The 140,598-nt window shown below is 44.2% G+C and overlaps 7 protein-coding genes and 4 long non-coding RNA genes across 17 annotated transcripts; 5 read left to right on the top strand and 6 right to left on the bottom strand.

Annotated features, from left to right (window-relative positions):
* Nucleotides 1-1,161: 1,161 nt before the first annotated feature.
* On the top strand, nucleotides 1,162-3,327 carry c1ql3b (complement component 1, q subcomponent-like 3b). The gene is made up of 2 exons (XM_029831354.1): nucleotides 1,162-2,158; nucleotides 2,410-3,327. Exons 1-2 carry the CDS (start codon nucleotides 1,544-1,546, stop codon nucleotides 2,587-2,589), a joined length of 795 nt encoding a protein of 264 aa, XP_029687214.1. The 5' UTR covers nucleotides 1,162-1,543; the 3' UTR covers nucleotides 2,590-3,327.
* Nucleotides 3,328-3,529: 202 nt separating this feature from the next.
* Nucleotides 3,530-6,509, bottom strand: pter (phosphotriesterase related). 3 transcript variants are annotated; one of them, XM_003975319.3, is made up of 5 exons: nucleotides 6,359-6,509; nucleotides 5,213-5,663; nucleotides 4,832-5,097; nucleotides 4,475-4,615; nucleotides 3,530-4,079 (listed from the first exon to the last, which is right to left on the bottom strand). In XM_003975319.3, the coding sequence occupies exons 2-5, from the start codon at nucleotides 5,642-5,644 to the stop codon at nucleotides 3,869-3,871; spliced, it is 1,050 nt and encodes a 349-aa protein (XP_003975368.2). In that variant the 5' UTR covers nucleotides 5,645-5,663; nucleotides 6,359-6,509; the 3' UTR covers nucleotides 3,530-3,868. The 3 variants fall into 3 exon arrangements, with proteins under 3 accessions (XP_003975368.2, XP_011614476.2, XP_029687213.1); XM_011616174.2 differs by having other exon boundaries at nucleotides 6,347-6,478; XM_029831353.1 differs by lacking the exon at nucleotides 6,359-6,509 and adding an exon at nucleotides 6,177-6,334.
* An 18,160-nt stretch (nucleotides 6,510-24,669) lies between these two features.
* LOC115248007 (uncharacterized) lies at nucleotides 24,670-25,332 on the top strand. Its single transcript, XR_003887040.1, has 2 exons — nucleotides 24,670-24,771; nucleotides 24,974-25,332. It is a non-coding gene; the product is annotated as an uncharacterized lncRNA (long non-coding RNA).
* A 3,113-nt stretch (nucleotides 25,333-28,445) lies between these two features.
* Nucleotides 28,446-37,996, bottom strand: mmp16b (matrix metallopeptidase 16b (membrane-inserted)). Its single transcript, XM_011616175.2, has 10 exons — nucleotides 37,795-37,996; nucleotides 36,231-36,379; nucleotides 35,766-35,876; nucleotides 34,604-34,908; nucleotides 32,452-32,613; nucleotides 31,900-32,117; nucleotides 31,681-31,819; nucleotides 30,898-31,048; nucleotides 29,791-29,906; nucleotides 28,446-29,682 (listed from the first exon to the last, which is right to left on the bottom strand). Exons 1-10 carry the CDS (start codon nucleotides 37,918-37,920, stop codon nucleotides 29,321-29,323), a joined length of 1,839 nt encoding a protein of 612 aa, XP_011614477.2. The 5' UTR covers nucleotides 37,921-37,996; the 3' UTR covers nucleotides 28,446-29,320.
* Nucleotides 37,997-45,884: 7,888 nt separating this feature from the next.
* Nucleotides 45,885-75,849, top strand: egfra (epidermal growth factor receptor a (erythroblastic leukemia viral (v-erb-b) oncogene homolog, avian)). The gene is made up of 27 exons (XM_003975364.3): nucleotides 45,885-46,110; nucleotides 61,188-61,339; nucleotides 61,822-62,008; nucleotides 62,121-62,252; nucleotides 62,327-62,395; nucleotides 62,549-62,667; nucleotides 63,001-63,142; nucleotides 63,908-64,024; nucleotides 64,773-64,899; nucleotides 65,029-65,102; nucleotides 65,179-65,266; nucleotides 65,341-65,540; nucleotides 65,675-65,807; nucleotides 66,142-66,232; nucleotides 66,677-66,834; nucleotides 67,119-67,157; nucleotides 67,278-67,422; nucleotides 67,568-67,690; nucleotides 68,149-68,247; nucleotides 69,188-69,373; nucleotides 69,692-69,847; nucleotides 70,643-70,718; nucleotides 71,361-71,507; nucleotides 71,607-71,704; nucleotides 71,792-71,959; nucleotides 73,040-73,133; nucleotides 73,761-75,849. The coding sequence occupies exons 1-27, from the start codon at nucleotides 46,032-46,034 to the stop codon at nucleotides 74,102-74,104; spliced, it is 3,543 nt and encodes a 1,180-aa protein (XP_003975413.2). The 5' UTR covers nucleotides 45,885-46,031; the 3' UTR covers nucleotides 74,105-75,849.
* A 582-nt stretch (nucleotides 75,850-76,431) lies between these two features.
* On the top strand, nucleotides 76,432-88,930 carry npc1 (Niemann-Pick disease, type C1). The gene is made up of 25 exons (XM_003975365.3): nucleotides 76,432-76,604; nucleotides 77,847-77,975; nucleotides 78,074-78,180; nucleotides 78,466-78,611; nucleotides 78,745-78,912; nucleotides 79,033-79,282; nucleotides 79,391-79,473; nucleotides 79,597-79,967; nucleotides 80,094-80,320; nucleotides 80,581-80,681; nucleotides 80,793-80,892; nucleotides 80,987-81,176; nucleotides 81,283-81,465; nucleotides 81,561-81,675; nucleotides 81,840-81,967; nucleotides 83,291-83,422; nucleotides 83,526-83,615; nucleotides 83,935-84,125; nucleotides 84,222-84,337; nucleotides 85,035-85,164; nucleotides 85,264-85,449; nucleotides 85,711-85,942; nucleotides 86,011-86,124; nucleotides 87,249-87,411; nucleotides 87,481-88,930. The coding sequence occupies exons 1-25, from the start codon at nucleotides 76,518-76,520 to the stop codon at nucleotides 87,561-87,563; spliced, it is 3,822 nt and encodes a 1,273-aa protein (XP_003975414.2). The 5' UTR covers nucleotides 76,432-76,517; the 3' UTR covers nucleotides 87,564-88,930.
* On the bottom strand, nucleotides 80,367-81,622 carry LOC115247976 (uncharacterized). Its single transcript, XR_003887017.1, has 3 exons — nucleotides 81,476-81,622; nucleotides 80,504-80,698; nucleotides 80,367-80,422 (listed from the first exon to the last, which is right to left on the bottom strand). It is a non-coding gene; the product is annotated as an uncharacterized lncRNA (long non-coding RNA).
* A 2,672-nt stretch (nucleotides 88,931-91,602) lies between the features above and the next one.
* cables1 (Cdk5 and Abl enzyme substrate 1) lies at nucleotides 91,603-105,509 on the bottom strand. 2 transcript variants are annotated; one of them, XM_003975366.3, is made up of 10 exons: nucleotides 104,806-105,509; nucleotides 99,442-99,513; nucleotides 99,250-99,342; nucleotides 98,572-98,649; nucleotides 96,282-96,387; nucleotides 95,624-95,780; nucleotides 95,435-95,538; nucleotides 94,032-94,138; nucleotides 93,750-93,957; nucleotides 91,603-93,000 (listed from the first exon to the last, which is right to left on the bottom strand). In XM_003975366.3, exons 1-10 carry the CDS (start codon nucleotides 105,369-105,371, stop codon nucleotides 92,860-92,862), a joined length of 1,632 nt encoding a protein of 543 aa, XP_003975415.2. In that variant the 5' UTR covers nucleotides 105,372-105,509; the 3' UTR covers nucleotides 91,603-92,859. The 2 variants fall into 2 exon arrangements, with proteins under 2 accessions (XP_003975415.2, XP_029687041.1); XM_029831181.1 differs by lacking the exon at nucleotides 98,572-98,649.
* Nucleotides 105,510-116,676: 11,167 nt separating this feature from the next.
* Nucleotides 116,677-125,744, bottom strand: LOC115247950 (uncharacterized). 2 transcript variants are annotated; one of them, XR_003887004.1, is made up of 4 exons: nucleotides 125,406-125,744; nucleotides 121,418-121,787; nucleotides 120,841-121,025; nucleotides 116,677-119,131 (listed from the first exon to the last, which is right to left on the bottom strand). It is a non-coding gene; the product is annotated as an uncharacterized lncRNA (long non-coding RNA). The 2 variants fall into 2 exon arrangements; XR_003887003.1 differs by lacking the exon at nucleotides 116,677-119,131 and having other exon boundaries at nucleotides 120,101-121,025.
* A 25-nt stretch (nucleotides 125,745-125,769) lies between these two features.
* On the top strand, nucleotides 125,770-127,465 carry LOC115247949 (uncharacterized). The gene is made up of 2 exons (XR_003887002.1): nucleotides 125,770-125,970; nucleotides 126,059-127,465. It is a non-coding gene; the product is annotated as an uncharacterized lncRNA (long non-coding RNA).
* Nucleotides 127,466-127,666: 201 nt separating this feature from the next.
* Nucleotides 127,667-132,338, bottom strand: gata6 (GATA binding protein 6). Of its 3 annotated transcripts, none has more exons than XM_011616176.2 (7): nucleotides 132,203-132,338; nucleotides 130,706-131,614; nucleotides 130,243-130,415; nucleotides 129,384-129,509; nucleotides 129,202-129,286; nucleotides 129,004-129,098; nucleotides 127,667-128,562 (listed from the first exon to the last, which is right to left on the bottom strand). In XM_011616176.2, the coding sequence occupies exons 2-7, from the start codon at nucleotides 131,553-131,555 to the stop codon at nucleotides 128,401-128,403; spliced, it is 1,491 nt and encodes a 496-aa protein (XP_011614478.1). In that variant the 5' UTR covers nucleotides 131,556-131,614; nucleotides 132,203-132,338; the 3' UTR covers nucleotides 127,667-128,400. The 3 variants fall into 3 exon arrangements, with proteins under 3 accessions (XP_011614478.1, XP_029686914.1, XP_029686912.1); XM_029831054.1 differs by lacking the exon at nucleotides 132,203-132,338 and adding an exon at nucleotides 132,084-132,099; XM_029831052.1 differs by lacking the exon at nucleotides 132,203-132,338 and having other exon boundaries at nucleotides 130,706-131,973.
* Between the last annotated feature and the right edge of the window lie 8,260 nt (nucleotides 132,339-140,598).

Below are 140,598 nucleotides of genomic sequence, written 5' to 3'. Positions count from 1 at the left end.
CTATCCCACATCACAGAACATAACCTTTTATTTAGATTCATAAAACCCTGTTCTGGCTGAAAAATAGTTGTGAGAACAATTTCACATGGCCCATCTTCCATTTTCTATCATATTCAGTACCAGGGTCAATGGCAGTTTTTGAGAAACAATAATATAAAGAGATCCAATGTTTCTATATTTTCTTAAAATGTGTGCTGGGTGCTTTTATTGAGAAGCAAAAATACCTGACATGAACTTTGCCCTGATCTGAGGCGCATTAATGGAATATAGCTCTATTCTAGGACAACATATCAATCTGTATTCTCATAAATGAAAGCTCAACCGGATGGAATATCTAATAAAAATGCAATGTTTGGCGATAAAAACACTTATCACATTTTATGGCTGTGTCATTTCCAAAAAATACTTTGTTTTTTAAATTCCCTGGTTCCTCTAAGGAGTGATTGTACCTTCCTTCCTCTCGCTGAGGCGCGTTGAGCCTCCCACCTGACCAAAATGAGGCCCATTGCTCGTGTTCCTGGCTGTTCATCCATCTCTCCTCCTGGGAGACACTGACACGGTGACTGTCTCTGCATTCATGAGCGCATCATCATCGGCCTTCCTCACCCACAATTAGCCCTTCATCACTCAAAGCTTGCAAAAGTTTCGTCTAAATTTTGTTGCAAAGCCAAGAAATCGATCCCAACTTTTCCTCATCTTTTGGTGCGTTATTTAAATCCGACACCGACCTACTGATGGTGACGTTTCATTACTCATTAATTAAGTGATCGCACCTGATCTCTCTTCTAAACTCTTCAGCGGTCATCTCGTCAACAAATGTGCGTTTGCTCGTTGTTCAGTGCCAGCTTCCTCTCACTGGCTCTATAGATTATTTTTCCAAATGATAAATTGGACACGGGGAGCCTCTGAGGTGTGACCAGATGCCAAATAAGTATTGCTTTTTCGTCTTTAAGGGGTCTATTTATGCTTGAGATCTTTAGAGCTGTTGGAAGTTCTGCTATTGGGCGGAACTTTGACCGTCAATGCAGAAAGTAATCCAGCCTGGGTTGGATGTGATTCGATGATATGCACAGTCACGTTTCCGAGCCTCAAAGTTGCATCACTGTTGTATGTTCTTTCATTTTCTCTCGCATGCATTTAGTCCCATCCATCACATCCACCCCTCCCCTCACTCTGCGAGCACAGAAGCGGATAACGGCTGGTTTCTGCCCCATATTCTCCTGTGTCATCGCGGTGGGCAGAAACTTTGCGCTGCGCAATAAAGAAGATTGTTTCCTCTCAGTCTTCAGGTGTTGTTTTCTTTTATATATTTTTTCCCGCCTTCTTCGCGGGGCGCAAAAGTGGAAATAAATCAGCTGAACCGCGGTGCGTAAAAGTTGTGGATGTTTACTTTGGCGCAACAGCATTTAAAGGGCTATTTCGTCTCCCGCCCCTGCAGTTTAAGCCAGGAACTGGTAAAATTCTTCCCTCGGCAAAACTGTCGCCCACAAGCAGGCTGGAAGACCACACACTCCAGAGAACACGGCGAGCCCGTAGAGTGCAGATGATTGCAACTGGTGTTTGTGGCGTCGCGCTGGTGCTGGTGCTGGTGGTTCTGATCCCGGTCATGGTGAACACCGCCGGGACCTCCGCCCGCTATGAGATGCTCGGATCATGTCAAATGGTTTGCGATTCTCACGGGACCGCAGCCACGGCCACGGCAAGCAACCCGGTCAAAGACAACCGCCTCGTCCAGTCTCTTCCGACGTTTATTCAAGGTCCGCAAGGGGAGCCGGGGCGCGTCGGCAGGATGGGTCCGAGGGGTCCGAGCGGCGAGCCTGGTCCACCTGGACCTGTTGGTCCGCCCGGAGACAGGGGAGCGCCTGGACCGCCGGGCCCCCCGGGAGTACCCGGAGCAAACGGCCCCAACGGTGCAATTAGTGCTGCCACTTACAGCACAGTGCCAAAGATCGCGTTTTACGCAGGACTGAAGAAGCAGCACGAAGGGTATGAAGTCTTGAAATTCGACGACGTTGTCACAAATCTTGGCAACCATTACGACCCCTCCACGGGGAAATTCACCTGCTCAATACCGGGGATTTACTTTTTTGTGTACCATGTACTGATGCGAGGCGGGGATGGAACCAGCATGTGGGCTGATCTCTGTAAAAACAACCAGGTAAGCTTCTGTGGTGTCAACACGCGCCTTGATATATTTTGCGATTGTTATTTAGAATTAATCATTTAGAAAATACATGTTTATTTATTCATGTTAAATTTGCTTTTACGCGCGACTTTGGACCCCAGTACAAATGCTCATACTGAAGTTCTCTGGGGACCGCGTCGTCACTGGAGCTGACCGTGGTTCTGATTTTTAAATATATTTTTTTAAATCAACTTTGCATCAGCTGAAATGTATTTCCCTTTGAGGTGAGAGCCAGTGCCATCGCCCAAGACGCCGACCAGAACTACGACTACGCCAGCAACAGCGTCGTTCTTCATCTCGAACCCGGGGACGAGATCTACATCAAATTGGACGGTGGGAAGGCGCACGGGGGCAACAACAACAAGTACAGCACCTTCTCCGGCTTCATGTTGTACGCTGACTGAAGTCAGAAGACCTCTGGGCGGGCAGCCCGCCTCACCGGCCGCGCTCGGTTCGGTGTCAGTTGGATTATTAGAGACAGAACCCAACACTTATCAAACAGGAGGACGAGATGGGAGATAACTGCACTTTCAGAGTGAAGAGCTTATATTGATAATAGAAAAATTGTAAAACACTGAATTGTCCTGATTATTGTGGCTGTGACACCAAGTGAGCTGTTGAGCTTTATTGAATAGTTTGCTGATATAGTAAACATACTGTTTAGCTGCCGTTACCAATGGTCCACCATACTAACCTTTAGAACTCGGGCATAGATTACTAGGTTCTGATCACCGCTCTGTCCAGTGTTGTTAATCCATGCGTGTGCTTCATTTCACAGTAAACTGTAGCTGCATGATTATAAAAATGACACTTTAAAAGAGGAGATAAACATGTGAGAGCACCATTCTGATGTCTACATTGGAGCAGTTTGACTCTTTTTTTGTCATCTCGGTGTGCCAGCTGGTTGAGGCCAGCAGGCACATCAGCAGCCCGAGCAGCCACGGCGAAACAAATGTTTCTTTGAGCTTGAAGGCTATGTACATCGATCTGCCCGCTGACTGCCGGGCCCCTGGAGGCGAGACTGTCATCTATTCTGTAAATATACTGTACAATTACACCCTTTGGTTCTCGGTGTAATCCTCTCGGCAGATAAATCAAAGTTATATACAGTAGCTGTTTGCCGCGCACAGTCCACTGCGGCGATGGCGCCATTGATCATGCCGTGAAGTCACCCTGTGAGGCCACCTGTTCCCAGATGTGAGAAGAGACGACGTCCTTCATTGTCAGGCTCCCATTGACACCCAGACACCCTCTGAGGGGCAACAGGACAACCCATCTGACACAGCCGCAATGTGTTAGGAGCTGAGCTGCATACTGATTATCAAAAAGACAACCTACCCAAAAAAAAATCCCCATGTGCTTTTTATTCCATAAAGTTCATTTGGACAGTTTACATTTGTCATCAAGCCTAAATTACAAAAATAATGATCCCTGACAGGACAATTGGCACCATTTTTACTGAGATTTTTTGTCTAAAAACATGACTAAAACATGGCTGATGAGGTACTATAACCCTTTAGCCAAAGAGAATTAAGAAAAATCGTTACAATTGAATTTTAGTGAAAGTGATTCCATAGAAAATCATGACTACAACGATTTTGAAAATTAAATAACTGTGGGCTGTTTTGGTTATGTCTTAATAAGCCATTTAAAAAGCCTCGCAGGGATCCCGTTTTCCCCGCTTCATTTGAAGGCGAGCCACTGTTTCGGGTTGTCGATGAGGATCTTGTCCACCTGCCGCTGCGAGATGCCCCTCCTTAGCATCTTTGGCACTATATTCTTCAGGATGTGCGAATAGCCGTGGCCGCCAAACTTGGTGAGGCGGTTCTTGGTGTGGATGTCGTGCGCGACCACTATCATGTCCTCGTAGCCCTCCTTCACGAGAAACGCCAAGCTGGTAAATAAAGAACATAGAAAAAGCTCAACTCAAATGGCGCTTTCAGACAAAGAAAGTTTCCTCTGTTTGTTGGAAAAATTGGCCTTTTGTGTGCGGGAAGAATGCGAGAGTTTTGTGTGGCTTCGTTCGCTTCACTTCTCCTGTTGACACGCGCCGCTCCCTCCATCACAGGCAAAGCTTAGTGTCTCACAGATTCCTTAGAAAGAGCTGGAGATCACGCTCCCTTCTTCACACCACAACACAAAATCAACACCGTGCTCTAAATGAAACACTCCTGACACCCGCGCAAGAACGTACAGGAAAAGCAGGATCTAATATTGTATCACCTTTTTTGTCAACTTTAACATTGTATGGTATGTTGTTTCATAAAGACTACGGGACTAATGACTCACGTCTTCACCCTCTGGCTGTCACTGGGCATGTCCACCTCCGTGCTGTAGGGGTAGTTCAGCATCTCCATTCCAAACAGATCGTACTCCAGGTAGCTACCCAGCTTTGCAAACTCAAGCAGTTCACCCTCATCAAATATGGTCCTGCAAGTACACGCACACACACAGGGCAGATGGAACTTTACTTATTTTCCAAATCCTGACAGCATATTGTTGTAATGCCGCCGGATTTCCTACAGGGGGAGACAAACTGCGGATTAATATGGTTATATGGTTAATAATAATTTGGTTAAATTAGATATAGAAAAACAAAACTCATGCATATAATGAAATCAAATAAACAGTCAGCCGATGTCTCACCTATCCAAGTGTGACATGACAGTTTTGCTGATGTCACCACCCGCCTCCTGCAGAATCCTCACGACTTCTGCTGGGGCAGCGGGGTTCCTTCCAGGGTGGATGATGACGGGGCAGCCGAGCTGGGACTGAGCGTTAGCTGTGGCTTTCAGCACCTTCTTCTCGCTGTCCGTGATGGGCCAGCAGGTGCCGATCTCTCCTATCACTCCACAGCGGATGTCTGTCCCATCGGCGCCGTGGAGCACTTCGCTGACGATAATGTCCGAGAGCTGAAAAGGCGGATGTGGGGAGATAGTTAATGACAGCAATTAACAACATGGCTCGTTTTATGTTTGTTCAAAGTACAGTTGAGTGGTGCAAGCACTCGAAATCTATTTGTGTCACCTTCTCCACACTCATCCTCTTGGTGTCCTCCGTGTGGGTGCAGTCCACATAGTACCCAGCTCCTGCAATGATGTGGACCCCAGTGTCCTTGGAGAGCTGTTTAAGAGTGGGAAGGTCCCGCTGGATGCCCGTGGTGGTGTTCTCCACAATGGCGCCCCCACCGGCTTTCCTGTAGGCCAGAAGTTCCTCTCGTACGGCGGCGTTCTCCTGCAGCAGCAGCAGGTTCTCGTGGCAGCTGTAAGGGTTCTGCCTCAACCAGTGCATGTGCTGCATCTGGAACGGGTTCTCCGCCACCACTTTGTCGCCCGAAGAAGGCGGGTGGTAGCAGCACTCGAAGCTCATGGTCAGGTGCTCGTGGGTCAAGGTTTTGCCCAGCTGCTCCGGATCCACCAGACCCAGCACCGTCTGGACTTTGCCGCTTAAGTTTGACATGATTGGTGTTCACAGATCCCTGAAAGAAGACTTTATAGATTTAGCCATTAACAAAAAAAGATGTTCTGTGCCAAGGAGCAGGTGTGGTTACAGGTAAGGGGTTTTCTTTAGGTAATCATTTCCTCCCACAGACTCGAATTGCATTAGATCGACTGTGGCTAGCAGGTTTAGCAGAAATAAAAAACTCTACATTTGCAAGTGACGTTGAGGCCGCCCTCTGTAGGTTGCTTCTATGGAAAGTGAAAACATTCTTTATAGCCCTTCATCTGCACTGCAAAATATCAGCAGATAAAACAAAATCAGGTGATTGCAATGGCTGACAACAGTGTCTAAGACGTGTGGCTGCAGGTAATTAACACAACGTATATAAAAAATTGATTTGGATCGTTTAGTTTCTATTACAGGACTGGCAACCACTCGGAGTTCCAGGAGTTCCTGCTCGACCAGGCCTGCAAAACCCGACACCCCATGAAAACTTGTGCGGTCTGCAGTTGCTGCGTTATTTATCCGTTTTTAATTTTTCAGCAATTACCTTGTTGTTAGAAAACAAATAAACCAAAAAAAAGAAAACTACCGTGAAAATTGCAACGATGCGTCGAGTTTGCCAGATGTTTACTGAATAGCACCAAACAGAAACCAACGTGTCGTAAACTCAGTTCTGCAGACACGCTGTTCGCTCTTCTTGTTGGGCCAGTAACTGACCTAGTAACTGACCTAGTTCCTGGGTTCGGGTTCACCACAGAACGTCACCTCGTGTGCGCTGAGCTGTCCTGTAAAAGGCAAACTCGGTGAGAATTAGTCGGGTTACTTATCCCGACCAATGGTGACGTCCGAGCAGAACACGCCCAATCAAAGGGCGACTTCTCGCGATGTTTCCGGGAGGTTTGCCTGCGTATGAGACAGTCACGTGATCGTCCGGAGGGCAAGAGTCCTTTTTTTTTTTTTTAAATTGCCATTTACAATAATAACAATTACTGGCAATCCAATCCTTAGGTCTCAAGCCCCATCTTAAATATATCAAGAGCAATAAGTTAAAATGTAAAAAGCATGAAATTAAAAAAACAATATGCAAAGCAGAGTTTATATAATGCACCATGGTCGGAGAAATGTACAGGTTTTGATGGGCAAATGTAACTGTTCATACCCAAGTTTTTAGCAGTCTTCTGTGCATTGAAGCTGTCCTCAGTCTGACTCTCTGCCTTGTTTTTTGGGCTAACGTTGGTGCAATGAGACCAGGTCAGGATGTGAGCGATTTCAACCCCCAGGATCTGGAAACCGCTGTCATCCTGTTAACGGTGGAGGCCGTTCTGGCCCCAGGATGTCTTCATAATGAACCTTAAAGGCCACAATGGTGCCGAATGCTGCACTGTCGTCGGTAAAAAGCGTTTGCACACACCAGCATGTCTTCTTCTACTCCTGGTAGGAAAGAGCATGTGGAGGATGACGGTGATGGAGCCGTCTGTGCACCTGTTTGCTCGATATGTAAACTGCAGGGGGTCTAGGGTGTCTGGGAGCGCGGTGATGAGTGTTTTGGTTAACTGCTCAACACTTCAACACAGTATTCATTCAGGCAGCGGGCTTGCTGACTTCACGGGACAGGGACAAAGCAGGATTTTGTCAGACATGGTAGGATGGAGGGATAAGCCCTTCCGCACACATGGGTACGCCACCACAGATGCCCTCAGGTTTGCAAGCCCTGTGTGGGTTAATAGTTTAGAAAACTCTTCACAAATCTGCCCTGTTATAATCAGTGGTCAGGGAACAGGGCTCTCCCATCCAGACGTCACTCTCTCCCTTGTGACACTGTTTATTGCTCCCAGGAGAGCATACCTGGTCTTACCTGTTCTCCTCCAAATACCCCAAGCTGAAGGTGGCAGCTGAGGCTTTAAGTATAAATCTGACTTCACCATGAACCAGATTTATGTCACCAATGCATTTGCTGATGCAGGAAATCCGCCATCTCAGTAAGGAAAATAACAAAAACACATTAAGCTTGAGACACGGCAGTCAGAGATAGATGTCAGGAAAATGCACATGCACCGATAATGTAACTGTAATTCCTCATGGTGACAACAAGTAATTTCAGAAATGACCATGTGCTGAGTAATGATGATTTCACTTATCCTCATAATCTTCCACTTTGCAATTTAGTTGAGTATAACCTAATCTAAAGCTGTTAAAACTTCCATCAATATAAAATGGGAAAACGAGATGAGGAGAAGAGTTCTGAGGGACAGACTGTGACTCCTCTATATTTCTGTGGCTCAGCAGATGGTCTCCACAGCAGCATTTGTCACCCTCACCGTCACATGGACCATTCCTGCAAATGGTGGAGAGGGTGACCGAGCATTTGTCCACCAGATGACCACTTATTCAGACTCGAGGTGATGCGCTGAAGCTCACTTCAAGTTTCAAGCTTATCATTTATGCACAATATGCAAAGCTAGAATTGGGGAATTGTGTCAAAATGTGTCAAAAGGGTGTTAAATTTTTTTTTAGATTCATAGATTCAAAACATGCCATGAACCCAACTGGGAAAATATATATACACATTATATAATATGTTATAACAATTACAACATTTTACATTTATTAAACAATTATATTATATTATTGTTGTTGTCATATCACCACATTTTCTTTGTAAAGCTCTCAAAGTATTTATTTGACATTTTCATTCGAGGCTGATTCTTTTCGTAAGGATTTTTTAAAACCTGGACTTCAGTGGATTGTTGTGATATAGCGCCCTCTGTAGACCAAACGGAATAATAATTAATCATATATCAAGATATATATATGAGATATACACATATACATATGATGTGCAGTATGGATGTCATATATGTATATACTGTATCTGTGTATAAAGGGTCTGCAGCAGAGGCAGGAAGAAGTCAAGCTAAACAAAGGCATTGAGATAAAGCTGTTTAATCAAATGATGCTTTAGAGTTGGTCAGCTGAGTTTTACTTCTTGACCTGTCACACTTGTGTTCACGCTGTGTGAAACATTCACAAAGGCGATGGGAATGTTAATTCAACACACAAGTCAAAGCAAATTAGCTGGAAAAAGGTTATTTTCACTTAGAATCGAACAATTATATTATCAAATTTCCCTTATTTTCCTTTGTTTACATTAAAAATGAAAATGAAAATGCGAAATGATTCATAATTTTCTCTCTTTTTTTTTCATTTAATCTGATTTGATTTAAATCACAGCCGATGTTAGGGGCAGTATTGGGAGGTACCTTATCTTTGAAGGAAGAAAAACCTGTTCCTGATCCTGGTGGTACTGGTCCAGAGATCCCTGCAGAGGACAGGAGGGGCAACAGACTGTTTGAGGGGTGATAAGAGTCAATAATGGACATTGCTCTTCGGAGACAGCACTTCCTGTAAATGTGTCTAACGGCAGGAAGTGATGCATCGGCATTGAGTTGGGAAGTTTTCACCACCTTCTGCAATGGGTTCTGGTCTGCACTTCCTGTACTGGTGCAGTGAGGTGGCCCTTTCTCCGTAACCTCAGGAAAAACAGGAGCTGGTGGGCTTTCTTGAGCAGGCTGGGGCAGTTTATGATCCAGGTGAGGTCCTGTGAGATGTGGAGCCCGAGGAATTTGAAGCTAAACGTCTGTGCCATTGATGTCGATGAGTTGCTAAGGTTATGGCCTTCCCTCTGAGGTCAGTGATGAGCTCTTTGGACTTCTTGGCATTTGAGAACGAGATTTCTGTCTTGTCCTGTGATGGACCAGTGACCTGTTCTGGGCATCTAACTAAGTGGCTGCTGGACTCCAGCACCCCGTGACCTTGATTAGGAATACACCACGATAACCAGAAAAGGAATGGAGATCTAAAAGATGTGGGAATGAAGTCAGAAATTTCCCGTTCTGGATAAAACCCACGCCAAATTGATTCTGGCGAACCCTTCTGTGGTCGATTTGAATGCTAAGCATCATGCTAATCAGTTTTTCACGGGTCCACATGACAAACCAGTGGTCATAAAATTGCTTGTTATTTCCACTGTGTGTGCTATATAAACCCAGAAGTGAGAGTGAGAACACTGGAACAAGAAACATGACGACTTTGAGGACTATGGCAGCGGTCGGCGCTCTGTTTTTGGGACTGTGCATCATTACCAGCGGCAAACCAGCCGACACAACACGGGCCTACTGCAAGATTGTCTGGTAAGACTTCATCCGCGTCTCGATGAAATGTTGTGGTCAGAGAGATGCCCCAACGTCCCGTCATTTTCTACACCTGTGTGCAGGTTGGTTGGAGTTCCTTGTCCTCAGGTTCAAACAGCCATTGTGTCACAGATGAAAGTCATGGGATCATACAAGGTGAGTAGTTTACTGAGAGGTGATTGGATGCCCTTTGGAGGGCGTGGTGAACCTCACGTCTTTGTTTTTTCACCCAGCTCGGCCCAGTCACTCCAACCTGTATTCAGGCCAATCACACTTCAGCAGTTGGCCAGATGGAGGCAGTTAACTTCACCATAATCCCCACGACCATGGCTACCGGCTGCCACGTACAGGTGAGACAGACGCATGCGCGACAGGTTTGGTGCTCACAGTAGGAGGTCTGAGCGGACTGCTTCTTTAATTTGTCATACAAAATGTCTCAGGGTTCCTCTGTATCTGCGTCCTGGTTCAGCCTGTTCGATAACGGCACAAACTACTGCAACCTTCGCAACATCATGAAAGGTAGATGGAGTTCACACACGCAGACACGCGTCCACGCTGACCTTCAATCACCGTGTTGCCATTTCTCTTCCAAACAGGAAGTGGACTCACCAAGGCTCCCGGTTTTGTTGAATTCACTAACGAGTGGCTGTGTCTGGGTTGCGTCATCACTGCCTGCAAGTAGTCAGCTTGGTGGAAAGATCTGGGTTTCTTTTGCCCACACCCCCCCAAAGAATTCCAAAATGTCTGTAAAATGCTCTTAAAGTGCTTTAAAATGTCTACAGGTCTACAAGCTTTAGAGGATTCATTGAAATATGTAGTATAATATTTCCCAAACCATTAAATGCCATATAATTTTGTAATCGCAGTGATGATATAGACGTGTATCATTGGATCTCCAGTAAGTGCAGCCGCAACCGCCCGTGAAAAAAACCCTCACCGCAAGCCTGTAACTGACTACAATGTCATGATCTTTTTCATTTCCATGGTGATTGTTTAACATTGGTGACAACTACTCCCATGATCGCACTGTTGCGAATGAGAGGCTTATGTACTGCCCTGCCCCCTGAACTTTAAATGAACCAGGCACGAGTGCTCACTGAGTTGTTTGGGTTTTTTTTTTTAATGTTTTGACCAGTTTTGGTTCAGTTTTGCCACTGGATAAGAGTCGCTTGAAAGTTACAGGCTTAAAATCATCTCTCTGTCTGCTGGAACGCACAAAAACGTGTTATTAAAATAGATAGATTTAAAGAATTTGCACTAAAGGAGCAAACACAGTGACCTTAACATGGTAAGTAACCAATCAGGAATTTAAGTCTTGTGATGACACCAGATGCCTTCCTTTCCTTTATATTTTTAAAACATCACATTTTTCTTCTTCAAAGCGAACAAATTAAATCCCATGCACATTTTGCAACACGCAGCATTCTCAAAAGCACTTCTGGAGTTTCTATAGGTTATTTATGGATTTGTAACTCTGAGCAGCAGCTTGACACGTTGAACCGTGAAAATTTGACTTGTCTGTTCATGGCTCATCGAGCCTTCATGGATGAGGCTACTTTGAAGGAGGCCCAGTCTAAAAATAATGGGGGCGGAGCCCAAATCCGTGTCAAAAATGTCAATTTCAGAGGGGCCATCTGCAAACATCTGAATGTAGATCCCCCCCCCCCCCCCCCCCCCCCCGGGTCATTAGGAATATACAGAAATATAAATACCTATATTAGTTATAGATAGATAGATAGATAGATAGATAGATAGATAGATAGATAGATAGATAGATAGATAGATAGATAGATAGATGGATGGATGGATGGATGGATGGATGGATAGATCACTCTCCTGCTGGAAACATGATAGCGAACTGGTAAAATGCCCAGCACCATTACCAGTGTGCTACTATGAAAGCTGAGCATGTGGTAACTTCCCACAGACAACTTGAAAGCAGCCTGTCACCAGGGTGAAAATTGAGGAGGAAAATGGAGGCTCCCTTCACAAGGGTTGCATTAAACAATGCTGAAACAATGATGAAAAGCGAGTGAGTTAATTAGACACAGCAGTTTGCCCAACAATGTTTACCATGTCCTGACCTCAGGTTCAAATAAGAGTGACTAAAAAGGTCTCTCCCTTAAACAACTCCATTGAAATCCAGACAGAAAATGGTTAAATTTGCAAACTAATTAACAACCATGCCTGTATCCCAGTATAACCAGTCCATTTAGCCTATCTGCCTCTCTGAGTCTGTCGAGCTGTCACAGCTTTGGCACCAACGAAGAGGAATGTCGTCACTCAAGTGACCTGTGGCCAATTCACTGTGATCCTCTCACATGGCACGATGGCGCTACATGTGGCTGCTCTCACCCTGGACACCATCTGTTTGATATTGTGCCCTCTAGAAGGCGCTACAGGTCACTGAGAAGAATTCCAAAGACCTTTCAAACTGGACCTGATGTCTGATACTTTTATTTCTTTTTTATTTTATGATCATTTCCGCCCAACTGTAACGGGCTATTGCTCGCATGGAGGGGTGGACATGGTCTGCAGCAGTGCTTGCTGGGTAGTCAAAATGTTCCTTAATTGCCAAATACAATACTATGACATATGCAATGGTACAGAGTACAGTGAATCCACTGTCATGTTCCAGAAACCAGTTTTAGATGATCTGAGCTCTGTGAGATGGTGCATCATCCTGGAGGCAGTAGCCATCAGAAGATGGTCCCCTGTGGTCATAAAGGGATGGAGATGGTCAGCAGCAACACTCAGGTAGGCTGCAGCCTTGAAATGTGCTTAGTTGATATGAAGAGGCAAAGAACCGCCCTCCCCCATCCCACCAGCACCACCAGTCTGAACCACTGATACAGGGCTGGATGGATCCACACTTTTATGGTGTTTACACCAAATTCCATCTGATGGTGGAGCTGAAATCAAGACTCTTCAGACCAGCAAGGTTTATTTTGGTCAGTCTGTGAATTGTAGCCTCACTTTCCTGTTCTTAGCGGACAGGAGGGGCCCCTGGTCTGGTCCCCTGCTGCTGGAGCCCATCTTCTTCAAGGTTCCACGTGTTCTTCAGAGATGGTGTTCTACATCCCTTGGTCAGAACCAGTGGTTATTTGAGTTACTGTTGCCTTCCTATCAGCTGGAACCAGTCTGCCCATTCTCCTCTACCTTCTCTTATTGGGACCATCTCTGTGGTGGACAGGTGGGCCTAACCAGGTGAGCGTATTTCGGGGAACATGATGAAGAGATAAAATTTGTGTCATTCACCTCACAAGTCAGTGGTCACACTGTTGACCCTAATTAGTGTGGTGTAAAGCTGCCAGCATCGACAATTAATAAAACACAGAAAACATCAAATGATTTCTATCGTTTATTGGCATTTTTCCTCCGTGCATTAATACACCATCTTGAAATCAGTATTCAAAGTTGCTGCTGCAGGTTGAGAGTCCGACTCCCAGGCAAGCCCATTCATTGGTCAACTCCATGAAGCCTGGTGACAAGTTGAGTCCACTCGCTAGAACACAAACATTCATTTAATGCTCAGTATTCGAGATAAAGAAAATCAATTTGTTCGATTTGAGAGAAACATAAATTATGCTGCTGAATGATTCTGGTCTCTGCACCCACCTGTCAGCAGGTTGTGGAGGTTGCAGTAATTTAGTCCATCATCAAGAAGGCTCGTGAACCCAACAGAAATGGACTGGGCCTAAAAACCACAAAAAAAAGTGAATAATTTCACGCGTTGTTATCATGTAGATTGTGTTCTGACAGTCTAGGGCAATGAGACACTGAAGTTGAAGTAAAAATGTATTTTAAGAAAATGTTTTAAGAGACAAAAAATGAACTCTCACTGTAATTTGACTTCTGCTTATCAGAGAACAATCCCAGATACTCACAGCAACGCGACATCCTCCAGTCAGTTTTGTGGGGCTCAGTGAGAAGAAGATGGTTTCACCCTGAGGGGCTGCAGCAGACATGTGGTTGGCTTTGATGAACTGAGGAGACGCTGACACCAGCTGGAAAAGAGGAACATTTCTTTTGCTGACATTGAATAGTTTTTCCTCACGTTTTGGGAAAAAAGTCATGAACACAAACAAAAGCAGATCTTACCGTGTAGCCACACTCTGCACAGCCAGACATGGGGCTGAAAACCTGGATCTGCTCAACTAATTTAACAGCAACTACAGGGCAAGATGTTCCAAAGAGCCTGGGAAGATTAAAGGAGATCATTTGGATCAGAGTTTAATAAAGAACACAGCTCTTCAGATCAGAATCAGGTCTTCAGACTCACCACAGGGTTTTGCAGAAGGCATGGTAAGCTGGAGCTGCAGGAGCTGGAGGAGTAGGAAGAGCAGCCAGGCTGGCTAACAGCCCAGAGGTGGCAGCGAGCAGCAGCAGAGTCCTCATGGTTGGAGAGAAGCTGTTGGTTCCTTCTTGAGGCTGAAGATCTGGGGTGAATGATGAGGGGGACGTTTCAGGAGAATTTATACTCACTCTCAGTCTGGTCATGAGGAAAAAAGTAAAGAGCCGTGAAACCATTCGTGTCTTGTGAGCATCGGAACAATGAAGGAGAATAAGATTGATTTGATTTCTAAAGATTTTTGCGTTCCTCAAGTAGATGTAAACCACTGGTTCCCTTTGTTAGCCAGGACTGTGAGACCTCTGTCATTGTGGCTGATCCAGAACATGTTATAAATGTTCCATCTTTGGTGGACATTTCTGTAACATCATGGAGGATAAAAAACTGCCACAACAAAGTGACTCTAGACTTTATTTGCCCTTCAGGGAAATTCCTTTTCTGCAGCACCGTCTCCATTTCCCAGATAATATCACCACAGGACAGAACTCAGTTCCTCTGAAGACAGATTTATACAGAAAAAACTGAATTAGAGACGAAGAAGAAATTACCAGTAAACTGTCACACAATAGGTACAGTTTGGAGTGTGACCCCCGCTCCCCCATCACAGCTCAACTTCCGGACACAGCAGGACCACTTGTGCTGAGTCTTCTTGGTTTGGATCTGGAATTCCAAGGAAGCTTTTCCCTCTGACTCTGTTCCCAATTGGTCCCATAATGTCCTGAACAACCACTACTATTGACTGTCTGGTTTTCACTAAACAATCAATAGATCTGGTAAAATAGATGTCTTTATTTTCCCCTTCAATTTTCCCCTAGTTGAAACTGAGGTCGGGCCTTAAATAACATTATCCACATTTGCAGTTTAATCATGTGTTTTTTAGTTCGTCAAGCAACAACAAGCTTTGGATCTCAACATAATTGGAAATAAGCACAGAGACACTAAATCATTTCAATCTTTTATTGGCATTTTGCCCGTCTGTAAACTAATACACCAAACAAAATGCAACAAAATAAAGATGTCACGTTCTAAAATCGGAATTTTTGTTCAGCGCTGCAGGTTGAGAGTCCGACTCCCAGGCAAGCCCATTCATTGGTCAACTCCATGAAGCCTGGTGACAAGTTGAGTCCACTTGCTAGAACACAAACATTCATTTAGGATCATAAAGCCATGCCACTGCTCAATATTGGAGATAGAGAAAATCAATTTGTTCGATTTGAGAGAAACACAATTTGTGCCGCTGAATGATTCTGGTCTCTGCACCCACCTGTCAGCAGGTTGTGGAGGTTGCAGTAATTTAGTCCATCATCCAGACGACTTGTGAACCCCTGAGACATGGAATTGGCCTAAAAAGCACCAGATAGATCAATACTCAAATGGATTTTTGTTGTGTTTCAGCTTGAGTTGAGAGAACAACTATAAGTGCTGTATGTGTGTCCAGAGGCAACCAGGTTGCTGTTAAAATCTATAAACTCTCTGAGTTTTGGTTTGATACAAACCAGCATCATCAAATGCAATATAAAAACTGTGCAACAGACAATATATAAAAGAATATCTTTACATGTTATTTGACATCAAACAAGCTATCACTGTAGACTGAATACTCCACAGAACCTAAAGATCCCAGCTACTCACACCAACACGACATCCTCCGGTCAGGATTGTGGGGCTGAGTGTGAAGGTGATGTTTTCACCCTGAGGGGCTGCAGCAGACGTGTGGTTGGCTTTGATGGAAAGAGGAGTGGCCGACACCAGCTGGAAAGGAGAAAACACTATTGATCCTCATACCTACAGATGAGACTTATTTCCGGTTCAGGGCAAAGGTCATTTACACAAACACGAGTAGATCTTACCGTGTAGCCACACTGTGCACATCCAGACATGGGGCTGAAAGCTTTGATCTGCTGAACTAACTTAGCGGCGACTTCGGCACAAGGTGTTCCAAAGAGCCTGGGAAGATTGATGGCGTTCAGCCAGGCTGGTGTCAAATAAAGGTTTTGATGATCTCAGACTCAGAATCAGGTCTTCAGACTCACCACAGGGCTTTGCAGAAGGCATGGTAAGCAGGAGCTGGAGGAGTAGGAAGAGCAGCCAGGCTGGCTAACAGCCCAGAGGTGGCAGCGAGCAGCAGCAGAGTCCTCATGGCTGGAGAGAAGCTGATGGTTCCTTCTTGAGGCTGAAGATCTGGGGTGAATGATGAGGGGGACGTTTCAGGAGAATTTATACTCACTCTCAGTCTGGTCATGAGGAAAAAAGTAAAGAGCCGTGAAACCATTCGTGTCTTGTGAGCATCGGAACAATGAAGGAGAATAAGATTGATTTGAGTTCTAAAGATTTCTGCGTTCCTCAAGTAGATGTAAACCACTGGTTCCCTTTGTTAGCCAGGACTGTGAGACCTCTGTCATTGTGGATGATCCAGAACATGTTATAAATGTTCCATCTTTGGTGGACATTTCTGTGACATCATGGAGGATAAAAAACTGCCATAACAAAGTGACTCTAGACTTTATTTGCCCTTCAGGGAAATTCCTTTTCTGCAGCACCGTCTCCATTTCCCAGATAATATCACCACAGGACAGAACTCAGTTCCTCTGAAGACAGATTTGTACAGAAAAACTGAATTAGAGACGAAGAAGAAATTAAACTGTCACACAACAGGTACAGTTTGAGGGGTCATTGGCATTTCCAGTGACCTGTAGCGCCTCCCAGAGGACAGAACACCACAGCGTTGGTGTCCAGAGTGACGACAGCCACCTGCAGCACCGTCCTGCCAGCTGAGAGGATTCATCAGGAAGTTCTATTGGTTATTTAAGCTGCATTCTTCTTCATTGGTGCCAAAGCTTTGGTGCTGATGTGGGGATAGTGGGACAGAGGCTAAAGGGAGTTGTTCCAGTGGGATATGGGGGTAGTTGTCACATTGCGTTGTTGTATAGAACAAGCAGGAATCACATGAGCTCTATTGTCATCACACATGACGTCATCTGTGTCATTCCTGCTTGTGGCGCTATGTGACATACACAAGAGTCCCAATTCAGCCAAATGTGCCATGTAACTGCCACGACTGATCAGTGTGAGGTTAATGAGCCAGTAGGTTTAGGAATTGTAATAAAACCTGGAGCAAACTGGATGAGAAGCTAATTATTTTATTCAATGGTAAAGCCTCTACATGTTTTTTCCTTTCCTTTCTTTTTTTAACCCTTGTGTGGTGTTCGGGTCTGTGGGACCCGTTTCAACTTTTTATTAAAAGAAATAAAAATAAGTAATAAAAATATGTTCAAAGAAATAAAAGTCACTAGTTTTAAAAAACCTTGCTTCACTTGTAAATTTGTTTGCACTCATATCTTGATTTTAATTGATTTTCTTTATTATGTTTTAAATAATAAGTTATAAATGTGACCTAACAAAGGTAAAGGGCAAATAATAAGCATATATATTGTTTATACTGCTTTTAATTGAGATAAGGTAAACATCTGTTCAGTATTTTAACATAAAAGTGTTTGATTGTGAGGCATTAGGCATCAGACCCACAAACGCTGGCTGAGTAACAACAATCTGAACATTACATAAGGGATAAAAAGCTGAACAGACAGTTAATATTTGGATTAAAAAACACTAATTCCCTCATTCAGATTTAAAATCCACAAATCTGGAACCGTAGAGAACTCACCTGAATTCTCATCTGTATGCGTAAAATCAAAGCCTTTTGGAATCTGGAACCAATCGGAGGAGACTCAGAGAACATGTGATGTTTCCAAATCTCAACTAATGGTAGTAGGAGAATAGGTACCACACACACACACACACATACACACACACACACACACACACACACACACACACACACACACACACACACACACACACACACACACAGATAGTGATCTGTCCTCTGTTTTGACATCCATTTTTATGCCTTTAATGTATCTTGGTTTTTGTGTATTTGGTCAGACCACACAAAAAAAAATTCTATCTGAATTAAAAACATATATTACAAAAGTCTTATTAAAGTTGTCATTTACAAAAGTGGAATTGTGTTAGTCGTGTTTCTCCCCACCCCCCAATTATTGTCAGTAACAGGTTTAGTTTAGATTAATGATTATTTACTGTCCCTGTTTGCTCTTTATAAATGAAAAGAAACAAACACTGAGCACTGATCAAAGACTTTCACCAGAATTATGGGACTTTGATGTCACAGTTTGGGCACAAATGAAGAAGAAAAGAGTCATCACTCAAATGAGCCTTCAGCCTGCAGGACGGTGCTGCAGCGGTCAGTTCTCACCCTGGACACCATCAGTTTGATGGTCTGTCCTCTGGGGGCGCTGCAGGACTCTGGAACTAATTTCAAACTGGACTTGATGCTCGACGTTTTTATTTATTTTTCATCAATTGAGACTTTTCCGTTCAACACATTAATGCTTGAGTCACTGCACCATTTAAATCATTGTACCTGCCTGTTTTTATAATGGAAGACGCGTCTCATCGTGCTGTTTTAAATGTGTCAAATACCAGTAAGCTGTGGACATCAGTATTATCTGAATAAAACAAACACAGGGAAAAATCAAATGATTTCAATCCTTTATTGGCATTTTCCCACTGTGCGCTATTTCACCAAATCAGAAAATGCATGAAAACCCTGAAGTCACATCCTGAAATCAGTAATCGAATTCGCTGCTGCAGGTTGAGAGTCCGACTCCCGGGCAAGCCCATTCATTGGTCAACTCCATGAAGCCTGGTGACAAGTTGAGTCCACTCGCTAGAACACAAACATTCATTTATGTTCATAAAGCCATGCCACTGCTCAATATTGGAGCTAAAGAAAATCAATTTCTTTGTTTTGAGAGAAACATAATTTGTGCTGCTGAATGATTCTGGTCTCTGCACCCACCTGTCAGCAGGTTGTGGAGGTTGCAGTAATTCAGTCCATCATCAAGACGACTCTTGATCCTGACAGAAATGGACTGGGCCTAAAATGCACAGCAAAAAAAGTTATTGCCTGTGTTGCTATCCCGTGGATTCTGTTCTGACAGTAATTGTGTATTTGCTGACACTCACAGCTACGCGACATCCTCCAGGGAGTTTTTCGGGGCTCAGTGAGAAGAGGATGGTTTCACCCTGAGGGGCTGCAGCAGACGTGTGGTTGGCTTTGATGAACCGAGAGGTGGCTACCACCAGCTGGAAAAATAGGAACATTTCTGTCTCATGCTGCCGTTGCACAATTGGTTTTTTCCTTTCACTTCTTGGGAAAAAGGTCATTTACACAAACAAAAGCAGATCTTACCGTGTAGCCACACTCTGCACAGCCAGACATGGGGCTGAAAACCTGGATCTGCTCAACTAATTTGTTGGAGACAACAGCACAAGATGTTCCAAAGAGCCTGAGAAGATTAAAGGAGATCATTTGGATCAGAGTCTAATAAAGAACACAGCTCTTCAGATCAGAATCAGGTCTTCAGACTCACCACAGGGTTTTGCAGAAGGCATGGTAAGCTGGAGCTGCAGGAGCTGGAGGAGTAGGAAGAGCAGCCAGGCTGGCTAACAGCCCAGAGGTGGCAGCGAGCAGCAGCAGCAGAGTCCTCATGGTTGGAGAGAAGCTGTTGGTTCCTTCTTGAGGCTGAAGATCTGGGGTGAATGATGAGGGGGACGTTTCAGGAGAATTTATACTCACTCTCAGTCTGGTCATGAGGAAAAAAGTAAAGAGCCGTGAAACCATTCGTGTCTTGTGAGCATCGGAACAATGAAGGAGAATAAGATTGATTTGATTTCTAAAGATTTTTGCGTTCCTCAAGTAGATGTAAACCACTGGTTCCCTTTGTTAGCCAGTACTGTGAGACCTCTGTCATTGTGGATGATCCAGAACATGTTATAAATGTTCCATCTTTGGTGGACATTTCTGTAACATCATGGAGGATAAAAAACTGCCACAACAAAGTGACTCTAGACTTTATTTGCCCTTCAGGGAAATTCCTTTTCTGCAGCACCGTCTCCATTTCCCAGATAATATCACCACAGGACAGAACTCAGTTCCTCTGAAGACAGATTTGTACAGAAAAACTGAATTAGAGACGAAGAAGAAATAAAACTGTCACACAACAGGTACAGTTTGAGGGGTCTTTGGCATTTCCAGTGACCTGTAGCGCCTCCCAGAGGACAGAACACCACAGCGTTGGTGTCCAGAGTGACGACAGCCACCTGCAGCACCGTCCTGCCAGCTGAGAGGATTCACCAGGAAGTTCTCAGGATCTTTGGAGTGACAGTCTTCTTTATTCAGCTGTGGACCAATAGTGTTTTCTCCTTTTCAAGCTGTGTTTTCAAATTTAAACACCATTAATATTTAGTATGTATTTGTTTAATATTTATTGATATTTTATAGTCACACACCTGGAACAGTCAAGAACTCACCTGTCTGATCATTGAGGAAATGTTCTCTGAGCTTTGGACAAACATTTATACGTTTCAATTCCACCTTTCTGCCTCTCACAGTTGTGTCGTCGACCCTGTTTGATGTCTGAGGCTTTATCCAGACCAGACACACACACACACACACACACACACACACACACACACACACACACACACACACACACACACACAGATAGTGATCTGTCCTCTGTTTTGACATCCATTTTATGCTTTCAATGTGTGTTGGTTTTTCTGTGTTTGGTCAGACCACACAAACATAATTCTATATGGAATAAAAACATATATTACAAAAGTCTTATTAAAATTTTCATTTATAAAAGTGGCATTGTGTTAGTCGTGTTTCTTTCTTTCCCTCAGTTATTGTCAGTAACAGGTTTTAGATTAATGATTATTTACTGTCCCTGTTTGTTCTTTATAAATGAAAAGAAACAAACACTGAGCACTGATCAAAGACTTTCACCAGAATTATGGGACTTTGATGTCACAGTTTAGGCACAAATGAAGAAGAAGAGTGTCATCACTCAAATGAGCCTTTAGCCTGCAGGACGGTGCTGCAGCGGTCAGTTCTCACCCTGGACACCATCAGTTTGATGGTCTGTCCTCTGGGGGGCGCTGCAGGACTCTGGAACTAATTTCAAACTGGACTTGATGCTTGACGTTTTTATTTCTTCCTTTATTGGCTGAACTGATTAATGTCTGAGTCACTGCACCTTTTAAACCAGGCCTGTGCTTTATAAAATGGCACATGAATATTTTTTTAAGTCTTTTAAGCACCAGGAAGCTGTGGACTTCATTATTATCGGAATTTATGAAAACACAGAGAACATCAAATGATTTCAGTCATTTATTGCCATTTTTCCTAATTCACCAATTCAAGTGCAAAAAAATCCTGAAGTCAAATCCTGAAATCAGTAATTGAAGTCGCTGCTGCAGGTTGAGAGTCCGACTCCCAGGCAAGCCCATTCATTGGTCAACTCCATGAAGCCTGGTGACAAGTTGAGTCCACTCGCTAGAACACAAACATTCATTTAGGATCATAAAGCCATGCCACTGCTCAATATTTGAGCTAAAGAAAATCAATTTGTTCGATTTGAGAGAAACACAATTTGTGCTGCTGAATGATTCTGGTCTCTGCACCCACCTGTCAGCAGGTTGTGGAGGTTGCAGTAATTTAGTCCATCATCAAGAAGGCTCGTGAACCCCTGAGACATGGAATGGGCCTAAAAAGCACCAGACAGATCAATAAACTCATGTATCATTCAAGAATGTACATAGATTTTTTAACAGGGATCAAACGAATGAACATTGTAGTTTGAATGACAGCTACTCACACCAACACGACATCCTCCGGTCAGGATTGTGGGGCTGAGTGTGAAGGTGATGTTTTCACCCTGAGGGGCTGCAGCAGACGTGTGGTTGGCTTTGATGGAAAGAGGAGTGGCCGACACCAGCTGGAAAGGAGAAAACACTATTGATCCTCATACCTACAGATGAGACTTATTTCCGGTTCAGGGCAAAGGTCATTTACACAAACACGAGTAGATCTTACCGTGTAGCCACACTGTGCACATCCAGACATGGGGCTGAAAGCTTTGATCTGCTGAACTAACTTAGCGGCGACTTCGGCACAAGGTGTTCCAAAGAGCCTGGGAAGATTGATGGCGTTCAGCCAGGCTGGTGTCAAATAAAGGTTTTGATGATCTCAGACTCAGAATCAGGTCTTCAGACTCACCACAGGGCTTTGCAGAAGGCATGGTAAGCAGGAGCTGGAGGAGTAGGAAGAGCAGCCAGGCTGGCTAACAGCCCAGAGGTGGCAGCGAGCAGCAGCAGAGTCCTCATGGCTGGAGAGAAGCTGTTGGTTCCTTCTTGAGGCTGAAGATCTGGGGTGAATGATGAGGGGGACGTTTCAGGAGAATTTATACTCACTCTCAGTCTGGTCATGAGGAATAAAGTAAAGAGCCGTGAAACCATTCGTGTCTTGTGAGCATCGGAACAATGAAGGAGGATGTGGTCATCGTGGTCATCACGAGTAGCGTCGTTAAAGTCAATTTTGCACGTTCTTTCCTTTTTTGCGTGTTTTGGGCTGATTTAAACCTTCTTTCTTCGGTGACACCCCTGATACCAGTGGTCAGAACATTTTTTCAACATTACGGAGGACAACAACAGAGACATTGATAACGAATGTAGACAATCAAGATTTGTAGACTGCAAACGTTAACAAATGCTAATAAATAGTAGCTAATTTAACTTAATTGAACCAGTTAATTAAACTGCATTTTTGATTAAAAGCTTCTAAAGACAGTTTGTGCCGAGCGGCCACTTTCTGACTTCCACCCACTGAAGGTTCAAAGAAAGAGTCACAAGTTTTGTGAGCCACATTGTTTCTGAGGTTTTGTTGATTTTACGCCTGTCAGTTCGGATTCAAGGGGAATGTTTGCGTCGAGCGTCAAAGACCACGAAAACAGCTGCGGAAGAGGAGGCAACGGCGTGATTAAATGCTCGATCAGGACCGTCAGCCACAGTGTGATCTGCACCCACGTGTGAGGACGATCACATTGTTAACACCATCACGTCTCAGCTGTGAATTTTTTCCGGACAATCCGCAATGTTTTGTTTTTGATGGTCAGTTTTAACAGGAAGAAACCTTGAGCAGGACCAGGCTCGTACTGGGGTTCCTCCTGATGGCTGACCATGTAAAGGAGAAGAAGTTGGGTAGAAAGAAGAGAGGAACAGACCAATATATTAGCCCCAGTGTGTTATCTGTCTGTGCAGGTCAGGTGGTGCGCTGCACATATGCGGACGGACATTTATTCCATGAAACTGGAGTTAAAGGTATCCAAATGATAATTAAAGCAAATTTTGACAATTGTATAAGTCAAATCATTAGCATCACTAATGAACTGCTTTTGATAGAGATTTTTTTTATTATATATTATCCTCTAGTTAAGGGTGAGGCTAGGACTGGGTTTAGGTTAGGGTCAAGGTGAGGTCAGGCATTTAGCTGTGTGTTACTGAGGACCTGGCCTTGGGTTTCACACTTAAATTCATCCACGTTGATCTGTTAACAAGGCAATGCCGTAAGTTTATGTTATATACTTGCCTGTATGATTTATGCAATATTTTCTGATTATTTGCAAAAATGTTTATAGATGAGTGCAATGTACTGTACAAACATCTGACTTGTACTGACAGCACACTACACTCCCCATTTTCTAAAATGAAGCCTTCAACAACAATACTTCCTCATTTCTAAAATGAGCACATAGATTTGTATCATCCAAATTTGCTGCCTTTAATGTAAATTTCCCATGAAAATGTACATATATATAAAGAAACAAACCCTACATGTATGCATTTATGCGCGTAGGAGCTCATCCCAGTCATCATCTTATGATCTTTAGGTTGTGTTCCTGTGGTCTGCCACATTTGTTTTGGTTAGTTCTGAAACATTCCATTTTACAATCCTGCCATTTAAACTAAATAAGAGCTTGACCTTCACAGCTAATGTCACGATACAATGGCTGTGTGTGTTTGTGACGATCCTTTAAGTGGATCTGCAGGCACATTGTCACCGCTTTATTGTCATGGGATGTATAAAAGCATTCAAAGCGAGGAACTCTCCAGGAGAAACCACCTACCGAACGGGCAGGATGACAGTCAGAGCTCTGCTGGTCGCGTCAACCTTCCTGCAAACATCCACCTCAGAAGAAGATAAAATCAGCTGCAAGGCAATATGGTAATAACGGTGCATGTATCCCTATTATTCCTGTTCATTGTTTCATCAGTAACCTTTTTTTTTTTTTTAAATACAAAATAAAAACAAGTTTTCCAAGGTACCCTGCTCAGAACCGTCCCAAGCTCTGGCGAACCAGGTGAACACTTGGAATTCCTCTCAAAAGTGGGACGATGACCAAGAGAGATGCATGTATGAGGTACTGTTGCTATCGTTGTTGCTGTTAGCTGGTGAAACACAAAGTGACGACGCATCAAGTGTCATTTTGGTCATTTTGTGGGATACCTTTAAAGTGTGTGTGTGTGTGTGTGTGTGTGCGTGGTGGGCATTAACCTTTGAATCTTTGTAATCTGTGTAAAAGTGTCACCAGCTCACCTTGAAATCAAGCACACCTCCCGTCGTACTGGAGTTTGGGTTCATCAAATCGACCACACCTTTCTGCTCAATCAGGGTAGGTTGGAGCGGTTCGTCTGCATTTTGTTTCCATTTGAGGCTTTCTATTCTTTAAGAAAGGGCTCAGTTTATCTTTTTTATTACTGCGAAGGGCATTTCCACCTCCTCCCAGAAAGCCTCCCCTCTGAACACATACTGTCAGAATTTGGGTTCCGATGGAACGGCTGGTTTGTGCTTCACACATTTCTGTTTTCAAACAGGAAGCGAGCCGACCAACCTGCCAGGCTACAAAGAGATCTGCCACCGCTCAATGTGTCCTCCAAAAGAGTCAGTGTCCTGTGGAAGGTTCTGACCCAGTTTCTGCCCAGAAGTAGTCGGTTGCAGTTCCCTGATCTGAGAACATCCAGAAAAGCCGAGTTGAGCTCCTCTTTATGTCGATCTTTAACATCTTTAACATGCAAACCTGTTGTTTTTCCTAAATTTCAGGTTCTGACCTTCCTAATACAGCAGCATCTGAAAGGTATCAATATGATCAACTCTCTTTTTTGTTTTACTATGTTCATGTTGTACTATTGTTAATAATAATAAACACAATTTATATCTCTTAAATATCCTGAAACACAAAAAATAACATCAATATTTGTTCAAAATATGAAACAGCTAAGATAGATTTTTATATTTTTCCAATTAAAAACACATTTTCACGCTGCAACGATCACTGCTCATCATCCAAAAAATGCCATTCATTCAAGTTTCTCTCTATTAAAGTTTCAAATGTATAAAGGATTTACAAAAAAACACGTATATTTATCAAAGACCTTTATGAAAGAGAAGGAATTCCTCATCAACCCTGTTGATTAAAGCATAGAAAAAAGACTTTGTAAAATATAGAAACAGTGGACGGATTTTTTTTTTTTAATTTACAGAATAAGATGTTACATCTGTTAACCATGTGCAGCCATTAGCTGACGTATCGAGGACAGTGGACATTTATTTGGCACTGAAATGACAGAAAAATGTCTCACTTTTGCTGCAGGTAGACAGAGATAATTCTGCTGGTATGAAGAAAAGTGACAGAATGCGCGACAAACCTATTTTTAATGGTCTTTGTTGTTTAAATTTCATAATTTGTGTCTCTCCACGGTGTTCTGCGTGACAGCCATCAGAGCTGAGCAGCACACCACCATCCAGGCTCGGCAGCTGCTGTCAGGGAAACCTATCTTTTCGGAAGCAAGCTCAAATTAATTTCCACATCACTAATTAAATGCTCACAGCTTTCATCACTTGTCAGAAGGTGTCAGAATTGCATCCATGCAGTACTTCCTGCGCTCTTGCCTCCTGTGCAGCTCTCTTAAGGGTTTCCTTCACTCAGATTAGCACTAGAAACCAAGAAGAATTTTAATCCGGCATAACCTCCTTCAGAACAGGTTGCTCTCCACTTCAGTTACCATGGTGATTTAATTAAGCATACAAACAAAAAGGTTAGTTGGGACACGCAACACATAATGTGTCATATATTTGTTCTATATTATATTTGTAAAGGCCTTCATCAAAACAGAAAAAATACCACTTTTATTACTGTCCCTGCTTAAATTAGTAGAATACTACAATTAATACAAAGTTTTGCTTTAACATTATTAACAGCAACATTAAAACTGACTGCTCGTATCTTGATTGTCATCCCAAACCTTTGACAATGAAGCTCCAATACGGAGGCAGAATTCTGGTCCTGATTCTGGGTCGTAACATCAATAAAGGGTTTAATCGGGGGGGGTAAAGTTGTTGTATCTGCTGTGGTCTCAAGTGAGGATGGAAGACTTCATCATCAAAAAACCAGGCAGGGAAAAAGCCCAGACTGATGTGTCTAATCCTCTATTTGTGTGTGTCTAATTATGTGCACAGAGCCTTTGTTTCTCAGTTTTTCATGGGAGATTAGTTTATTTTTCCCCACGGATCACTACAGCGACATCTAGTGGCCAATATATGCAATTCAAATAAAGAGTTTCCCTTTCCAAGCAAAGCTATTTTTTAAAAAGATGAAAAAAAAAACTCTGCAAAAGGAGGAATCTGAATTTTCAGTGGGTATTCTAAATAAATACGGTGGTACAATTGCTGCAACATCCTTGAATAAAATAGATGACGGCAGCTTAATGAGTGTTTTGCCTGGGGAAGAGGGCTACCTTGGGCAACAGACAAATATCCTTTCACGGTGCTTTTAATTGGAACGCTTTTGTGTGAGCAGGAAACAAGGACACAGTCATTATGCACATGTTTATTTACAACAAAGCATTTCTTTATAGGCAGATAAAAATGTCTCCGTATGACTATATACAGTCTCTCTATGCACATTTTATGCAGTATATTTCTCATACAATATGGCTTGAAGTCCATACTGCATGTTGATGTTGACCGCTGTTAAATGCTCTTCATGTCCTCGGCCTTTCTACTCTCCTTACAGTGTGTGTCAAGGCAGCACATTGAGACTTCATGCTTACACACATCTATATGTTGATGTATTGGAAATATGTAACATTTCAATATGTATCTGTCAAACCATGGCAAATAAACCATACCTGCAGGAGAGCGCCCTCTGTTGTCGGGGTAGAAACGCCATGTTTACGAGGACTGAGCTGGATTAAACTGAGGAAAAAACGCATTTTGATCCTGCTTACTGTTGAACTGTTTGCCCTCAGTAGGACTGGGCTGGAATATTAAAAGTTCTGGTGACAAAGGGAGCGAATACTGCTCCATTTCTCCGGCTACCCTTTATTCACACGCACCGGCGCTGTCAGAGCAACCACAAACCTGCAAGCTCAAGAACCCCACGCATAACATGGAGGGTTGGTTGGTTTTCTTTTTTCTTTCTTTTTTTTTGCTTCCACAGCTCAGCCCTGTTTTAAGCCAGAAGACATACAGGTACGAGGATTTGTTGACTCCATCATGGCGGATGCCTCGGTGCTGCTCTACAGATAAATGAAACATCGATTGGATCAGCAAAGGCAGATACTAAAATCAGATTTAAAGCCCTTCACATGTCATTCTCTGCTTCATCACGAGAAACAGCAGTGTTATTCAGGTTAACGCCTAATTATTGTTACTCCTCGGTCGATCGAACTGCTCTTATGTACAATTAACATACTCAATTTAGTTTGTTCTAGTTCACTTATATTCGTGTTAATTCCAACAATGTTAGACTAGGTTTATAGAAATGTATTAGTAATTAGTGAATGTAGCATTTTGTGTAAAGCTAATTGGCAGCTGCTGCCACAGCTCATAAAGCAGCTTTGTATCATTATTTAGACTCTTTTTCCGTTTCAGACTTTTACTTTTCAGTGCCTTACATTAAATCAACTTAATTCTAATGTGGAACAGCACCAACATGCCTGTAGCGATGAGAACGCTCATTGCTGTTCTCATGGGCTCGCTTTATCTCCTGCTACATGAAGGATGCAAGCGTCTCGAACCTTATATGATGGCGGCTACGGAACCGCGGATCGATAAATCTGTTTACAATGTGTGGAAGGTTACTGAGTAGATTAGGGTCCGACCTTGGGGAAGCAGGATTTGAGCTGCACAATCACTGACACTACAGTACATCTGGGCACAGTACGTATCGTGTGGCTCAGCACACCCCCACAGAAACAACCCCCCCCCCCCCCCCCCCCCCCTTCCTCCCCCCTACAACTCAGGTGAAGCAGTAAATAATAGCCGGTGAATTCCTTTTTTTTCTTCTTTTTTTGCACAACCTGGCACACGACTGTCCGCCGTCACTGCTTTTGGAAGAGCATCCTGGGGCTCTTTGTGTGCCTCATTGTCACTCGCCGTCCAGAGCAACATGGAGAGGAGGGAGTTAAAGCAATCTGTGATTAAGGCAGTCTCATAAATATTGCAGAGAGGTTTGTGGCTCCTGTTTTTAGAGATAGACTGCCACCACAGTTCCTGGAAGGGCTTCCTATCTCTACAGATTAACGAGCAGACGGGCGGATGAGACCGACGAAAAAAAAAAAAATCAAATCTGAATGCGATGCAACAATGTTCGATCTACTGAGGGAGAGAGAGAGAGAAAAAAGATCCACTCGAAAGAACCATCGAGCAGTAATCCTCTTTGGAAGAAAAAGGTCATATTTGGTTTATGTTTTTGTCATCCGCAAAATGAGCAATCGTTCGCAGGACCACGAGTAGTTAAGAAAAAAGAAAAGCACAGCCGAAATTGAATTCAGGATTGAAAGTAAAGAATTGGACCGTGTCGAGCTCGTCCACCGAAGTCGGAGCTAGTGGCTTTTTAAGCAGCGTGCAGAGACGAGGATCGACAAGTTCCATTTTACAGTAGCTTGACTCTGTCTCTCTTAATTGAGTTCATTCCACGACACAGAAAGAAGCCGGAGGAGATACACACGTCTTAGTAAAACCCGGAAGGCCTCAGCTGAGTTCTGCTGATAGTCTCCCCCTCTTGCAGCGCTCTCATTACATCCTCAGTCAGCGATTGAAGGTGCCGCCGTGGAAATCCTGGTGTTCTGTAGCCTTTACAGTGCTTCCAATTACTGTACTTGGGGCTTCAAGTAATGACAAGACCTTTATCGCGGCTCCACACTCCTCCCTGTACACACTCAGACCCACTCCTGCATGGAGCGCTTGCAGTACAGTATGTGGCGCTGCGTGCTCTTCCTCCTGAACTGGAACACGGTGTAGAGGAGGACCATCATGCACAGCGCCAGCACGCAGGGGATGGCGATGGCCACCGCTTTCTCCGTGCCCCCCGTGCTGTCCAGTTTGATCACCACATCCATGTCGCCGTTGTCGTAGTGGCGCTCCTCTGCCACCGGGGGACTCCAGTCCCACTCGTGATCGGCAGGCAGGCCGTCGCAGCCCATGAAGTCCCTCAGGATGGACCGCGGGTAGCCGGGCTCCACTCGAAGCAACTGGTTGTTAAACTTCCAGTATTCCTTCCCCTTGTAGAAATAAGTAAAACCTAGAGCGTGGCAGGAGACAGCAAATTGGATTTTTCTTCAGAATATTTGTCTGCGCTTAATGAAAAGAAAATGAAATCAAAATGCAAATCTGGAAAAAAAAAAACAACCATTAGCTTTATCCACAAAAGCCCCTTGTGGCGAGTCAGGGATGCCTTTCCACACAGTGATGGGCTTGGGGTAGCCTGGATCCATAGTCCTCATGTCCTCGTTGTACCTCCAGTATCTGAAAGAGAGGACAAGAACAAGAGTCAGAGCGGAGGTGTGATCATTAATCCTGACCCCCAGTAATAGTCTGCTGCCTTAGGTTAATCCTGAGGAGAAGGAAATTACACCAATTTAAACAAAATATCTTAATGAGGCACCTTTAACAAATCCATCAAGGGGCCAAATCAAATGAGGCCAAGGAACCAATGTGAAATTGGGGCGGGAGTCTTTGATTCTGGCCATGTGAAGACTTCCACCAGCACTCAGACGGGAGCAGAAGGCGGCCTGTTGAGAACTGAGCTGCACCGAGAGGCCGTCCAAGCTGCAATTTTTAGCTCGTGTCAAACATGAAAAGTACAAGAGGTTCCACGACGGGCCTTCTGTTGCGGACTCACTGACATCTTAGCTGTGTTTAACGCCAGGCAGACGTGACTTTTGCTCCTCCGTGCCAGTTTTCTTTCATCCGCAAATATGATTCACGACGCGGCGTCGGACAGATTGTCCAGCCTGTCAAGACGTGCAGGATGAGGGAGGACAAAATCATGACAAAGCATGACCGCGGGGTCACCTGATCTATTACTGCGACAGCTTTAAAAACATGTTAGTCCTGCTGCCGCATTGTCAAACTTTAGGGGGAGGGGTAAAAGCCTGGTTCGGTGCTGCTGGAGGGGGCCTAATGTGCGCACACATGAATCAATAACAATGCCAGCAGACGATATACATCAATTCTTTGATGATGAGCTATTAAACGCACCGTTAGAATGTTCCTCGGAATGCAGGCTAATCTAGAGACGTGCCGATCGATTCGTGCACAAAAATCGTTACGTTTCTCAGGAGGAACAGGTTCCAAACACAGAAAAGAAAAACACAAGGAATGAAAAGTCTTCAGTCCCCCGAAATTGCTGTATTTAGCAAAAACCTTTTTGGAATATAAAAGATTTCAAAAGAAATGTTTGTTTCCTAGAGCTGCTCTCCCTGTTCTGAGGAGGTCAGAGTCATCCTGCACAGACCTGTCTCCTTTAAAGAAGTAGGTCTTGGCCACGTCCTCCCACCAGACGGCGGTCTCAATGCTCTGCGTCGGCATTCCTCTCCCGAACAGCGAGATGTCCTGAGGGTACGAAGGCTGGAGAGTTGTGTCTTTGAAGACCCAGAAACGGCTTCCTAAAATAGACACCGAAAGTTGGGAAGTGTTGAGACGAAGACATTAAGTTCACGTTGAACCAAACCTCAGGCATTCCAGCACTCTGCGTGGATTCTATCTATTTCTACCACAGCGGGAGAACGTCTGCACGCGCTCGCGTAGCTTTATCTATGATACAATAAACAATAAAGAGCTCTCAAACCCTGCAGTCTAGTTTTCATGTTACATTTATTGAATTGTGGCATTTAATTCTGCCTCTGACAGAGCTGCTGTAATGGAGGAGCTAAGACTCACGAGCACACACATGGAGTTAAGTCTCCCAGCGAGAATAAATAAAGCAAGAGGACCCCCCCCCCCCCCCGTTCCTGATCCCGCTGGTGACAGATGTCATGTTAATCTGCCTGATGGATGGATGACTGTTCTGGACCTGAACCCATTCTGTTACCACAGAGGAAAGAAAACAACCACACGGACACGCGGTGCTGCTAAATGCTGAGCTTCCTGAACTACTCATCACACACGCCGGAATCTGCAAAGCAAGCTAATTCCACATTTATTAACGAGTTAAAAGAGAAGAAGAAGGAAAGATCACAGTGCATCAATCAGTATAAAAAAGGTTCGAATGCTGCTGCGTCTCGTGTGTTCACGCTACCTTTGAAGAAGACGAACTTCCCTTCGCTGTTTTCATACACCGCATCAATTTTGGCAGGTAATCCTTTCCAGAAGTGGTTGATCTGCATTGGATACCCGGGCACCACCGAGTTGTCCCGCACCCTCCAAAACCACTGATCCTACAAAAACACATGATATATTGTTTCCTCGCCACCACCGCCACCACCACCATCATCATCATCTCCTTCTTCTTCGCTACCTTGAACACAAACAGCTCCTGTCGGAGGATGGCCAGAGTGTTGAAGCCTCCGTCACAGATGTTGGGTTTGGAGTTGGGGTTGGAGGGCTTGGCCCCCTGCGGTGGGCGATGAGGTCGGGCGTGGCGGTCGTGCTTGCGAGGGTCCGAGGGCTGGAGGAAGCGCGGAGGAGGGACCGTGGGCGGGGGCCTGGTCGGCTGAGGCGCTCTATCTGGTGGACCTACGCAAACACACCGATAATCCAGATCCTGACCGAAAAATATTTATCTGTGGCACCGATTATTGCTTCGCGTTGACTCATGTTATGAAACGCCCGACGGCTGCTCGCTTCGTCAGCTGACACCTGGTGTTTACTGCGTTCCAGCCGAGAGCGACAGCAGCGTCCGTCACGACTACCTGGATCTAGATTTTCTACTCAAGCACGACTGCTTCATCAACTCGTCTAACTTTGCTCTGAGGGCTTTATCCACTTCTCGTTATCTGCGAAAGAGTCGTTTCATCATCAACGAGCATCTCTGATGTTGACACTAGAGAGAGAATTATATATGAGTTACCGTAGATTTTCTGAATGCCCTGCAGATCATCGTGAGGTAGTTTGAAGTTGTCTGTGTCCATGTACTGGTAGAAAGGAGCCATGATAGCGGTGGGGTCGTTAGAGTGCTCCAGGCCGAGAGCGTGGCCGAGCTCGTGCACCGCAACCAAAAACAGGTCGTTCCCTGGAGAGGAGGAGAGGCCTTGAATGCACCACAGGAAAAGACAAATGGTACAGGAGAAACAAAAGCAGAACGCTATAGCACACACACACACACGCACACACACACATGCACACACAGAGCTGCATATTTTCTTCTTGCTTTTTATGCTCAGCACTTTGGTCACCACGATATAAATCAAGACTTACTGATTAAATATTGAGTATTTGGCCAGTTTAATCACTTCTATAGGAAGTTGTGCTTTAGGATTTAGGGTTTATGCAGTAGCTGCTTCAAAATAGGGGACTAAGCAAGTGTTTTAAAACATGGTGACAAGCCATGTGATCGTGGATGGATAAGATTGTGGAGATACGAGATGTCGTTGCCCTGGCAATGAAAAACAACGCTAAACCCACTCTTACGTAATACCCCCGAATGTACACAAACATCAGTTTATCATGTCAAGGCCATTTTCACAGGGTTGACCTGAATTAGAAATAAATGCCTTATTCCTACAGAGTGACTGAATTTGTCCCAGGGGACACTGTCGTCATCTAAAAACGTGATATCCACCCCCCTCCAGCGCGACCACAGACACCAGGCCGGCATCTAAAAGGTTTCACTACCCCCTCCTGCAATTATCTCACATAAACAGCATCTTCCATCTCACCTAAATTATCCTGCAAAAAAAACTCCCTGGAGACGGGCCGGAGATGCCATTAGCACACATGTCAACATGCAACATTCACTGTTCCGCTGCTGTGAAAGCCCATTAAAGCAGCTTTCCCGACACACAGGGCGGGATGGGGGCCCTTTAGAATCAACCTCGCCGCTCAGCAAATATAATCATGCAGGGAGGAGTGCTCTCATGTAAATGCAACGGGAGCCCCTCTTGCATTAAGGCAATAATCAAATCTCGAGGGCGACTGTGGCTCGTCGTATCATTTTTTCATTAGCTTATCAAAATAGCTTAATGGTCGATGGAGTCGCCAGTTTATGGAGATGAGCAGCAACAAAGACGCCTTATCTCCGTGTTTGGACTCTGGCAGCACCCCCCGCCACACATGTAAAACATGACACATGAGGTGTGGCACCATTTATCATGAAGTCCTAACTCGCAGATCTATATTACATAACGACGGTATAACAACAACACACATCAACTCAGAGAGTATCAGCCTTATCTCAGATTCGGACGCTCCTACGCTTGTGTGGAGGTGTCGGAAGTGAGGGGTGTGAAAGCCTTTTGTGCTGTAAAATCTGAATTTAAGATGTTTAAATAAATGACAGAGGCCGCTTCAGTATTTCATGCTGCAAAATGGGTACAATGGCATAAAGATCCTACAACACACGACGTTCAACCGGACTGAATGGAGCCGAATCAATACTACAAGGTACTGGTGACCTCTGGCTGCCTTTGAAATGTAATATAACACTAAAATACAACAATAGGACAAAACACAGAATCTATGACAGCCACCATATTAGAAGTCTTACTCACTACATTACAGAATAAAAGACAGTACTATGTGATATATAACAACTGACCACATTCCATCACATTCCACTCGCTATAAACGGAATAGCTGAAATTATGTGGGAAAGGAGCTTGAGGATGGACCTGCCATGCAGGAGACCTACAGGGAGACCCGAGAGCGGCTCTAAGGACGTTGTTTTAGAGGACGTGAGGTTGGTATGTGTGAGAGGAGAGGATGCAGAGGACAGAGGGTGATGGAGACCGCGGTGACAGCCGAAAGTAGAAGAAGGGGAATGTCCTAAAATAGCTGCCTGTCCTGTCTTCTGCGGAGCCTTTTATGCAGATATGACGGGAGGCTAATGACGGATGTTGAAGTGTGTCTTCACGGAGCACAGCTGGATCAAAGATGCGTCACTGTCTCTATTTAATCTGTCCTCCATATTCCGTGGTAAATTCATGTCCTCCCGCTGTCCTCCCGCCAGCCCGATTTCTATCAGTGATTATCTCTCCCTCATCATGGCTGCTGTCTTCGCTTACCGTCATGGTTCGGATTCCCCAGGGTCCAGGGTTCATCTGAGTCAAAGTGTGTGTCCCCTCCTATTCCCGGGCCTGGGAAATAGGCGTGGGCAAGGAAACCGCCCTCGCCGTCGAAGGGCGAGCTGTCGCCGTGAAACCCCGAGGCGAAGATGATGGTGATGTCCACGTCACGCCTGCCAGTCTCCAGGGCGCTGTAAGGAACAGCCTCAAAGCGTAGGGGAGTCACACCCTGCCACACGTCAAAGGCCCGCCTGATGGCGTCGTGAGTCTCCCGGGCCCCCACTTTTGGCGTGACATTTTTGATGCTTTGGAGGGAAGGACAAAGGAGACACGTGGGTGAGAAAAGCCTAGTTTAGCTCGTGAACGTACATTCAGAGGAGGTATGCACATTTTTCACCCGTCAAGGCGGCGGCAGGAAATAAAAGAGAGGCAGCACTTGACAACTACTGCAGGCCCAGCAGCTTTTATTGAACTTTCACCACGCCAATCGTTATCAGTCGCTGGCAGGCTGAGAGGGATGGGAAATCTTCCTCCCTCTCCACTCATTTTCAAGAAAAAAAAAGTGGATTCAGAGGCGGCACGGGCTCAGCACAGATTGACATTCTATTAGAAGAGGTGGCTCATCAATTCGAAATTGTGGAGGGATTTGAATAAATTGCCAGTGTTATCTTCCAGTACCGCTGTAACCTGTTAATTTCCAGTGGTGCCAGAGTCCTTTTTATTAGTCTTTCTGAGAACCTATTAAAAGCCGCAGCTTAATCAGGCCAGATAAGATGAGTGTGTGAATATCCGTGATGAGAATTTGGACACTGTTAAGAAGAGAGAGGTTTGTAGGGGGTTTCGATTGTTTAATAAAAGGCAGCCACCGATCTGCACGTAAACCAGCTAGCACGGCTAATCTGGCTCCATTGGACATGAAACAACAACAAAAAAACATGTTCACAGCCCATATGGGTGAATGTTTGTGTTGATTTGAGCGCGTCGGCTAAATATATATTGCGTGACGTACTCCAGCGGTTGCTATGGCAACGGAGCGCATGTGATGTCAGGTGACGAGGCGGAGAAGGAGAGACGGAGGAGGAGGAGAGCTGGGGAAATTAACACACTAAGTGCTGCCGTTCTCAATGGTCTCCATGACAACTACCTCTACTCCACTTCTCACCTGTAGGTGATGTGTGCACGCTGCCACTTTTGTCCCGTCAGCGCATATCGCCGCTTCCGCGACCTCGAAGCACTTTTGTCGGGGACGCCGCAGCGAGGCTTTTGCATCCAACTGAGAAAGAAAATGATGATGAGGAACACAGATAAACACATAAGGCAAATGATCAAGTATGCTTAAAATCCTAATCAAACTGCTCCAGGGCTGAGAGCACGAGAGGTGTCGCTTTGTCAGACTTTATTCAAACTTTGTTTACACAATTAATTAATCATCCCGTGGAGCAGCTCTCACCTCGGTGTGATATCACTGCGTCAGCATTTGTTACAGCCTTGAACTGAGACTTGTATCAGGAGTGTTAATGGGGGGGGGGGGGGGGTTCAGAAGCTGACATCTTTTTCCATTCTCCATTAATTCATTCACACATTAGGAGCACTTCTTCTTCTCCTCTTAGCTTGTTTGCATACTCACTCTTTGGTTCTCTCATCCAGCGTCCCTGTGACATTCAGCCCATAGACGCGCTGCATGGAGGCGATGGCTGAGTGCATGGTGTGGGCCGAGCGCATGGCAGACATTCCCGGTTCTGTGCGGTGAAGGTAGCCGTACCTCTGTAGCCATCCCTGTGATGGGGGGGGGAATAACGTGCATGTTCAGCAAATTAAATTTTCAACATGATTTTTTTTTTTTAGTTTTGTTTCCAACGCCTCAGAAATTCCTCCGCAGCTGTGGATGGTGCATCTTGCTTGACAACAGTCACCCTCCCTGAACTTCGCACTAAGCAGCCAATCCCATCGTGAAAATCAATGCAAATATGGCTGCACAGCCTTGAGCTAGCAGCCCACAGAAGGCTGAGGTGACTAACCGTTGCTACCAGTCTGATGTATAAAAACACTGAGAAGGAGCCGCTGCCGCTGCCGCTGCCGCTGCCGCTGCTGCCGGGTTTATATTTAGCAGCACAGAGTGAATAAAATGCTTAGAAGCTTTACTGAGGTGGAATTTACATGTAAACACTCTGCGGTGGTTTTAGCATTAGCAGCAGATTTATTCTTTGCCTGCATTTTCCCTCAAGGCTCTCTGGTCATCAGTCAAACTGTTCGCATTTGAATCCCATCCAGTGACCTTATAATGTTTGTGTCTTGCGGCTGCTGCTCACTTTGGATGCGCAGGACAGTGGCCCTGTCTCCCCTCGCCCTGCACACACAGATCGCGGCTATATGCCGTGGTCAGAGGTGACAGCATCATCTGCAGGGGGGGGTCAGCCTCAGATTCAGTCTGAAGATAAGTTGTTCACACAGCACGGAGCTGCTTCCTCATCACTACATGGACGCTACGATAGCCCAGCTGGCTTTCTCCTCTGTCTACCCCTCCCTTTTGGGCCTCTATCCCACTTTGTGCTGAGCTAAATGCCTTGTTTATCCCCCTTCACCCCTGTTGATTTGTTTCCTGTGTGTTGTTTGCTCAAAGGCAGATCTCAGAGCGATATCTGTCAGTTTTCAGCAAGCTGTAAAATTGAATTTGTCTGAGCGTGTGTGTGTGTGTGTCTGTGTGTGTGAGCTTTCTTCACCATGATAGGAGGGATGTCTGAGGTGAAGATGAAAATAACACCAATTAATAAGGTGCATCAGGATCCGATTCCATTAAATGACTGAATCTCCTTAAACATGGCCCTGCCAAAGCGTGCATCATTTCAACAGAGGCTGCACCTCACGGAGAAAACACTCTGGTCCGAGATTGTTTTTCTAAAACACACCAGAAATAGACCTTTCTCGGTGAAATCAAATCCCTGCTGCACGTTTGGCAGCAGTGGGCTGAATCAGCTCACGGACGGCGGTGTTATAAAAATGAGCATCCTTTTATTTCATAAACGAGGGATGCTGTTTTGCACAGGGTTATTATGGATCCATCTTGTGCGTTATGGTAATTGTAGCCACGGATGGCTCCAGAGATGTTTTCGCTTTACACGCCGAGGCAGATGATGTGGAGGAGAGAGCACGGTCATTTATAATAACCAGGCAGGGGAGGCCATTCATCTTACCTCTACGTTGAAATGATAGTTCTCCCCGGATACGGCGAACGGATTCCAGAACAGAAAATGCAAGCAGAAGGCTGCCGCGTAAAAGCAATCCGATGGTTTTGTTTTCCTGCAGGATACTAAGGTCATAATGACCCGTTTTTTCCCCCAAGTGATTATTAGAAGAAGCCGCCCGTCTGTTGTGGCTCTATTGTCAAATGGAACTCATCAGTCGAGATGGTTCAGACGAGAACCAGAAAACCTGGAGCGCGCCTTTCATCAAATCCCAGCGGTGGCATCGAACGTCCCGGGTGTCAAGCGAAGATCAGGCTGCGTGTCGAAGCCGCTGCTCTCGCCATTCTTATTTACATCAGGGGCTCTCATCTACCCAGCAGCATCAATGGCCATGTACAGTACCTAGTCTGCGCAAGAGAGCCTCCCTCCCCGAACTCGACGCCTGCGCTTTGATTCCTCACACGGCGCTGATGAGAGCTGCCCAGCAGAGTGCGTGACAGATGAAGTAAGCATCTTCTGGCGTGCCTGTCACTTCGACGTATGCGCTGCCTGAGTTTTTAATTCGTAGCAGACCGTTTTCCAATTTTACAGCGGTCCTGAGTGCATTTTTCAACCTTTTGAAATCAACCAGTTTATGTGCACGTTAATGGATGGGCCTATCTTTGCATGCGCAAGCTGGGCAGCAGCCGACTCCTCCTACCTCACAAATTACTTTTTTCGGCACAAAGATCTCAGACCCGATTGCGTCCCGACAACACCGACTAGACGAGCCACAACAAGCTGCTTGGAGAAAAGCGTCCAGCAGATGGCGCTGTTCCATTACGCGGTGGCCAGCTGTTGACGCCTGGAAGCTCAGAGGGACACATGACCCAGCAACCTGCATCCGTCCTACATGAGCCAACCAGGCGTGAAACTGATCAGACCTTGATTTGACGTGACAGGCACAGAGGGCATATCGGGGGGACGCAGAAGAAGAATATCATACAGCACTTTCCAAATTATTATTGTGTTTAATTTAATTCAACAGACATAAAAATTTTTAATCAAATTCAAGGTTTGGGTGATTGATTTCAGCACTGATATGATACATAACTGAGCTGTTGCTGACTGTATATCTGTACTGAAGCACTAACGTTAATGTTGCTAGAAATGATAATATTTAACAGCTACATGTTCTAGCAAGCTGACACATTTGTGCATTGAGCAATTTTCTCAATGAAACTGTGCAGCCCCATTGTCAGCGGTCACTTTGGTTGATTCCTCATATTTCCTCCCGTGAGTGACTCAGAGATTCCTAAAATCTGAGGCTCTTTCTCACAGGCTTGAATGGATTCGGAGTTCATGAGCCCTTTCGACAGAAAGAGAACCCTGGCAGCCGGTTCCTCACCCCAACATGTGCCTCAGTCATTAACAAACCATCAAGGTTTTTTTTTGCCAACCATTAGGACCAATGTTTGAATGTGTCCGATTGTTGTCCTGTCGGAAATACCATTAAGCAATAAATATCTGACTCATTTGCTGCCATTTTTATGACATGGTGCCAAATATTGTGACAAATACAGTCGATAAAACAATTCAGTGTGGCCCGTTTGAAGAGTCATCTTAAGAACAACCTTTTTTTTTTTTTTGGAGTGGCATTTATCGGAATTCAGGACGTGTCCCCTGCTACGATGGAACTATGATGCAATTCATGAAAAATATGGAAAATATTGTGAAATATCTCAAGATGGGTGAAGCAATAATAACTGTATGCTTCATGTAATAGAATCTGATATATTTTACAAATAGGAAATCTCTTGTTTAAATGTATAATTTTCTTTTTGTTGTGTTACAAGTACCCAAGATGACAGACAGCTTGTCTCAAGGATTTTGGCAGTTCCTATTTCAAAATAAAACTATTCTTTTGCCAGTGTAAGAAAGCCAAATACATAAACTGGAAAAACTGCATGAAAAAGCCGAAGACAACACTTCCAGAATCCAAAATGGGCTCTGCAAAAGAGACAGGAGATTTTTAGAACCCAATTTATATGACACAACTATGGCAGGTCATTACCTCTGACCTAAAAGAAATCAATAAGATCTTTTAGGACAAATACAGGCACTTTCAGACACCGCTCCACGTCAAATTACATTTCTACTGCCCCAGAATTTACTGCTCTGAAGGGAGAATCTCTGAGCACAATTAACATTGAGGAAGAACAATCTGAACCACCCTAAGGAGAGGAAATATAGATTTTAAGGCCACCACCGTCTTCACAATGGACCTAAAAGTCTCATGTAACGTGCTGACTAAAAGGCTAAAAGGGGGTCATTTTAAATTAAAGTGGTTCACGCTGACCTGACGGGAGGAGGGCGCTTTTACTTTATGAGAAATGTGGTGGCTTTGAGTCTGGTTTCCTGCTGGTGGATGACGAAAAGGCCTTGGACATAGTAAAAAGGCGTTTTTATTTGAGGGTTTAGGGAAAGTCAGTACTGGATTTCCCTGATGGGTTTAGCCCAGTTCTAGCCAAGATGCCTGTGTTATTTTCAAATTATATGAAAGACTGAGGCAAAAGTGTCACCTTTTTCACTTCATATTAGCTTTCACGTCATTATCTATGGCAACTTATAAACAGGCAAATGCTTGGGGAATAATTATTCTCAGGCCCAGAAAATAGATTTATATGTGAATAACAGTATTTTGTTTGCTGCACTCACATTCATTAATGTTTTCCCGGCTTTTTACTGGTCACAAAATAAATAAAATATTTATAGAAGCAAAAGAAAATGAGGAATTCTGTCCATTTTGTCAACAATAATGTGTATGCTCAGAGGTTTTGGAGGTCCATTGTGGGGAAGAAACCATCAACTTGTGGACTTTCTGCGTGGCTAAAAGGAATTGCTTATTAACTTGTCCCGATTGTCTCAAAAAATCAATCCGTACAGGAAAATGAAATGTTCGGAATACGGTAATGATTATTTACCAATTGAATCAAAGTCCCAGTCTCTGATGGTCGGTTCTCTGACTCTTAATTTGGCGAGGTGGAGGATGGAGCTTCATGGCAATCAGACCATAAATGACCCAATTACAAGAGGATGAGGAACAAAGGGAGGAAGATTGTTAAATTAATGCTGAATCATTAAGAAAACTTAATGTTGTTTCTGAGGAGAACTTTGGTTCCATGCAGTTTGCATTGTTCCATTATAGCAGAAGGTCCGAACCCTTTTAACAGAAGGTTCTTAGAAAATGTGCCAGAGGTCCGTTAGAAGAGCAACCAGATGTAATAAATATGACTGGACCTCACGGGCAGTTATTATTAGGCATATTACTTATTATAATCATTTGGAATGTTTGCTTTTCTGATCATGTTTTCTGTTTATTTCTGTCTTTTACCTCCTAACCCTAACCAAGCAATTTGGATTTCATGAAAAGATTTCCTAAATTCTGTTACTGAACATTTTCTAAACAGCCAAAGGTTTCTTTTCACCTTTACACACTCTGACCCATTTAAAGCCAGCTCAGACTTCTCGTCTGCAGCTCCAGCGTGGGTGGGGATGGGGCGGTGTCCTCACAGGAAGAATTCAATTAAATTCATTTCATTCTCATTTTATTACGTTTTACTGTCTCATAATTTCAGCGTCTTTTTTTATTCCTATCTTTTTTCATCTCTGTGAGTCCTTTCATGATACATATTTTATTATATTTATTCCCAATCTCTTCCACCACAACTTATTCACCATTTCCTTTCGATTTTTCCATTCATAGCGAGTGTTTTCCTTGACCGTTCGGTTTCTAACTCTTGGAGATAAGCTCTGGTTTTGGGGGTCACTTCATATCTTTGTCGCCTCCCACTCAGGTTAGATTTCACTCATTCTAAAATGTTAGTAATTCGTAAATTGTATTCATTTTAAATCATATTTTGGAGAATGGGCACAACTCTTTGTCCGTAGGGAGGATTCGGAGCTGTACACAAACTGGGAGATTCCTGGATGACAACTCCAGATTAATCCGGATGGGGTGGAGATGGCGCTGCAGATGATGTGGTGGAGCCGGCATGCCTCATCTTGACTGGGCAGTGGTGTAATCGGAACAGCCGGGGGGGCAGTTGAGGTCTCAGTCCACCCTGAGTCACAGCAGCACTGGGAGACACACACATCTACTCAAAAGCATCTCAAACACAGCAACAACCCCCAGAAGCTGATGAAATGGTAATAATACATAAATTAAAATGATAAAATATTAGGATAATTTTTATTTATTTTTTACAAAAGAAGTCATGCAGAAAAAAAGTCCTGGTATAAAAAGAAGTATTGTCTGAAAATGTTAATCTGACTGTTTAGTTGTTGAAATGATTTGGAAGACAGGAAGTTGCATCACGCATCATGGACCCCTGAGGGAAAGGCTCTTACATTTGTTGAAAAATGACTTTTTAATGTCATTTTCAAATGTATTGAATGCTTTTCTTTATGGTCCTACTCTATTTTGCAATCTTCATACATGTTGAGCCAATAATGTTCAACAGTTTTATTAAAGTCCAGGCCAGATATCTTTTCAGTGGGTTATAACATAAACCACTAGGATAACGCTCTTCATCGCATACTCATATACCAGTTTTGTTTTTTGTTCTTTTTCTAGACTAAAAAAAATATGCGAAAACTGCAAAGGTGTAGCGGAAATTTCGAGTAATTATTGATAGAACCTTAGGATTGTGACTATATGCAACGCTATACTTGGCTGTTTCAGATAGTTTATCTAATTTCAGCCATTTTGTGGAGTGGAAAAGGTTATTAATTCACTCATTAGGCTTTGACTCCAGACAACACCATAACAATTCGGAATAACCGACGGTTGTTATGATAAACCGGCTCAAATGTCATAAATCCAAACCTGAACTCTGACAAATCCCTCAGGAATGGCTGGCGTAAGTGTGAACAAGGTGTTCTGTGTTATAAAACAGGACTGGCTGGGAGTTGAGAAAGCGATTCCTATTGGATCAAAATGGGCTCATTCATTTACTGGGAGGTGTTTACTGTGTAACCCAATGGGCTGCCATGGCGACCACATGCTCGGGCGAGTTGACGTGGCTCCCTGCCAAAAGACACGGGCCCTGCCAGGAAAGGTGAAGCATGTGTTCCAGCGGAATCAAAAACAAACAATTCACCTGTTCATTGAAGCGGCTAAATCTGGTTCCCTTTTAAAGGGGCAGATGGTGAAATAAGAGGTGATCTGTTTATCCCGGTTTCCTTTAATGAAACCTTTTTAATTGGTACTTGACAGTATGGTTTCAGTGCCCGAGGCTTTTCAGCCATGCTGCTAGAAACGGGATTTTGCAAAGCTATTATTAAAGCCTGGATCCAGTCACATATAATCCAAGTCTTACCTCACAAGCCAGGGATGCAGCAGCCTGAACAGAGCAGGACTTCACAGCATTAAACAACACCATTGCTGACACTTTTCATACCCTCAGCTTTTCATTTTGGCATAAATGACAGCACTTTTTGGTGATATGGACTCGCACGACAACTGCACGTTCTCGTATCCTCATTTTTAGACCTCTCGTGTTTGTTTCCTGCAACGCAGCGTGAGGTTTGTTTGGGTGGATGCTGTAAATTAGTGGTCAGATCTGTATAATTGCACACGTCGCACTGTTCTCGGCTGTCTCTGCTTCTCGGGTCTGATGCTTTCTTGGGGTGGGTGTTGATACATTCCCATATCCATTTTTTCAGGAGGGTGCAGAGCGCATTGACGGTCCATCTGGGCCCCGTCATGCAGATCAGACTTCCAGGCCATCAGGAGAAGTCTCAGATAACAAGATCTCTGCCCTCCCAGCGCAGTCAAATAATCTTTCTGCCTGACTGAACTAGGTAATAGGAGTCGTTGCATCAATATTATCCTTGAAGGAGTTGCATTTTCTGGGTAATTTGATGCTCCGTATGAGCTGCATTAATTAGAACATGAATTTAAATGTTCTTTCTTGTGCTGAACAGCAGTACCTACTAACTAAGACATGGAAAATATGAGAATCTTTCAAGGACGGATGTGTTTATTCTGCAAGCCACAATCTGTCCCCTCACCCCTGCAGGTTATCTTTTCTTTTTAAATTCCCTGGGATTCCCTTGGAAGGCTCAGAGCGGACAGTGTCATAGTGCTTTGGGAAGCCCTGTGAGAAACGCAGAGCAGCCCAGGATAGCGAGCGAAGGTGCATCGCCGCGACTCCTTTTCTTTCTGGCTGTGGAAATATCATGATTGAGTTGCTGAAAACTGGTTTAGAAATCAGACACTGGTGAGGCCAAGGCGGTGTCTTTCCTTTCTTTTCTCTCCTGAGAGGCCTCCATTGTGGCTTTGCATGTGGTAAACCTTGGTTTCAAACCAGTTTAACCCAAACACAGCCAGATCCAAACGTGCGACCTTGAAGTAAAGCTGAAATTGGATCTTTGCTATATACAAGTCCGACTACAACATTTTGCAAGAGTTGCAGCATTGATATTACCATTATTGCGTGCAGAACTATTTTCACACTGTGCAGATCAGTGAAAGTAGCAGTTGCATTACATCTAAAGGAAACTGGAACAACCCGAGACATCACTTGCAAGACATCAGCCTCAATTAAGGTAATTTCTTCTTGAGGATAATGGTCATAATTTCAGCCAATACAATAAGCATTTCCTCCTGTAGGACAACCAAAGATGAGTTGCTGAGCCATTAGCCTGCGATAATGAAATAAACACCACAGTGAAAAATGGTTTCTATCACTCTGCCCTCACTAAGGCTGATCTATACGCAACAACAATGACATTTGAAGAGCGTAGCGTCCATTTACATTTGTTTCGGATCAGTTAAGCACTTTGACAACAGTTTCACCCCAGTGTGACTTTTAGAATCACAAATGCCTCACATACATCCACACTGGTGCACAATTAAGTCAAAATACAAAAACCCCAGCTTGTAGAGCTAAATGAATTTTACATGTATCAGTACAACGAAGAATCTATGATACACGTTTAGTGTATATAATATATTTCCTTAATGCTAATTACTTAACCATAAATGGATACAGGCAAGAGTCTAGATAGTTTAAAATATGCAAAGAATGTTCAGCAGGTAGCAAAAAAATAGATCTTACATCATCCAACAATCAATATTTGGCTTTTAATTTGAATGATCTTAGGTGAATGAAACATACATTCATTAGGATATTAGTATTTTCTGCTGTTTTGGTACAATTAATATGTATATCTTCACTATTGTAAAATTAATCATCATGTATTTTCTGTCATTCCTACCTTAGAATTATTTTGGTAAAGCACCAATACAAACATCTAAAAAAAAAGGGCTTTTATAAAAACTGTGTGACAATCACCATCACCATCTCCATTATCACCATTTAATAGAAACAAAATATAATGCAAAGCATATAATCACCACGACTTACGCTGGCACAGCTACTTACATTGCAGTAAGTTATTTTATAAATATTGATAATGGTCTCCCTTCAAGAATTCTTCAATATTGGTTCAGAACGACAACAAAAAGACTTGAGTATGAACTGAAATCTTTAGAAATAAACACATAAAAGCGCTTCTGGACTGCAAATACCATCCCTGACAGCTGTCATAGGTTCTCGCACAATCTACAAAAGAAGGGAGGAGGTTGAGGACAGGAGCTGCCTGTACCCTATTGTTTTCTGGCATATTACAAGATCTAATAATAAACAGCAAAAGAATATCAGAATAATTTAATTCTCAAAATAAAACCCCAATTTGTGGGGAAAATGTATAAATACACTGCGTCTGGAATCAGCTAAAAGCTGCCAAAGGCTGTTTTACATGTGACCTTCATGGTTGCATATTCCCATTTTACTTTGAGATTTTAATTTAAAATCCACAACTTTAGTAAAGATAATAATCTGGACAGTAAAGATTAAAGTGCAATACTGCCTCCAAGCTGTTGGTACGGGCCTTTAAATGAACAGAAAGATAGAAATGGAGGCATTAACAACAGTGTACCTGAGCAGCCGCCGGCGCATCTGGCCGCCCTCTCCGTGACGTCAGAGCGTCCAGGAGTGTGTGTCCTCGCGCTGCGCGAGCTCAGAGTTATAGATTAGCGCGAGGAGGAGGAGCTGTCAAAGTTTCCCAGGCCAGGAAAAACTCTCCTTTACGGCTGAGATAAAGAAAAATCACGCCTTTTTTCCAAAGTTTGGGTGAAGCGGAATACCGGATCGCTCCCATGGAATGACGGCGCCTCAACCGGGAGCTTCAAATACGCGATGGCGGCCCGCTTCGTGACGGGGTTCGGACTCACCTCTCTGCTCTGCCTGTGCTGCTGTGTTCTGGCGGAACGCAAAGGTATGTCCCGGGGATATCCGACCAAGGACCAGCCAGTTGGAAAATCTTGGAAGGGGCCCTTTAATTTCACGCGTCCTCGTCCGACGTTTACATAAAACTCCTAAGAAAAATCACAGGGCTGCTCAAAAACCAGAGAAACCTGATCCGGGCTCGGGGCGAAAGTTCCTCTGCGTCTGACTTTCCTGCTGAAAGAACTTCAGAACTTCTGCAAAGTTTCACGCACGGTTGCGGGACAGTATCGAATCACGGCCGAGTCGAGGTTGCGGGGAAAATGAGTGATTCCCTGGCTCGTTAACGTGCACCGCAGGGATGGTGATGCTGCAAGGAGATTGGGATTGTGCAATTCCCAGCCATGGTCTCATTCTTTCCTTTCATTTGCAACGTTCTGACAGTTTTCCCAGCGCTCCGAGCGGTTTGTGCTTGAGGTATATTTAGACTTAAAATTGGGAACAAGCTGTCACCTCGAATCCCTCACCAAAAGCTGTTTAATGTCTTCAAAGCTTCCATTTACCCATGTGACATTTGCTTTGTGGCCCACTGAATTCTATTTCTGTTTTTTTTAAAAAACATTATTCTGAGCTTCTACAATAAGTATATATATATATATATATATATATAACGTGCTGAGTTTGGTCTATAAACAAAATTAGATAAAAAAAAACGAAGACAGTCCAGAACATAAAGCTGACAGTCTGGAAAATGTACGGTGATCTGGACGGGGGCTCGAGAACAAGTGCTGAAAAGGCAGAAACTGGTTCCCAGTTCGGTGTCTGGTTTGCTTGTAGCATGTTGTTTTGTCCCTGAACTAAAGGCCACAGAAATCGTATTTTCAACTGGCGTGGCCACGTTTAAGATGACACTCAAACGTTACTTCTTCCAGTTAACAGCTGAGATTTCATCTAAATGGACACAGTCACAGTCAATTAGCGTGTTATGCCCAAAAAAATTCCCTGTTAGTCAGAATTTGTAAAAAAAATAAAAATAAAATAAGTTCCACGTGTTTTTTTTTCATGACTCAGGGTTAGCGAAGACCACATGTGAAACAAGAACGCGGCGAAAAGTTTACTAAAAGATGAGTTTACTCGTCGATGACCCAAAGTTCCGACTCGCATGAATCATTTTTCATTGTCCACGCACTTGTTCTGTAGTTCCTCTTTATTAGCAGGAGAGCTGGGGGAGCCACGCCAGCTGCACACGTGCAACGTGCCTCCTTCCAAAAAATAACAAACCAGTGCTGGATTTAAAGAGGAGCATAACAAATCAGACGTGTTTGGAAGCCAAAGAGGAAGGGCTGCATAAATCTTTTAGGCCATCCAAAATAAAAAAATAAAACACTGCTCAGTGCGCACTGGCAGCGGAAATGAGGGATTTCTGGAGTTTAGGACAGAAAAGAAGGATGCATTTCATTGGAATACTGTTTGTTTTTGCAGCTAACATAAAAATGAGCCTTGTGTATGTTAAATAGTCGAATAATTTAAGTGGCTGTTGTTATTAATGGTGGTTTTTGCCCTCCGCCAGTGGTGACAGACAGATGTTGCTGTGCGCTACATCTATCTATCTATCTATCTATCTATCTATCTATCTATCTATCTATCTATCTATCTATCTATCTATCTATCTGTAATAAACCACAGTTGAGTGTCTCTGGGCGTAAAAAAGTAAATTTCAGTTGATTTTCTGTTGGTTAACAGTGGATGGCTGATCAGACGGAGCCCATTTTAATCTTAGAAACATCCCAGCAACATATTCCTCATCAAAGATTGTGAAAATGTTAATCCAGACTGGTTTGAAGGGTTTACAAGTCTTAGAAGAGGGATAAATCTGGCCGCGTACGAAGGGTAATGTGATTTTTACAAAATAGTTTTTGCAGATGGACAACGGCTCAATCTGTATCGGAGGCGAATTTTTGAGCTGAAAGTGTTTGTGTTGCTATGAGCCAAGAGAGAACATCTGGCCAGCTGTTTACATCCAGAAGTGGCAAAAAAGATTTTCAGGTCGAGGGGAGAAATGGAAACTGATAGAGCTGATGGGTAACAAAATAAACATTTTTTTCCCCACCGAGTTCCCATGAGATCAGCAGAGGTGAGGAGAGGGAACACATCTCCATCAGTTACCAGTTAATCTGGCACATCTTTACAGAACCATTAGTTCCTTCATCTTTTTCCTTCATAATTGGCATCATTACCCCCAAATGGCAACGAGCCAATTGCAGCTTAGCATGTGTACATCAGAAAAGCAGACCTGGCGTTCTCCACGTGTTGGAACAGCGTGCACGGAGCTGCGGTTACAGTAATTTTGATTGTGTTTGGAGGGTGGTGTCTTTCCTTTCAGCCTTAACAAAGCAGAAAATGGTTGGGATTGCCCAGGTCTTTCTTTGTACCAAGATAAGCCATCTCTGAACGTTCTGTATTAGTTTGTGAGCTAAATCGAAGCCCCCTATTCCTGTTAGTGTTCCAGTGCTGGATCATTTATAACTGGAACTGATAAAAGACGAACAAACCTACAAGATTAAATCAAGATTTCGCCTTACACTGAACTATAGAAGGGTGAAGGAGCAACTGTAATGGAACATATTTTATATTTACCCTCATTTTACCTCCTAATTTATAACAGTTTTGTTACCAACGATGTTTGTTTGGTCAGACAGTAGAAGACTGGATAAGTTTAATCGTAGAAGAGCTCTTCTTGGCATTGGCATGCTCTGTTTATTAATGGTTATCATCTCTGGGGAGGTTGTAAATAATGCCTCAAGCTTCAAACAAGTAAACAGTGTGCACGTTGATTTATTACCCAGATGTAATTTTGCCCCCAGAATCAATTAGGCTTTATCTGGGGCAGAGCTGTATGTGCTGTGGAGCTGATGATTGCATCTTTGTTTGCACTGAGGAACACCTCTGAGCCTGCTTTGCTTCAGAATGTTATAGCTATATTTTTGCACAGACCCCCCCCCCCCCCCCCCCCCCCCCCCATCTGTGAACCCTCACCCCCAGATGGGAGTTAACCTGTGGAAAATCAAATTGGTCTCAGGGGCGGGTCCATGGCTAAAATCTTAACCCCCAATCCGAAGACCTTGACTTGCTTCTGGCAGAGGATAACCATCTTATTTAATTGTTCCTTTTCAGAATTAACGAGAGACTATCCAAGTTAATTCCATTTAAATGGGCTCCCGTCTTTATTGAACTTTATTGAGCTGAATTGCACTTGCTGACATTCTGAATTCCTCTCCCCCTGCATGGTGTTGGTTTCTTAGACTATCAGCTTTACTCATCATTTGTCTCCATCATTTTTAGAAATGCTTTTCCGATATTAAAACCCAGTCTTTGAACTTAAACGGAGGTGCAGAGTGAAATATAGTTTATGATACTGTGTAATCCTAGAATCTACACTTTTAGGGTCCAGAACTGTCCGTGTTCCGCTGCTACTACTTGCTGCTTTGTCTTGCTGGCGCTCTGATGACCTTTCCAGACTTCCATCTGCTGCAGCCATCGCTGGAAATATCGCGTTTTGCTTTCTGCCGTGGGAGCTCAGGAGTAATTTCCCGCTGCCCTTCTTCCTGGCTTTGACAAACTGCCGCATTTCTGAGTGGTCGAGGTTTAAAAAAGCTGCTGTCAAGGTGCAGGATTTTAGTTCCACTGCGGGACAATGGTGCCTCTGTATCAGGCCGGTTCTCCTGCTGCAGAAGCACTTTTGTAGGACAAAGAAAATGTAACTACCGCATTTCTTTTTTACCTTTAAACCCCAAAGCCCCAACTGAATAAACAAAATGTATTGTTTAGTCTTCAAAACAGGGTAATACCAGACTTTACTGGTCATTAATTACCTGTCTAGTTCTGCTAAACCTCCAGCTCCATGTATCACTGTCATGTATGACCTTAATATTCAATAAGTGATTTAATTATTTTAAGCTCCTCTTCAGGCCCTCAAAGTAAACCAGCATTTATTGGTCACGCAGCCAATAAATCCCAATCTGGAGTTTGTCTACGTCCACTGAGAACCGGTGGAATAAGTGAGTGAATGTGGTTACTCATTGAACTGCTTTGCCTCCTTTGTTTGTACATGGTAACGAAGTGATTCGCCGCATTTATGGTCTTTCCATGATACAGCGGCCGTGCGAGGAGCCGCTACTGGAAAGAGAACCTGAAATTCATGTTGGAAACAAGGCCTCCTGCTATCTTCCCACCTCATCAAGTGCAGTCATGTTCAAAGGGGAAAGAGGCCTCAGTTTCAAATGAGTTATTAAGCCTGTCTGTTCCCAGTCTAAATACGGGAGTGCTGTATTTTGAATTTTATCGTGGTGATGTTTGAAGCCACTGTTGATGAAACAGTGAATGAAATATTTATTTGCTGTGTTTGATCTGCAGCAGCTCTTAGCAACATTAGAATAGTTAGTGCTTTCTAAATAGTTCCTTACAGATTTAACTATAAATGGCAAAAGATATTGGAAATCCCAAAATAATAAATATTCACGTCTGGCCACTGACTTCAATTTTCTTTCCCAGAAAAAACGTGTGTTTTTGGTGTAACGTCAAAGATGAGCAAGGGCGTGATAAAGTCGCAGCTTTAACCCAAAGCATGCAAAGCCGTCCTCAGTGGAACTTCACTGACCAGCAGCAGTTTTCTTTCGAAAAGAAATGTAACTTTAAGTTACTCAGATTGGGGGAACTTAATCCTGTTCTTTCTAATACTTTCAGCAATCAAACCTGTGGGGAAGAGGTGGATTTTCAACATACCAAATGTAATTTAAGAGAAAAAAGAATGTTGCTGATGGCAAAGTCACACATCCACACACAAAGGTGGGGCATCTTCTCTGGTGACCCGAGGGTCATTTTGAGCAGCAGCCTTTCAAACAATGCTTGCCCTAAAGAGGAATCCCCTGCAGAGAAAGGAACAATAGCCACGCATGCGAGCCTCCATCTTAGATCTTTAAAACGCACTTCCCTACATTAACATTCTAGGTTTTCCTGTGTGGTCAGGGTTAGGGTATTGGCACTGACACATTGCTAGTAAGGTGGACCTTGTGTCACATATTTCTGCAATCTGATCCCAAATCTCTCCCTTTTTTTGACCTGAAATGAGATCCATGAGGTTTCCTTTGTAATCCTCTTTAACCTCTGAAGGGGAGGGAGAGCTTCCTGCTTCACATCCTGATTAAACGGATGTTAGAACTCTTTAACCGCGTTACCTGAAGGATCAGGCAATTTTCGTTCGTTTCAATACACTCGTACTCGTATCAAACTTGTGGGCTTTTCCTACAGCCACATTTTTGAACAATAGCAACACTTCTCTAAGTTAATGTTTTGCCCGATTGTGTAATTGAGACACACAATAATGGTGAATATATATTTTAATAAAGCACTTAAAGCACACTGTATATCGCCACCAGCTGAAAAACCTGTTTTCATTTATTGTTAAGACTCAACATGCTCCGTTGCGTGGGTGTGGTAGGCGATGCAGCAGTATGTATCTTAATTGAAAAGAAGCCACTTACAAGTGTCTACTTAGGAAGAAAGGGTGCTTTGTTTGGATGTTTGGTTTAGAGTATCATCATCGTCAAAGCTTTGCACAGATATTTCACCTCCGTGCGTCACACTTCTAATGTGGATATATGGGAAAAGAGGGAAGAAATGCTTATGAGCAGACATGTAAATCCACCAGTTAACTGTATTGACTCCAGGTGTTTTACAGTCTAGACTTTCTGTTCCTTCTTTGAGTGAGCTTCATATTTACATGCTGCAGAGTGAGAGTCTGGAGTGGAAAATATCAATAAGGCTCAAAAGTAGCAAATATCCAGGAGTGAGGAGCTTGGATTCTAAAAATATAACAAGTGCATGGTAAGAACTATTTCTCACAGTCCTGGTGGCTGATGTGTCATCCAGATGAATACATTTCTGTTTCCCTGCAGAAGGACAAGGGTTTTGGACAAAGGTTCCTTACATGTCGTGCTCTTTGACACAAGCTTATCTCTTTTCCTTGACCTTAACTTGCCATGTAGACATGACTTTACAGCCCTGTGTCAACAGCGAGGAGAAAGGCTGCGCTGTTTTCAAAAGCCGCGAATGCACAAAGCCTCATGTGGATCTTTGGGTTCATGCTAATGTTGCCGTTATAAATGTTCTCCCTAACAATGTTAACTATTTTAGCTTGTTAGATAACCCTAACCCCCCTCACCCTAACCCTCCTGCTGATGTCAAGACAGACTGGAGGAACGAGACTGTGATGTAACGTGCCGGATAGATGGATATGGCCGTCTGTGATGGCCGACTGCGTGCTGGAAAAAAGATGTCATCATGATTCCACTGAAGATTTGCTGCGCAGGGATTTCATCACTAAAATAAAAAACACTTCACTCAAACCAGTTATTGGTGAGATGGAAGCATTTTTCAGTATATTGTGGCCGTTAGCATGTTTAGCCTCAAAGCTCGGATGACAACAACAGCTTCTCCAGCCACTTTTTTTTTTAGATTGCTTCAGATTTAATGACCAACGCCTCGTTGGGCATGGAATTTATTTCCTCGTCTGACTTGTTGGTGTGGAACATCTTTATTATGTGCATGTTTTCGTAAGTAAGTCATGGTTTCATAATGGAAGCCAGAGGCCTGGAAAAAAAAAAGGAAAAAAAGAGTAGGAATTCTCTTATTTAGTTTCCCACCATAAAAGCGTGGAACTGCCTCTCTACAGTCTAAAAGGCTTCCTAATTAGCCATTTGAGAAAAACATGGCTTCTTCTTGCATAATTAGTATAATCCCATGCCCTGGATTAAATTACAGCCCCATGGCATCCATAGTGATCAATAAGTAATACTTTCAGTTTCATAACAAGCCAATTCAGCTTGGAAGCTTGGTGGAGAATTAGCTCCAGGGTACAAAGACCTGTGAGTGTATCCTTGGACTGGTGCCATAGACTAAGGATTAGCCCCCCCAGACCTCCAACTTGCATATCAGCAACCTCTGAGCTGATTAGATGGCGAGTAGAGATGATTTAATATGAATTCACTTGTTTCGTTTTTATCCTGGCATTATATTCAACCGTCAGCCACTCCTGAGAACTGTGAGATTACCCAGAGATTAAAATTTACCACCTTTAATTGGGTTTTTGGGTCAGTAGAAGTCGGATAAGAGAATAGATTTGAAGCACACATGGAGAGGGTAGATTTCTTTGTTTCATGCATTGGTAAGGCAGTGTTTTAAAAAATGAATCCTACTGGATCCAGATCAGTCCTGGTGGTAACTGCACTTCTGAACGCACGCAACTGTTTGATCCGATCTTGCACGGGAGATGAAGTGTGCCCCAGGGGACGCGCGAGATGTCTCTAATGGATTTGTTTCAGTAGTTGGACTCAATGTTTGCTCTTGACTGTGAAAACAGTGACTGTTAAAACACTTTACAGTGGAACAAATATTGTGTGATATTATTGAAAGTGCCTGAACAATCTCCAAATGGACCAGATGTCTGCTGATGGTTTGCTAGTTTTTCCCTGGGTCCAGGGCACAGTTTCAATGCTCTGATGTCCATAGTACATTGGGATTATTAGATTTCCAGGCTCTGATTTCAGTGGTAATTAGAGGACTTATGTTAGGCAGAGCTCCCTCTGAATCTCCAGCAAGCAAATTGGTGATTATCTAAAGAAGATGAGGCACTTGTTGCCATGGAGGATGTACTAAGGATAATGCCCCAGATATCAACAATGCCAGTGTCTGCTTTTTCTTCACGGTACGATATTGGGTGGTTTCTTAGAAATAAAGACTATACGTGAGCCGTCTGGCCGAGGTCCTCGCCAGTGGTACCCATCCTCTGCATTTCAAACATTTCAGTTTGATGTGTCATCAGTCAGATGCGGCTGGATTCCTTGAAGCTTTCCAGTGGAAATTGAATTGGCCACGGTTTAGGCAACATGGAATCAAATGCCTTTTTTTTTAGAGTTCAGTCCGAAGAACTGTGTTGCTTTAGAAAGTGATTTCCCTGAATGTCATCTGTCCTGACCTCTGACTGGAGCCAGCACAGATGAGGAAGACGCTACTCATCGGTGGATTTAGTGGTCCGCTGAAGTGTAAAGCAGAGTCTGAAATGGTGAGTCACGCCTGAACACCGTATTCGCTTGCTAACCCAAACCTCATGGCTTTTCAAGAATATGCCTTTTATGGGGTCTCTGCGCAAAGACGCCTGCAGTGCAAAACAGGTAGAGACACGAGTGAGGCGGCGACAGAGCCGTTGGCAGGAAACACTGCACAGCAGCGGTTAGACCTATACAGAACCGAGCTTGTCAGCAGCGCAGCTAAAAATAAGAATTCCTGAAACTGAATGACGGCCTCAAAGTGAGTCTATCTCCTTTTGTTTAGATGAATTGAGGTGTCCAGTGAGTGAGAGTTATCTGTCCCCTCTGTTGATGTGCCTTCGCTGCTCTGCACTGGTTGTGCTTAAACCATCAGGGGAATTCCGGCTCACAGCTGCTTTCCCCTGCTGGAATGATGTGTGAAATGTGTGGGTTTCTTTGCTTGTGGTTGCTTTTCCCTTTCTCTCCTCTCTGCAACTCTTTCTCTGCTCTTCTTTTCCAGACATAGCTGAGTTGATGGTCAGTGTGGGGGGGTAAAGGTGGGGGATGGGAGTGGAGGGGGATCACTGGGCAGTGTGCATGCCGCCCACTCCCTCTTCAGCCTTCCTCTTTGACTTCCTGTGGGATTGAAGAGGAATATGGTTTTAACAGGGAGAGAGAACTTCTCTTTTTAAAGAGGGGAGGTGGGGCGAGGGGTTGACTTGGCTAGCCAGAGATTCAATGGGGAGAATGCCTGGATGTTAAAAAGGAAGTGGGTTGAATGCTGGGACATTTCGAGAGAGTTCTGGGTGCATTATCGGAATTTTAATGGGGCTGGGGCTGGTCGAGGTTGTGAATTTCGGGGTAACAGAAGTGGAATTGTTTGGTGCTTTCAGCAACGACTTAAAGTTGAATGAACATGAATTTGGGTGAATTATCCAACTAATGATATTCAAGGCTTAACTTCGTCAGCCATGTTGGCCCCTTCGGAATGGAGAATAATAGGGTTGCAGCTGCCTTTTACCAATAAATCAATACCTCAGGTCAATTTTCCTGATGATTTTGACACTGGCTGAGTTTTGGTATGCGAGTCCAAGCTGAGCATGTTTATGATTCACAGAAGCAGCTCAAACAGCAAAAGTTACTTGTAAGTCAGTAACCACACATGAAACATATGCCAGAATGTTCTGGTTTGAAACTGAATATTTAGGTTCTTTAGAGCTCTAAAAGAAAAGTTTCCACGCTCAATTACCTTTCAAATAATTTATAAAGCTTTATTAGTTAGGAATGTGATCATATGAAAATATCTGAAGGGTAAATGTGCATTTTTGCTGGTGTTTGATTAATTCCCCTTGTTTTATGGGACTGCATTTGTTTGAATTAAATGCAACTGTTTAAATGCGTTTGTTTAATCGACAAGTTATCTTATCTTAACTTATTGATGTTGCCAAAGCTTAATTAAGACTGTGAGTAGAGTGGTGGGTTTCCCCCCAGCAGAAAGAGGAGTGTGTGAATAGCCTCAACCATTAGGGAGGGTTGAGTTGCTGGATTCAGAGTGCAGTCAGAGCAAAAACAAGATAACTAACCTGTGTATAACTGACAAACTATTCATTCACTTCCCAAAATGCAGGGCTGTCCCCCAGATGAACCATCGCTGCTCCAGCACCTCTGCCATAGAGGATTAGATGTTGTTTTGGAGGCACCGAGGAGGGATTTAAATCCAGATTCAGCGATGCGAATGAGCCGCAGGAGAATTTCGTTTTAATTGAAAACCCCGAACACATGGCTTAGCCAGCTGTCTTCGCCCCATTGTGCACCCTTAATGAAATAATAGGAGTTCAGACAAACAACTCTCGAAGTTGAACTCAGGTACTGCTCACTTTAGAAGGTGGTTGTTGCATCATGAAGCCTCGCAATGAATGAATGTCTTTTGTGGAGAGCTAATGTTCTCTATGAGAAGTTAACAAGAAAAAAGACCATTTAAACACTTAATTCTGTAATCCCAGAATCAGGCTTATACGCACTGTATTCTTACACTACGTCGAGTGGAATTGCATAAAAGCAGCGCAGGTATGTGTAATAGTTTTTGGTTGAGGTTATTCGGTGATCTTAGTTCTCAGAAAGAGGGTTGCAAGTGGACGTTTATGAGTGTGTTCTCGTGTTTGCTCGGAACCTAAATTCACCGTTTCCTCACGTTGAGGTGGAGAGTAAACACGGCGAGTGCAGACTGAGATAGCTGGAGGTTCTCTGTGATTGGTCGACTGTGTTCTTCAGGAACGGGGAGTAAACACGAACCTTTTTGGTCTTTATTTGGTCACTTTTTCACGCTTTAATCAGACTCAACCGGCCAGTCTGGATCGAGATCTATTGAGCATCAGTGAACTGTTTAAGGAAGGAGTGTAACATCTTCAGAGGCATGCTTCATTTTCTTGTTTTCAACAGCTGCCCCAACCTTTTTTTTGGGGAAAAAGGGTTAGGGTTGTCTTCAGGAAAAGGTCGGAAAGGTTGACGCTTCAAGTGGTAGGTTTTACACCCCGCTTCCACGGAGTGCCCCCGCAGCCATCTGCTGCAGACCACATTTCTATCTCAGCGTAACCACAAACCACTTCTTCATTTCTTTTTTGATCTCACTTCCTTTCTGCAGTTTACACTTCTTTAGTGGAACCTTGTACGGCATGTGGCGTCCCTGAACGAAACATTGTCGCCCCGCTGGAGCTGATGATAGCAGCATCACAGGATGGCATCATGATCTGACCCCTTTGCAAAGATTAACTTCCTGAGATGTCAAAGAGGCTTGTGTTGCATTCACTGGGGACAGGGAGGAAAGATTGAATGGGGGGGGGCGCACATCCTCTATCCTCTTGTTTGCTGGCCTCCCTCTTTCTGAGGCCCCTAGATGTTTTCTCTGAGGAATCTCCCACGCAAAGGAAAACTGTTTCCTTGTACAGAAAGCAGGATTTCAGACCTGCGGTCTGTTTGTGTAGTGCGACACAGGAGAACACACTTCTACCTGTGACTTTGGCATTAAATGACTTTCTGCAAGTCATAAAAATAGAAGAGGAAGTTTGTGCCTTATGTATAGAGAATAGTCAGTTGCTTGCTTACTTTGGACTCTGATAAGAAGCTTTAACAGAAATCTGAACAGAACAAATATTAATGTCACTGACGACCCCATTTTCGCCGTTGCCTGACCCCACACTGAAATAAATCTGCTAATTAATTTGAATTTACTTCTCAATTCATTTATGAACTTGATTTATTTGTTTGAAACCTTGGAGTCATGAGTGGGGATCAACTGACCTTTCTGATCGTGTTGGCTCGGTCGGGATGCTTTGCCCTATTCAACATCAAACATTCGGGCTGTTCCTAACCCCACCTGCCACCCACTGCTGGCACAAGCCATGGCGATCTGCCGCATCGGCTACCACAGGGCCCTTCTCACAGGTGTCCCGATGTGTGTTAAAGCTCCTTCAGATGGTCCAAAATGTGGCAGCACACCTGATCTTCTACCAACCCAAAGCGGGTCCAGGTCGGCCCACTGCTAATCAAGATCCACTGGCTACCCGTAATTGTACTTGTACAAGGTAGTTTAGGACTGTAAACTAGTATTTTATTCACATTGGTCTCAATTCCCTAGTGCCTTGATTGTGTCTCTCACTGTCTGCTAAATGACTAAAATGTAAATGAAATGCTGAGGATTATGTGACATGAAATTGTTCTGCTGTTTAGTTACACGGAGAATAAAACTAGCCACAGCGAGGGTAAACGACACTGCACATTAGTCCATGCATTCAGCAGTCTGGGGGCAAAAACTGAATAGCACTAAAATAATTGATCTATACCTTCCACGAATGACATGCTTAGCACAGTCTTCATCCCCTAAATAGCTGAGTAAAATACACTGTTCTCCTCAATGCCACAAGGAAGTGGAATTCACAAATACATACAGTGTCTTTCTGAAATTTTCCTGGCTGTTCCAGAACTGCACCGCTTGGTAAAAACAGTCTTTGTGGCCCTATCTTGCCCTGGAAAAACAGGGATTCCAGACACAGGAGCAGAGCTGAAGATAAGATGTCTTTTATAGACCTAATAGCATTCAAAGGAAGTAAAACCATGACCAAGATTAGCAAAGTGATAACGAAAGGGGTGGCTTGGATCTGAACAATAGTTTTTGGATGAAGTCTAATCTAATATAACCAAACTAAAATCTATAGTAGCAGCGTGGAATTGTATTTGCATCTTTATGCTAAGCTAAATGTCACATTGGAGTAGCCTCATAAGCATCACCACAAACCAGTGTAAATAGAACTCCCAGGTGGCTCCTGCCCTCAGTGTATAAATAAATGTAACTGAGTGAAACTATTGAAAATTGCTTGAAAGAGTTTGTGAACTGTAACGTGAACGGCATACTTTTAAAAGTATTTTAAAAATTCTTGAAAGAAATGTCAACGTGTAAGGCAGAGGTTTCCAGTATTGAAGGCAGTTCAAACACAGATTTGGTTTCACTAGCTTGTGAATTCTAAACACAAGTGTGATATTTGAGTGTGTAGTGTAGTGTGGACACACTAAATACAGTAACCTAATTACCGTTCATTATTAACTTGGGCCATTTTTTATGCTGTTGCACTAATCACGTAGCCTCAAGAAACTAATATCCAGCACACACCCTTCTTTTCCAACACAAATCCTCAAATAAACATTAAAAGACCAATTTGTGACCGCACTTCTCAGCAAGCTTAGATGACTAAGTGTCTGGTTTATCTGGTCTTTGACTGCCTGCTGTGCAATCCCGGGAACATTTTCACTCCTCACAACATTGCGCACTCATACACAACATGTCACTGTACACACCCAGCCACCCACCCAACCACACATAATCTCACGTATACTGTATATGGTCCTGAGATTAGTGATACATGCTCTGCCACGCCTTCCTCTAGTTAGCTGCAGAACATTTTGTGACGACAGTAGGGTGAAGAAATCAACAAATATTCAGTGTCACAGGAGCAGGTACGTCACAGTGCCACTCAGCCGTGAGTCAAAATTAAATTACCTGAAAAACCACATGGTTCCTAGTAAGTAATTTTCAAGCTGGACATTAGGCCACGCTGTTATTTTAGAGTAGCACCCTGCTGTTGTCTGACTCTACTAACAGGAAGGTTGTTTTCAAGTTGCTTAACCTTTAAATGGGACATATCTTACAGAAACTGAAAAAATGAGTGTCTCCCAGTGTGCAAAAGACTTGTTTTCAATATATATTTATGGGGTTTTGTGTGCTTTTATAAAAAAAACATACTCCTCCCAATTTGTGGGCCTGTTTTTACCATAATGCAGTTCTGAGCCATCATTCAGTTTCAACCTCGGCATAGGCACACCTTGACCTTATAGCCTTCGTCTATGTTTCAGCCTAATGAGGAAGTCAGTCTGCGATATCTTGCAGGATATCAGGTCGTTTACCACCTGCATTGGAGAATGTTTACAGTGGCTGTGGTGCTGCTAGCTTGAGCAATCAGAGACTTCTCCGTTCCTCCTTAAGCAGGAAGTTTGTTAAACCTTTAGTCACCGGGCTCATGTAACTGCTTGTCATAAACATTAACTTGTCAAACAGTTGGAAAGGAAGGAGTTTATACTGGACAACCGTATATGAGTGCATGGAGCATCCAACCTCCTTCCTGTCTGAGCATTATATGGAGCCTGCACAGTAAATCAACTAATTAACCAGAATGTGTGTCGCAGAGAGCTAACTGTCATTCTGGATGTTCAACTTAGTTTAAACAATACACACAGCTGCACGCCGATAATGTTGATTTTAAACAGTTTGATTCATATTTTTGAACAATAATTAGGTGGTTGAGTACATCTTGCACAATTCCTCTAATTAAAATGATCAGCATGCTCTTGCTAGTGCTCCTCCTGCCTGTCCATTGGGCTGCTAGACCATCAACAAGCTCCCTGGGGGCCAAACTAATGAGGTAGAAGAGGGAGGGTGGGAAACAGCTGTTTGTGTGTCATTCTCAATGATTAGCTGCACAGCTGCTATTACTGTGTTCAAAACAAAGGTTTGTGCCACAATAAAACAACGTTGTGGAAAGGAAATAAAAGACATGCTGCTGATTTTTCTGTTTCTCCAGTCCTAAATGCCTCTATGCAATTAGATTAATTGTCATGTACAGAGGTGTGTCTCGGAGTTTCAAGCTTTCGTTGCAGTCAAGAGCAGACAAGTTGTGGAATGTGACCCATAAGACTATCACAGGAGGTGGAAGAGTGTTTTTGCGAATAAGTCATCTCATAACTTACAACTTAAAGAGAGGCAATTAATCACATGCTAATTAGTCGATTCCATCTTTGCTGCCAGTCAGAACCTGTGGAACCAGCTAATGGAGAAGTGGGATCTGCCTTCTTACGTATGGCTCCTTTGTATTGTTCTGTTTGAAGAAAGAAAAACACTTTGTGTGTCTTATCAGTATCATTTCTTACTTATGCAAACACATTGCACAATAAAAGATATGTGACATTTTCAGAATGTAATTGCACAACAATAAATCTCTCCTGGTGGCTTTGCTGCTGCTAAAACAATAAGACGACGCGGCCAAATTTATTGTCATGTTACAAGTTTTCTAAAGGAGGTTGAGGATTGTGGGAAATATGATTAAATCTGTAATCTAGAGAGCCAGCATCTCTGGGAAAACAGAGCTGCTGACACATGAGAGCTCTCTGAAATGACACAATGGGCCTGGCAATACTGGTTGCAGTGGTTGCTCTAACAAGCCAGCAAAGAAGCGGAAAGGTTTCGGGTTTTAACCCGAGCTAGTAGAGCCAGCTCAGTTTGACTCATCACTCAGAATCTCTCTGTCATCAAGATGCGATGTCTGAGATTGTACTTCTTCACATGACAGCGTGCTAAGTTATGATTGTCCATCATCAGACTCACCATCACTGAGACAAGAGGCCTCTGGCTGCTCTTGAGACATCATGGTTTAAATGTTTTAATTTTAAAAAAACAAAAAAAAAGCACTTTCATGACACTGATCTGTTTGTTTCCTTGCAGTATGTCAAGGCATCACCAATCGTTTAAACCTGTTGGGTTCCAGAGAGGACCATTATGCAAACATGCTGAAGACTTACAGCAACTGCACTGTAGTTCTGGAGAACCTGGAGATCACTTATATGGAGGAGGATCGTGACCTGTCCTTCCTCAGGGTAAAGAGCATCTTCTGTATGTGGAGCCTACAAGTTCTGTTTCTACATGAAGACAAGTGTCCAGCTCCGTCAAACATATTTAAATTGAGTGGACAGTCTGTATTGACAGATGATAAAGCGTGTTTATGGCGCTGTGGTTGGAGCTGTGCTTTAAAGCCAGCTGCTGACAAGGTTGTGAGCACTGGACAGATGTAGGGAAAGACCACACAGGCTCATGTGCAGACGGACACATGCGAATGCAGCAGTTCTGCGGGGTCTGAGAACACAATGATGAAAACACAATTGAATGTCACCTTTTTAGGGGCTTTTTCAAAATAAATAATGGCATTCTAACTTAAGTGAGCCACAATTGTGGTACTGTGTAGACCTTTTAGATAATTGTTCCCTCTATGTCCCTTTAAAAGAAGTCTAAAATAGCATCAGAAGGTTTTGTTTTTTCCCCAAATTTCTCTTACACCTTTATGTGTCTGTTCCTTCTGCAGTCTATTGAAGAAGTGGGCGGATATGTGCTGATTGCTCTCAACACGGTGTCCAAGATTCGCCTGGATAACCTCCGAATCATCCGCGGTCATTCGCTTTACGAAAAGAAGTTTGCCCTGTCGGTGATTGCCAACTTCAACAAGAGTACTGGCCAGGGCACCAGCGAGCTGCTTCTGAACAGCCTCACAGGTCTGCCTGTCCATCTAAACGAACAGAAACTAACAGACATTTTCTGCAGAATTGTCTTGTTGTTGTTGTTGTTTTTGTTTTTTTAACATTTTAATTCTTGCGCCATTTCCAGAGATTCTTAAGGGAGGAATCAAAATTTCAGGCAAAGTGCTCTGCAATGTGGAAACCATCCAGTGGTATGACATTGTCAATGTTGAGACCAAACCCGTCATGGAGCTTCCAGTAGCCAGCAACAATCCACAGTGTACGTATAATTGCTAGGACTCTAATTATTAACTGTTTGTGAATTGTTAAATAATCCCCTTTTTGTTCTTTCAGGCCAGAAATGTGACTCGAGTTGCTTTAATGGTTCATGCTGGGCACCTGGTCCTCAAAACTGTCAGACCTGTGAGTTTTGATGGCTGGACTGGTTCCAAAACCTTTTTACCAACGTCTCATTATAGAAAATATTATGGTTTAGAGTTTAAATATGGCTCCAGCATTGATAATTAAATGTAAGTACTCGCCACTGATCTGACCCTGTGTTGATCTCATTTCCAGTAACAAAGCTGAACTGTGCACAGCAGTGTTCTAAGAGATGCAAAGGAACCTCACCCATTGATTGCTGTAATGAGCACTGTGCTGCTGGCTGCACCGGGCCGCGGCCCACCGACTGTCTGGTGAGAGAGATATATATACCTTGGTGGATCATGGAGTCAGGAGATAAGCTGCTAAAGCAACAGACAATGGTCCGCACTTTTAATCTAGCCGCGGTTTCTGCATTAATGTGGAACAGTATTATTGTTTTCAATATGAGTTTCAATATGAACAGACATTTACAGTAAGTCCAGATTAAATCTTTCATTTGCCAGGGCCTCTGGTATTAGCGTCTGCTCTCCCTCCCCGCGTAACTCCGAGGATTTAGCCAAAGCTGTGATAGAGGAATGCAGTGTTATCATTACTGTGTGGCTCTGTTATGGTCCCAGTGTACTGAAGGACTGTTTGTGTTGCAGGCATGTCGGGACTTCCAGGACGACGGGGTGTGTAAGGACTCATGCCCAGGTCTTATGCGCTACGACCCCAACCTTCACCAACTCGTACCCAATCCTCATGGAAAGTACAACTTTGGGGCCACCTGTGTCAAAACCTGTCCACGTAAGATCATCTTAAAAAGAAATATTTTTCTGTAACAACCTTGCGTAATAGTTCAGTGACAATTTTAACTGGAAAAGCAGCGCAGACCTCTGCCAAGAAGACAAAGATCCTATATTTAGCATATAAAGAAGCAGTAGTAATACAAAGTTACGTAACACAGCCGGTTGGCCTTGATCCTTGAAAGATCAAAGGTCAAAGTCCCTTCGGAATCTGGAACATCACCAAAATTTAGTCATCTGTTCTCAGGCTTCTGATCAACATTTGCTGATAATTTCATGAAAATATTCATTCATAACTCGTTTTAGCTATTTTGCAGACAGACAGACAGACAGGCAGGCAGGCAGGCAGACAGACAGACAGACAGGCAGGCAGACAGGCAGGCAGGCAGACAGGCAGGAAGGCAGGCAGGCAGACAGACAGACGGTAACTGTCATGTACGGAGTTAATATTTAGGTTTTTGAAAGTTCTCAAGGCCTCGGTGGCCTTTGTGCCTATGTGATGAACAGTTGCCATTCAGGGGCAGTTATAATTAGTTTGAGTTAATTTAGAAACATATAAACAAGAAAAGGAAATGATTGAATTTCAGGGTGTGCTAATGCAACACTGCTCTTTCTCCCATTGGCTTCTGCAGGAGGCCTCTGTATAGGTTTAATCTATAGAGTTTCCTTAGTTTATAGACACGATTAGATTGAATTTAGATGCTTTGCCATATTCATCACGTCAACGTTACGCAGTTATGAACTAACTGACATTTCTTCTTTCTAGATAATTATGTTGTGACGGATCACGGAGCGTGCGTGCGTACATGCAGCGGGAACACATATGAGGTGGATGAGGGCGGAATGAGGAAGTGCGCCAAATGTGAAGGACTATGCCCAAAAGGTGTGTGAATTACACGTGTCTGACTCACGTTCACAATCCATTTTGGAGCGGCCAAATCAAATTAAAAAGTGATCCGGTTCTGAGCTGTGTTTTATGCTACGATGAGCTATTTTACAAATCTTGAAGAGGGCACTGTTACACTAACACACTAATGGATGGATAAGCAGAAATATCACAGGCTGGTCCATTATCATATCTGTCCATTAATTTTTAACTCCCAGTAACATTTTATTTTCCAGTAATGTTTGACTCAGCTATGTAGCTGTAGCTCAGTCACTCTGTAATCACAGAGCGTGTTCTATTCCTGACCTCTGGAGCCTACATGGTGCACGATACGAAAACACAGACTGCTTATGATATTGTGTATTTGCTGCATAACTGTCCATAAATGGTTATTATTCTTGACGAGAACTTTTTTACCTCACAGCAAGAAGCCTTGAGTCTGATTCTTGGCTTGGCGACTTTATGAGTAAAGTTTGTATCCTGTGTGTTGTCCCTGAATCTTGGGGGGGTTCAGCTACGCTGACTTCTAACATAGTTCCAGCAAATACTATTATACTATATAGTGTATATTAAAATTCATGTCCACAGGTGAGTGGGATCTGTTTTATCTGTTCAAGGTGCACACCCACGTCCAGTATAAAAGACATTACCAGATGTTAAAAGGACAATACTTTTACTTTAGAAAAGAAAAAAAATATGACTGCTTCAGTATATCTACATCTGTTTTTCATATTTTTGTCTGCAGTGTGTAACGGGCTCGGGACAGGAGAACTGACGAACGCTATGTCCATCAATGCCACCAACATCGAATCCTTTAGAAATTGCACAAAAATCAATGGTAACATTGCTATCATCCGCACATCAATTCATGGGTAAGATTTGTTTTTAAAAAGTGAATAACTTTAAACAGACCTCATACCTTTTTGTATGACGTGTATAGTATTTAGTAGATGATTTGGCATCTTTAGCGGCGGTAACATTTATGTTCTTGCTTATTATAGCGACGCATATACCAAAACGCCAAAGATGCACCCTTCCCAACTAGATGTGTTCAAGACAGTTAAAGAAATTACTGGTAAGACTCTACAAAACCGGCACAACATAGGAGTAACTAAAGACTTTGGTAATAAACAGCTTATTTATTGCTTCAGGATATTTGTTGATTCAAACATGGCCAGACAACATAAGCTCACTGAGCCCTTTTGAGAACCTGGAGATCATTCGGGGCCGAACAAAACGGTACGTTCCACACGAAAACATGTGGTTTCCTGTCGCAGACTGTCATAAAAATGTTTTTTATTTTCTTTATTCAGTGGTAGCCGTAGTTTGATGGTGGCTAATCTTGGGATCACATCACTGGGCCTTCGCTCCTTGAAAGAAATCAGTGATGGAGATGTGATCATCATGAAAAACAAGAACCTGTGCTACACCAGTAAAAGCCACTGGAAAAAGCTCTTCAAGTCGGACAGCCAACATCCCACCATAGATGAAAACGCTGATGCTGCCACATGTGGTCAGAATTTCAACCCACCCACAACCTTTATATATGTGCTACCGCCAATTTTACAGCAACATTTCATTAATAAAGCTTGGTTATTATTGTGGGAAAAGATCTCTTTTTGTGATAGTATGTTTTTTTTTTCCCAGCCCAAAGGAACAACAGTTGTGACAGGAAGTGCACTGCAGAAGGCTGCTGGGGCTCCGGCCCGGACATGTGTTTTGCCTGCAGTAACTACAGCCGCGGTGGGAGTTGTGTTGACTCCTGCAACATCCTGGAGGGGTAGGGGAGGCATTAGCCTTTTAATAGCCCAGAACTGCAACATTCCTAATTTTTAAAAAAATATTTAGAAATCACATTGGTGTGTAGAATCAAGTTTCTTATTTTTAGATAATCAAAAACAGTCTAAGGTGTCCTGACACTTAACCTTAGTGAATTTAAACTAAACATTCCAGCTGAGGAGTCACTTATATATTTTGGGCTGTTTATCTTAAAAGCTCTTTGTCAAACATTGAATCTCTTGGTGCTTATACTTTAACTTAGGTCTGCCCAAGCTTTTCACTTTACATTAACTGTTTTGAACGTTGTGCCTGAGCTTTGTTTTTGTTTTTTGCAGTGAACTACGGGAGGCTGTTGTGGATAAAACCTGCGTGGAGTGTCACCCCGAGTGTGAACGCATGAACGGGACCGCAACCTGCATTGCTCCTGTACGTGTGCCAAATCCTAAAAAAAAAAAAAAAAGCAGCTTTAATGTCATTATATTGGAATTAATGTGGCAGCCACTTAAAGATGGCTTATAATTCTCCCTGAAATCTGTTGTGACAGCTTCCACCATCAATATCAGCCTCTTTAGCCCACTGTGTTTGGCAGGCACAGGACATGGTTTGAGATAAGACGCGTGGTTGTGTTATCAAATTGTCTATTTTTATCGGGTCATGATTCTGACAGCTCAAACTAAGCTTGTGCCAGTTTTTGATGCTGTCACACACAACTTTTGGCCCTCGGACGTGTAGTGCCAGATATATTTGCAGTTCCATGAACATAAAGTCAGAGTTCACTCTTCATGGTCGCCTCACGTTTTTACTACGCGAGAGTTTACACAGTATACTTTACTACAGAAGGATGTTGTAAACATCATCTTTGACTTCCAGGGTAGTGGAAACTGTACAAGGTGTGCCAACTCTCAGGATGGACTGTTCTGCGTGTCTCGGTGTCCCCAAGGTGTGCCAGGGGAAGATGAGACACTCGTGTGGAAATACGCAGACAACAATAAAGTGTGCCAACTGTGCCACAAAAACTGCACTCAAGGGTAAAAGTGTTTTTCCTGAGAACCACTGTAGCCTTTCAGTGTTATAAAGCTTTGACTGGTGGAACAGTGCCCTAATGGTTACTTTGAACATTTGATCTTTGAGCTGGATTAGTACTGAGCACTTATAAAATGTGATAAAAAAAACAACCCAAATTTTGGATTAAAATCTCAGGTAACTATGGTGACCCAGAAGCAGAAGGGTGTGGTTGTATTTGTTATTTCATGGGCAATAGTGTTCTGTCACGTTGCTGCTAGGCAATGCTAACATTGATTTGTTTTTTCAGGTGCACTGGTCCTGGTCTTGCAGGTTGCCAAAATAAAAGGTGAGCAGACAGTAAAATCAGTAGTACTAATGCATATGCTAACTTTGGCTTAGCCATGTCATTCTTGCTGAACCACTTCTGTGTTTTGCCAGTATAAATCAGTTTCTGCCTGTCTTTCAGCACGTCTGGTTTTTCAATGATTGCGGCTGGTGTTGTTGGCGGGCTGCTAGCTGCTCTTATAGCGGGCCTGTCTGTTTTTGTGTTACTACGCCGACGCCACATCAAGAGGAAGCGAACCATGCGCCGACTTCTCCAAGAGAGAGAGGTAGGATCCGGAAATGACTCAACCATTAGCAGATGGATATGTAGATAGTAAGATGCTAAAATGTGATGTTTTTAAGAGGTTATTTACAAACCCCTGAGATGTCTCTGCTGGACAGGATCGATGATATTGGGTCTTTATTTTACAGTTGGTTGAACCTTTGACACCAAGCGGGGAGGCACCAAACCAGGCTCTGTTGCGTATCCTGAAAGAGCCCGAATTCAAGAAAATCAAAGTGCTCGGATCAGGGGCTTTCGGCACAGTTTACAAGGTAATAACATAATTCTGGAGGGTTTTCTCCAAGCACTTTCAAAATTACACCCCGGCACTGAGGTTTGCTGATGCTGGAGCTCAGGAGCACTTACTGTGCCAATCCTTCATAACAAACAGCCATTAGTGTTTTCACTATACATCTGTGGTCAATTTTTCCAGTTAAAAGGCACATTTATCTCTGCCAGATCATGTAGAGATTAAGCCACTCGGTGCTCATGTACACTGTGTAATACCGCTTATATTCTGGATGCATTTCATGTATAACTTCATACATGTTTTAAACATTAAACAAGCCATTAATTAGTATCTCTGGTGTTTGGAAGTCATTCGAGAATTTTGGTAACACTATTAAAATTTGAATGCATTGGCTAACATCTGTATTGTGGGCTTGTGTCTTCATTTCACTAGTGATGTGTACTTACAGCATGCAGAAATAACACACCTGTGTTTACACAGGGCCTGTGGGTTCCAGAGGGAGAGGATGTGAAGATCCCAGTGGCCATCAAGGTTTTACGAGAGGCAACATCACCAAAAGCAAACAAGGAGATTTTGGATGTAGGTTCACTATTTACAGTGTGTGACACATTTTTGCTTTTAAACTTAATGTTATAATGTGTCTTCAAGCCATTTAAGCTCAAAGTATTCTGTAACGGGTCCCGAGGGAAAATTGGAAATGGGCTCATTCATGAGTAATTCTCACAATATTTTCATTTGATTAAAAAGCGTCAGCATTACATCAGAGGGCTGCAATGTGTGCGACAATGATCATTTTCCAGATGTTAAATTAACCAGAAAGCGTGCAGCTGTATCTGAAACTAATGACCACCTCGCTTCCTTTCAGCAGAAAGCGTGTCGTGTTTCTACACGGTGACTCTTTTGCGTCTGTAGGAAATGAGCTTAATTCATTACAAAGCCTGGGCGTGGGTGTTGATTTGTTATTCAAGGCTGAGTTGTCATGGAACAGAGGGCTGTCATGTAGCCAAGAGTGTTTGAAATGCATTATGCAAATGGCTGAATGTGCATGTTTGTTGCATTAAAGCTGCTGCCCTGTACAGCTGGGTGACCTGCACATCTGAACTTGATGACTTACGAGCTTGTATCTGAAACTGCCACGAGACTGTGGAATTTACTGTGTTCCTAATAATCAGCTTGTAGTTCAAAGAACAATTTCGATATGGTTATGAACATATAGAAAATGAATTGAGCTTATTTTCAAGTGCTATTCTCAATGGTGTGTTTGTCGTAGCCTGTCGCGACCAGTACAGCTAGTCCATGTTTGTTGTTATAACTGGGAGACGTCGTCATCTGAGACACATTAAATATGCTTTGCTAAAGAACGCACAAGCCAACTATGTGCACAACTATTGTGTTTCTCAAGCTATCAGCTTTTAGAGTATGTGTTGACATGTCCAAGCTCGGCTTGAAAGGCAAAATTAATTTTGTCTTGATTTGTCTGTTTGCTTCAAACGATAAGGAAATTCTGTGTGCCCCACAGGAGGCGTATGTGATGGCCAGCGTGGAACACCCGCATGTTTGCCGCCTGCTCGGCATCTGCCTGACTTCAACTGTGCAGCTCATCACCCAGTTGATGCCCTACGGCTGCCTTCTGGACTACGTCAAAGAGAACAGGGATAATATCGGCTCCCAGTACTTGCTCAACTGGTGTGTGCAGATAGCTAAGGTGAGAAGGAATCCTCGTAAAGAGATCATGTTACACAGTCTGTTCCAAAATAAAGGCTCTCTCAGCCTTTAAAAGAATAGCTACAGCACAAATTACCCGTAGTGACAATATAGTTATTATATGGATGTGTATTTATTGTCAATCAGTTTTACTTTTGAGCGCATTTCAGCTTGAAGTGCTGACAGAAGGTGGTGATGAAAGGTCTATTAATACGGGACTCAACACATTTGTATCCTGTCATTGACTCTGTCAGGCAGTTTTCCCACTGTGTGGGACGCTTATGTAAGCACTCATGCTTCATTTTTTGTTTGACAAAAGGGTATGAACTACCTAGAGGAGCGTCACCTGGTACACCGCGACTTGGCGGCCAGAAATGTCCTCGTCAAGACCCCGCAACATGTCAAGATCACAGACTTCGGTCTGGCCAAGCTCCTCAATGCGGATGAGAAAGAGTACCATGCAGATGGCGGGAAGGTTGGTTGGAGTTGGGACAAACGTTGTCAGTAGCATTTTGTGTCTGTAAACCCTGTTAAACACAATAAATCTCAAAAATGGCCAAACTATTTATGCATGTATGATCCCTCTCCAAGAATACAAGTGATGGATAAGAGAGTTTGCTCCACATCACATAATGTATTTAAATTTTGCTCCAGATTTGATGTTTTGTGAGTAATACGATATAAATAGTGCCGTCAGCAAGCTGGGCTCTATAATAAATGACAGATTTTTGCCGGCCTCTGTGTTTTTCGCTGCTTTTGTGCAAGAAAGTACAAATTTCCTGAGAGAAAATGTGTACTTCATGTCTCCATGTTCAGCTAATGGAGGACTTATATACTGTTTTCTATTTGACTTATGACAAATTGAATACTAATTGTATTTTGTGGTAAGCTTGAACAGAACAGTGGCAAAAGTCCTTGCAGTCACATCTTCACTGCTCTGTACCTTTAGTCTGTCATCAGAACAGAAATATGGTGGCAGGAGAAATAGACAAGCTTTATATAAATATGGGTGGATGGACTCTACTGTGTAAAACTGAAGACAAACTATGCTTGTTGTTATTTTGGCCTCTTGAATTTTCCTTAGTCTGCTACAAAGACAGAGTAGAGCTTCAGAAAATAAGCACAGAATCCAGTTTAGATTAAAAAAAACAGTTAATTAGGCCATTTATCAGATTGGTGTCGAGGGTTTATACAATTGCCTTTATATTGTGTCAGAATCCTGTTTTTTTTTGGTTTTTTTTCAACTTACCAATTACATTTTTTTCCACAGGTGCCAATAAAATGGATGGCTCTTGAATCCATCCTGAACAGGACGTACACACACCAGAGTGATGTTTGGAGTTATGGCAAGTATTGCATTTATTTGTGTGTCAACCAAACACAGTGATGTCACTTTAGATATAATATGTGCATTTTTACCAACTTACTTGTCAATATTAAGCTGCACGGTAAGAAAAATTCAGTTAAGAGGCTACTTTTGAAACCGTTTTGGCTTTTGAAATGTCTAACCTGGATTTTGTTGGATGCTGCACGCTCACACCTACACACCACGTGTCTCCAATATCACATCTGAGGAAAGTGTTGGCACAACCTGCACAAATTGTTCTTCCAGCTCAGGAGCCCACATACTGGACACACAGATGTCATTTCACACGCAGCCTTTTCTGCGTGCGGCGGTCAGCTTCCAGATCTTTTTCCGTGGTTTTGAATCGTGCCTTCCGCTCAATATGGCAAAAGCAGGAGCAGGCTCTCTCAGATGTGACAGGCTTCCTTTACTTGTTTTCCTGTCTTTGGCTCCAACACAGATAATACATCCTGCTGACTCCCACTCTGGCTAGCGGAGCCAGTTTGTCATTATTTTGTTTTGATACTTGTTATTTTGGAGGACTTACATCCTGACGCTCATTTCTGCTCTTTTAGACAGCCAAACAAAGTGAGTGACAGCTCATCACCAGACTGCCCTGCAATGACTGTGCTTGTTTTTCTAGGCGTGACAGTGTGGGAGCTGATGACATTTGGGACCAAACCATATGATGGGATCCCAGCCAGTGAGATAGCTGGGATCCTGGAGAAAGGCGAGAGGCTGCCTCAACCACCAATCTGTACCATAGATGTCTATATGATAATGGTGAAGTGTAAGTTTGGGATGCCGGTTTAGCCGTCCTTAATTCCTTCATTTAGGTGTGATTTCCCTCACTGGTGAAGTTTAACCCATGATCTGTCTGTCTGTCCAGGTTGGATGATTGATGCTGACAGCCGGCCTCGTTTCCGGGAACTAATAGCTGAGTTTACAAAGATGGCTCGAGATCCTTCTCGCTATCTTGTCATACAGGTATGACTTTTTTGGTGTGTGTTAAACTCTCCCCTACCTTTCTTTAGTCAGAGAGAACAAACAGACAAACCTGATTCTGTCTTTCAGGGCGATGAGCGCATGCCCCTGCCAAGTCCAACAGAAAATAAACTGTTCCGTACTCTGATCAGCGAGGAGTACATGGAGGACGCGATAGATGCAGATGAGTACTTGGTCCCGCAGCATGGATTCTTTAGCAGCCCAAGCACCTCCCACACGCCGCTGCTTCAATCGACAGTAAGCTGTTTTATGCAAAACAATGAAGGTTTCAAATCTGATGAGTTTGCAGGGTACACCCTGATTTTGAGACGCCAATTCCCTTCAGGCAGAATAGCAGGCCAGCTGCTTGATTGACCACAGGGTGGCGTAGTTTTACAGGAAACGCATCCTATTGTAATTAACAGGGAATATTTTTCTAATTCTGAATCTGACTCCTATAAAGCTCAAGTCATCTGTCTTGATATTTTATTCAAAGTCCTTCTGTGTTGTAAATATTCAGACTTAAAAGTAAACTGACATGTAAAATGGCTCTATGCATGCAGACACAAACAATGTATTGCCCGTACTGAAACACACGCCATACTCATTGAGAGTATTTGTCCCCTACCTGACTTCTGCCCACTCATCCTCATCATCATCATCTCCTCTCCCACACCTTCTCCCTGGTGCCTTGTGATCGATGAGAGCTGAATGAGATAAACACAGGGCTCTGGCTCACTGTGGGCCAGGTGTAGGCCTGGCTCTCCAACTGTGTAGCTCATATTAGCCTCACTATATAAGTGGCTTTCCATGCATGGTTTCTAACCTAAAAAACTCGGCAAAGGTCTGCTTTCATAATATCGCTCTTGGGGCATGGCCTGATGTGGGTCGAGGCATTTTTTACAGATGGTTGCTCTTTCAGCATGTTTGATTTCCATTTCTTGTTGAAAGTAATTACATGGCCACAGCTGTCACTCCATTGACTCTGTTTTCTTTAACAACCCTTTGAATGAAACTGACACGCAAAATGAAGCCTGTCACATGGCCTGAGTGAATATTAATTGCTCAGTGGACCTCTGTCAATCCACCACAACTGAAAATACTCATAATAACTCACAATGAATGAAAAAACACACAGCCACCCCCCTTAAATGGCTTGAGTTAAAATCAAAACAACAAATTGTTGAATTTTCCTGCCAAAACGACCGTCTCTGTTTTGTACATCACTGTCTCTTTTGTTAAATGTCTTGTGTGTCTACAAAATTCAATTGCCTGCTTTGCATTAACTGTGAGTCAAAAATACAAGACAATCAATAACCTTTCGTCCTTTTTTTGCAGAATGGATTCCCTAGCCGAGATGGAAGCTTCGTTCACCGGTATATTCCCGACCCCACAGACAAACTTTTAGATGATGCCTTTCAGCCAGCTCCAGGTAACTCCCGTACTTAAATATCTCCCACTTCTAACAAGTCATCGATGACACCGGTTCACATGTGGTGAACAGGAAGCAGTGAAAGAAAATATGAATATTTTAGTCTGTCCTTTGAATGTTCACAGTCAGACAAATGCTCATATTTATGGATATTTTAATGGATTTTTTCATTATTTATTGAATCCACATCTCATGGAAACAGTCTGACATGTTTCCTGTCATATATCAGCAATGTTAGTGTATACATTGATAAACTGAGTTGATAGATAAAAATCACTGTATAAATATTCTTTGTTTTTCATATAAATTACTTTGTCAAGCACCACATTTTGCTTCTGAAAATTCCCACGTTATTGCTTTATTTATATGCATCTGTCAGCGGAGGTCCTAGTTCATAAATGCTAATGTGTTCAATGTTTACTCATCTCTACATGTACAGAATTTGCAAGGCGCTGAATAAGTAAGGATAAAAGCAAGACGGCTGTCTCATCTAACTCAAAAATGCTAACTATCCAGATGAGAGCGATTAAAATAATGTGGTCCAGTGGTTTATTTTTAGTGTGCTGAAATAAGAAACATTTTAAAATGTTCTATTATGGTAAAAGCTAATGTCGCTCTTTCTTTCAGACTACATGAATCAAAATGGAGTCTCGGACGTGATGAATCCCAACTACAAGTACCCCGGTCCCCCTCGCAGCGTCCTTCCTACAATCTCGTCAGACGACACAGAATCTGAATACCTGAACTGCTTTAAAAATGGTACTATTGAGCCCGAGTATCTGAACGAGGTCCCGTCCTCTAGCGGCTTCCCTTTCACTCCCAACAATGTAGTTCAAAACATGCAGAAATATGCACCACAGAACAGCATAGACAACCCAGACTACCAACAGGATTTCACCCCCACCTTCAAGACTCACACCAATGGACACATCCCAGCAGCAGAAAACACAGAGTACCTGGGTCCGGACTGACGTCTTAGTGGCCATGAACTAAGAGACTGTTCTGCTCCGCTTAGGAAAGGGCATTGATGTTGCTGTGAAAACATGGTTATGAGGTACCACTTTCTCCTTTATATGTTGCTCCCTGCCTTACAAAGTCAGGTAACACTGTATGCAGCTTCCTGTGTCACTCACATGCCCTCACACCCTTATCATTCCAAAGAGTTTTCACCCAGCACCAAACGAAAAACTGGACTGGAAACTGCTACGGATCCGGCTCAGTTGACCTGAGACTTCCTGTACAGCATATATGTGTTTCATAAGCACTGTCAGTAAGAGAAGGCAAAAGCTGCCAGAATAACAATGAACGACCTCCATTTTGAAGGCAGGAACGCGGGGAACCAAACCTGGTGACTTTTTCTGACCCACAACTCCTTGTACACGCAGTTTTGTTTTAACTTGATGATGAATCATCCAAGTAATTAAAGGGAGTCATGAAATGTCGCTGTCCTCAGAGGCGGGACGACGCTCACCCTCCCCGATGAGTCAGGGAAGAATGTACAGTCCGCGTCGTAAGAAATATTAATGTTGAAATGTAACATGAAATTGTGAGTTTTGTGTGTTGTGAGCTGGCTCCTGTGCCTCTTAGACTGCGATAAGAGAGGTCTCTGTAGTCCCCTGATGTGTGATATCACAGCAACTATGTAGAGAATGTAAGAGTAAATAAGGAATATGTGATTGTGGTCAGATTCTGAAGACCTGTAGCTCACCTGTAGCTCACCTGTAGCGCGAGGCGTGTTTGTGTGCACCCACAGAGTTTAAGTCTGGGCTCTTGTATCAGTATGGCACATTAGTTTGTGTACCCACCAAGTGTACTCAGGCCCTGGTACCTGTGACTCTCCCCCAACACACTACATTTTGTAGCAATCACAGATTTGTTCATGTTTTATTGATCAGCATACAGAGAGCTTGAAAAATAAATGCATAAATAGATTGATGCTTTTCCACATTTGTCATGTTTTTTTCTTGCTCAATGCTGGTCAAACTGTATTAGGTCATGTGATTCATTTGAGTGTTTCCAGAAGTATTTCCATTTTTTTTCATTTGAATGGCTCCATTTTAAGTCCCAGACCAAAAAGAATCGCATTTGTATGATCTTGTTTGTCTGAGATTTTTTCCTGGTAGTTTTCAACACCTACAACAGCATTTATTTTTATGTTTGACTACGTGCACACCCCTTAACCCCTCCAAAATATTACTAGTTAGGGCTAGGAATATACTATTGTTGCAAACAGTAGGTCTTTTTTTTTATTTTTTGCAGATTTTACACCGGTAGATGTACAGGAGTGACAATGCTGCAGTGTATCCTAAAATAGTCACCTTTAATTTTTACTCAGTACACTTTATCACATGTAAATATGCACATACAGTAATTCTGCATCCTGATTATTTTTGTTTAAAGTAAATAAATCTTTTTTTTTCTATGGAAATGTGTTGTTTTGTCCCTTCATATATATAATACATTTTTCAAGCCAGAGGATAAACTCAAGAAGAGCTGAGAAACAATTGGTCCACTTTTCTAACACCTAAAGTTGACAAAAGATCCTCTTGATGTTTTCTTTCATGACTGTGTTCAATGATGTGTATTCACAAGGCTTGATACTGAGAGTACATCATTGTGACCGTTGATGAGATAAGGGATCTTGATTGAGGATTACACAAAACCTCATTATATTCATACAATGGTTTAATTGATTAAAGACAATTGTTTTAACACACATTAGTATCAACTTATTTTCTAAAAGAAATGCTGTAAATATTGTCAGATTTAGAGGTTCCAAACATTAAGGATTATCTTTGCTTGCATTGAATCTTGTTTGTAATGTAGGCTGAGGTAAAGTTACTAAAAATGACTGTTAAACACCGATTGAAAGGTTTCATTTCTAACATTAGTTTTTAAATATATACAATAAAAAGCTACATTTTAATAATGAAAAACTCAAGTTTTCATTTTTAATTCTCGAAAAAGGAATGACATTATCCTTGCATCCTTCCTGGAGGTCAGTTTTAGTTTGTTCCTGTGCTACAAGGCATTTTGTATTCCTTTTTACTCTTTAAATTTCCACTTGTTATTCTAACTCACATCGGACTGTGTAAATAGCAGAGAAATTGTCAATGCACTTGATGCCTCATACATACCTAATACACAATCATGATGCCTTTCATTTTCAGTACAGTTGAAAACACAAAGGTTTTGTGGCCTGTAAATGACCGAAGTCTTTAACGCCACAATAGTTTCGGGTGCAGTGTACCTTTAGTGTCGTTAGATGGCGATACGGAAGGGATCGTCTCGTCTCCACCCTCAACAAATAATCCGGTGAAGAAGACATCGTCAACAAGCTCTGCGGAACTTTAACCGGTCTGTCACTTGGTTTCGATCGCTGTAATGAAGCTGATGGGGCTCCTACCAGGGACAGCACCTCCGTGCATACTGGTTGTCATCATTCTGCTGTCAGAGGGGTGTTTTCAAAGGGTAAGACGATGTTCTAGTCGCGCGGTTCTCGTGATTAAAAATACATGACTCAGCTCTGCCTGTAGTTGCTAGTGTGGTGTTGTCTCTGGGAGCTATTTAGGTTTAGCTATGTCTTTATCGCGTCTCATCCCTGTTAAAATTAGGATTAGCCAGTCGGATTATTAATGGCTTCGGCGGTTAGTTGGGCGAGCACAAGGCTCGTTTGCATTGCTGAAAATCCAAAGTGACGCGCCGAATGGCAGCCGACATTCCATACAGACGAGTGTGGAGACAGGCGTCAAAGTTTCCTCCACCCAGAATAAACGTGCAAAACCTAATGTTACTTCTCAAAAGAACAGTCCACAACACTACTTTGGGATGTGAATTCTTATACTTTTTATCCGAAATGAAGCACTTCGTCATGCATGGTTGAAATCAGTTAAAAAAACCTGATCAAGATCTGTGCTACTGAACAGTTGTATCGACAAAACAAGATTTTTTCGTGTAATTGAATTACGCCTGCATTGTTTCAAATGATGGCACCCATTTGATATGATTTAATCACATAATCACTCACATGTCACTTGCAATGATAAAAATGATAATGTCAGCCAACGACATTACTTGTGCTCCAACGCATTTATTGTGTGCTTATTACAGTTGTATCACTTCTTTAGGGTGGAAAGGGTTTGCTTTATTAAACTCTGGACTTTCAGGACTTTATAAAGTCAGGCAATGGAATAAATGACATTGTTTGAGTGCTAATCAATTCATTTAGAATGGATGGATTTAAAGATTGTCCTGCATTTTAAAATCACTGCGTGCCTGACTCTTGAAACATTCTGTAAATTAAGTGAAATAAGTTCCTTAATCTGACCTATTGGCGAAAGAACACTCATGCTGCATGAGCGCTCATGCTGAACCAGCAAATGACAGGAACCTGAAAGCAGATGAATAAATAGCTGTAAAATGTATCACACTCAATGTTATCATGGTTGCATGCTTTGTTCTCTTTTCTCTCATCTGTTCTCTTTTTTTCTGAGACTTGCTTATTAAAATAACCAACTTTGTCAACATTATGCCGCCACCTGAAGGAAATGTATTTTTCACACAAGTGACTTTTTTATTTTCAGGTATAGAAAGTATTAAATACTAAAAAATCCCGGATCTGAAACCTGCTGTGAGGGCTGTGATTAGATTTCAAGGAAACCTAATTTTGCCCCCAAACATGCTGCACGGATGATCAGGGTTTCTGTTCCGCAGGTGGGGGCCCAGCACTGCGTTTGGTACGGGGAGTGTGGCGAGTCGGAAAAGGTGCCAGGAAAAAAGTACAACTGCAACTACACTGGTCCTCCCAAACCACTGCTACCTGAGGGTTACGAACTTCTTACGGTACATGCAGGCCTCTCCGCATTCAATCTGCTTCTGTGTTTTACTCCGTGGGGAAGGTTCAAACAAAGTAATATGCTCTGTTCGGTGTTTGCCTGCAGGAGCTTTGTCCTGGATATGACTACGAAAACCGAAGCCTCTGCTGTGATGTTAACCAGTTGCATACGCTCAAAGGGAGTCTTCAGCTGCCCCTTCAGTTCCTTTCTCGGTATTCAGCTTTTCTCTCAACAGTTTAATGCGGAGTGGCAAGAAATTGTCTTTTGTTTTTGGATGTATGTGCACAAAGCATTACCTGTCCTTTGATGCTCCGTACAAAAGTGACAAAAACTGGGATTCGACTAAACTGACAGGTTTTTAAATTATGCAAAGCGTTTTGTTTTTGTTTTTCTTACTGTTATTCGCCACCCTTGACCTTATTATTAGTGAAATCTTATATTGCTGAGCTGTACATCGTGCAATGATCTGTCATTCATTGTTTGAAATTGCATCACAGGTGTCCTGCCTGCTTCTTCAACCTGATGAACCTCTTTTGTGAGCTGACCTGCAGCCCCCACCAGAGTCAGTTCATGAACGGTACCAAATTCAGTGGGCCCAACGTAGTAGAAGTGCAGTACTATATTGGACAAACCTTTGCTAATGGTGAGTAGTGTCCAGTATTATGGGTAAACCTTAGCTGTGCTTCAGTTGTGTAATTCTGTGACTAATGGTCATAATGATCTTAACGGTTCCTCTTTTTTGGGACTCTTTTTCCCCTTATTTGGCTCTTTTTTAGCCATGTATAACGCCTGCAGGGATGTCCAAGCACCCTCCAGCAACGTGAAAGCCTTGTCACTGCTTTGTGGAAAAGATGCAAAGGACTGCAATGCTACTAACTGGATCCAGTATATGTTTGACACCAACAATGGACAAGCCCCCTTCCCAATAACTGCAATATTCTCAGGTAAATAAATTATATTTTAATAACACTTTGTTGTTCCAGGCCATAACCTTGTCACACAACTACATTCCTGTTACATAATTACTCAAATCACTATTTTTTTTTTGCTATTTCATGGTTTAGATGTGCCAGTGTCTGGTTACACTCCCATGAACAACAAGACGTATGCCTGCACTGAGGGCCTGGAGGATGGTTCTGGTCCCTGTTCCTGTCAGGATTGCACAGATGCCTGTGGCCCCACACCCGTACCTCCCCCTCCTCCTCTCCCCTGGAAAATCCTAGGTATCGACGCCATGACGATCATCATGTGGCTCTCCTACATGGCCTTCCTCTTCATTTTTGCCGGATCATTGCTGGTAGCTTGGTGTCACAGGTGAAGGAGATATGTGTGTTGTATCTGCAAACCCTCATCCTTGTGGCGTGGTGTGTGTGCTTTAGTATTAAACTTCAATTTTCTTTGTGTGCTCCTTTGTGCCGCCAGGAAACAGACCATTAAGTCTGAGTACGAGCCTATATTGGACAGCAATAACCCACTGTCTCTCAACCGTGATAACCAAGAGCAAGGTAATTATTGCCTATTTAACTGCCCATTTGGTTGCCTTTTTGTCCTTTTTCTCCATAATTAGTCACATTTATAGTCTATACTGTAGGATGAAGACTAATTTGCAGTCTTTCCCTTCTTCCTAGTCGATGCTTCGTGCTGTGAAACACTGGGTGAACGCTTTGAGAACTTTCTGCGGACCTGCTTCAGCGTCTGGGGTTCCTTCTGTGTGCTGCATCCCTTCATTGTGTTGCTGGGCAGCATTGTACTGGTGGCCGCCTCCTCTGGGGGACTGGTTTATATGCAGATTACCACAGACCCCGTTGACCTGTGGTCGTCTCCGAAGAGCCAGGCTCGCCAGGAGAAGGACTATTTCGACAGCCACTTCGGGCCCTTCTTTAGAACCGCACAGCTCATCATCACCTCCCCGCTGAATGACACTTTCATCTACACCCCATACTTTGGAGGGTCAGACGTCCCATTTAAAGCCATCCTGAGCAAAGATATCCTGGACCAGGTGAGTGATTGCATGTAATACCAAACTGCATATAACGCATACACGTGCAAAGCAGCTGCATCTCTTAACCTGTGGTTTTTCATTTTGTTCCTCTTTTTTGTCTTTTTATAATATACCCAATACCAGGTGCTGGATCTGCAGCTTGACATCGAAAACCTTGTAGCCACATACGAGGGCCAAAACGTGACACTTAAGGATATTTGCTTAGCGCCACTCTCACCTTACAATGACAACTGTACCATCCTGAGTGTCCTCAACTACTTCCAGAACAGCCACTCTGTGCTGAACCACAGCAGAGGAGATGAATTCTACGTCTACGCTGACTATCACAGTCACTTCCTCTACTGCGTCAGGTTATTTTCCTTTGTCTTTTAATTGATACTTTTTGAATATTAACTAGTAAGCTGACAGTCACATTGTCTTTTATTAGGATTTTTTGTCTTATATTTCGTTTGCTGAAAAATAAAACAAAAATTGGATCAGAATGTAAATCGTATATTACATCAGCAGCTCAGAAGTCTATTTTTTTAAATTACCTTTTAACTGTAGTGAGGGTAGGATGATGAATCCTATATGTTCATGCTCTTGATGTTGTGACCATCTTTCTCCACAGCGCACCAGCCTCCCTCAATGACACCACTCTTCTCCATGACCCCTGTTTAGGCACCTTTGGTGGTCCTGTCTTTCCTTGGCTGGCCTTGGGTGGTTATGATGGTAAGGTGGATTAGTTTCTGGGACATAAAAATGGGATTTTTCAAAAAAAGAATAAAGAAAATATTGGATTGTTTAGGTAATAGAGCCTGTGTATGTGCTCTCTGCTTACAGACACAAACTACAACAACGCCACAGCTCTGGTGGTCACCTTTCCACTCAACAACAACTATGATCCAGCCAGGCTGGGAAAAACTCTGGCATGGGAGAAAGAGTGAGTTCTGTTTTTAAAGCTCACCAGAGAGAGCTCTGAGTTATAACAACACATGTGCTGATGGCGTTTTTATGTTTGTGTGTGCCCCTTTCAGATTCATCAGGTTTATGAAGGACTACAAAAACCCCAACCTGACTATATCCTTTAGTGCCGAGAGGAGTATTGAAGATGAAATAAACCGAGAGAGCAACAGTGACATCAGCACTATAGTTGTTAGCTATGTTATTATGTTTGTGTACATCTCCCTTGCCCTGGGCCACATTCAGAGCTTCAGGAGACTGCTGGTAAGTCGTCACCACGCTTATTGTTTTGTCAATTTAGCATAAAACACTGGAAAAAGTTCAATTTTCAAGCAAAGAAAGTAAAGATCGGTCAAATATGATGTTGCAGGTGGACTCCAAGATTTCCCTGGGTATTTCGGGTATCCTGATCGTGCTCAGTTCTGTGTCCTCCTCACTGGGCATTTTCAGCTATATTGGTATCCCGCTCACCCTTATTGTGATTGAAGTCATCCCTTTCCTGGTTCTGGCTGTTGGAGTGGACAACATCTTTATATTAGTGCAAACACTTCAGGTATGCTCACTTTTCAAGAATAATGCAAGATTCCCTGGGAATACTGTTTGCTGTGCACGACACCACTGGAAATTTCTATATTTGCATCTCTACAGAGGGACGAGCGCATGCCTCAGGAGGAGATCCACCATCAGATTGGCCGTATTCTCGGAGATGTAGCCCCAAGCATGTTCCTCTCCTCCTTCTCAGAGACGGTGGCTTTTTTCCTGGGTAAAATAAATCACTTTGAATCACGGTTTGCTGCTACATTTGTGCTAAAACATGCGTTTCCCCTAGAAACGTACCTGCAGTGCAGACAAAATGGATGTAGTTTCTCAACAAAGGGTTGGAGTTGAGTCACGTGTTGATAAAATTGTTGACTCTATCTTCTTCAGGAGCTCTGTCCAACATGCCCGCAGTGAGGACTTTCTCTCTGTTTGCTGGCTTGGCTGTTTTTATCGATTTCCTGTTGCAGATCAGCTGCTTCGTCAGCTTGCTCGGCCTTGATGCCAGCCGGCAGGAGGTGAGGCTGAATGGAACAGTAGAAAGATGACTTCATATATCGTGAAATTATTTTTGTACAGGCAGTTCTAGTCAAGGAAAAAAGGAAGTGCACCCTCTGAGATCTAGGGTTTTATATATCATACAAAAACATCTCAGATTAATGGCAGATAAAATAGTTTCTTTCATTTATTTAGCAATTTATTTTCTTTCTTTTTTTACAAAAATTGAAGAAAAGAAAATATTGAAGCCATGTGTGGAATATCTATAGTGGTTTACAGCTCCACCATAACATCCCAATTTTCTTTATATGTGGTTATTGTACCCAGTCTAAAAGTTCTGCCACAGCATTTTAGTTGGATCTGCCGTTTTATTGAAAACGGCTGTTGATGCGGCTGCAAAAGTTTAACAAAAATATGAACCCCTGCACCGCTACAATCTACAATCTTGTTGAGAGAAAAGAGAGTTTTTCCTCTTCTTCTTCCTCCTGCAAAGCCACGCTTGAGCTGGAATTGTCCGGTCACGAGCTTTCATTATAGCACATTAACTCACATTAACTCGCAGTCTGAGCTGTGCCCTTTTAAATCTTTGCATTTCTAGTTTTTGTTTGTCATCAAGGTTTAATTTTATTTGGAGAGTAAAATGATCATGGGAACAACATGATCTAAATACACTTTACAGAATCAGTTACAATAAAACAGTCAAATGAAAGACTAGACAACGAACATACAAGCATAAGAACACACAAGAAAGGTGTGTTTTAAGAAGCATTTTTAAAAAATGTAATGAGGTGGATTCTTTAATATGTAGCGGGAGATTGCTCCATAGATAAAGTGCATGATAAGAGAAGGCCCTGCAGCCAACTGATTTAGTTATTGACCAAAGGGATGACCAGAAGGTTCAGAGAGCACAGAGGGCTTGGGGGAATATAGGGTGTTAATAGTTCTGATAGCTAGGATGGGGCGAGACCTTTTATTGTCTTATAACTTAAAAGAAGCGTCTTAAAATCTGCTCGGGCAACCAGTGCAGAGATGCTAAGATGGGAGTTATATGACTGAACGTACTAGTTCTTGTCAAAATCCTCGCTGCAGCATTCTGCATAATCAAATATCCATCAACATTACAGCACAACTGTGAAGACAACGGCTGTGCAAATGTTGTGTGAGTGGTTGTCTATGTTGGAACCATCTTGATATGTTAAAAAAGCCAATATTCTTTCACACATAGTGGTTTATCTTGTTCAGAAGCTAATTTAATGTATTCAGACGTGAGGTACTTTGACAAGAACACACGAGTCGCATCTTACTGTCCTGCTGAGATGATGCCGTGTCTCTTGTTTCTTAAGGGAAATCGAATGGACATTGTTTGCTGTGTAAAGATACAAGGAGAGGAAGTAAAGAAGGATAGCTTCCTCTTCCTCTTTTTCAAGAAGATCTATGCCCCGTTTATTCTTAACGACTGGGTTCGACCGTTTGTGGTAAGTAACCTCCAGTCGTGCCTACTCCTACACGTCAGAGCCAACGTTTGGTAATAAATTACAGTGTTGTATTATAAGATGAAGTCATTTCATCTCTGTCCAGGTGGCCGTGTTTGTGGGAATGCTCTCCTTCAGTATTGCCGTAATGGATAAAGTGGAGATTGGACTGGATCAGAAACTCTCCATGCCTGATGTAGGACTTTGCCCTTCCTCCTAGTTAATTATACACATTGCCGGTCCACACACGGCTAGAGTCTATTTATTTATCCCTAAAGAGAAACGGTGGTTTCACAGCAGCTTCTCAGCTATAAAAGGAACAAAACACAGAAGCACGAATAAGACCCTGGAATATAATCATGCTCGATATTGAAATGCAGCAGATTTGATTAGATTTATCTGTTGTCAAGCACCCATGAAGCAAATTCATGTGCATGTCATGTTAAGGTTATTTAAAATGGCCTTGAGTAAAGCATTCATGTTCCATCTCTCTCTGTATCTGATCCTTTTTCCAGGACTCGTACATACTGGATTACTTTAAGAACTTGTCTGAATATCTCCATACTGGAGCGCCTGTGTACTTTGTGGTCGAGGATGGTCTCAACTACAGCAGTCTGGAGGGACAGAATGCTGTCTGTGGCGGAGTGGGCTGCAACAACAACTCTCTGGTCCAGCAGGTCTACACTGCCTCACTCATCAGCAACTAGTAAGAATCAGATGAACCAAACACGCAGATTCCAGCATGTCCGATGTGTCTCTCATACAATCTTTTTTAAATTTCCTGTTTCTTTTCAATCCCCAGCACAACTGTTGCCTACACGCCCTCCTCTTGGCTTGATGACTACTTTGACTGGGTGAAGCCTCAGTCTACCTGCTGCAGATACTACAATGGAACTGGGGCCTTCTGCAATGCGTCAGGTAAATTGTTATCTAAAGCAAACATGTTTTTGAGACCTTAACTCTTTAACCTGATCTTTGGCCTATTTTCATCAATTTCATCACTTCTACACAAACCAGTAAAAAAAGTTACCGGTACTTGTAGAGAAAGAATTGAAGTCTGACAAGAGTAAACATTGGTTTTTCAAATATTTTTGTCAGGATTCATTACCTCCGTCAAGGAGGTTATACGATAGCTGGTGTCTGTTAGCAAAATAAGCTACAGATTTTAATGAAATTTTCAGGATATGTAGATCATAGGCCAAGGAGTAGATGATTACATTTTGGCTACGTTCTGGATTCTGGAGGGACTTTCACCTCTGGTCAAGGCCCAGGGAGCTTTGATCAAAAAGGAACCTACTAGCCTGTATTACAACTGCTTATGTACAGTGTGTACACTACACTATGGGTGTTAGTCACAATATGTGAGGAAATGGGCTGCTTTTTAGCTCATTTTAAAATTAAAAGGTAATAAAAGGACTTTTGTAAAAACACCATCAGCAAGGATTAAATTCTCTTTGGGAAAATGGGAAGTAGCTAAAGGTCAGTGGTGACAATACTCACATGACATGTTAGGCAATTGAACCGATTAACAGTGTAAACGTGCAACATTTGGCACGTGTGCATGTGTATTTGTCCAATCCTCGTCCATGAGCATATTTTACCTGTTGTTTTCTAGTGGTAAATTCATCCTGCGTGCACTGCCGGCCCATGACGCCCAGCGGGAAGGAGCGGCCAGTTGGAGACGACTTCATGCGGTTTCTGCCCATGTTTCTGTCAGACAATCCCAACGTCAAGTGTGGAAAAGGGTAACTATAGCGCGTCCAAAGTGTTGAGCCCAAAACAGCACGTTCCCTTCAGTCTGCATCCTCACGGTCATCTCTTTCTCTCTGTTCACGCTCCTGCAGAGGACACGCAGCCTACGGCACAGCAGTCGACCTGTATCCCCAGAACACGGGGGTCGGAGCCACGTACTTCATGACCTACCACACCATCCTGAAAGACTCTCCAGACTTCATCAAGGCTTTAAAAATGGCCCGTAATCTGGCCAACAACATCACGCAGTCACTGGGCCACAAAGTCTTTGCCTACAGGTGATTCCTTTTCTAATGTATGAGTGGATTATATCATAGCAAGTGTGGATAAATGGCTGTTTGGCTCAGGTCGACCGCTTTTTAGCTCAAGGTACGAGGATATAGTGCAAGTAGATCCTAAGATAACCGTCCTCAGAATTAGTTTTTTAAAGATCTACACCGTCATCAGCGTGAGAAATCACATTTGCCATAAATCATAAATCATTCTGTATTTGTTGACGTGCTGCCCTTTTGACTGCAACGTCTTTTCCTCTTTTTCAGCGTGTTTTACGTGTTCTACGAGCAGTACCTCACCATCGCGTACGACACAGCTCTGAACCTGAGCGTCTCCTTGGCCTCTATATTCGTGGTGACCACGGTGCTGCTGGGCTTCGAGCTGTGGGCCGCCGTGACGGTCAGCATTACCATCGCCATGATCCTGGTCAACATGTTCGGTGTCATGTGGCTGTGGGGCATCAGCCTCAACGCGGTGTCCCTGGTGAACCTGGTCATGGTGAGAGAAACGCCAATCTTGTGAATCTTTGAACGCGTTCCTCACCCGTCTGCTGTCGTCTGCTGCAGAGCTGTGGCATCTCGGTGGAGTTCTGCAGTCACATTGTGCGAGCGTTTTCCATCAGCCTGATGACCAGCAGAGTGAAGCGGGCTGAGGAGGCCCTGGCTCACATGGGCAGCTCTGTAAGTCTCACCTTTAACTGAGTAATTTGAGGACACTGGCCACTTTTTATACTTTTTGTTTCTGTTATAGCATCTATTATTATTTACAGACTCATTCCCCAAATACTTATATTTTTCCGACGGGTTAGTAAAATAAATTTTAACTGGGTTCACAGCATAGAGCAGTTTGAACCACTCATTATACAAAAGGTATATCTATTGGAGATCTTGTGCCATGATGGGTTTGGGATTTTAAAAGCACCTGGGTGTGTTTTATGGACACGGTTGTGGTTTCAGTTTGTTTTTATGTGATGTTTTTTTGGATAAGAGCAACAGGAGTGTGTGGGAAACTTATAAAAACAAGCCCCTCGTCTGAAGGTGTTAAGATCGGTGTATACCGTATTTTCTGGACTACAGTATATGTCGCTCCGGAGTTTAAGTCGCACTAGCCAAAAAATGCATAATAAAGAAGAAAAATAGATATATAAGTCGCACTGCACAATAAATCGCATTTTGGGGGAAAATTTATTTGATAAAATCCGAGACCAAGAACATACATTTCATCTTGAAAGGCAATTAGCAATCCATTAGCATGGATTAGCGATAGCGTTACAGTATGCTAACGTAACAAATTCAGCTACATGACCCATAATGAACTGAGTACGTGTCTGCTTTGTTAACGTAACATATTAACAGTTATTCAGATAACTATAGCATAAAGAACATCCGAGCAAGTTTACCAAACAATCAAGTCTAACTAGACGAAGCACCGCTTCTTCTTCTGCGTCGCTAAAGGAACTCGTTCCTCGGGTACACACGCCTAGAGCGCCCTCTTGTTGTTGTCAGTGTGAAAATAACGAACATGTGAAATTCTGTAATAATGTATTTATATAAGTCGCTCCGGAATACAGGTCGCCAAACTATGGAGAAAAAAAAGTGTGACTTATAGTCCAGAAAATACGGTATATCTCGATGTTATCAACTATTGAGACGGCAGGAGGCGGTGCTGTAAATGTGGCCACGATGGTGGTCTGGGTATCAGAAGAATGCGCTCGAATCTCCACCTTGTTTCGGTCAGATCTTTCCAGGGTGTTTTGCATCCAGATGTTTGCACAGCACCGACTTCTTGTGATTTCCTTGTGCAGGTGTTCAGCGGAATCACCTTGACCAAGTTCGGAGGTATCCTCATCCTGGCGCTTTCCAAATCGCAGATCTTCCAGGTTTTCTACTTTAGGATGTACTTGGCCATCGTGTTGCTGGGGGCTGCTCACGGACTCATCTTCCTCCCTGTACTGCTCAGTTACATCGGTGAGTGCTCGGTCACATGGAAAGCAACAGATCAGGATGTGGGTGTTTATGTTGTGTTTTGTCCCTCAGGTCCTTCAGTAAACAAAGCTAAGGTGTTTGCTGCTACCAAGCGCTACGCCGGCACAGAAAGGGAGCGCCTCCTCAAGTATTAGCGGGCTTTTATCGAACAATGGTCCTGTTGTCTGTCAGCCAACGTGTGGGCGTGCACACAAACGCTCTCTGTGATTACACAAAGATACTCTGGATTACACATGGAAATTGGAGCTGCAGTGGCCTCGGCAGACGTGCAGACACTGATTTAGCCCCCCCAGCCGCCTCCTTTGCCTCACACTACAGGACAAGTATGGCAAAATCCACTGGTTGAGCAGGATGGCCATACAGAGACCCCAGCAATGACCTTTTACGAATGAGGGAAAACTTAATGACAATATTGGATTTTTTTTTTCTTACAGGAACAGACTTTTCTTAGGTGGGACTTTTCTACAACTGTTTTTGGGGTACACCACTGAGAGTAGATGACAGGTCTCATTATTATTGATTGCTATATTAACAGGCATTAATATGTGTCTTTATAATACTGTTTAAAATTTTTATACCACAGAGCTCTTTAGTTTTTTTAGCCTATATTGTTGTAACCTGAGCAGAGCCAAAGTATTTGTTTTTGAATCTGGTCAGCAGAACTCAAAGTTCAATTTAAATTCTGCATCATATTATCAGTTTAGGTGTATCGAATGCTGTTGCAGTAATAAAAGCAGCATTTAATTTTGGGATTTGTTGTAACTGAAATGCCCTTTTGGAGTTCTCGCTTTTCTAAATGTCAAAAACTGTTATGACATCAGTTTTAGTACTGATACGTTGATGCCAGCTATAAAGTGTCCATGAATACTAATAATGTTTTTATTGAAGTGTAAATGATGCAGTGTGGTGTTACTGAACTAAACCTTTCTTGCACCAACGACAGATTAAGCTTTACATTTAACTGCAGATAGCAGACAGGATAGTTTAGAGAAATTATTTTATAATCTGGAGTATGATGATACAGAATCCAGCCATGTGAGATGATGACGGCAGAGTTCATTCCTTTTTATTTCCTGTTCCTGAAGATTATGGCTCATATTTTAATGATTATTGTTTGGAAGACATGTGACTGTTTTATGAGAGTATTCCAGAAGAACTGAAAGGAAAACCTCTGTAAGTGCAGACTCACTCCTCATGTCTGAGATTGGAGCTAAACCCAGGCAGTTCAGCCTGTTTACGGTTGTGATGTCCCGTCAGAAAATGTTAATATTTTAACCAAGGAGACGTCATCAGCATTCCTGTTTTTGTCATATTTTGTCATTTCTGTGTAATAGAATGTAAAAAAAAAAAAAAGAAATGAAAGATTTATTGAAATGTTAAAACCTGGATGTGAACTAGAGCCATCATCTAACAAAAATGGGATGCTTGTGTTCAAAAGGAGACAAAAACGCAAGTTTTAAATACTTTAACTCTCATTAAATGTGATAATTTAAACAACCTATCTGCTGTCTTCCTGTTCTCTGCAGTGTGGCTTAATTTTAGTTTTTATAGAGTCCAGAATATAATAAGATGGAAGAAAATGTTTTTGGGGTACACCACTGAGAGTAGATGACAGGTCTCATTATTATTGATTGCTATATTAACAGGCATTAAAGGCCGTCGCGTCTGACGGTTTTTAAACCCAGATTTTACATCTGGAATTTTACCACATTCTCATACAGTAGAAGAATTAAGATGAATGACTGTTGGAAAGTTTCTAAGAACTCAGCAGTGAAACAGAAAGTGAAATAAACACCTCATATATCATTTGACATGTGTGATACAGTTAAAATAAAACAATAGCAAACCTGGAATATTTATTTATAAGCGTGTAGGTTGCGTTTTTACTGTATGTAATTACCAGAAATGACCACAGGAGGGCGCCTGGATCCATCTCCGTTCCAGTTAACGGAGTGGGAGTGACCTCCTTTTTAATGGCTTGAAATAGAAACGTGCTTCCACGCACACAGTTTTTTTTGTAGGTGCAGGTAGAGCACAGTAGCACATAAAGAAGGATGCAAATGTGCAGCTTTGGGTTAATCTCTACCAAACCACACAGACCATCAGTCACTTCCAACCAGTTCAGGGGTCAATGTCAAACTAAGGGCTTCCTCCACCCATGTGTGCATAGGTGTGTGTGTCTGTGTGTGTCTATCCTGCCTCCAGCTCCATGACTTATTCATCAGCTGCCCTGTGAGACCACAGGACTGTTCTTTGAATGCAGCTGACGGATTAAAATATTAATTTCCTCTGCAGGCCTGTCGTGCTGTTTGAGACATTGTACAGGTTCATTTCTGTTACGTAACACTCGACTCTGATCCCTCATCAGTTCTCACTGTGACACATTCATACAAGGGCTTTTACTTTCGTGATATAATAAATTGATATACGTCTTTTGTAATCTTTTGACTTTGTATCACTGTGCTGATTTCTGAAATAAATCTTTGATCAAAGATCACAGATCAAAAGTAACCAAAAGACTTCTTTTTTAAATCTTGTTTTTGGCATTTTTTTGGATCATCAATCAGTTTGATGAAATCCTTCTTTCTTTTAAAGCTTCCGAAACTGTTCTGTGTACAACAAAATGGGTTAATTTCCTCACAATATTGCATTTGAAGCCAGATATACTGTTTTCCCACGTTTGTTTTCCTCCCTCATTCATTTGTCCTTAACCTGACATTGGGGCCTCCGTCTCTCTGAAGCTGCCCCACCCCCCCTCAAAAATCCATCAATAAATAAGTGTGAGAAGTGTTTAATGCCCGGTTCTGCGTCACCGGTTTTCTGTTTCTCTGGGCTCGTCTGTCTCTGCGGTCGACTCTTGGACTGGAACAAAAGGGATTAGGTGGCCGGGTCAAACCTGAGGAGAGATTAGATTTTCAGCCCCACCTGTGGCGTGTTCACCCCCCGTCAAACGCACTTTTTGGGAAGGTGTTGAACTCGCCAGGATGTGAAAGTTGGTGTTTATCGTCTGCACGGTGTTTACCACCTCCGGTAAAAGCCCTGAGTCACAGTATCATGACAGGAAAGGGGCAAAATGCAGCTTCAGCCAATTGTTATTTTAAAGGGAAAGGCAACAGACCTCCGCTTACCCCCACGATAGTACACATACTTTCACAATGAGGGTCACTTATGTGTGAGCAGGGCTCAGGAAGGGCTGTCAATAGAGCCTTTTATCAGGCGGCGAGGGGGGAATTAGGCTGTCAATGGAGGGGACTAAGCCACGTATGCCATGTGCCCACGCTGGCCCTGGCTTGTTTGTTTTGATGGCAGCATGAGACTGGCGTGACCGCGGGCCTTGTTTACACTGGATATATGTCAAGCAGGAGAGCCCGCTCTCCATGAGAAACCCACCTCTGGGATTGCATCAGAACCCCAGGTGTGGTCCACCTGGGAACGCTGGTTTATACTGGTGGGACGAGGATCGACCGGAGCTTCTGGTGGCTGTATCAGATGCAGTATATTACACCTAAGACAAAGAGGGAAAATGGAATAAAATCACTTAGAAAAGCAAAATAGAACTTAGGGTGCGTAATCGCAACGGCAAGATGGGGAATTTAGCTTCGCTTTGCAGAAGCAAATCATTTGCTTTTGGATGCTTGAGTGCGTTTAAATCTGCAAACACTTCAGATGTATGAATATGAAATAAGTGAAGCGAAAACTGGATCTGCCTGATGTGCTTTTGATGTTTTAAATCCACCTTATGACAGAAGATGCCCTGAAATTCCCAGAAAGTTGCACCGAAAACGGCGCCTGACCGCCCCGCTTTCACGCATTCAGCCTTTTCCTGCAGCCGGATCTGTCGAAAACATTTTTTCCTATAATGCACGGTTCTGTTGCCACGGTTGCACATCAACAAACATGTTGGATGTTTATTGCATCATCTGTTACACTTTGGCAGGTTCTCCGAAGTGCAAAAATAGCTAAGAACGCCTTAAAATCAGCACGACCAACAGCTCATCAGGCATGCGGAGCATCAGATTTCTTGCCAAATTTTCCACAAGAAGAAGGAAAAGCCAAGAAGAAATAAGAAATAAGCATCATAAGCTCCGTGCGAACCCACCTGGAGGGTTTCGCTTTCCGGTGGTGTTTGCTCTATTGGCGGCATCAGGTGATGCAGAACAACAGTCTGGTTTTGATTGAACAAGCAAAGGATTTTATTTACAACACATACGGATGATAACGCTTCCTCACACATTTCCTCCTTGTGCATTTTGTTGCAACGTCTTTGGGCTAGCCAACAGAAATGAAGCTGGGTAGTTTTGGGGAAAAAAAAAAAAAACACCTTTAAAAAGCACAATTCAAGCATTTCCTCTATAAATTTTGGTTCGTAGTTGTGATGATCGGAGCTCAAACAGAATCGATCCCAGCAGCACAATACTGATCTGATCTGGAAGCCTTTTAACACTTCTAAACTGATTAAGGCAAATTTAAAGAAAAGTCAACACAGTTGAGACAAATGCCAAATAAATTGAGTCACGTTTAAAAAAAAAAAAAGGGATAAAAATGTCTATGTTGTTCATTCAAGTTGCCGTAGATTCAAAAGCTGGGGTCTTGATCCGGGTCCTCCGTTTTTCTCTGGTTGCTGGAGCCTCCACACGGCTGAAGGAGATCTGCCTCCTAAACTCCATTTCTGACCCGATGACAGCGCCGTAAAGGTGCCAGCAATAAACTCTAACATAGAGCAGAGGAAATGTGACTGGTAAAAGTGGTTCTGGTCTCCTCAAGTCTGTAGAAAAGAATCGGAACCCTTGGCTGAAAATACGGAGTTCCACCTGTGTAACGCTTACTGTTAGTTACTATTTATCGAGATGGCTGAAGCCAATCCAGAAGAACCCCAAAGAGACAGAAAGAGCCCAAAAAGTCCATTCAAAGGACTCCTGTGATGCTTCAGAATGCAGCTTATGTTTCGGTCCAGAGCCCCGTTTTTTAAAAAAAAGAAGAAAAACAGTCCGGCTCCTCCGCTTGTATCACAAAAAGTGCACTTTTAAGACTGGAACTGTAGATGAGATCGTTTTCCTGCAGGTCGGGAGACGAGCAATCGTAGCAAAGTTCAGGGAGGTGAATAAAAAGTTACAATCGCCTTCAAAGCTCTCTCAATCAACAAGAGAGGTCCAAAATATACACCGGGCAAATGGAACTACGCAGGAAAAAGAACATTCGTGCAGTTTTGGAACCCTTTTTTTCAGGAGTTTATGTCGTGATGATGATGATGATGATGAGGGGAAGTCTGGCAAATTGCGCCCTCTTTGGCTGGTGTCAGGAAGGACATGTGAGATGAGCAGGTGCTGCGGTACCGTAACCAGGGTAACCAGGAGAGAGACGGGAGGATGGATGAAGGAGAACCGGTCAGAAGGAGAACCGGGCGGTCGTCCTCCTGACGGAGCACTAATGCTAGGAGGTCTGCAGCAGGCGTCTGTAGTGGGGCATGATCTCGTGTTCCGGCAGGTGCAGGTTGAACTCCAGCGCCACCAGGACGGGGAACTCGAAGGCGATCAGCTCCCGGCGGTTCACTCTGAAGCGCTCCTCCAGTTTCTGAGGGAAGGGAACAGAGGAGGAGCTTGAGCCGCAGAAAGAAGGGAGTTCTCCTCTCTTTTAATGAGCATTTCATAACCGGCGGCTCCGCGGTGCCTTTGTGCAAGAGGAAATTCCTGATTGGGCAATTTGGCTCAACCGTTGCGGAAGTGAAGCTGGAACTGCAGTTCGCTCCTTTTACTTTCACCCAAAAGACTCTCGGACGGACGAAATACGAGCGTCGGGGGGTCGAGATTGAAAAAAGAAATGGGAAACATCGTCAATAGGAAATTTCTAGACCCGCTTGGTCAAATATAGAGTATTTGTGATGTGAAACAAGTTTCTACAACAGGAACTTCCATTCTTCTCCTGGAAGCTGTGGGCCCCACCAAGGATGCCCTTCAGAGCTGCTCAAGGGAAGATTTTCCACCTTCCTCACAATCCCATGTTCACTCTGGGGGTTTATTTTGCTCCGTCGTTCCTCTACTTTTACAGTTTCAGTATCTTGAATTAGCATGATGACACATGATGTGGTTTAGCTTTCGAGGAAAAGGTGCCGATTTCCGTACATTTTTCTTTATAGTTTCCCTCTCATTTAGGAAGAAAACCATCCAATAAAGAGCAAAATGTGTCTTTCTTGGGTTTAATGTTGCTGTATCGTTTTCCTCGTTATTCAAAAGTGACTCGGAGCCATTTTCACCATCATGGTGGGTCACAGCGATCTACGGGCGTCATGGCGACAGTGCGACTGCGATCTGAGGGGGACTCACGTCGATCAGAAGCTTGACCTCGTGCTTCTTCAGGTCGCCGCCGATCTTGGCCGCCAGCAGGACGCACGCCCCGGTGCAGAGCTTACGGTTCTGCTTGTTGAGTTTGCCCTGAAGAACCAGCTTCTCGAAGTAGACGAAGGCCATGGCGACGGTCGGCTCCTCGTAGCCGCACTCATCCTGGGCCAACTTCTTGATCTCCCGTTTCAAGCTGCGCGGCGGCAAAAAAAGCAGATCAGAGGAAACAGAACGTGGCCTCCGCGCTCAGCAGGGACGGCGTCTTACCTCCGGATCTTGCTGAGGGTCAGTCGTATGTGGGGGAATTTCTCCTTGAAGGTTTCGTTCATGTCCTTCTTGAGGTCAGAGGGTTTGACGTATTCGATGACCGTAGTCTGGAAAAAGATCAAAATTGGTGATTTGCTCCAAAAAATGGTTCTCTTTATCTCCTCCCCTTCAAAAAGTTCATGAATCGACTCTCTCGTGGTCGATTCATGAACTGACTGACTGACTTCAGGAAATGACCTCATTCTCCTGGACTTACGCAACATTTATGCCGTAAACCTTATATTAACGCTGGTTCCAGTGCTCTTTCTTTCTGAATGGGAAAACTGGTTCCCAATGAGATCAAACTGATCCACGCGCTGCAGCGGCGTTACGGAACCCTGAAGAATAAAGAGGATTTCTCCTCTCCAGCCCCGTCAAGACGATTTCAAGGAACAAGTCAGATTTTATATTAAAAATGGAAGCAGTTGCCATTTCTCTGCATTCCGAGCATCAATTCTGAGAAACAGTCCCACAATCCTCCTCACAAGCACAAAGAGGCTTCTCCAGTGAATCCTTCCGCTTTGCCACATGTCAGCAATTAATCACAAACGCTGTGTTTTTGAGCGTTCCGAGCCGCTTAAAAACACATCTGCCTAACACAAAGTGGCATTTTTATCTGGGGGTTGGGTCATTATTCCTAAATCACAGCCGCTCCGGGACCTAAATCCCCATTTAAAGCAGAAACTTTGGCGTCCAGGTCTGTGGGACCAGAGAAATGCTCAGAATTCTGCCAGTTCCCATATGAGCACAATGGCCATTGTTGTCCGCCGCTGGGTTTTTTAATAGTAGGAGGACAAAGAGACACAGAGTCCGGCCTTGACTGAACATTTCAGCTATGTCAGTCCTTGTGTATTCTACCAGCCTCCGTCAAAAAAAACACAACTCGTGAAAGAATGAGGGGGGGGGTCCAGGCCGCTTTGTTTGCATTTCTTTTTCGCCTGCGATAAAACCTCCACGTTTTTCCCAGAAAAGAGCCAAAGCCGTCAGAGAGCGACCCGGCACACACAGGACTGGCGCTGGACCGGCGGACATGTGTTCATTCAGACCCTACGAGGCGGATCTGTGTCAGAAACATCCACCCGACCCCCCCTGCTGAGGGAAATAAAAGCTGATAAAATTCCAGAGGGATTTTCTTTCTTTAATAACAAACCATCGCTGCAGACAAACACTTCCAGCGTGTTAGCATTGGCGGTGGTGGGAAAACGGCTACAAAGAAGGTCAAGACGGACAAAAATAACCTCCGACAAAGAGCGTCAACAGCGAGAAGATGAGGACCGTCTTAGGAAAACACATAACAAGAGTTGGGGGGTCCCTAAACGCAGCAGATTTCCAGAGATCCAAATCCAGCTGGAGGCTTTTCTCACCATGTAGGAGGGGAAAATGAGGACCCGCTTGTGTTTTCCGCAAGGCCACTGCGGGTCGTCCAGCAGGTTGGGGTCGTACTCGCGAAACTCCGCCACCTCGTTCCCTGTGGGGGGAGGGGGGGGGGGGCAGAGGGTGAAGGCGGTGTTGTCACCCTGTCATGTTTGGCTGGTTCCCTGCGGCCGACTGACCTGTGTCCAAGCTGCTCTGGTTGCTGTTGGCGCGGCCCAAACTGAGGCTCCGGTGGCTGGCGTTGCGAGACTGGGCGAAGGACGCGGTGGAGTCGATGGTGTTCCTCCGGCCCCCCAGGACGTTGGTGGGATACAGGAACTGGGTGTAGGAGACGGTCTGCAGACAGAGAAGTTAGCGTTTGAAAACGCAACGGTTGAATTTCACTGCTTGGATGTTTTTAACAGGGGAAATTTGAAGAAATAAACAGTGAATGTGCCAAAAACAGCTGTCTTACGTTCTGCTGCGTCGTCAAAATCAACGGAAAGGGCATCATTTAACACATTTATTCCAATTTTCCTCTTATGTTTGGAACCTATTCGTTTTGAGAGGACTGTTTACACCTAAATAGTCCTGGATCGATGCCCACAAAACTCTCAAGAACTACGTTTATGAAAATGATCTGAAATCTATCCTGCAAATGCACCTTTGAACAGATTTTAATTTTAATTTTTCATGAATCTATTGCGTGTGGCACTTTGATGGCCGACTTGTTAGCGTGGACTTCCTCGTTAGGAGCTGACAAATGAAGGAAAAGCGACAGAACGTCACAGTTCCAGTTGTGTGTATGTTCTTTCACGTTATTAGCGCTAACGTTCGCTCAGCCGTTTGCTTCCTCACCTTTCCATCGGCACCCAGCTCCACTCCTTCCAGCCCGATCACCATCTCCTTGGCGCTGACCCCTCCAGACGGATGCCTCTGGCGCCCTCCTTCCAACTTTACATCCCTAACGAGCACAACATCTTCAGAGATTTCACCACAACAGCCGCGCTTTCACTTCCCCAACAGGAAGTTCTTTAACTCTGGCACCGGACACAAAGATCAACCTTTGGGGGATAAAAGGGGATATCTGCTGTTGCTGAAACGCCCTCCTGGTGTGAGGTCACATGTTGGAGGGTGGCGAGCGCCCAAAACGGAAGAAGATTTCTGCGTTAAACGCCAGCTGCTGAGAAGAGCTGCAGGATTTAATTGGCCGTTCAACATTGGAAAGCCACAACTGAGCGGTGAAACAGCCATTTGAATAAAGTAGGACACTGCTAATTAGATAAAGATAATATTTGACTTCATTTCATGTGATGATTTTAGGTCAGTAGAGGCTAATGAGCGTCCATGAAGCAGATTATATGTCTGCAGTGCACGTGAGTCACACTCCACCATTAGGAATAATTCTTAGTTCTTCCCAGCAGTCTAGATTTTTAGTTTTAATTCACTGGCGACAGCAGGGCCTGTTTTTATTTACATTCATGGTATAAAGACTGAAATCATCCTCGTGATTCAGAGGAGAAACCAGCTCCTGCAGGGGAGCAAGTGTGCTCACGTGTAAACGTAAATTTTTGATTTAGCCTGATCTGTGGGTCAATCATAACACGGCCGCCGCGCCGCCTTCATCTCCCCGGCCTTGACCCGTCTTTGTCTGCGAGCAGATAAAGAGTAGAAACACGACCCCTCGAGCCGTCTGGATGATGTGTAGGGCCGGTCTGAAAACAGTGTTATCTGGCAAACAGTCACTTTGGGACACACTGTTGACAGACGCATGAGGCATTAAAATCCCCAGACAGCAGACGTCCCACAGAACAGCAGGAGACTAAATTAGAAGGGGAGGGAAGGACATACAGAAAGTTTTCCACGGAGCCATTAATTTAAAGAGAAAAAAGTCGGCTGGAAACAAGGAAGAATGAATGGAAATGAGAAAAGAAACCGGGAGAGTTCAGCGACATGCAAACTCTGGAACGTCCCAGAAAAGCTTTACCATTTCTGCAAAGTGCTCAAATGCTCAGTGTTCATACAACTGAAGATAAAAGACACATAAGGTGGTTTCTGGATAGACTGCTGGTTAATAATAACCCTACAATCCTTAAGAGTTACTCATTGTTTCAGGTGAAGAGGTCACTTTCTTTCCACTCGTGTCCCCTACTCAGGTCAACATTAACCCATCCACGTCTTTTAGGTGCTCCAGTATCTCAGGAAACCTCAGAACTGCCTTGTTATACCAGAGAAGCTGGTTTGGACGGTGCGGGTTTGATATTACAACCACCCAACGTCGTGTCCTCATTTAGTCTGATATTTTGTGTTTAAACAACATTTAAAAAAAATACCGCTCTAATGTTTGGAGCAGCATATTAGCTTAGCTAAGGAGATTAAGCCTGTCCTTAGAGGCCCAGAAGTAAAAGCTGATATTTGGTAGCCATGGAAACTGCAAGACACCTTATTTGGGCTCAGGCCTGGTTTTCTTTTTTTTGCAAAGACAAACTGGAAAGGAACTAGAAACAGAAAAAACATTACCCTTTCATTCTGGACAAAGTTGGGTTTTTCCCTTTCTGAGTGTCATTTTATCTTCAACAACCGCTAAAAACCCAAAACTTCACGTGATTGAGGAGGGTTTTAAACTGGGATAGACCAGAGCTGACAGCGCTTTATCCAGGCCTCATTAGCTTTGCAAGAAATGTAAGGCTCGAGGCAATACACAAATGAATAGTTCCAAAAAAAAACGCGGTTTTGCGTAACGCAGCAACAGAAACTGCGGTCGGTCGCAGTTAAACACAACATTCAAAACTAATGAGTCTCCTAATTTTCCTAAGAAGCTAATGCTAGTGCTAAACAGCCAAGCAAATGGTGGTTGCAAGTCGTAAAAACGGGCGGAACGAGAGGAGCCAAAGCCACCGAAGCCACTGTGGAGAAACACAATATAAGCGCCAAGCATGGGTCTGTAACACCGTACAACCCACTGTTGTGAGTCAACATAAAACTTTATGGTGACGATGCATCCACCGGAAACAGCCCATAGCAACGCAGGCACCAGTCAGAGGAGAGCACATCCACAGAAATAAGAGGAACGGGGAAACAGGGAGGGGGGAAGACGGAGAACAGGCTGGAGGAGGTTACGAGCTTCGGCATGCTGGAGGATACCTACCCCACTTGGCTAGAATCTCGATAGGGCAGGACAGAAAATACACTATAGAAGGATCTTCTGCCACTGATAAGGACTATCCTATAAACACAAAAAAATGGCAAACAGGCTAATCAGTGTCTGTCCCGCATCTGTTCCACAGATCTGATGTTGGGACAGTAAAAATAGGGGGAAGACTGGATGAAGAGAAAAAAGCCACGATGCATTTGTGTTTGGGTGTTTGTTAAGTGAGGAACTTTTATCCTCTCCCGTCCACAACTGCAGGCATTTACGCTAGTCTGAACTCGTGGATGAGGGGCCTTCCCACGTGTGCACAGGTCAGTGGGACCGAGCGGAGCGGCCCAACAACAGCCTCAGAGCGGGACGTGCACACGTGGGACGCGTCCTTCCGCTCTGCCAGAAGCAGCAGGAGGACATAACACAAACCACACTCTCTCCTTTGTTGATGTGCTTTGGCCGTGGCGTCCAATCAAATTTAAGCTCGCCCGCTTTGTGGCGGCGACCAAATCAATTTGTTGAGAATCGGGACAGAGGAGAGCGTGAACGGGCCGAGCTGGGCCGCCATCAGACCTGACAGGTAACGTGAGAAACCTCCAGACTGCCGTGCATTCGACTGGGCCGCCCTCCATTAGCCGGCGGCGGCTCCAATTGACTAACAGGCGGCGTCGCCGGGCTTCGTACCTTCCGTTGCGTATATCATGTTGCCTCATGTTCTTTATGAAGTGGATCTTCTTGAAGCTCTTTGGCCGGGGTGAACCTGAGAGGGTTCGGCACCTGAAACGTGGAACAAAGGCAGCGGATGCGTCAGCGGGATCCAGCGGGAGTCAGAGGTCAAGCGGGCCACGCCCACCGCGGCCCTGGACAGCGTCCTACCTGCGGAGGGGAGCGTTCTCCTCGATGTCCTCCAGCGTTTCAAGTGAGGAGCGCTGAGAGATGAGCCTTCGTCTGAGAGCAGAGACACAGATAAAAGGGAGAGGAGATGAAAAGAGCACACACTGGGCTGACTGTTGCTCGGCTTTTACAGCAACACACACACACACACACACACACACACACACACACACACACACGTTGATGGATTGGTTAGATGGCGCAGGACTAAATCGCAGTCATCCCACCACAATACCTTAAGTGGCATGAGCGTAAAGCCAAAGTCCATCAATTTTCCTGACGAGCAGAGGAGCCGTTCATAGCAGAGCAACATTCAGAGCAGCAAATTTAGATTTTACAGCCCTCGACCTCATCCTGCTGCTCACCGCCTTCATCTTCTCATTTTTATCAGTCATTCAGAGCTTTATTTTAAAGGGTGCACCTTGCACGCGCAGCTCCCCCTGCTGGTAGGCTGAAAAACGGCTCCGAGGCTCCTCCTTCGGTATTAGCAGAGCTGCATTTGCACAGCAAATGTGACTCAGTTCGGACAGTTTTTGGGCACCTTACATTGGAAACGACCTGGTACCTGGCACACAAACAGACAGGCTACATCGTGGTTCCTCCATCATTTAAACACACTCACACTTTAAGGAGGTATAAAGCTATTTTTAGAATTCTGGCTGTTTCTGCCCCATTGAATAAAGTCTGCCAAAACACTCTCCCAGCAGACCCGAGACACTCCTGTCCCGTCTAAAATAAAAGATGCCGTCTTCTGTTAGTCCAAGCTTTGGCCCGTTCGCGTGTAAACAGCAAGTTTAAATGGTTTTAATTATGGATATGTGTTTGTTTTTAACGAGCTTGTTTCGTATTAAATTGGACGTTTTAGGTTGGATCTCAGGGGTGACACATCATGACTGACAACTGTGCTCCATTTGCAACTGGGTGGGGGGGCAGAACGGACAGGAACTCAATACTGCGGCTCCACTGCTTGCTAATGAGAAGGCCGGCATGCGCATTCCCACTGTTTTTGCTTTATTTTGCTGAAAATAATAAAACAATGCTGTATTCTCATGTTAATTCAGGTCGGTGAGCTCCAGTTTAACACCCAGTAATGGTTAAAAAAAAGCAGGTGTGAATTCTCTGCAGATCATTAGAAACAACGGTTCCATCTGCACTCAGTGGTTAAATTACTAGAACAAGTCTTTGGGTCAGTGGATCTGCTGGGATCACGGCGCCTTGTCCAAGATCAGAGGTGCTAAGAGGATAAAAAGCGGAATTTGTGCAACATTTGGTCACAGCTGGCCTTCATTTCACATAATCAGCTGCCAAATTAAGAAGCATGAGCTATTTTAAAAAACGGTTTTAATCCAGTAATGAAGCAGGTTCATTCTTCTTGCTTTTAAATCTTTTCCTAAAACAACCCAACAATCGACACATCGCGACCCTCCCCCTCCTCGGGGGAGGGGAAGGACAGACAGACAGACAGCCCTGTGTAAATCTGGTTAATGAACAGCAGGGCGTGAAGACAGAATAACAAAAGATGACGGCGTTCAAGGAGTTGAATCAACGCTGCAGGAGATGAGGCGAGTGTTTCTCCGAGGAGACGAAGAAACCGAAAAGCTAAAGGAGCGTCACCCCGACGACCATGGCGGCTTGAGCCCCCTGACAGATTTTTCTGAGCTGAAAGGGTGACCGTGAAGGTCAGCGACCTCCTGCTGAAGGTCAGAGCTGCGAGTTGCTATCTCACATCATCTCCCAGCAACAACCTCCAGCAGCTGTGCCGGTGCCTGGACGCAGCCGCTCGCTGGTGGCTCCAGAGGCTCAAGAACCAGCAGCGACCCGAAACGCAAAAGTCAACTCCGCAATGGCACCAAACATCTAAACCGAGCCAAAAACGGACGGTTGTCCAAAGGTCAGCGTGATAAGGACGCCCAAGATAACCGAGCTGGGGACAAACGTATGATTCCAGATTAGAAGTGGGTCAGAAGCTGCATAAAGGAGCAGACCATCATGTTGCATGAAGGTCCGCAGGAACCACTGAATGATGAGCAGCTCCTCAGAACAGCCATCACATCTGCACTTTCTGACTGTTTGTGACCGTTGTGTTGACTTCTCTCTGCTCATTTAGGCCTTAAATGTTGCTGACACCTATCCTCTCTTTAGGATGGACAGATGCACTCCCCCAGCCCAACCGCACATTTTTAAACTGTCACCGATCTTCAAAAATCATCCACCGGTTTTCCAGAGGTCACAGATGCTCTGCGGGGACTTTGATCCGAGCGGGGCCGGACGTGTCTTTAAGACAGGAGATGTTTTCCAGGCCGCTGCAGATCCTGGAAACAAAAACAGCGTCCAGGCCACTCATTCACCCCAGACACCGCTCCAACAACCAGAGTTAAACCAGTCGGTTTCTCCTCCGTCTGACATTAACGAGCTTCACAGAAGCCTCCTGCGAAAACAGCTGCGAACCCACAGTGTCCTAATATCCCCAACAAATGTAATTCTGAGCGTGCTTCAGCTACGGAAAACAAATCCATCCTCTCGGTCTGCAGATGTTTCCAAAAGATCTGAGTAACTGGAGCTAAACAATGAAGCTGTAAAACTTAAGTGGACCGTTTAGATGTGGAGATTGCGATGTTTTGATGTTCTTTGCCGAAACAGCCCGAGGGAGGCCACTCTGGACCTCAGATGCTCCCTGGAGTTTCCTGAGAGCAGGAAAATAAATGATGAGGACGGCGGTTCAAGAAACTAAACGCAACATTGTGTGTGTGTGTGTGTTTGTGTGTATGGCAACAGCATCAATAACACTATTCACTGTCCCGGGTCAGAAACAGAACAAGGCTGTTGAAGCTCAACTCCAACATCCAGCTGGAAAATTGAGGATCATAGGCCGTCATTAAATCTTACAAATTTACAGGCAAACACACACTTTTTTTTTTTTAAATGTCACATTGTTTTGGCTGAAATCTCTTCACACACTCCCGGGGGGAAAATGTCTTGCACAATCTTGCAAATATGCCAACCGTGACCTCACAGGAGAAGAATCAACCCCATAACCAGAAGTATGTCACCCTAATGCAGGAAAAACTCCACAGGGGCCGTTACAATGGTCTGGCCTGCTGGTTTTCCATCCACAACCTCCGCTTCGTCATGCTAAAAAACCTCATTAAAGCGCTGTTAAGTGTATGACTCTGCACTGCGGGGGTGGGAACAACAGCCCAGCATTGCTGCAACGCAGTAAAATAAGCACAGACACTAGACGGATGCGCACGGTCGTCTGTGTACTCCGCCTGAGCATTAGCATTCATGCTAATCTGTATTCTTTCCGTCCTGTGGGCTGCAGCTCTTGGCACGCTGAATCACGATGGCTAAATCCTGCAGAGCGGAGTGGAGTCATCCATCACTATCGCGCATTACGATCATATGAGCGCACAGTCTGAAGCTGCCTCAGAATGTCTATTTTGGCAGCACATCAGAATCGCTGCAACTTCCTGAGTGGGTGCAGTGTCGAAGGCCAAAAAGTCTGAGGGGGGAGAGCCTGTCTCGGATGCCTCTGAGGGAGGAAGTGGAGGACAGAAACAACAGAGCGCAGAGCCAGGCTGCTTCTCCCCAAAGCCGGGCATCCTGCCTCTCCCAGCCAGGGACTTCTGGCCACGTTTCCAGCAGCTGCCCTCAGAAAACAAGCCAGGCTCTGTGCTGAGAACACGTCTGCCTGCGTGCTGCTGGAACACGGCTCGGCCCCGTCAACAGGTTTCTCAGCGTTAGAATTCTGGGCGGACGTCCTCGGACCACATTCCTGATGCAGAGTACAGTAGAGTCGACTCCATTACAGTAAAACCTGACTGAACGCAAGTGCGCGTGCTCAAATGAGACACCGCGTACGCTCAAACTGTCCACGAAACCTCGAAGCCTTGCAGACTTGTGGCCTAAAACCGGGCTCGGCACAATTTTAGCATCCATGTTCGCTTGGGGCAACGTTTTAATCTGTAGGATACACATTTAAAGGGAGGTTATTGTACAGTAACTAGAGAAACAGGAATCGCTGGCTCAGCACTGACAAATCAATCAGCTGTCCGTGCTAATTAGATAATCTGTGTAAGAACAATCTCGCCTGGCAACTGCCCATTAAAGATAACAAAGTAGCCACATGATGTAGCCCTGTTGTGCTGCTGCATTGCAGTGTTATTAACGCATGCATTTAAGGGCAATATGTGCAGCTGATGCAAGCAGACCACCCTGGAAAACAGGTCTGGGTTGATGAATAATATTTACACCCCATTGACGTCCATGAAAAGCCTTTTAATGGCTCTTTCGGTGACATTGTTCGCATAACTGCCGCTTTGAAGGACAACAGAGATCACTCAGACGGGGCTCACAGGTCCTCACAGCGCTCAGGGAAATGACAATTTAATTACCAAGCATATGCCGAGGGAGGCTGTGTGACGACTGAAACCCCAACGAGGCGGCGCAACGACTAGTGTCAAAGTTATTTTGGCGATCAGAGCGCTAATTGGCCTGTTGGACATCAGCAAACTCAGTCAGCGTCGTGTCCCGCGCTCTGATTGCAGTATCAAAATGCAGATTCAGAGGGGAACTAAAGGCTCTGTGAGCGTTTCACTGTGAAACTCGCTGTCAAAAGCAGAGCAGAGTGTATCTGACAGCAGGTTGTGGCAGCGAGAGGACAGCGGGACGACTGCGGCTGACAGGAGAAGCTCTCCTCCAGCCTCCCCGTGAGCAGAATGTCGGACAACCCCAAAACGCGTCCACGCGGAGCAGCATTCCTCTGGTTTGTGTTAGCCAGAGTGTCGAGTTACAGGATGTTTACAGAGCGGAGGGGGGCGGCAGGTGTGTGCCAGGCTCCCAAATGACATCCACTAAAAATAATTTGAGTAAATTTGACAAAGTGCACGCAAGCATGATGTGTGCTGCTGAGGTGCCCCTGGCTGGAATCTAGGTTACAGCTCCACAGCTGTTGGACCCAGGATCAGCCAGTGCCACCCTGCAATCACCTGTATGGGGTAGACATACAGACAACTGGACTTTATCCTCCTGCTGTTTATTGTGGAGTCCAGACAGACTAAACAGCTGGCTGTAAAAACACGGTTGCTGAGGTTCCATCGTTCCATGCATTAAAATCATGCGTCCTGGTTTAAAAAACCGTGCTTATATAGCTACTGAGAGGTGGTGGTTAGTGATGCAGAATCAGGGTCTGTCCCCTGCAGTTGGCTATAGGACCCACTTCCTGGCTTAAGTTTTGGGGCATGCTTGTTCTAACCACAGCGGCGTAGCGTGAATGACCTGGATTGTGCACACCCTGACTGCAGATAAGCCGTCTTGAACGTGCATGTTTCCCAAAGCACTGGTTACCTCGATCTCTGCAGCTCTATCGCAGAGTTGGCTATGTGTCCGCCCTCCAGGCTGAAGTTCTGGGAGGTCTGCCTGGAGTAGGGGGCAGGCAGGATTCCCTGAGTGTAGGTCTGCAGCCTCCCTCTGGTCGAGGGTGGCACCGCGGAGAAAGGCGAGCTGAGCGCCGCGGACGCGAACGCGTCGCACTCCGCGTCCGCGTTCGTCGGGGCGGCTGCGGGAGCCGCCACGACACCGGCCCGGCCGCCGGCGAGGAGGTTGTGGTTCCCCAAAACGAGCGCCTCGGTCGCGGCGGTGGCCGAGGCGACGCATTCCGCGGCAGCGCCGTGCGCCGAGCGCTCCGGAGCAACAACCAGGCTGTTTCCAGTCCTCGTCTCCAGCGAGTTGTCCTCCTGGCTCTGATTGTCTGCATCGTATTGCACCGGCCGTCCGTCGAGGGAAATGTTACTTAGGAAAGACAGCGCCGCTTGCCTCCTCTTCGGGTCTATGCGTTTCCGCGTATGCTCGATACTGGAGTGCTTGATCTGTAGCGTGGCTGTGGACGCGTTGCTGCTCGTTGCAGCCGCCATGGTCCGCGTCCGGCGATCCGAGTCCCTGCAGCAGCGATCTCACCTCGTTATCATGAATGCAGAGTTGCGCGTGTCTGTGTTTGGTGAATGGCACTGTCTCTCTTTTAACAACATGCGTTTATCTGGGTGAAAACAGCGAGGTCACGTGTGTGCAGTATTGTGGCAGCGCAGGGAAAAATTGGACCAATCGGCGGTTAGGAATGTGTGTGTGTGTGCGTGTGTGTGTGTGTGTGTGTGTGTGTGTGTTTCCTCTTTACCTTTTCCTGCTGCTGCTGAAGCTTCCACTGTGGAGAATGTGCGAGCATTCCAAAATCACGCGCACACATCTCTTATAGATGTGTTATAGCAACAGTGTTACTCTGCACGAAATATTAGAATTATTGTTGGAAGAAAAAGTTACTCTTTTCTTCAACTTTGACATTTATGCAGAAGAGGCAGCATTTTCAGGCAGATCAGAGGCAGGGGGGCTTTTATTTGGTCAGAATATCACATTTTCGACGCCAGACATCTCTATAGCAATGGCGACATCTAGCGGCATTATTGTGAACTGCTACCAGGAGTTCTACCAAATGCGCCACCTAGTGGTAACTCTGGTGACGGCAGCTGGTCGGCCGTGCATGGGCGGTGTCAGCACATCGCACACTATTTATAAGAAACAAACCCGAAAAACAAGACGCCAGACAAACACAGTTCTGGTCAAGTGACGTCCAATACTTTGCGCAAGGGTTGAAGTAAATGTGCTTGTTCCCTCACTGTGTGAACCTCTGTGTATTTGTGCTGTGTTCAATTAACATTTAGATCTTAAAGTGCATGTTAAAACTGTAGTGATAAAAACACAAACCAAAACGCTTTAACTACACATATATTGCTGACAGGCTCATTAAAACATGCGTCTTTGTTGTGATGCTAACTTAGCCTGATTTACCAGTGCATGTGTTCGTGAAAGTAAGTTTCATTCACAGTTCTTACTTATCATTCTCTTATCTGCAGACCTGTATTCCCTAAAATCTTTATACAGCTTCATTATTCATCACTTTGAGTGCTGTCATTGTTGACTATAATCATGATTCTACTCACCCACCAATACAATGATGAACTAAACGGATTAAAATCAGTGACGTCACTCATCTAATGTAACTTTTCCAGTATCAGAAAGGTCAGCTCATGCGGAATCAGCCTTAAAATATTTATTTCATGGTCAACTTGTCATACTGAATCTATTACTGACAACAATACCAGTAACACCTAAAATAAAGTCATTTGGTGCTAAAAATATATATTATAGAAAATGTAAGAAAATAATGGGCTATATACTGTATATATATGTATATTTTAAAAGGCAGTTATAACAGAGGCATTACATATTCTGAGTAGAGTAAAACCATGGTCCTAAATTAATGCTATCTTGAAAGATCTAAATTAATTTGTGTTAATTTGCACCAAATATTTGATAAGGTTATCAAATGATTTTGTAGAACGCAATATAACCTTGAACACTAGATGTCGCTATTCGACCTAATATATCTGCCCTTTTCTCAATGCTCCTTATTAAAGCTGCAGAAAACAGCACCCGACCGATGTTAATGAAGATGCACCATAAATCCACAAAATCTGTGGCAGTTTAATTCCAACAATTTTATAACTGTTATAAAAGGTGTTTAATAACGTGTCCGATCATTTCAGAGATTGTGCTACTGATGATCACCAGGTTTAAACATTATTCTGAAGTGAAATGTTTCCATTAAATACCTTTTAGAAATTTTGAATCATTTATCCGAGTAACTTCCAGGAACGATGAAAACCAGAATTAGCTTTGAATGGCAGCACGCACAACGCTTTTTAAAAAAACTGTTCACCAGTGAAGTGTAGGAACTGCAGGGTTGTTTGGCCCCTGATAATCTGTGTGGCCCATCAGTCCTCGCAGCTCCTGCTCTCAGTGAGTAACTCTGAGCTTCCTGTGTTTGTGTGAAGTTTCCTACCCATGAAGCTCTTTAGCTGCACCTCATTGTCGGGCTTCATGCAATTGACTCAGCCGTTACTTCGCTGTGATTAAAGGCAAACACCCCAACGAGCCTTGTAAATTGCCAGAGCAGTAATACTGTAATCTCTCAATGCACGGGGCATTGTGTAGCAGTGCAGTATTTATGGCCGTGATTATGAAAGCAGAAATCTGAAAGGGAAAGGTGAGAGGATGCGGTGTGGAAGGAAGAGGGCAAAGGTCGGCCGTTACAATGGGGAAATACGGCTTTGTGGTCCAAGTAATATTTTAATCACGTAACCTTTATTTTACTGGGAGAAACCCCCGTCGTCAAGTGCAATAAGTAATCGTGCTGATGTTTCTGTCAATCCTGTGCCTGGGAACGCTTTCACCCTTTTGTTTTTTTGTGCCGATGGGATTTTGAGCCATCGCAGGGGAAAGCAATTAAAATGCCTGCCAGGCTATTTCAGGGGTGCTAATGTCACTCCTTGCCTTAGTTGGGCTGGCTGCTCTTTACGTGCACGTCAGACACACACTTAGCTACGGGCAGAGTGCGCTTGTATAAAATCCATGATCCTCTCCTCATTTGGATGGTGGTGCAGGTTGTTGCCTTCCAGTCAACACAGAAGTCTCCCCTGTCCCCCAGTGGAGAAAGAAATAAATCAACATTAGCACCCGGGGTCAGATTAGGTGTGTGTTGATGAAGGATTTAGATAAGGGCAAGTGTGTGAGGCCAGTGCGGAGCGCTCACAGAGGGACGGCTCATCTTAATGGAATCGTGGCGTCACCGGAGAAATCAGCAGGATTTAAACCGGAGTCCACACGTGCATGAGCTGGAAACAGAGGCCGTCAAATTCAGGGACTCGGGACTCGGACGCTTTTTTAATCGACTGAAGTTGACGATTTCGTTAACGATTGTTTGAATCCAAGTTTAGCTTTGTGGGGACTGGACGAAAAGTGTCAAGACTACAAATCAAAGGGTCGATGTTTGCACGTTGTGTCCTCTCATGCTCCAAAAACCAAGGTGCAAGAGTGGCCGGGACGGGGCTCACGTGCGCGCTGACGTTATGACGTCGTTGTAAAGAAAGCCATCCCGGATATTTAAGAAAGGGAAGGACTTGTGCCTGTTTGCCTGACACAGATCGATGTCCCGCTGGAGTGTCGGTGCTCTGTGGTCAAGAGGGCAGGGCTGGGGAGGAGGAGGAGGGGCCTTCAGGCGCGGCGATGTGGTGGGGTCTGTGGTCGTGGCCTACGATTGATGGCTCTGTTCCAGGTCGAGGAGAGAGAGAGCCCACCCGTGTGTCAGAGCCTCCCCCCAACATCAAACATGCCGTATTATGTTGATCTATGGAGATGGCTGGGCCGCACTTTCAACTGAGTCAGGCCAGGTCCATCAAAGGATTTATCTCTTCACAAGATTAAAGGGGGCCAAGGCGTCTGCCACACAAAGGCTAACTCTTAGGGTCAGCCGGGGTCCTGAACCGGGAGATTTACGCCGGGACAGCCAGAAGAAGACGCTTCAGGCTCTCTGAGGTCTGCCAGCCTGTAAATTCAGCGGGCAGTTAGCAGGCCGACGCCCACATCATTTGATCATTTATCCATAAATATCGGTTCATCTCAAATGTCCCCTCACGTACGCACGTGCAGTAAATATCCAGCAGAGAAACGCCGTAAACTATCATCTAACAGCTAAGACACATTAGCGCATATTTTCTGTCAGACCAGAGTTGAAGTTATTCAAAACCTCCTTTATATTTCTGACATTTTCCTGGCATCTTTCAGGATTCCACAGCAGTGACGAAATCACTTTTGGAGAACGTTGGGCCACTTTTTTTGTTGATTTTCTTTTTTTTTTCTTTCTACATTTCCTTTAAAATAGCACGGTTCTGTTGTTGGTTGTGTGTAAGAATATCTGAACTGCTTTGGGCTGAATTTATGTCACATCCAGTGACTTGTTCCTGTTGCTTTGACCTTTGATCTCAGAGCAGTTTGTCACATTGTAACATTTTTGGTCTCGGAGTGCAGCCCGGCTTCAGTGCTGCTCTTATTGTAGGACGTTTGGGATCATTTGCCAACTAAAAGCAAAAACAACCATAAATATTCGTAGAATTTCATGTGAGAATTAATGATTAACCACGTCTGAGACTGTAAATGCCATTTTTTCCTTCCTTTGTTCTTTTGTCATTTGCACTTGAGCCAAACGTTGACATGAAAAACTAACGGCTGAGAATTTCCTACTCTTGTTGTTTTTTCAGACAAGTTTGCTCCTTTTAGGCGCGTTAGTCACTGTTTTTGGTAGCATACTTTGCTGTTTTCCTTCTGTCTTGCAGTTAAAACACTCATTTATATTCAGCTGGAATGGAGTGGGTGAGAGACACGGAGTAGGAGGGTGCTGAGATACGATCGGGAGCCGTAATTGCGATGATGGGGGCTCTGGCACAGGGAGGAACGGGAGGTTTTAAAGGGAGCGTGGCAAGAAAGGGTTAAAATCATCCCCAGGAATGCACCTTGACATGCCGTGCGATTCATTTTAAATAGGCAAAGCGTCACTTCCACGACCCGCGAGTGTTAGGTGATGTTATTGCAGGGGCGAGGTGAAGGGAACCCACCCACAATAATGATAAAGCTGAAAACGAATGGAAACGACGTTGCTTCTCCATAAAAACCAGCCCAGAGTTTGGACCTGCTGTCCTTTGTCTCGCACACAAGCCTGATGATAGGCTGCACCTGTGCTTTTTACTGCAGAAGCTCCAGAGGGATAAACACCAGAATTCCACACATTCAACTTTGAACACATGCAATGAGGAAATATTGCCGCCTTTATTCTTTGTGCGTGCGTGTGCGTGTGTGTGTGTGTGTGTGCGCGATCGTGTGTGTCTGTTGACCTATCTGTGTTACACCTATCAGTATTAGCAGAGCGCTGCTACGTGCTGCAACTGCCAAGCCTCGCCCATAGTGGGAGGGGAGTACAGGGCAGGGTCAACACTGTGCGAGCCAGAAGAGACGCTGTGCCTGGCACCGACGCACACACACACACACACACACACACACACACACACACACACAGCAGATAGACAACCTTGGGAATAACAACCAGGGAGAACAGAATGTACATGAAAGAGGCCGTGTCTTCTTCTCCCTCCCGCCCGTTTCTTTTCTCGCACCTCTGGTCTGAGGAGAGGACAAAAACATTGGCTACGAAGTTGAAAATATCGACTCAAGCAGCTCCCTTTTGGTTTATATTCCCACTCATTCCCAGCAAGGACGGGCTCTTGTGCTGTTTTACGGTGGTGTTTGCTCCTTAACAATGAAGGTGTGTAAAGGTTGAAGAGCAGTATGGTGTAATCACCCCCCACCTCCCTCCCTCCCTCCCTCCCTCGGTCACTGTCAAACAGGCTCAGAAGGAGGTCACACGGCGTGACAGTAAACTGTGAGCACCCACTGCAGGCTTCTATTTCATGTTAAATGCCCTGTTTCAGCAGCACGCCCAATGAGTTGCAGATGAGGGGAGTCAAACCGGCAGCTTTTACATGTGTCGGCATTTGCTGCGCTGTCCTGCAGGAGCCGGAGGATCAGTTGCACATTTTGAGAATTTGCTGTTGGGTGTGTGTGTGTGGGTGTGTGTGTGTGTGCGTGTATTCATCATATATGTGATGTCACCATTACTGTTTACTCACCTCTTTCTACAAGGCTCCATTTTAAATTTGGTTGGATCTGCTTTTGGTATGTTTTCTATTTCTACCTCAACACCATCCTAGATGACCTTTGACCCTTTGCATCGCATTGTTGGGGGTTTTTTTCTCTGCGCAACCAAAGCGTGCCTCAAATTCGCATCTACGAATTTCAAGTCAAATAAAAGAAGCAAACGCCAGGAGGGCAAACTCAGCCGATCCCGATCCGCTCCGGATCGCCAACCGCTTCTTCCCGTTATGGACCGGAGTTGCTGTTGATGAGAAAAGGGTTGAGGGAGAGAAGAGAAAACACAAGCGGCAGATTTCAGGCATTCTACAACGCATTAGGTCATGAGAATTGGAACCCGTGCTGTTTAAATGATGAAATGGTTCACCAAAGGGACCTCGACTGAGGTCCACACAATTGGTCACCAAGAGGTCGTCTCAACCAGGGCCAGAGGAGGAATGATAAATACGCCCGACTCCACACAATTATTAAATTTCTTCATTATGTTGTTTCTTCTAGTCCTCTGCAAATGAAGTCGTTCTGCTGAACATGAGCTCCGTCCTCGTGTGGGAATTTGAACGTGACGGACGCGCTGAGAGCGACGGGGGCCAGAGAACGGAGAGGTCGTCGCCAGACATCAGAGCTATTTTTGTTTGTAGAAATTCAGAAGTGGTCCTGTTACCCTGGAGGCAGCTCGTGTTTTCCATATAGCTCAGCGACTTGGCAGGCCTGTGCAGGGGCCGTTTCACATTGGGCCCCCTCCCGACCCTCCCTGCTTCAGCCTCCCCTCCGTCTCCCCCGTAATTCTCCCTTCCTCCCGCTATCCTTCCACCCCCCGCCCCATCAGGAAAGCGCTCGTGGCCCGCAATGGAGACAGCCTGACTGCGCAGGCGGCCCAGCAGATTCACTGGAGATAAGTTTGTGTGCGTAAGCTGGGCCGCGACCCTTGGCAGCAGGACATTGACCAGATCCTGTCAGCGAGAGGGCAAGAGCCGGCCTAGCACCTCTTCTGCTCTGCCCCCACCCCCCCTCTCCTACTGTCTGCATGCACGGCTCCTTCCAACAAGCCCAGCAGGGCCCGCAGGAGAAGACAGACCCCCCCTGGAGCCGAGGCTTTCCTCTGGGACCTGGGTCTCCATCCCCGGGCTCCCCCGACACCTCCTGTATGCACAGTAGAGGTGCCAAAAACACACTGACACACACAGTCAAAACTCCTGCAAGCACACAATGGGTCCCCAAGACGACTTCCCCTGTCCCACGGAAAGATAATGGATGGCGGTGTGTGGCAGAGACGCCGAACCACTTATGAAAACACAATCCTCAGTGCTGCATCAGCACTTTTTTTGGTCTCTTTTGTCTGTGGAACGGTTTCAGAGGAAACACCTAAGCTGGAAAATTGATGATTTGTCATGTGAAAGCGCAGCTGCCAGCACAAAGCATCTGACTGTAGAGGAACCCGGAGAAGCTGAACTGAACCGAGGACGGAAGCATTTGTCTCCACAAATGCTGTTTAGACCAGCGCGTCCATGTTTGCCAAGCGGTACCATTGACTTCCTGTCCGGCCCGAAAGGACCAGATGAAAGACCTGGCACGACTTGAAATGCCACAGTAAAGTATTGTCAATTTGGTGGCTTTGAAGTAAAGATAATGGGGCTTTCACTAGTTTTTATCTCCTTGTGAGACTATATATAAACCAGGCTGCGCTGGTCAGCGTCATTTCGCTCTTTCCAGCAAACCAGTGGCCAGATCAGTGTAAACACAAATCACACACAACACACTTAAAAGGCCGTGTTTCAGCCGACCACAAATCATATACTTAACATCAAACTAATATTTATCTCATGCTGATACTGAAGCAATTTCTGTCAGGAAATGTACTCAGCTATCAAAAATAAAATCGCTTAAATTCTATACCAGTAAAATAAACATATATTGAACCGTACAGCTTCGGGTCCGAGGCAGCCTGTAGTCTGCAAGTATTTCCCAATAACGTCTCTGATCAATATGATAGAGATGAGCGTAAAATTGCAGGATAAAGGTTAAAAGTAAAATTAGGGTCTCCCAAAGTGTCCTAAATCCTCTATTTTACAAAATTAGAAGACACAAAAGCTGATGTAGCAAAGTAAAGGCACAGGAAAATGTCATTAAAGAGTGGTTGCATCACAGATTCTATCTGTTCTTCTTTTCTTCGACAATTATGCAACTTTAACAGTCTTTAACACTGAATGCTGGGACTCAGAATGACACTTGTGTTTGCTGAGTTTTATATTTGGAATATCAGGCGAGCGTCTGTTGATGTTTTGGAGTCTGAGGGTGATTTGAAAGCTCCAGAGGTAAAGTTGTAACCAAATCGATGCATTTGAAGTCCCTTTTTAAGAGCAAAAACAAACGTCGGCGAAACCTCCAGTGTTCTGCCTGAACACCAACGGTGCCTGTTTAGCCTGCGTGCTCGCCTCAGTGGTCATGTGACCGAGGAAATATAAATGTGGTCGAAAAAAGGAGTAAATTAGGCTAAAAAATAGTGCAAATTAGTTCCATTTTGAGTCTTATTTTGATAATTAGCAGATTCTGGTCTGTTTTATCTCAGAACTGAGGCTCATTGCCCCTTATTGTGAACTTTTCTTCAACCATTTGTGGCCCAAAGGAACATGAATCCATACCTTCTTCTGCTCTGAATCACAGCCTACCACTAGAACTCATTTCTCACCAAACAAGTGACTCCTCCACACCGAGCAATAAGAAGCTGAACCCAGCTACTCATAGCTGGAAGGTTAAACCTAGTTTGTCATCAGATTCCAGTGGGAGGAAGGGATGGAGATGTTGTGCAAAGAGCAACCAGGCCTCCTCTCAGGCAGCGTTTGACTCCTACTGAAGCCTCCTCTAGGAAATGGCAGCAGAAATTCGCTTTGAAACCAGAGGCTTCACCTCTTTCGGCACTCTCACTCCTCCTGTCCGGAGAAAATTGATTGGGTGGCAACTTAAACGCACCACACTGCTCCACCCAAAATGAAAATGTTTCTGCTTTTTTAAAGTTTTTGGCGAGTTATTTGATATCATTTATGTTTCCCTTTGACAAATTTATGGTTCCCTCTTGCTCACGCGTGACATCGGTGAGTCAAAAATCATGTTGTTTCACAATAGAAGGTCAACACCAGCCAGAGATTAAAACATTTCTGACATTTAAATAGTCAGAAATGAAAACAACAGGACAGCTGAGGAAGAAGACGGAGGATTAATAATACATGCTGAAATCTATGGTATCTTTTTTATTTTAAGAAAACACTTCATTATTAAGGAGATATGGCTATTTGATTATTCTTTTTTAATAGACTGTTCATGTTGTTTCCTGTATGTGCTTAAATGAAGACAATATTGCAGGTTCCTGGTGTCAAAGCGAACTTTCTACCAGGTTGTGGTCCATCGGTTCACCTCTCTGTGGCTCCTTCCATCCGACGTCTTGTCCCCGGATCATGTGGGACGGTTGGGAAGAGAGAAAAACAGCCGGGAATCTTTAAACGCAAGTGGCAACATGCTGTCCGAGTGAATGCCAGGTGCCATAAATCTGCGACGACGCTCGTGGAAGCTCAATCGTCGGCGTGATGACACAAATGTGACACACTGCTTCCAAAAGTCTGCTGCCGTTCTCTGAATTTCCGCTCACATTACACAACATGGACGAGGCTGTGATCCAGAGTCAATATTGCCATAACATGATTCAACCTTCTGCGCTGGCAGTGTTGAGACTGTGGTGCAGATAGTTTTAATCCCGAGACTGCTCCACCGAAACGTGAGTTTGGGGGGTTTTAGGGGGATTGTATATGACTGCATTTTTAAAAAAGTTTGAAATAAAACCCTGTATTTTGTGTGTATCGCGTGATGGTGCATTTGTTAGCACACAGGTCTCAGGAAGGAAGGTTCTGGGGTCAATGATGAGGCCCAAAATCACACAAGTCGATGGGAAATTTGGGTCGATAACTTTGTTATAGTCAGAAAAAAAACCAGAAACCGCACAAAACTCCACATCGCTTGGATGTAAAACATGTTAAAATGATCTATGGATGTTTTCACGATGGGGATTGGTGATTTTAGTCAACTGCGGTATTTCTTCAGCACTTTGGTCGGTGGAATATTTGTCTTTGCATTTCTGCTGGTGGTCCTCATCACGAAGCTATTAATCTTCTTTAATCAGCCTCTTCTGGGGCTTCGCATTCAGTGTCATTGTGTGTTACAGACATCTTCCTGTGAGTTGGTGTCAAAAGCCCGGTTGGGTTCTGCTTTGTTTTCCGCCGTCATAAAAATTAATGAGGCTTTTTATGTGACGCTACTTCTGCCATAACTCATGCACTTCACTTCAAATCACCAAGTAAATGACCATGTTCTTGAGGGAGTGTTTAGTTACAATTAACAGCACCAAAGAGAGCACTCTGTTCCATCGGATATGTTTTCTGTTCTTTGGGGCAAATCTTTCAGCATGATCACATTTTTAAACAATTTTCATGGAGTCGACCAATTTGGCAAAGATGTTGGACTATTTCCCAGATTAAAATATCCACTGATTATTTATTTATTTTGACCAAAGTTATGATAGTGAGGGGGAGGGGGGGGCATTAATTTAAGAGTGAACATGGAAAATCTGGCAGGTGAGCTACCTGAAAGTCTTTTTTTTAAATTTTGTTTTGAAGGGGAAAAAAGTGATCACCAGTTGAAGTTAAATGGGAAATATGGGATAATTAAATACGTTTCATATGCTTTAGCCTTCACGACCCTGTTATTCATTCAAATGGGCGTTCCCAACAGACTTAAAGAATCTTTCCCTTTTACTTACTTCCCTACCTTGAGACTAATGGGAACATGCCTGCGACTTGTTCTTCCAGCCCTTTAAAGGCACCATTTTGGGCTCTAGTTTGGATTGTGTTAAAAGCACATCTCTGCATGGATAATAAAAAATACCTCGACAACATGGACATTAATAATTGCAGACCTGTTGGCTCTCAGACCCGCCGCCAGCAGTCGTTCAGTCAAACCTATACATCTAAAAGTGGACTGACATCAACATCCGCTGACTAAACGCAGCACAGGTAAAATATTGTTCTCGGCTGTTTACCTCACACACCACCTCCCCTTTAATCTCTAATCCCCCCTTTGAGCCCTCAGACAACACAGGCCAGCAGACCCATTGTATGGAATTCCACGCTGCTCTCTCGAGGTGTGTGATTAACCCTACTGTACATTCGAGCAAACATCACATCAAAGGGTGCCGCAGAGGGTGTCTGAAGGCGACAGGTCAGCGCAGGGTGAGGGGTCAGACCCGGGCTGGAGGATGCAGTGAGGAATGCTGGGTTGGCTGGATCCACGGCTCGCCGTTCCTCCTCCCTCAATTAAAGTCATAAAATCCCCATATTTCAAAGGAGCCTGATGAAGACTAATGGTGAATAAATTCATCAAAGGTGTGGAAAATGCAGCTCAGAAACAGGCAGTGATGTCGGAACATGTTCTCAGACGTGCTTGTCTGACATTCCCGGGATAAAAAAGGCTGCACAGTAGATGTATGGCGGCGCTGTCTGTCTGACATTTCCACGATAAATTTCTCCTGAATGGTGAAAACAGAGAGGCACAATGAATTTGAGTCATGCTTTAGAGTCACGTGACATTTAATGTTTGTTTTTGTTGCCATAATTCACATTTCACACAGGGATCTCTCACTCCCTATAGTATTTGGTTGACTACAGGCTCACTTACATGTTGCATGTACATTAGTTAATATTTATGGCACCGATGTTGTCAAATATCCCATAGAGAATAAAGACGGCTCGCTCGACGTCTGTTGCCGAGCAATCCGTCCCCGTCATGCAAACAAACCTCAACACGGACCCGACTACTGAAACTAACCAAGCACCAACGCCAAAGCCAGCAGCAACCAAGCGCCTCGGTCTGAGGAAATAACTCTTCCTACCAGCAGGGGGCAGTCATTTAGTCTATTTCATGTAAAAGGGGAACTCAATATTTCCTCCAATGAAGTTGACAGGACTGAACACTGTGGACATAAGCATGAATAAAGCAAATATTGCCCCATTCTCTGCAGCTCTCCTTCTTGCTTGCTATTTAGCAACATGTCTGAGATGGAAATGGCCCCGGTGTGTTGTGAACGAGTTCATTCAAGAGTACAAGCGGGCAGAAGGGTGGGTGAGAAAATGCAGCACTTTAACTTCAGTTTCAGGTTTTAGCTTGATCTATCCGCAGTCACCAGAGGGTTCCGTGCGAGATGGAACCTGCAGACAACAGAGGGTCAGGGTGCCCAGCTCACCTCACCTCTCCGATTGTTTCTACATGTTGGATTTGTTTTTGGTGCAGTGTTCAAAAGGTGCTACCATGAGTGATGTTATTGTCGAGGGTACTTCCTTTCCAAAGCAAACAGAGAAATTCCATGTTTTTGTTTTTAAAAAAAAACAAAACAAAACTATATTTCAGTGACTTCTGTCTGTTCTAAAACTCTCCTTAGCATCATAATGCTAACAGAGTTTACGTGCTCTTATACTGCTATTAGCTAGCTTTTCTTTACAAATGAAAAGTGAGCAAATGAAAAAAGCGATGAGAAATGAGGAGCAATGGACGAGGAGGTCCAGGCTCCTTTGAGTCTATTTGCATGTATTTACCACTCCCTCATAAGTCATCAGCCAGATTTGAATACATTTTCCAGAACTTTGGAGTGCACTGGAAACCCAATCCATCCAGATTTTTTTTTTTTTACCAGGTAAATAAATTCCTTGTAATTAAAGTTTCTGTGGCCTTTGCTTGAAACCATTAAGATCATCAGAGTATCTCAATCATCGAATTGAACAATGTCACACTTTGATTTACGTGTAGATATTTTTACAAACAGTAATGGGAAACCTGCTACGTAGCCGTCAGGTGATGTCACATGCACATACCGAAAGGCACCATTCTAACATTACAGGAAGCTCATTCGCTGTGTCAACGGATGCAAAATTTGTCTCACGGGAAAATAAAAAAACAGTCACACTATTTTTTCTACAACACAAAAAGTACCTTTCCACCCTGTGGTCCTTTACATTAACCTGCATCTGCTAACTGAGGGTGTGTGCAATAGTGTGTGGTGAGAGCAAGCTTTAGCGAGCAAAGATCTTCCTCCTCCTCCTCCTCCTCCTCCTGCACTAATTGAGTGATTCAGAACAGGGCTCAGACACGCTGGCCCTGCGACTCCATCTGACCGGGATATTATCGGAGGGTTGTCAGATGAGGGTTCAGAGCAGCTTGAGAGGAATGCGGCCTTAAACAACAAGCCAGCAACAGACCCTCTACTGCAACTGCAGACCCTCAAAACTCCCCCTCCTTATTTCCACAAACCACCACAGGCCAATCAGTCAACAGGGCCCCAGGGGCCCTTTTCAAAAACAGTCACTCTCTCCAAGTAGTTGAGAGGTGCCAGAGCTAATTATAAAAGAACTATTGATGTTGTAGCAAGGGATTTTGCACCAGCTCTGTTCATGTGTGTGTGTGTGTGTGTGTGTGTGTGTGTGTGTGTGTGTGTGTGTGTGTGTGTGTGTGTGAGAGAGAGAGAGAGAGAGAGAGAGAGAGAGAGAGAGAGAGAGAGAGAGAGAGAGAGATAGAAAAAGAGACAGGAAGATTTATGTGGCAGAAACGTTCTGCTTGACAGACTGTTCAATTAGCCGTTTAACAGGCCTCAGATACTGCAGAAGTCCATGTAACAAAAGACTACACCAAAAAAAAATGTTGTTTTGAGCCTTTAACTCCAGGTTATTGGAAATCAATGAGTCAGCATTCTCTTGTATTGACCCGTCCACTGAGGCAATTCTGCAGTTGTGTTTATGGGTCAGATTTCCACATTTTTGCCCCATATTTGGAGTCTGTTTAGAAGAGCAAAAGGTCAGCCTTCAATAAAGCCGCGCTGCACGTGAGCCCTGATGGACGACTTCTGACAAGATGGCTCCTCCGACCAGACATGTGGCCTCCAATCACAGCGCAGGAGGACAGAGGTGAAGGAACACAAGGGATGATGGGAAGGTTTTGCGGGTGCATGTCTGGCTGGGAGTGAAGAAGATCCAGAAAGTTGCTGGGTCGATTCCTGGAGACGATGCAAAGGACATTCGGCTTTTAAAATGGCCATACAACACACTAAAGGTTGCACTTGAGTGTCTCGTACTAGCATGTATGCTACATCTCCAGCTGCGTGCATAAATTCAAGGAACCTCATTCTTTGCACAAATATTTCGGTCTGGAACCAACTGGACGGAAGGACAGACAGGCGGACAGACAGGCGGACAGACAGGCGGACAGACAGGCGGACAGACAGGCGGACAGACAGGCGGACAGACAGGCGGACAGACAGGCGGAGAGGCGCACCGGGCCAGAGCATGGATGCAAAAATGAGTACTTAAAGCATCAGCTCGGTTTCAGGTCATCAACTTTAGAGTGAATCTGCTTTCACCCCTGAGTGTTGCCCACTTTAAAATAATGTATTTATGTCCAAACCGCCAGCGATAAGGGGCGCAGACCGCCGGTGTGACGGAGACAGAGAGCAGTGACAGACGCGCTGCAGAGCCAGAGAGTTCCATCCTCCTCCAGTTAAAACAACAGTCGCTTCCTTGGAGCAATCGCAGCGACTTTCCGATCCAAGGAGCCGTATTTATTTTGGTATGGTCCGCGTTTCTTTCCTTTAAATAATGAAATGAGAAAACACAGCCTGCAAAGACGTGTGGGAGAGACAGAGAGACATAGAGAGAGAGAGAGAGAGAGCTGTCTCACTGTTCAGAGGAATGGCAGTGGGTTCAGGGCAGAATTCCCCTCATCCTTTCACTCTCTCATCCTTTCATTTTTTGACCATAAAAGCTTTCTATCCGGTGAAGTCATGCTGTCGGCCCACCGTCCCAGAGAGGCTGCCAAATGTGGGAGTGCTGGATGAAGTGGGAGACAGCGAGGGGTGGGCTGGGGGTAAAGACAAAAGCTATTTTGTCTTTACGCCATCAAGGAAAGACAAAAGAATTGATGTGTCTCTGTGCTCCAAACGAGCGTTAAACAAATCAGTAACACGGGTCGGCCAAAACGGTTTGGGAACAGCTCCCTCCCCTACACACAGTCCACGCCACACCTTCTGCGGAGGGGTTAAATAAATGTTAGTGATGTGATAACCAGCCTGTTTATTGAGGGGCCTCGAGCAGGACAGCAAGTAGGCCTGCTTGGATTTCCTCGCTGATGTCACGCCACCGGCGAAGCGGGGCCGCCGCTCTTAGCTCCTTTTCACACGTTTCATCAAAGTTGGGGAGGATAGAAAATGAAACAATCAAGCTACCCAAGGAGGAAAAGAGGGCAGGACTTGGAGTTGTCCATGTGGCAGGGTCTCACGGACCAGGTTCCCCCTAGAGCTTCTGTATAAATCCACCGGGTCTGTTTGATTCACAAATTACGAACACGTTTGTTCTTCATCAGACTGAAGAATGAAAGGAATCCAGCAACTCAAGAACAATGTGACCCGACACATTCAACAGCGGATCAATTCATCCGCGCTGCCAGCGATGATCTCAGAGCCATGTTCAAGTTACTCTAGGACTTTAATTACGTGTGGGGTGATCAGAAGCGTGTTCGTTACACACGTCCTATAAGAAATATTCCAATCAGCTCAGAAGTGAAAGGAAGTCTGAGTGTAGCGAATTGATTTAGCATGAGGATAATAGTATTTATGTGACAGAAAGACTTTAAATATGCAGAGATTCGGGAGTTTTCCCAAGCTGACTGAGTGTTATACAAGAAGTCTTTTAAGGGACGTCGCCAACACACCTTTGACCGTTCTGAGGAAATTAAACGCGCCATAGCTGCAATCACAGAGACTGAAATCACGCAGAAACACAAAGATTCTTTGGACCGTTGAGACAAAAGACACCGTGTTGTCGACACCAAGCTGTGGATCCCGAGGTCACCGTCCACCATCGCCGTGAGTCGTGGTTGCTTCTCCTCAGCAGGTCCTAGAAGGACCATATAAATTAGGTCACGATGTAAAATGAATGCATCAAAATCCCGGGGGACAAACTGAGTCAGTCTGCATAAAAGTAACGGAGAAAAAAAGCACCGTAAGAACATCGAGTCAGCACGGTTAACGCTCTCTTGTCACATTTACATTTTAATGTGAAGCAAAACATGATTTATCAAAGATCAGAGCCCCACTGACTCGACTCAAACATACCACAGAACAATAGATGACATACACCTTCACTTACGGGGTGAAGAATTTCACTTCCAACTGTGCTCTATTCTTAAACTAGGCCAAACTCTGTTTTCTTGCAAAGAAACACTCCACCTAACCCCCCCCCCCCCTCTTAAAAATATTCCACCAGCTTCTTTTTTTTTATCCACGTACGTCTTCACTTTCTCCTCCTTTTTCCTGTTTCCCAGTGAAAAACAGAGGGTGAGGCCTGAAGGTGAGTTTTGGTTCAAAGTTGAAAAGGGCGACACTGGGAAAAAAGAAAAAAAAAGAAAGAAAGAATGAAAGAAAAAGTAATCTGGCAGGTGTTCAACAAGTTTTTGCATTTACGATAACAGCCGAGTCGACTCCCCTCTCGATTCCTGCGGCGGATTCTTTTTGTGTAACTGGCGGCAGGCAGATATGAAGCGTGTCTGCTGTCAAGGTCAGTTTGTCGGCGTTCCGACTCCTCTGCTCGGGCTTCACGGCCGCAGCGAAGTCGGGCTGCAGCTAAAAGTGCATCATGTGTGCGTGGACGGCAGCCAGCCTGTAAAATTGTGCGGTGTCAGTGAAAGCTTGACCTCATAACTGTTTAGTGTTAATACTGCAGGAATTCACTGGAATTTTGTTTTCACAAATGAGGACAGGAAGGGGTAACGGCGGAGGCATAAATCAGAGAATTTTTTTTCCCCTCCATCTCCTCGGAATATGTGACCGCGCGGGTGTAATAATAAACATCACAGGCAGAGATGGATGTCGGATGATCCTGACCGAGGGCACGTAGCTGCTAATGTGTACCCACGGCCAGCACCCACTCGCTTCACAATTCCCACATTACTCGGAGGGTGAAGCAGGAAGGGATGACAGACATCATTTCCCTGTGATCAAACATTGTTGGAGCGTACATTAACACAACCGATGCAATCTGCCCTGGCACCGAAAACTGAATGTGCTGAAACTGTGGTAGCATTTTGAGGAATTTCCTCTTTTAAGGAGGAGCGGGAGAGATTGGCTTAATTAAAGGGGAAAAAACAGGAAGTTTTTAAGTCACGTCTATAATTAATTGGCCGGCCCAGCCAAAGGGTCTGCCTGGTCAGGGGAGCTTGAGGAAGCAGCTCTTCTGTTGTGCTCAGCCACTGGGTTCAGGTCAGAATGAAAACAGTGCGTCCTCCTGACATTTTTAAAAGGAAACCTACAAACTTATTTTTGAAGCCGTTGCCAGCAGTTCTGTTTTTTGCCCTCCTGGTATGCTAAAAAAAAAACAATTGTAAAAAATGGTGATATAGCCATAACATGCTAGTATGTCTCACCCAGGTCATTGTAACCTTCTGAGGCCCAGCAGAGTCGACCTGACTGTTGATCTTCTTCCAGCTTCTTTCAACAGTCCAGCCTCAAAGAATCACCAGAACTTCCTAGTTTGACCCAAGTTTGACGTAATCAAAGACAGTAACGGTCTTCCCTTCACCTGCTGAGATTCTGTCCTTTCAACCAATCCTCATTTCACATAACTAAAGCTCATTTACATCAAAAGTCAACACAGAGTTTCTTGTTTACTTGTTGCTCTTGGCGGCAGACAGACCTCAGTTCCTGGGTGTTGCTGTCGTCTCATATCCATACAGGTTAGAATATAAGAAATATTCCCAGTGTCAGAATTGGAATCTACAAACCACCTCTTAACTGGGATGAGCTCATCCAGGGTGTTCCCCACCTCTCACTGGGATAGGTTCCAGCACCCCTGTGATGGATGAATGGATGGATGGATGGATGGATGGATGGATGGATGGATGGATGGATGGATGGATGGAAACAACCTCTTAGTTGGTAATCAGATGTGAATATCAGTCTATTTTTTGTATTTTAGGATGCATTTGTTGAAATTTTCAATGGTATCTAAAGGGTGAGTCTTTTTCCCCCTCATTTGTATTCAAAAGTCCACGAAACCTTTGGAGACCAACTCTTCAGCGCGCAAACAATGACTGTTTATTTAAAGAAAAAAAAAGGGGGACTAAACATAACAAATGACATTTTAATAATGGTCTGTCACCTCTGTCTGGGAGTCATGAGTCAGCCTTGTATTTATTTTAGATGCTCATTTGGTTATCAGGAGTTTTTGCAAGAGGTCTCAGTAAAGAGGCGCCCGATCGTCCTGCAGGAGGGGGGCCTCACTGCTCTCATCTGTCAAGCTGCTGCATCCTGCTCTTCATCCCCCACCTTCTCAGCGGGGCTATCTTCAACTCTATATCTAAATTTATTACGTTTCGAGACTTTGGTGAAGCAAGCGGTGTTTACACAAGCATACCTCGTTCTGAAGCCCCGAAGTTTGAGGCGCTTGTGTTGCATTGTGGGTAGGAGGGCGTGGCTAAGTCCCGCCATCCCGCGCTGTAGCCCTTGCGTGACCCAGATGACCAAATCTGTGACTGCGGATTCTCCAAAAGTCTGGAGAATATAAGTCAAACGACTGATAATATTCAAGAATATTTTCCCGTTCGCTTTCTTCCAAACCAAACACAGACGGAAACACAAGCAGCTCGCGCCCGTCTCCGACTCAACGCCATTCCTGTCCATGTGACTGTTTCACAGTCAAGACCGCTGTCCCGTCATACATCATCAGGGGAGAATTTGTCCTCCGTGTCAGGAGAGTGATTAGCGTCCTGCTTGTTGATGTTCATGTAGCTGATTTTTAATAGTGCCGGACTTTCCTGTGTTTTATTTCCAAAGGTCAGAGTTCGGGCAGAAATTCTTCGGGAAGCGTTGCGTTTGGCGGCGAGCTGGGGTTCCCATAGACCGGAGCGCTGAACCTTATTTGAGACTTCTTGGACGCAAGGCTGGCTGTTGGGTACTAGGAGCGGAGCGTCGGCTGTAACCTTGCACTGAACTCCCAGGAATCTCAGAGTACTCTCTGGATCGCAGCGGCAGAATATGCTGATTTAGTGGCTGACTTTCAAAGCCCAGATTCATAAAGCAAAGTAGTAACTTCTCCGCTGGAGGGTACAAGCCTGCGTAGTGTCACCGTGAAGTGAAACAGACTTACCGTTTCACAACTTTACTTTATTTTTGCAAATATGAGCAGGGTGGAAAGAAGAAACGGAGGCTTGTGTTGTTAAACCTGCTGCAGTTCAGATTTGACCCACGTGTGACTCGTTTCCAGCATTCTGAAGACAGTTTTCACGGGATTTATCATGAGTCTGATCTGATATTACAACAGCTTTAAGTCGCCACACTCGTATCCAGCATCAGCATCTATGCAGCATCTATATTTTATTTTTTTGTGCCATTCATGAAGTCTAAAACTGCAGCATCTGCTTTGAAAATGACAAAACAACGGGGGTAAAACAGGGGAGTAGTGTTTACTTTTTTGGGAAGTAGAAAATGGAATTACTCACAGTACAAATAGAACAATTGCAAAATCAACACAACAGCAATTGTAGATTTTACTTTCCATCACTGTTCATGGTAAAAAGTCAACTTTTCACCGTGTAGCATCTGTTACAGTCAAGATTGTCTATAGGTGCACGAGATACGAGTCCTGAGTGGACACTCGTCCCCACAAATAGCAATAAACCTAAAAATAGGACTTATAGAAGATTATTCAGGGGGAGGCATCAACAGATCAACGCAAGAGGGCCAAAAACAACAAAGAGCTCCGTATGTTTTAGAGTAAAATCACATTAAACATGTCTGTGTGACGTCCGCTGCTGATTCACTATTAAACGTGGAACAATGGAACACGGAACAAACTGCACGTTCTGCTCGTGTTGAAGCGCAGCGTCGGTTCATTTCTGTCCAATGTTTTATTTAAATGATTCTGTGATAAATTTATCTACAAATAACATTTAAAGAAATCAAATGCTTTGGACACATCACACATTTAAAATTGTAGGAAAAAAAAGAATTCAAACTCTTTCTCTGTTGTTTTGTTTTCTTTCAATTTCATTTTTTTCACAACAGCTCTACGACTGCCTGGCTTTTTTTATTTATTTATTTATTTTTGACAGCATGCTCTCACTGTGTCCCACCCTCGAATTTTCACTCGTCTCCACCAAAGGCGTCATGTGTTCCAGCTCTCAGCCTCCCCTGAACACACTCCCACTGTTTCTCAAAAAAGTAACACGATCTATAGATAGCAACGTGATGTCATCTCGACCAAAAGTGAAAAATTACTCACTCATTTATTGTTTCTGACGGCGGTGTCACTTCTACGAGAGAGTTTTGTCCTTGTTGGGTATGAATTACTTCCTCTTTTGCCGAACTGTAGGACCGGGAAGGTTTATGACTTAATGGCGGTCATGGGGGTTTTATTCTCCCTCAAACATTGGTCAACATGTTTGCAGAGATGGTGAAAGGCCGGGTGGACAAAGCCTCATAGGCAGACTTTGACTTTCTATGAATATGACAGGTTGAATAATAACCGTAAAGCAAATGGCTCCTCCGTCCATTAAACATCCTTTGTTGTTACTTTAAATCTGCTCCACAAACAGGACGGCGGCCGTGTTTTCGAGTGCTTTTTTTTTTTTTTTTTCCCTCCCAGAATGAGCCGCCGTGTCTGTTGAGGAAACCCAAAAGGGCTGAGTCAGAGATCCCATCTCTTCCGGAGGCTGGAGCGGCAGCGCTCCCCTTTGAAAAGGCTGCGTGGAAAGATCAGCGGGCATCTCCTGAGGGAGCTGCTGGGCCATACTGTGCTGCAGCGCCATGACCAAACAGCCCTGAGGCCTGCATGCTGCTCCCGCCGGGTTAGGCTGTGGTGTTTACTTTGAGAGGACTTTAAACCCTGCGCAGCCACCAAGATCTCTGTGGTTTCCCTCTTTGTCTCATTCCCAGTTTGCAGCTTATGATCACTCCCGAGACCACCGTTCGTACCGGAGCTGCACAAAACAACAGCAAAGCTCGCGCTTTGCATCGGTTTGTGAGCACAGGTCTGACGTGACCCTCACTCCAGATGAGAGCACAGGGAGGATTTCTGCGCTGTGGTGTTTATATGTCCTCCCTCACAGCACCATGGTTACCAGTCAGCCCGTGCCAAGGTAGGACCACCTCATAAACTTATGAATATTTGCTCATTTGGAGTTCAAAACCAGTGTACGTTCACGCACGAAGAGGTGTTTTGTGTGTTTCATCGGTGTCACATACAGGATTTCAGAGGGGCCACCAGCAAAACGGTGTAAAAAGATTGTGGAATTTATGGATGTGATTCTAATAAAAACGGCCGGCCAAATGAAAGTAAAGGCCACAAATCTGCTGTTGTGTGGAGCAGCACATTCCTCCACACTCAATAAACCTGCTGAATCAATATGTCAACGAGCAGGCCGATAACACAGAGGCCCGACGTGAATCTGAGAGATTCCGGAGATCTTTTCAGGTGGCGTTACTCGTGATCCACGTTAGCTGCAGGTCCTCTGAGCTGTGTCCTGTTCACGAGGACGCAGGGAAACAGCTTTGAGCCTCCAGGACAAACAGACGAGAGTCAGCTGGAAGGAGCCGAAGTTTTAAATGTATATGAAGTGAATAAAAAATGAAATTGAAATGCTGCATTTGCAGCTGGTTTCTTTCCTTATTTCCCTTTTACTTGTGTTTAGCCAGGACAGAAGGACGCCATGGCGGCCGATGCCTCGCGCAGAAGTGTGTCTGAGTGTGTCTAGGAGGAGAAATACACAGCTCTGTCAAACACGGGCTGATTCTAAAAGCATTCGCATCACCACAACAATTTATTGGAACCGAATTTAAATAATTTCTTAGAAAATAAAAACAGCCAGACAAAAAAAAAAGAGAGAGTTCAGATGAACAAAATATTTTAAAAAATAAATAAGGTCAAAAGAACTGATGACATAACCTTTTGGGAGGAAGCAAGAAACTGTCTTATTTATATTTAATCCTAACTTTTCTGGGGTTAAATGGCCCTGTTAGGCGGCCTTTAAGACTCCTTTACCTCACTGCTGGAGGACAAACACTGCGACCAATAAAGAGATCTGCCGATATTTGGCTCTGCACGTCAGATGCGCGCATCTTTTTGCCGGGATTCATCGAAACTATTGAAGTATTTCTTGCAGGCGGTCCCTTGGAACCACATCCTGTTATTAACCATTACTGCTGCTCCTGACAGGCGATGACATGACTGCTCAGAAATGATCTCACATTCTAATTTGAGTAGGAACGATCCACAAGAACATTCCTGGTTCGTGAGAATAAACGCAGTCTTCCGTGACTCAGTTGCGACCGTTTTCTCCTGCAGTTCGTCTCAAAAAACCTAAAGGTCAGCCGGCTTGTGACGATTTGTTCGGAAAAACCACCCAAGATGTTTCTCCCACTGCTACTTTGACTTCAGTACCTTAACGCTACCCAATGGCAGAGAACAATGATATACTGCCCCCCAAGAAATGTCTGAAAGATATTGATTATTTGCATTTAGTAAATAATTAACAACAACAAAAATCACTTAATGACATTGTCTTTCACATACCCTGTTCAAAGTTTCAGTCAGATACAGTAAGAGCTTTCAAAACGTGCAGATTCAACACTACTGTACTACAAAAACAACCAGTTATAAAGAGGGGGAAAATAAAACAATAGAAAAGAAGACATTGGGTTAACTTCTACTCTATATTGATATCTTTATTAACAATCATAGCCATGTTTTCAACAATGGAAGATTTATAAATATTTTTTTTTCTTTTTGATTCATTAATGTTGTCTTGGCACTCGCTGCATAGTTCCAGTTGTGGAATGAAACAAAAATCGAAATGTCTTTCAGGAATACAGCACTTTACGAAGCAGTGGTATCCAATCAAAATCTTCTCTTTTTTTTTTTCTTCACAGAGGAAATCCGTTATGTACACGATGTCTTTACTTTGAGGAACACGCTCTGGCTCTGTGCCGTGAGATGGGAGAGATATCAAGTGCGCTGCAGGTCCACAAAAGCATCCAAAGCAGGCCGCTTGATTAATCGTCTGTCCTGGAGATTCCCTTTGTATTTCTTAAAGCAACAAGATCTCCGAACCGTTCTGGAGACCAGCTATTCCATGCAGGGAAGGCCGCCTCACCCTCCTCTCCAATTCTTCCTGTGTCGGCTGTGAGGAAGGAAGCTAACATTTTCTCTGAATACTTCCACACTTCATGGCATCCAGAGCGAGGGGCCGGGGTCTGCAGTCCTTCCACCAGTTAGGTGCTCAGGCTAAGGCCATGGGGCACCAGGGTTCCCCCCTCACAGAAGCTACGTCTGAAGCCTGGGAGAGACCCACGCTGGTGTACAGGCCGTCCTGCCCCGGATACTTAACTGCAGAGCTGGAGCCCGTTCCCTCCCCAGAACTGGACAACACAGACGAACTGACCTGCGAGAGCCGAGCAAATGCGTGCCGTTAGTAGGGCTGCATTAAAAAAAAAAAAAACATATCTTCTATATGTTTAGATTTACATTTGTTCTATTTCAAGAGTGATATGTGTGTATGTGTGTGTGTGTGTGTGTGTGGGGGGGGGGGGGTGTCCATTTATTTGTTGCATTTAGGGAGCGTAAATCACCACTCATTAACTGAGTGGTGAACAGCTGACTGATGACTCCAATGATGACATATTTATTAGCAGCAAGCATCCTCTCACAGCATTAATGGACAATCACGTGATCCAAAAACACCTGCTACATTTGTTCACGTCAAAACTATTCCAACCATTATTATACGTGACCCTGCTTGCATATATCTAAAGTATAGCATATAATTCCATGTGCTACATTTATTGTTATTTTTTATTGTTATTTTTTTTTAAAAAAACCTTACCCCTGAACCTTGGCCGGGCGGAGAGCTTGTTTTTGAGCAGTCTTCAGAATTAGATGAAGATGTGGATGTGGGAGTCATGGAGACTGAGTTATTTCCTGAAATACATATTTTAAAAAAAAAAGTATATCAATTTTTCTATAAAAAGGCCTTTAAATCGTGTTATAAAAAGTAAATACGGTTAAAGGATCAAGCACTAACCAGAGCCCTTTGCTTTATTTAAAGTTTTTGGTTTTCTTTTCCTGGTTTGGATTCCTTCTTTCTTCATTGCCAGCGGCCGAGGTACCTGCAAGATGATTTTATGGAGAGATTATTGGCATAATCTGAAAATGAGCGGGGGGGGGGGGGGGGACGACGACGACCTGCAAGGTGTCCAGACTCACCCCGTGTAATTTTGTGTAGAGCCCACACGCGTTACACACCGGTTCCCCCTCCGCGTTCCTGCGCCACAGAGTGGTGGTGCTGGTCTGACAGTTGGCGCAGGAGAGGCCGATTCTCCGGGACGTGGACTGGGGGGGAATAAAAAGACAATTAATTCAAGCTAATTATAAAATGATGCCTGTAATATCGCTGATTGGAACTCTCATCCCCCAGCCAAAGAAAATATTTTAAGGCACACTTCACTAATTCAACTCCATTCATTCCCCATTTCCTAACAATAATATGAGCCCTATTATGAACTGCATTTAACCACCATTTACGCACAGGATGTTGGCGTTCACGGAGTCCATCAGATTTCCTTGTAAAAACTGCGTAATTAGAGTAACGTGTTGTTGTTTCAATAGATTAAGTGTATTTAGATATAAGTAATAACTGTCATAATGAGTGAAATCAAACGTTTGTCTGTCTATAGATGAGTAAATCTTCCTGACTGTTTATTGAATAAATAAAATACATTTAAAATAAACTTAAGATATTAAATCAAACTTAATTGTCCCGCGTAAGCGAAGGTTTAAATGCTTAATTTAAGTTATTGTTCAAGGTAATTTAAGAGGATTTTAAAAAATAAAAATAAAAATTAGACAATTGATCGGGCGGCGTTTTGAATTTGCGGACAATTACGTCCTCGACTAAAAGTGAAATTATGTGTGTTATGAGAATAATCTTTTTTTGCCACCCGTACTGGTGAACGTGCTCGCGTTTGTTTAAAAGTGTCACTTTTTCTGCGCTCGACGATGACCTCCGGCTGAAGTTCTAGACAATTAGGCAGGAAATTGACCGGTTAAGTGGTGTCCTGCTTACCGTCCTTTTCTGTGGTTTAATTAATGGCCGACTGAGTCCATTCATTTTGCTGTAAAGGCCGCAGGCGTTGCAGAGAAAGTGGCCTGTGCCGTCGCGCCGCCACAGCGGCGTGGAGATGGAGCCGCAGTTGACGCACTCTCGGCTCTCCCCCATGTCGTCCAGAATGTCTGACACTTGACAAATAAAAGCACAACCATCAACGTTTTGACATTAACCGGATATACCCGTCTCTCAACGTAATTTATCATTTGTCTAAATGGTTTTATTTGATTCAATACTGACTGGAAAAATGCGCGCAAAAAATAGAAAAATAGTTCTCGCTGAATTTAAATGACATTTTCTAACAGACTTATGGAAATAGCGTAGCTCATTCGGCTAAACTTAAAAAAAAAAAATTCTACCGGCCTATAAGGCGTAATGAAAGTTGATTTATGTTTGTTTTTTTTTTGTTTTTTTTGCTTACCTCCATTGGGTCCTCGAATCAAGGGCGCGCCCCTGCTCTGCAAGGTGTGGAGCATGGTATTATCGAAAGGTCCTCCGCCCCAAGGTGAGGGCAGCTGGGACAGCTGTGGTGCAACATAAGGAGAGTACGGACTGGCGTAGGTCCCGCTCAGGGGCCGAGACAGGCCGTACTGGTCTCTGCTGCCGACGTTCAGCGTGTTTGTGTAGCCGCCGTCTCTGGGCGTCCCGTTATTCATAGGCGGACTGGGAGGGTAGTGGAATCGACTAGAGGTGTGTGGGCTCCCGGTGCTGTATGAGGGGCTCTCCGTGGTGGATTGTGACCATACCGAGTGGCTGGAGACAGCGTGGTTGGGCTGCGCAGAGCCGCCTGCCTGCAGGTAAGAGAGACTCGGTATCATGGAACCCACTCTGGAGCTGGGGACGTAGACGGGGGAGTTGGGGTTGGAGTGCATGTAACCACCAGAGGAAGAATCATATCCAGTCTGGCTCTGTGCGGCGGCGATGGCCAGTGTTTGGTACATGTCGGTGGGATCTACAAGCAGGCCGGTCTTGTGCGCTCCGCCAGGGAGGACCAGTTTGCCGCCCTGGTCTAAATCCGTAAACAGCGGGATGTCCTCGACAGTGGTCAGGGTGTTGTTATGGTGTCCAAAGTGAACATAGGAGTGTAGTGATCTGCCGTCCGGGCGCCGGTGCCCCAGCGCGTCAAGGTCGCTCGGAGGAGTCCTAAGATCATCCGAGGTGGGTCCGTCCCTCCTGCTGTCACCGGGCAGATACGTCTGCTCTGCCGGCGACCCTGGGCTGCTGGACACTTCTCGCTTGACCATGGACCAGCTGTTTTCGCCCAGGTCCATCCAGGAGCACTTTCCATACAACGTAGGGGTTAATAAAAGTCGACAGGGGATGCGCTACCCTGTCACGAAGAAAAACAGGAGGGAGAAAATGGGATTTTACGCATGTGATGCCAAGTTAGGAATGTAAACCCGCCCCGCGAACATCTGGACAGAGCGGCTGACTTTCTGGAAATCCACCTCTGCCGAGACGCGTATTCATCTTAACAACCATCGCGCAAGGCTTCCCAAAATCTAGTAACCTGATTTAACTCTCAACAAAAATAAAAAATGGACTCTGTCGTCTCCGTGTCCAACAAAACGCATCCAGCCCAGCGACTGCCATACTCCCATCGGGCGCTTTTAAGAGGCGCTGGATCCGTATATGTCAAATCTCCGTCCTCCCACACACACATGCACACACAAGTAGACACACACATAACAGATAGGAAACAAAACGCAATATGTCTTCACAGCAAAAGAGATAACAGTTTGATAAGGCCCAATACAGATAAGAGCCCGAGAGGCAGGCAGGGCGATAAAAAAAAATACCCCAGAAATGATGATGTCGTTCCTGCGCTGCGCGACCACCGCGCCGACAGATGTTTGCCCCAGCTGCGCGCCGCGAGGAGGAACTTTTAAACGAAGAAGGGCAGTAAGGAGCAACATACCTGCTTAGTTTTGTGCCATAGGTCGTGCACGACGTTCCTAATAGTGAGCCGCTGCTTCTCCTGGAAGTACTGGGAAACGCTGGTGCGCTCTGACGAGGTTTATGAGAGGAGGCGCTTCTGGTGGCGGCGACTGCGGGAGGCGGACCAATCAAGTGAAGAGTGAGCGGCTGCGAGCACGATGGGGGTGCCAGCCTATGAAGTCCTCCAATCAATCACACGGAAAAACCCGAGGGGAGAGGTAGCGAGAAGATTGGATCAAGTCCGAGAGTAGAGAAATGAAATCAAAGTCCCGAGAAAGGAGTAGTAATAATTGATATTAGTATGATTGCCATTATTATTATTGTCATTAGGGAGTCCTCTCACGTCTGCTGTAGTTTAATTGCGTGTTCATGCGTTATTTTCCCTGATTTATTTTGTACATTTCAGAAAAAGAAGAGGAGAAATGCTCGTTACCGCTCTCTCCCCGTCTCTATAAATTTAAATTTACTCGTTGCGATTACAGTCAAAAGGTTTTAAAACAGTGGATGATTTATTTTACAATATACTTTTAATAGCGCCTGTTTACATTTGAACTACAGATGAACATGCAGCATTTCAGTGATTGTTTTGCGCCCTATTTTCAAGACGAGCCAATTTAAACCGTTTCCTGGCCGCATTAACAGCCCTGCTTTTAATTTCCGCTGCTATTCTATTGGCGCCGCAGACTTCATGCGCCGCCTTGTTGATTCTCGCCTTTATTTTCTCCGCGCTGATCAATAAATCTGCCCCCTTAATCAGTTTACTCAGGCCGGCCGCCCTCCCTCGGGATTAAATGGCTTCAGTTGTGCAGCAGCACAAACTCTCAGCACGCAGCGCCGCTTTGACGCGCGCTGATGCGCTCAGCCGCAATATACATATTTGCGTGCGTGTGTGAGGTGATCAAAAGTGTCGAGGTGTCAAATCGAATCATTCACTCATTTACAGGTGTGTTCGTGTTCAGGTTAACAAACAGTTGATCACATTCACGACTATTCAGCAGCTCTTTGTGTCTGTTTACATTTTGTCTGGACGGATTCCAAAGATCTAGGCTACTACTACTACTACTACTACTACTACTACTACTACTACTACTACTATTACTACTACTACTACTACTACTATATTACTCCTACTGTTACTTCTACTACTGCAGCTTGAATTAAGTAGAATTCAAATGATTATAGCTGAATAATCATTATTACGCGTACATGTTTAATAACCACTGATATTACGCACCAATGTATCAGTTTTACTCTTGCAGAATTGTGTTTTAATAATAATATTACAGCTCCGTTGAGTCTTTGCTACTTTCTGCTCACTGTTAATTCTGATTTACTGGCACTAATACTCCAATCGTCGTGGCTTCGGTTGAAATAAATCTCTTTTAAAATCGCAGCTGTTATAAAAACTGATAAAAGGCCACTTCATTTGTCTTTTCTCATGCAGATTAGTGTCTCTAGATGATAGTGGAGAGTCTGTTGTTGATTAATAACGGGACCTTTCACTGCTGCTGAAATTCGAATGTTTAATGTGGCATGAATATAAAATCAGCGCTCGTTCGTTTTAGGGATTATTAGAGGTGTGTTGTTCAGGGTTGCTCTCAAACATGTGGCAGAGGGGAGCTTCGAGGGTTCTAAGAGTGTATTTTTTTTATCGGGGGAGTAACCAAACCCGGTGCTACTGTCCCCCCTGGCCTGTGGTCTGTGGGAGCGGTTGTCAGGGAGGTGCGAGAATACAAAATCCTGTTGTTTTTCTTCTTCTCTTCATAGCCGCCCCCCCACCCCATCCCCTCTGTCTTGTGTCTGACCGCTGGGCCGCTGGCTGCAGCGGAGCCTCGGTGTTGATGAATGAGGTGTTCTCCACAGTCATGTCAGGAGTGTGCTGCTCGGACACTCTGGGCCTGTGAGCAGAAGTGGCAGGACGCCGCCCTGTCTCCACATTTATCCACAGACGGTCAAACAATGCTGAGAAAACCTAATCATCTGATCCCACATTTCACTGCAACATAAACAGGTCCTAGTCCTAATATAAATAAGGATTTTCCAAAGTTAAACCATCGATACGCGCATTATTATTATTATTATTGTAATTATTATTATTATTATTATTAGTAGTAGTAGTAGTAGTAGTATCTATAAGACAATCGATTGTTGATTTATTTACCGAGTGCTACTGCGTTAATGATTGATGAAATTATTAAAACGAATAATAATTCGAATTTTGGACTTGGTTTTAATTTGAAAAGGAACTTCGATGATTTTCGATAGTTATTTAGTAATCGTATTAAAAACAACAATACGAATATTCGTTTTGTTATAAAAGCAATAACATTGGAAAAATATATATTAAATGTCCGAAATATTTTAACCAATAATATTCCAATAGTAACGCTTTTTTCCATCCTCCTGTTCCTACTTATTCTAATGAGGGAGGACGGCCTGACGTTTATCAGAATCCTGATTCTTTCAGGTGTGCAGCATGACGCTCGACCCTCTTCAGGTGTCACTGGTTTATGTACCGATTTGATAATGATTATCTCCGACACTCCAGCTATAGAGCTCCATCTGGATTAGCCAATACATCTGCAATATGCACCAAGATAACGCTGCTGCAGGAAGGACGCTGATTCAGCCTCTGTGACAGCTCATCTGCTCTTGATGGAGCATAAATTGTGTTATTTTGTTGAACTGTTTGGATAAATGAGCCTGCTGGCGCTTTAAAAGCAACCTTAATATTCACTAATCACCAACAAGGCAAGCAAGCTGACTATAATCCATACATGTTTGAAATAATTCACATATTTTGCACATTCTCAAATTAAACATAAGTCACGGGGTATAATTAATTAGCTGATACTAGATGACATTACTTAATGAGCAACAGATAATTTAAAAAAAAACAAACGTTTTAATGGCGAAGCTTTATTCCTTTAAATATATTTGACAACACAAATATAAATTCTATGAACAAATTCTAACAAACAAACAAAAAACCAACAATAATTAATATCATATGTCCAGTTCAGATACACATAACACATCACTTTAGTTAAGAACCAACTCACAACAGCAATATTTTTAACACTTTATTTATATTATTGTCCTGGAGTAACGTGAAAGGAATAATTGGATTTTTAACTGCATTGAAAAGTATTTATCTTCTTTCCATTCCCTGGTTGATGCAGCAGCTCAAAGCCATCTGCAACCAGCAGTTTTATAAACTTCTGCATGGAACCGTGGAACCGTGGAACCATTTCCTGCATGTATTTCCCGGCTGCCTTGCTGCCGCCGAGCCCTTCGAAACCCCACAAACTATTTGTCCTCATTTTTATGGAAGACACAGTTAAGTTTTATACGTGCGCGGGCCTGTTCTCTTCCTGGCTTCCACTCTTCCAGGACTGCTGGAGCAAAGACTGCTGGGAGGCCCTGAGCATCAGGCCGTCCTGTTTGAAGTGGTAGATGATTAAACGGGTCGCGACAGGTGTAAAAGCAACCTTTGTCATTTTGGACGCGCACCGTCCTTGCTTCCCGTGGCTCACCCACAACGAACACCCGGCTCACCTGCCTGTGTGTGTGTGTGTGTGTGTGTGTGTGTGTGTGTGTGTGGATGTTCTGATGTTATTGATTGATCACGTTCCCATTTTACTGCAGAGAGGAGACAGCAATGAATGTGCATTTTGGATATGTTTACTTTTGTGTTATTATTTGTGCCTCTGACAGTTGCTGTTATCAGTTACACAATGTGACATCAGCCTGACACAGGCGTCACGCCGCGTTTGACCCCTTCCCTTAACTTTGGCTCTAATCATTCAACACGAACATGTTCCGTTTGTGCTGCTCTTGTCTGTGAAGCCCTGATATCGCCTGTGATATTTCTGCTCTACAAAGATTTAATAAACCAATGCATAAGTGATATTTAGTGCGGAGACAAAACAAATGTTTTGCAGGGAAAAGAGCCAGTTGCGATATGGCACAATGGGAATGCTGGAATTATTACATCAGAAAGAAGCAAAATGGAGAAAGGAGGGCGCCCCAGTTCTGGTTGGTATAACGGGGAGTCTGACTCATGGTGCGTTGGTAAAAGCTGCCTTGTGGATGAAATCCCAGCTTCCTGGAGTCACCAACCACCATGTTTTGGAGGACTTCAGGGAGCCAGGGTCATTTTCTGCTATTACGTTTGGTCCCGAGTCAAAGAGGAAAGAGCTAGTAGTCAGATAAGGGACCCCTTACCACCACACACACACACACACACTCACTCACACACTCCCCATCCATCATCTATAAATCTGTGTTTAAAAGGCCGTCAAAACAAGATAAGACAGAAGTGTACAATTCAACATACTTAGCCGCTAATTGCGTTTGTGATACGATCACGATTATTTCATGCCGTGTAGGACTCTTTTAAGGTGCTTTACAAGCAGCTGGATGAGTGTGTGTGTGTGTGTGTGTGTGTTTGCTGGGTTCTATTTCACTTTGCTGCAGTTCCCGCAGGCAGCCGGAGCATCTTCGCCAACCGGTGCCTGTAAGTATCAATCACCCCTGCACGATTAGAGATCAAACACGCTCCGCGGCTGGAAAACGACGCCTCTACTGTGGTGGAGATTCCGAGGTCATGTTATTGTTTCCACGCTCGCATCTCCGTCCTGCGGAGCCAGGGCCCCGCAGTGTGTTTTGTCTCAGGAGGGAAGGTCAGGTCCGCCAGTACGCTCTGTGACTTTCCCCTGAATCAGCTGTTTGCAGGACCGGCCTGAGAGAAAGCAGCCTTGGACGGGAGGCGACGTCACTGATAGCGAAACGGAGACAACGTGGAGGCGAGTGGGTGGAGGCGGCGGTGGCGGCGGTGATGGAGGAGGGGTGGATTCATGGACCTGGCACTGGAGCGGAGGGTGGGGAGAGCAGCTGGCAGACCTTGCAGCCCAACTCTGCCCTTCAAGGTCTGCGCGAGTGTGAACCGCTGGGTGAAAACAGACAAGCTTGTGTGGAGAAACAAGAGGACAGACGGCCCAAAACAGGTGCCAGCTCAGACTATTGATCGGGAAAACAGGCTGTTCAGGGTTCGAATCCAGCTCAGGCGTTCAGTCTAACGTTCACCCCGAGCCTGTGTGGGGTTTTCCACCCTCCAAAAACACGCACATGAGGGTGATTTGAGTGTAAACTGTCCAGGGTGTGTGTGTTGTGTGTCCTGTCTAGGGTGTGTTCCTATCTCTCACCCAGTGAATGCTGGGAAATATATCTAAAAAAATGGAGAACAGATTTTTGACGGGAACAGTAAGCATTAGTGAACTAAAGTTTATTTAGCTGCTTAACTTTCCAACCATTTGGTGACCATGATGAGATTATTGGGGGACAGGAAGTAACACAAAATAATCAACAATGATGCTGGATGCAATCAAAAGTCCGCAGACAATCTTGCTTTTGGGGCGGGCCTGCAGCTAAGGCACCTCCCCAAAATGTTCTTCAATGTTACCCACATTAAACAACAGAGATTTAGCATTTATGAAAAAAAAAAAATAGCAAAGATATGCTGCAAACCAACGCTAACGTGCTGCGGAATAATGCATCTCCAGGCAGGAAGCCTTGAAGTTTTGGCCCGGACCTTCTGTAAATAAGTCCTTTTCTTTCCTGGGGAAAACATGTTCCAGAACTTTTCAGTCAGGAGAACAAATAAGCCCTCTGGGATCTGATAAGATTCGAGGTCCGCTCAAAGAGGTCTGGAGCCCCACCAGACGGGGCTGAGTTTGCAGAGCACTCGTCCTTCTGTGACTCCGGCGTTCCCGTCGCCTTCTCCTCTGCTTTGGTCAGCTGCCAGACAATAGAAATATTATAAGGCTGGGTTTCTACGGCGATGCCGGAGCGTCCAGCACCACATATTGGCTGGTGCCTGGGACATGTGTCCAGGCTAATCCCAACCTGAAGCCCGCTTCCGTTTCAGAGCCACATTCAGAGCACATCACCTTGTGTGAACACACCAGCAGTGAACTAAAACACCAGCACTGTTAACTTTCTCCGGTATCCGACACTTCCAGAGCCCAAGGCCATATCAGGGCAATCTGCAGCACGTACGTTTAAATTCCTTATTGTGACTCCTGCTGTACGCAGCAACAAAAGAGTGAGAAAGACATGGCTGGCCTGCCTCAGCGCCGGCTCGCTTCACAATCGGGCCGCGCTTCCGCTCAGCGTCAAAGTCACGTCCGCATTTCGTAAGAAAGCTGCTTTAAAAATCAAAGTTGCACGAGCGTAATAGACATTTATACAGGTGTCTGATATTGAAACACTTTGTGGATATTTAAATTATATTACAAAGATATTACAAATGCTAATCCTGCGGCCGTGCCGCTCAGACTCCACTAAACCCAGTGTTTACAGATGTTCTCGTTGCTCCAGAATGCCGCGTCCGTGCAGGCAGACGGGAGTCTGCGGTCTGGACGGGCTGATAACGGCCGTGATTCATTGAAAACACAACGCTGATGAATGGAGGTAATGATTTTTGATGGTTCCTTCAGAGGGTTCAGCGGAGCCCTGGAAAAGAAAATTGGCATGTTGGCCCATTCCAGGGATTTAAACCAGCAACCTTACAGTCAGAAGTTCTCATACCTCATCAGTTTGGTCAGCACTGTAATGACTCCACATTTCCTCGCTGCCCAGGGTGTCATTAAAATTTGATGTGGTAAATAAATACATGAAAAGCTATAAAAATGAAAATGGAGAACATCATTGGAAAATAACAACATTAAACATGGAAATTGGACTATCCCATCTTATTTCCTTTCATCAGAATGAACAAAAAGGACGAGCATAATATGTAACTGCTCAATAGTGGTGTTTTTTATGATAGAATATTAAATATATGGCCAAGGAAAGTCCTTATCTTCCTGCACCGTGTTATAAATATTACAACAGCATATAATCTCCCTGCTGTGACTTATTCATTAGCATCTTCTATAATTTTACCTTTTGCCCTGCAGGGTGAAAAACCCCGAGCAAAGACATTTCCTCGTAACTTTGCACTGTACATATTTACATCCCGCTGTTTTATTGGCCGAAAGGGCAAAGGTCACTGTGAAGGTCGACGAAGTGCGTCTGCGTGGGAGCGAAGGAAGCCAAGAAGGATGATGGGATGGAGAGGAAGAAGCGGAATGAGTTACGGTGGGAGGCCGTTATCCGACGCCACGCATGGGCAAGGCTGGTGTGAAATGTAGCATTGCAATTAGCAATAGCGCTTTATTATTAATAATGATAATAATAATTATTAGTCCAACAGAGTCCTCATTAAAATATCAATTGACTTAGGTTTCCTAATTCTGAAGAAAACACAATCATTTTTAACATTATGTTGCAGACAGACCCAAATATTCTTTTCAACACCACTGATATTCAACCTTTTATCCATTTTGTAAACACAAGCTTTATTTTGCTGTACATTTCACAGTTTTTTGCTCAGCAATTCTCTGCTTGTACTCAAGTGTGAGTATTGGGGGGGTTAAGCCCTGTTGTAGTAGCGCATACACACCTATACAAATACACACCTATAGGGGGTTCTTACCTGGGTCTCAAGAGCAAAAGGTGCTAATAAGTAACAGTGTTATATGGCCGTGTTAATGGTTAACGTGGGCCCTAGACACTGTGCCCCCGGCCCAGGCACCTGCAGCCCCTTTTACAGACATCATCCATGGAAAGAACAAATAGCCTGAATGCTTGATGGGAATATTAGTTTATCATAGCTATAAATCTGAGACGTATTGATCAGTCAGCATTATTTCAGAATGATGAGTCAATCTTTTGTAGCTGCGATCTCTTGCTGTTAGCTCCATAAAGTCCCGGCGTGTCTGAATTTAACACCCAGTTCCTCCTCTCTGCCAGCTCTGCTCCGAGGGTCATATTAACAGAAGTGAATGCTATCGGTCTGCTCCGCTCCCCCACACGGCCTTCAGGCCGCGCACACAAGAAGATTTGACAAAAAGCCGCTGTCAAACTCTCGCAGCCATTTCTCTGCATTGTCTCACCGTGTCTACACACACACACACACACACACACACACACACACGAGCCTGCACTGGCATGCACAGGTCCAAACAATAAAGCCTTATGCAAACGCACGGTTCCTCCTCCCTCGGCTCCAGATAAATACCAGCAGCATAAAAATCAAATTCGGGTCAGGATAACCTCGCGGTGACCCACGTGGAGCTGCTCCTCTCACCAGCTGGCCTGGGGTCTCATCTCAGCTGCCAGCTGTGCCAATTCGCACACACACACACACACACAGATCGCTTGATCACACGGGCACCACATTTCGGCCACGCACGCTTTTGTCGGGTGTGACGTCTTTTTTTTTAACGCCACCATTTTGTGACAAAACTGAATTGATCGGGTCTCAAAGTA

This window comes from Takifugu rubripes, chromosome 22 (assembly GCF_901000725.2).
Source record: "Takifugu rubripes chromosome 22, fTakRub1.2, whole genome shotgun sequence".
Classification (NCBI taxonomy): Eukaryota; Metazoa; Chordata; class Actinopteri; order Tetraodontiformes; family Tetraodontidae; genus Takifugu; species Takifugu rubripes.
This window is presented reverse-complemented; position numbering and strand designations above follow the sequence as displayed.

What these genes read in the sequence shown, in the direction of transcription:
- egfra (XM_003975364.3), top strand. Translation starts at nt 46,032, where the DNA reads ATGGCGGCCCGCTTCGTGACGGGGTTCGGACTCACCTCTCTGCTCTGC. An exon ending in GTGACCTGTCCTTCCTCAGG is followed by an intron (nt 61,340 to 61,821) that starts GTAAAGAGCATC and finishes TTCCTTCTGCAG; the next exon opens with TCTATTGAAGAAGTGGGCGG. An exon ending in CAAACAAGGAGATTTTGGAT is followed by an intron (nt 68,248 to 69,187) that starts GTAGGTTCACTA and finishes TGTGCCCCACAG; the next exon opens with GAGGCGTATGTGATGGCCAG.
- gata6 (XM_011616176.2), bottom strand. Translation starts at nt 131,555, where the DNA reads ATGGACCTGGGCGAAAACAGCTGGTCCATGGTCAAGCGAGAAGTGTCC. An exon ending in GATTCGAGGACCCAATGGAG is followed by an intron (nt 130,416 to 130,705) that starts GTAAGCAAAAAA and finishes TTATTTGTCAAG; the next exon opens with TGTCAGACATTCTGGACGAC. An exon ending in TTAAACCACAGAAAAGGACG is followed by an intron (nt 129,510 to 130,242) that starts GTAAGCAGGACA and finishes ATTCCCCCCCAG; the next exon opens with TCCACGTCCCGGAGAATCGG.
- npc1 (XM_003975365.3), top strand. Translation starts at nt 76,518, where the DNA reads ATGAAGCTGATGGGGCTCCTACCAGGGACAGCACCTCCGTGCATACTG. An exon ending in TTGATGCCAGCCGGCAGGAG is followed by an intron (nt 81,968 to 83,290) that starts GTGAGGCTGAAT and finishes TTGTTTCTTAAG; the next exon opens with GGAAATCGAATGGACATTGT. An exon ending in TGTACTGCTCAGTTACATCG is followed by an intron (nt 87,412 to 87,480) that starts GTGAGTGCTCGG and finishes TTTGTCCCTCAG; the next exon opens with GTCCTTCAGTAAACAAAGCT.
- c1ql3b (XM_029831354.1), top strand. Translation starts at nt 1,544, where the DNA reads ATGATTGCAACTGGTGTTTGTGGCGTCGCGCTGGTGCTGGTGCTGGTG. An exon ending in ATCTCTGTAAAAACAACCAG is followed by an intron (nt 2,159 to 2,409) that starts GTAAGCTTCTGT and finishes TTTCCCTTTGAG; the next exon opens with GTGAGAGCCAGTGCCATCGC.
- cables1 (XM_003975366.3), bottom strand. Translation starts at nt 105,371, where the DNA reads ATGGCGGCTGCAACGAGCAGCAACGCGTCCACAGCCACGCTACAGATC. An exon ending in GAGAACGCTCCCCTCCGCAG is followed by an intron (nt 99,343 to 99,441) that starts GTAGGACGCTGT and finishes TCCACGTTTCAG; the next exon opens with GTGCCGAACCCTCTCAGGTT. An exon ending in AGCTGGGTGCCGATGGAAAG is followed by an intron (nt 95,781 to 96,281) that starts GTGAGGAAGCAA and finishes CTCTGTCTGCAG; the next exon opens with ACCGTCTCCTACACCCAGTT.
- mmp16b (XM_011616175.2), bottom strand. Translation starts at nt 37,920, where the DNA reads ATGACCTTAGTATCCTGCAGGAAAACAAAACCATCGGATTGCTTTTAC. An exon ending in CGTGCACACATCACCTACAG is followed by an intron (nt 34,909 to 35,765) that starts GTGAGAAGTGGA and finishes TTCCCTCCAAAG; the next exon opens with CATCAAAAATGTCACGCCAA. An exon ending in TACTTCTTTAAAGGAGACAG is followed by an intron (nt 29,907 to 30,897) that starts GTCTGTGCAGGA and finishes CCTCTCTTTCAG; the next exon opens with ATACTGGAGGTACAACGAGG.
- pter (XM_003975319.3), bottom strand. Translation starts at nt 5,644, where the DNA reads ATGTCAAACTTAAGCGGCAAAGTCCAGACGGTGCTGGGTCTGGTGGAT. An exon ending in GTCATGTCACACTTGGATAG is followed by an intron (nt 4,616 to 4,831) that starts GTGAGACATCGG and finishes GTGTACTTGCAG; the next exon opens with GACCATATTTGATGAGGGTG. An exon ending in GACAGCCAGAGGGTGAAGAC is followed by an intron (nt 4,080 to 4,474) that starts GTGAGTCATTAG and finishes TTTATTTACCAG; the next exon opens with CTTGGCGTTTCTCGTGAAGG.